We start from the raw sequence: 144,179 nt of genomic DNA, 5'->3' as shown, positions 1-144,179 counted from the left end.
CAGAGGACTCACTATGGGGTTTGAACAAAGCTGAATTTTTCTTGTTGTTATTTTCAAAGGTGACTCACAGAGAACTAGAGTGAGTGGTTATGAGTCAGAGAAACAGTGGATATGTTTGGCAGTTTCTGACTGAGATGTTCATGCATTTGCAGGTTTTCAGTGTGAGGTGCAGCTGATTGAGTCCATAGAGGACCTGGGACAACCTGGGAAGCTCCTGAGACTCTCCTGTATAGCCTCCAGATTCGCCTGCAGTAGCTTGTGAATTAGCCAAGTTCACCAGTGTCCAGGGAAAGGGCTGCAGTGAGTAATAGGTATAAAATATGATGGAAGTCAGATATGCCATGGAGACTATGTGAAGGGCAGATTCTCCATCTCCAAGGACAATGCTAAGAACTCGCTGTATCTGCAAATGAATAGTCTGAGAGCTGAGGACATGGCCCTCTATGGCTGTACATAAGGTCCCAAGTGAGGAAACATCAGTGTGAGTACAGACACAAAATTTCCTGCAAAAAGAAGAAAGGCGTCTGGGCAGAAAGGGACACTCAGCACTCACAAAACAGGTGCAGCCCCAGGGCAGGTGCAGATGGAGGGGAGCGCAAGGGCTGCTTTCCTTCAGTGTCTGTGGTTTCATCTGCTTCTAACATTTCCCCTCTGAGCCTCTGCACATTTCTGTTTTGTGCCGGCGTGAGGTCCCTGGATCAGAAAACTAATTTAAAAGAGGAAGCATTCTCATATGTCCCCAAAACAGATGGAAGTATTGAAGGCAGAAAAATGCACAGGCAGCAGGGTGAGTCTGTGGATACCGCTACCCCACAATGCCAGACTCACAAGTAGTGCCGGAGAAGGGTGGGAGTTTGATGGAGCTTCCCTAATGACCCTGTGGTCCAAGTTATCTCCAGCAAAGCCATTGGTGCCTCGCTGAGCACAGTTCTCCATCAGGGATCTCCACTGTGTCCCAGCAGCAGCCATGCGTTAGTGTCTCCACTGTGCACCATCATTGTCTGGGAGGAGCTCCCAGGATGGGTGTCTTTGGCACACACCAGGTGACGGGTGTTACAGTGCAGTCCAGTAGCTGGCGGCCTGGTCTATTGGGCTTCCCTGATGTTGGAGGGATTGGAGGTACATTCTCAGGGCCAGCACACTGTGGATTTTTATATAAAAACCACGATTTTACTTCGTTTTCTCAGATGACATATTTAATTAACAAAATCTGCAAACAATTGTAATTTTCTACTTTACCCCAAATTCATTGTTTCTTAATTCTGTGCAGGATCCAGACATGGTATTGCCCTTCTCATAAGAAATTGTTCGATCTAAACCGAAACCAGTCATTTCTCCTATTCTTTGGTTTCTCTCCACGTGCAGAGATCTTGATTAGAGTAAGTTTGGTTCTTTCCACACACTCACCTTTACTTCCCCAGATAAAGAGCAGAAATTGTCCTCACTCTGAGTCTGAGGGAGGAGCTGTTCCTGTACCACTCGGGGCCTGCAGAGACCGCCAGGTGCAGCTTCACTGAGTTAGGTGTTTCACTCCCTGTGATTGCTTTTCAGGTCTAATTGTGGGCTCAGAATTAAGACACTCTTAAGTTATCACAGGCCACTCCATTTCTAAAAATCATCATTATCACACAGGGTGGTAAAAATTCAATGTTCATTTTTCTAACAGCAGTTTCTCTTTTTTGTTTGGTTGCAAGTTTGAGAAAAGAAACGTGCCAATATTTTTTAATCTAACCTCAAAATCTACTGAATTGTTCTAGGAGACTCACAAATTGGACAAGTGAGCTCTTTATTCTCATAAAAATGTGTGTATTTGGGAATTTCATCGTGTTGTCCAGAACCCGTTAACATCAACAACTGTGTTTCTCAGCACACTTCTGGCTTGAGACATCCTCACAGACCCTCTCCCTCACCTGCACTGTCTCTAGATTCCCCATCATAACCAGTGTTTCCGGCTAGAATTGTATCTGCCCCTAGAAGATGGACAGGAGTGGATCAGGTTCATGGGTTGTGAAGGGAGCACAAATTACAACCCACTTCTCAAGAGTCCATATCCACATCCAAGAACCAATTCTTACAGCTGAGCTTTTGTCTACTTGAATACACAAGTATGCATTTTTAAGGAAAAGAAGCAATGAGGGGACTTCGTTGTGAGCCTAGACACAAACCTCCCTGCAGGGGTGCATAGGACCAGCAGGGGGCACTCGGGCAGTACGGGGGCTTAGGATGATTGTCAGGGGGTCAGGATGAGCAGGATCAAGGCTCAGCATTGGGGCAGGTGCAACAGGGCAGAAAAGGGGCTGTAGATGTAGGTTGTTTTCACCATCATATTTCACCACCAGACCCCTCCACTACATCTTTTCTAATGTGTCTGAGTGTTTCTATGATTAGAAAATTGTGTTTATGTAAACACTAATATATACCCATATGGAGGTGCATCAAGTTGTCCTCTCCATCTTATGTGGACCTTGTCCATCAGGCACCAAGTCCCTGTATTTACTTGAGTACCTCATACATTATGGTCCAAACATGTGGGGTCTCTTTTTTCTTGGTCTCTCCTCCTTTCTCTCTCTCTGTGTCACACAAAAGCACATGAACTGACACATGCACAGAGCTCCCCAACTTTTACTATCGATGTATTGAAGCAAATTGATTAGTGTGCAGCTTTTCTGCTTCGCCTGCTATTCATATTATGTAAAAATAAGAACCATGTGTTTCTTAGTTGGTTACTTCAATAAGCTAAGTAGCATCTTTGTTTATTATACCCAGAGACCAAAAGCGATCCAAGTGTTAGTCAGCAGCTTAACTGGTAAAAAAATTGTGGAAAATTCATTTACTGGAATAATACCCACTGTTACAATCAGGTACTGCCAGATACACTCAACACCATGCTTAAAGTAACAAGTACCTGAATGAGAAAAATAAGGCAAAAAAATACAAGCGCATATGTACGATTCCATTTCTATAATTTCTATAAAGTAAAAATGAACCTAAAGTTACATAAAAAGATCTGTAGTTGACTGTGGACATGGTACAAGAAAGGAAGGTGTAGAAAGGAGAAACTACACAAGAGCAAAAGGAAATTTCTAGGATAATTTATTTTTTCTGTTAGGAAAAGTGAGGATTATGTCTACTTGTAAAATTGTACACTTTATGTAAAGATTCTTATTTGCTAATTTCATCTCATTAAAATATTGCAACTTTTAAAATGTATAATTTGGTAGAAAAAGTGGTAGAGAGAGAGATGAATAAAATACATAAAAATCAGAGTCCTGAATATACACATGAATGAATCCTGGATCTCGCTATAATTTTAGGGAAACACTAGAATACAAAAACATAATGACAGGATTTCAGTACATGAAGGGAGCTTCTCAAACCCCAGGAGGCACGTCCAACTGTGTCCTGGAGTTAACTCGGGGAGCAGGCATGTCCTTGGGAAGTTGCCGTGACACCAAGCTCCCAGCATCCGTTGTAGCTGACACCATGCAAATGCAAAGATCTCGACTAAAATTTTCTGTGGATGTTGAGTCTGGTAATGCTACACACTCACACCAAGTGAGTATGGAAATGTTAGTTACCTGCATCCTTGAGGAGTCTGCTGAGAGCAGGGCAGGCCTCTCATGAAGCTCCCAAATGTCTTGGTAGAGCAGGGAAGGAGACTGGCTCAGGGTTTTTATCACGGTTTGGTGGGGGGCTGGGGAGAGCATCCTACTTGCAGGAAGGGTTTTGTGGGGTTTCAAGGTCAAACTGGCATCACATGAGGGAGCTCCTGTGATTTCTAACTAGATTTTCCTTGTATGCTTAAAAAAAAAAAAGATGGAGGAAAGAGCCTTAAATGGTCAGCAGTCAGGCCTAAACACGGAGTCTGAAGATTTACTCTAAATAGCAACTATACAACTGATGAGTAAGAAACGAGACAAGACTCCAACATGGATGGACAACAGCCAGGTCTGCAGAATATGGGAAGACTGTTTATAAGCAAAGAATAATGTGTAGGACGAGGATATGGAGGAGGATTCTGGTCCAATGTCTTGTGTGGAAGCTTTTCATGATTTGAGATCATCAGCTTGTTCTGAAGGTCTTAGGTCACCTGTCTTCTTCAAAATATCAGAAGTGCCAGAGGATACGTGAGGATGTGCAGTTTAACTTCTTCTATTTCAGTAGCTTTACAATTGTGTAAAATACTTAATTCTTTTTTTTTTTTTTTTTTTTTTTTTTTTTGAGACGGGGTCTCACTCTGCTGTGCAGGTTGGGCTGCAGGTGGTGTGACCACAGCTCACTGTGATTTTGAATTCCTGGCTCATAGAATCCTCCCATCTCAGCCTCCTGAGTAGCAAGTAGCTAGGTTTCCAGGGCTCTTCATCTACACTCGGCTGATTCTTCTCATTCTTCTTTTGTTGTTGTTGTTTTTTTTTTTTTTTTTTTGAGATGGCATTTCTCTCTTCTTGCTAGAGTGCAGTGGCGTGATCTCAGCTCACTGCAATCTCTGCCTCACAGGTTCAAGCGATTCTCCTACCTCAGTCCCCCAAGTAGCTGGGATCACAGGCATGTGCCACCATGCCAGGCTAATTTTGTATTTTTAGTAGAGACAGGGTTTCTCCATGTTGGTCAGACTGGTCTTTAACTCCCTACCTCAGGTGATCCTCCTGCCTTGGCATCCCAGAGTGCTTGGATTACAGGCATGAGCCACCACATCCGGCCTCTTCATTTTTATTCATATATTCATTCAGCAACCCCTATGTCTTCCCACTGATTTCTTCAGTTTCCTCTTCACTGCCTTTTCCTTTTGAATAAGGTTGTCACTCCTGAGGGAAGATGGGGGCCTGGACAGGGATTTGGTGCATTCCTCTGTCCCCTCCCAGTTCTTACTGGTTTCTCCAGTGTCTGTAGAAGAGCAGTTTTGATGGCTTTACCTCTGCAGATAATTTCTCTTGCAAGGTAGTGGTGATGGAGAGGTGTGTCTGGATGCATTTCAGCTGTAGTTGCTGTTTTGCTTTCCCAGACAGCACCGTCCCAAGGGGTAGAGGCTGGAGCATTTTGTGATGTGTCCCCAGGACTGAAGAAAAAGGTTCAATAGCAGGAGGAATTCCTCAACTGTATACACTCTGAGAATTTAAACAATAACTTCACTATCACACAGAATTGAAACCATCCAATGAATATGTCTACTTTAATCTTGTGCTAGCTTAAATGACATTTGGCAGCCTCTGCCCCAGAAAGATTATCGTCTGCTCCTGTTTATTTCCCTGCAAGTCCTTATCTCTCTTCAGATTTCAGATATATTGTTTGTCCTATAACATCGAAAATCTGATGTATTTAAGAAAAATGTGCTAATTTGCAGATCAGTAAGTTTAGTGTTGCTGTAAGAATAATAACACATTTTTTATGGGATGCCTACATGTCCAAGCTGAGTAGCACCTCTATGTGTAATACTCAGAAACTATATATATATATATATATATATATATATATATATATATATATATATATAAAAACACTAATGACGTGCTAATGTACTGTAATAATATCCATCACTAGAATCAAGACATTGTTGATGCTCAACTTGGTTGCATCACAAGTAGTTATGATGAGTGAGAAGCCACACAAATAAAACACATACTATATAATTCCCATATAGTAAATTCTTGAAACTCAAAACCAAACTATTTAATGTGAAGGACTGACTCAAAATATGGCAATTGGGAAGAAGGAATTGCACAGCAACACAAGGAAACTTTTAAGTGTCATTTATTTGTTCATTATCTGAATGTTTCTTGTGGATGCACAGATGAGCACACGTGGAATTACATTTTGTTTTGTTTCTGAAGAGATGTGGTCCTACTCTGTGACCCAGGCTGGAGTGCAGTGGTGGGATCATAGTTCAATGTAGCCTCCAACTTCTGGTCTCAAAGAATCCTGCTGCATCTGCCATCTAAGTAGCTGAAACTACCGTTGTGTGCCACCAGGATCGGCTTGAGCACTTGTTAAACCAAACATTTCATGCAATATTTACTGTATAGTAATGATGTCTCAATAAGAGTATTACAAATCAATGAATGAATAATTTGTTCAGTACAGATTCATGGAAAAATAGACACTAACATGATGTCTGACATTTATGAAAATACAACTGCATAAAATATGTTCTCTTTACATTCATTAGGTAAACACAATAGTGCATACACATCACACCATGCTTTCATTACAGGAAGAAAGTTCTGAAAATATCACTGGGGTGACCCACACTGTGCTGGGCTTGATTCAGGGAGCAGCCAGGCCCAGTGGTGAGAAGCACAGACCCAGGTATCTGGGCTCACTCTGACCAAATGTGATCTCTGGGAACATTGTACCACCCATCTGTGCTTCTGCTGGTAATTTTCCATCTTTAACATGGAAATAACATTGATACTACATACCATTGATTTCTCCACATATGTAAAAATTAAATAAGATGATTGATTGCTGATAAGTTTAAATATATGCAGTTTTCACAGGTCCATTGTACTTCAGTAAAACTATTTTAAAATAAGTTACAAATACAATTGTAGGTTTAAAGACTTTATCACAAAACAAATTTATAATAAGAAACTACATTTTCCAAAATCGTATCAATATCTCTAAACTCCTGCAGAACACTCATCTGCTCTGGGCCCTGCCCTCTCCTCAGGCGCCCCACCCCAGAGCTTGCTATACAGTAGGAGACATGCAAATAGGTCCCTCCCTCTGCTGATGAAAAGCAGCCCAGCCCTGACCCTGCAGCTCTAGGAGCTCCAGCCCTAGAATTTCCAGGTGTTTCTATTCGGTGATCAACACTGAACACACAGGACTCACCATGGCGTTTGGACTGAGCTGGGTTTTCCTTGTTGCTATTTTCAAAGGTGATTCATGGGGAATGAGTTGAATGTACGTGAATATGAGTGAGAGAAACTGGGAATATGTGTGGCAGTTTCTGACCAGGGTGTCTCTATGTTTGCAGGTGTCCAGTGTGAGGTGCAGCTGGTGGAGTCTGGGGGAGGCTTGGTACAGCCTGGCGGGTCCCTGAGACTCTCCTGTGCAGCCTCTGGATTCACCTTCAGTAGCACCAGGATGAACTGGATCCGACAGGCTCCAGGGAAGAGGCTGGAGTGGGTGGCCGACATAAAGTATGATGGAAGTGAGAAATACTATGTAGACTCTGTGAAGGGCCAATTCACCATCTCCAGAGACAATGCCAAGAACTCCCTCTATCTGCAAATGAACAGCCTGAGAGCTGAGGACACAGCCGTGTATTACTGTGTGAGAGACACAGTGAGGGGAGGTCAGTGTGAGTCCAGACACAAACCTCCCTGCAGGGGCGTATGGAACCACCAGGGGGTGCTCAGGTTACACAGAGGACAGGGGCAGCCCCAGGGCAGGGGCAGCCCCAGGGCAGGTGCAGGTGGAAGTCAAGGGCTGCTCTCCTTCAGGGTCTCTGGCTTCCTCTCATCTAACAGTTCCCCAGAGGGCCTCGTATATTTACAGTTATATGCCTACTGCTGAGGTTTCTAAGTTCGTAAAGTTTATTATAAGAGGAACCGCTATCAAACACCCCTAAAGCAGGTGTCACAGATGGAGAAAAAGAGGGGACAAGAAGCCGGGTGAGGCTGTGGACACTGTCCACCCAGGATTCAAGTTTCACAAGCAGTGAGGGAGAAATGGGGAGTTTGATGGAGCTCCCCCACCACCATATGGTCCAAACTAAGTCCAGCAGGGCCATCAGGCCTCCCTGAGCTCTAGGTGCCCATCAGGGATCTGCCATGTGCCCGGCAGCCGCCATGCCTTTTCATCTCCGCTGCGCCCAGTCACTGTCTGGGACGAGCTTCCAGGACGTGTGTGTTTGGCACCAACCGGATGATGGACCTCAGAGAGCAGCAGCTGGTGCCCAGACCATGGGCTCCCTAATGCTGGAGGAATGGGAGGTGCATTCTCAGGGACAAGGCACTGTTGATGGATTTTTATATAGAAACCACGATTTTACTTGCTTCTCTCAGGAGACACAGAGGATGCCATTAGGCTATCATACCTCACTTCTATTCTGAAAATCACCCTCTTTATAGTAAAAGAAAACAATTCAATATCATTCCACTGAAAGTAGTTACTTTTTAATTTGGTTGCAAGTTTACCATATATGTGCCTGAATTTATTCTCAGAATCTGCTGAATTGTCTAGAAATCTCACAAATTGAACAAAAGTGAATTCTTCATTCCTACCAAAATGTATGTATGTAGGAATTTCAGTGTGTTTTCCAGAGCCCATGAACACCAACCACTGTGTTTCATGGTCATTTATTGGCCTGGTGAGGCCCTCACTGACCGCCTCCCTCACCTGTGCTGTCTCTAGATTCTCCATCACAGCCAGCGCTTCCTGCTGGAGCTGGATCCGCCAGTCCTCAGTCAAGGGAGTGGATCGGGGCATAGGTCACGAGGGAGCACAAATTCTAACCCACTCCTCATGAGCTCAGTCACCATCTCCAGATCCATGTCCAAATATCAAATTTTCTGGCAGCTGAGTTCTGCGACCAACTGACACAAACTTGTATTCTTGTGAGAGGAACAGTGAAGATGTCAGTGTGATCCCAGACACAAACTTCCCTGGGGAGGGGCCCAGGACCAACAAAGGGCACTCCGGCTCCATGAAAACTGGGCCCAAGTTGGAGAATGGGTTTCCCCTAACCCTCACATTTCACCATTAGATACTCTACACTATGCCTACGCTAAGGTGCATGTATAATATAATTAGAATATGTTATTTATACACGTGTATAATCACATCTAGTGTAAGAATTTGTTGCTTCTGCCTTATGTGACCATTAAAGACCACATGTCTCACCTTATTCAATGACCTTGTAAAGTATAATACTTTTATGTAACATTTATCTTGTGTTTCTTCTTCTGTCTGTATTCTCCCTCTGTTTCTCTCTCTCTCTCTCTCTGTCTCTCTCTGACTCTCTCTGTCTCTTTCTATGTCTCTCACACACACAAATATACAAACACACAGTGGTTGGCAGTATATAGGCTAATTAAGAATATATTCCCATATGCTTTAAAAATAGCAGTTTTACAATATGTGCCTTTAATTTTTCAAAGAAAACTAAATCCAACTGCCAGTGATTTTTTATGTGATTTTTAAAATTTAAATTGTTAATTTTTTTTTCATCAATCCTCGTATGTATACTATTGTATTCTCTCAGGTTATCTGCTGCCTTCATAGAATTGAACCTGTGAAACTCTGCATTTAAATTTCTGTGACTCAGGACCGGTGAGCAGTAAGAAAGAAGTCAGTCTCCTGACCCTTCCCCGCAGCCGCAGACTCCTGAAGGCAGAGCAGGTGTAATGACCTCGCAGTAGACCAAGGCCCTCAAAGGTGACGTTGGACCTTGAGTTCCAGCATATCTTGGGAGGTCAAGTGGATGCTTGTGAAGGAAATAGTGGCTATGTGACAGTTTCTAACCAGAATGTCTCTGTGTTTGCAGGTGTCCAGTGTGAGGCGCAGCTCACAGAGTCTGGGGGAGACTTGGTACAGCTTAGAGGGGTCTCTGAGGCTCTCCTGTGCATCCTCTTGATTCACGTTCCGTAGCTATGGGATTCACTGGGTTTGCAGGCCTCGGGGAAGGGGATGGAATGGGCTGCAGTTACATAGTGTGGTGAAACTCATCAATACGATGCAGCCTGTGTTAGGAGTAGACTCACCATCTCCAGAGACAACACCAAGTACATGCTGTACAAGCAAATGAACAGCCTGAGAACCCAGAACACAGGAGGGTAAAACTGTGCAGGAGACACTGTGATGGGAAGTCCATGTGGGCTCAGAGACAGACTGCCCTGCAGGACACAGGGGGGTGACTTGGCTGCAGGGGACACTCAGCACCCACTGGAGACAGGAGCAGCCCAGGGCAGGGGCAGGTGGAGTTCAAGGGCTGCTTTCCTGTCAGGCCCTGTGGCTGCTTCTGCACCAAATGCGTTCTCCCAGGAGCCTCTCTGTATTTATGATTCTCTGCCTACCACTGAGGCCTCTGGATTGGAAAAGGTTACTACTAGAAAAAAATTTATCGTATGTCCCTAAGGAATGAATCACTAATTGAGTGAGAAGATGTCACAGGAGGCCAGGGAGGCTGTGGAAACTGTCGGACGTGGATGCAGATGTGATGACAAAGACATGAGAAATCAGGGAACTCTGATCAAACCTCCTAATTATGCCATGGTCCACTCTAAGTCTAGTAAAGCCATTGATGCCTCCCTTGGCCAAACCCACCCATCAGGGATCTCTCCTGTGTCCCAGCAGCAGACACGACTTACAATCTCCACTGTGTATAATCACTGTCTGGGAGGCGCTCCCGGAACACGTGATTTGCATTAACCGGGTGATGGATGTCAGAGAACAGCAGCTGGGTGCCTGGTCTGTGGGTTCCCAGATGTTGGAGAAATGGGAGGTGTGTTCTCAGGGGAAACACACTGTTTATGCATTTTTATATAGAAACCATGATTTTTCTTGCTTCTCTCAGATGACATAGAGGATCAAGAAAAGAATCTGTAAACAACTGTCCACATTTCTCCTGAACACATGCATTATTTCTTAATTCTGAGTAGGGATTTGGCAAAGCATTGTCTTTCTCCTAAGAAATTGTTCAATCCAGCGTGAAACCACATGGTGATCATATTCCTTGGTTTTGTTCAGGTGCAGAGATCTTGAATAGAGCAGATTTAGTCCTTTCCACACACTAAGCCTCACCTTCCTCAGAGAAGGAGCAGAGATTGATCCAACTGTGTCTGAGATGGGAGCTGCCTCTCCACACCTTGGAGCTTGCAGAGACCCCCAAGTGCAGCTTTACTGAGTCAGGTGTGTCTCCATGTGGGGGACCCTGCTGCCAGTGATTGCTGCTCAGTTCTAAATGTGGGTTCAGAATTAGGACACTTAGGTTATCACGCCTCAACTATTACCATCATTGTAGATAGAAATAATAATACAAGGCCAATTGTTGTCACTTGTTTCTTATTACCATCAGAGTACAAGTTTGAAGAGACAAATTGTTACCACATATTTGCATAAATGTCAGAATCTCTTGAATTGCTCTTGAATCCTTGCAAACTGGATAGAAGCAGATTCTTATTTTTTTTTCTATACTAGTGTATTTTGGGATATCAACGTTTTGTCCAGAACCTGTGAGTACCAATAACTGTGTGTTTCAGAAATGACTGTGAGATTCAGTCATTGTGATCGAGTGGGAAAACCAGTTAACTTTATCTTAGATATATGGATGGAAGCCCAAGGTAGAGGCTTGTCATTGTTTCTGTACCTGCTGCCTTGGGAGTGTCTGCATTTCTTATGCTGTGTCCTGGGTCTATACCCCAATGGCTCCCCTACTCCATGGCACCCATCTGTGCCTGTGCATGCCCCTGCTCATGCCCTCCATGAAATATCTGCTTTGGCTCAGGAAGAACCCCCCTGCCTTTTTTCCTCCTGCCGCTAGTCCACATTCTCCTCCACCCACAGGCTCTCAGCAGCGCCTCCCATCCACACTGACCCTACATGGGGTCATTCCTTGTTCACTACTTCTCTCTTTTCTTCTGAGCCTTGCCTTTTATTCCAACAGCCTGCTTCCATCTCACCTGGACTTGTGTACAGGAAAGTGTTTACCGAGCAGGTCTGGGTTGTGCAAACCCTGAAAATTCCCAAAAACGTGCTTTCTCAAGCCAGGCCCATATTCAGCTCCTGGGAGATGATATCTGCCTTTTTGGCAAACTCCCCCTGGTAGTGTTATTAAAGCACTTGATTAAGGTAAGGTTCACATCTGTAAAACTACACATGATTTAACATAGTTAACTCAGTGAGTTTGGAGTCAGTGTACATCTATCTGCAAAGTTGTCCCCACCATCAAGGTGATAACCATAGCAATCACTTTCAAGACATTCCTCTTATCCCTCTTAATATTATGATTATTTTATTAGTTAAAATGTATTTTTGTTTGTGTTTGTCTGTGTCTCTCTGTGTGTAGCCTGGGTGCACACTATACTAGCTATTTTCATAATGACTTATGGTGAACGCCTATTATTGCTCAAGGGGCCGGCATCTGAGCACTGGAGGTCAGTCGTGCAGGTGCCACACACATCTGTGACGGGCCCCAATAAACAGCACTGGGCCCCAGCACTCAGGCGAGCTTCTCTGGTGGACAGTGCTTCACACGTGGTGTCATTCATCACTGCTGGGAGAACTGGGGACAAGAGACTCCTCAGCGAAAGAACACCTGAGTGCTTGTGCTTGGATTCTCAGGGTCTTCTCCCTAGTGCCTTTGCTTGTTTTAATTCATATTCATTTGCTATAATAAAGCTGCACCCATGAGAATAACAGCTTGTCTTGAGTCCTTTATTTCTATTGATTATGGGGCCTGAGGATGGTCTTGGGACACTCAACACAATTACATCAGAGGTGGAGAATGCTAGAAAGTTCCTGACTTGTGACACATGGCTAGAGGATTGTTTATAATATCAAAGGATGAGAAAGTGTAGGATAAAAGACATTCAATGCCCAGAAGGCTATGGAATCATATGGCATGAGATGGCGTGTGTGCTCTAATAAGGAGCAGGAAGTGAAAGTGATCCATGGAATTTAGAAATGACAGACACAGCTTCCTAGGAGTTGTTCCCTGAATAAGGAAATGTAAAAGTAACAAAGAACAACCCAAATATGCAATTAATATTTGTGATAGCTAAAATAATAGTAAAAAGATGCACATCCAGCCCTGCACTGTGCTCTGTGAGCCGAGGCTGCTAGACTCCCATTCACCACCAAAGGGGACAGTTGTCCAGAAACAACACACAACACACAAGAGCCACACAGAAGGTAGCCCAGGGGTTGGGCTGGTGGGGAGAATCCACTAGACAACTAGAACAAGGAGGACAGTATGGAAAGTGGCATCATTTGGTAATATGATTGATATCATTAATTGATATCATCGGATTGTGAACAAAGTTAGCCAATGGACTGTGAGAATGACTGACATAGCAGTGTCACTGGCTTCCTGTGCTGCAGATAAGAGGAGAATGTTTGGGAGGATGCTGGACCCACAGTTCAAAACAGACACATGACAGATGGCTGTCTCTGATCCCAACCTCAAGTAGGATGTTCCTGATGCACTGGATCCCCGATCCTGTATAGCTTTAGAACCTGTGTAGTTTGTGTTTCCTTGGCTTCTCCTTTGGATCTTTTAGGTGCTAAGGAAATGAGAATGGTTCACCATAAAACAGGGCAGACAAAGGGGATAATTAAGGGCCTCTTCCAAGCAACATTGGTATCATAAAATAAAAGTTAAAGAATGAAAGAACTAAACAAGAAGGTGCTGGGTTGACACGAAGGACTTAAAGCAGCACTACCAGAAGTTGGGTGCAGCAATGGGGATCCCTTCAGGTCCATCAGCAATTCAGAGACCTAAACAACTATTCCCTATTCATGTTGAATTGGCAGAGTGTGAAATCTAGAAGACAAAATGGCCAGGAAAATTGTGTGATTTTTGCATGGGTGAAGGTCTGGCAAGCTAATCATTTTGAGGACTGTAGAAGGCCTGAGGTGGTCCTGCCCTTGCTTGGTGCCAAGACCATAGTCCAACTCGTGAAACTGCCAGGGAAGAGAGAGTAGTTTTTTTGGTAGTTCTTGTTATCAGGCATATGTGCATTTGAATTTTCTCTTCATGGCCTTTCTTGGCTCTATTTCTCATTTTTTAACATACATAGTTTCATCTAGATTAATTACCTTCACAGGGTCACAGAGAAGGGTGGAAGAAGGCAGGCCCTGGGATGAGTCTCAAAGAAACATGGAAAATTGTGGAGAGGGACAACAGCAGGGTGTAAGGAATTATTGAGACCTTATTCTGCCCCTCCCAGGAGGCTCTGGCCAGTCTTTTTCTGCATTTGAGGTTCTGGGTTATAAACCCTGTAGACTCTTCCCTTCAGGGCAGGGTGACAACTATGCAAATCCAAGTGGGGGCCTCCCCACTTAAACCAAGGGCTCCCCTTCACAGTGAGTCTCCCTCACCACCCAGCTGGGGATCTCAGTGCTTCATTTTCTGTCCTTCATTTCTCAGTGCTTCATTTCTGTCCTCCACCACGATGGGGTCAACTGCCATCCTCGCCCTCCTCCTGGCTGTTCTCCAAGGTCAGTCCTGCCCAGGGTTTGAGGTCACAGAAAAGAATGGGGAGAAAGGGAGCCCCAGTTCAAATTTTGTATCTCCCCCACAGGAGTCTGTGCCGAGGTGCAGCTGGTGCAGTCTGGAGCAGAGGTGAAAAGGCCCGGGGAATCTCTGAGGATCTCCTATAAGACTTCTGGATACAGCTTTACCGGCAGCTGGATCAGCTGGGTGCGCCAGATGCCCGGGAAAGGCCTGGAGTGGATGGGGAGCATCTATCCTGGTGATTCTGATACCAGATACAACCCGTCCTTCCAAGGCCACGTCACTATCTCAGCCGACAAGTCCATCAGCACCACCTACCTGCAGTGGAGCAGCCTGAAGGCCTCGGACACTGCCACGTATTACTGTGCGAAAGTCACAGTGAGAGAAACCAGCACTGAGAGCACCAAAAACCCTCCACAGTGCAGGTGCAGAGTGAGCTGCCAGAGACTCCCTCCTCAGGGACCTTTCTATCATCCGCGGAGGAAACACTTTTTGTCCTCAGGAGCCAGAACCAGAGAACAACGTGGGAGGGTTCCCATCCCCTAAGGCAACTGGATAGGGGACCTGACCATGGGAGGTGTATCTCTGAGCGGGCTCTTGTGTGTTCTACAAGGTTGTTCATGGTGAATATTACATAGTTAACACCAAAAGCCTGCCTAACAGGCACCTCTTCAATATGACAGTATTTTAATTAGTGAAAATTTTACACAGTTAATCATTGCTTGCTTGCCTTCCTCCCTCCTATCCGCTCTCACTCCCTCCTTTTATTTTCTACTTACTTTTACAAAGTCATTTAATCACTTTTTGAAATATTAATAGGTTCTCTTGTTTTTGTTATTGTTTTCATTAATAATATGCCCTGAATAATTCATCTTTGTGCCAATTCATAAGTATTCGGTATAACAAAGACTTCCTTCATAAATAGATTCCCTGTGAGTAATCTTGCAAATATTTTAGAACCTGTTTGGTTAAGGATAAATTAAAATAAATAGATAGGTTGTATGTTTTTTAAAATGTATCAAAACTGAACCACTAAGAAATAAAAAATCTGGGCTGGGCATGGTTGCTTATGCCTGTACTCGCAGCACTTTGGGAGGTCCATGCGGGTGGATCACCTGAGGTCAGGAGTTCGAGATCAGTGTGACCAACATGGCGAAACCCCATCTCTACTAAAAATATGAAAATTAGTTAGGCTTGGTAGTGTTCCCCTGTAGTCCCATAGTCCCAGCTACTCGGAAGACTGAGGCAGGAGAAGGACTTGAACCTGGGAGGCAGAGGTTGCAGAAAGCCAAAATTGAGCCACTGCACTCCAGACTGGGCAACAGAGTGAGACTTCAATTAAAAAAAAAAAAAAAAAAAATTCTGAACAGACCAGTGAGTAAAGAGATTGAGTCAGTGGTTTTTCAAACATCTCAAATCAAAGAAAAGTCAAGAACTTCATGGATTCATTACTGAATTTTATCAAAAAAAAAAAAAAAAAAAGAATCTCTACTGAAATTTCCAACAAAATAAAAAGGAATACATCCAAGCTTATTTTGGAAGGCCCTATTTCCAAAGCAAGGAAAAGAAACTACAAATAAATGAAATTACAGACTAATACCCCTGATTATCATAGTTTCAAAAACTCTCAAGAGTGATGACAAACAAAATTCAACAGCACGTTAACAACAGAATTCACCATGATCAGGTGTGGTTTATCTCTAGGATGCAATGAAGTTTCAGCCTGCACAAATAAAGGTGATATATTAAATCAAAATACTGAAGGACTAAAACTATATGTCCATATCAATAGATTCAGAAAGAGCCGCTGACAGAATCCACCACACTCTCATTATAAAGAATCTGAACAAATGCATAAAATATATACCTCAACACAATAAAGACAACATAAAACAAACCCACATCTAACATTATACTCGATGAGGAAAATTTTGTCTTCCTCTAAGACTAGAAACTAGACAAGATCCTCACCACCACTAATATTATTCAACGTAGCACAGGTGGGTTTAGACAGAAGAATTAGGCAAGAATAAGATATAGAAGTCATCCATATAGTAATGAATAAATATAAAACATATTTTTTCATATTATATGCTCTTATTTATAAAAAGCCCGAAAGACTCCACGGAAGAAGGTTGGAAGCAATGAAGAGATTCAATAAGTTTCCAGAATAAAAAAATCAAACTTACATTCCAAGATGGCAGGTTAGAGGCACTGCTAGCATCCCTCTTCCACTTGGAAGGACAAACTAATATGGAGAGATGAACATTGTGGACTTATTTTCAAGAAGCAATGCAGGAACTGAACAGAAAGACTGAAATAATCTGCAGACTTTCTGAAAAAAGCAGGAAGCTGCAGCACACACTGTGAGTCAGGTGAAGGGCTGGGAGTCCCCAGAGTTTGAGGGGAGAGTTTGCCTCTGGGATACACACGCCCACCTGGGATCCTGAAAGTCCAGGCCACAGGAGAAGGCTCTAAACTCACCCCGTGCCAGGACCCACTCTGGAGGGTCGTGGAATGTAAAAGTAAGGGCAGTGGCAGGAAGACCCTTCCATAAGCCCCCAGATCTCATTGTGGTCTGAGGACAGCTATTTCCTAATGGTCTTCACAGAGGACCCTGGGGAGAACAGCCAAAAATTTCAGGCACTGGTCACAGGTTGAAAGAAGCTCTCAACAGGGGTGTGTGATGTAACCTTGGGTGGGGACGAACTCCCTTGGCCAGGGCCCGGGCAGGGAAGAGCGCTGGTGCCTGGCTTTGCAGCAGACAGGAAGGGGCATGGCATGAAACCCATGGCTGCAGTCTCCATGGGGACAGCTTATGACTCCTGGCATTTGCAGATACTGATCACAGGTTGACTGGAACTGATCTCATTGCTGCCAGTGGAAAACCACGGGGATGCATCTGCGTCACCAAGTGTGTGGGAAGTGTGTGGGGCTTACCACCAGCTGCCACTCCCCACTCCCAGAACAAACTTCTGTGCAGCAGAGGAAGACATGGTCCCCTCTGGAACATCAACCCAGCGGCCTGTGAAGCACCCCTGTCCCCCACACCCACAGAGGCTGCTGCTTGCCCTGCACACGGATACTCAGTGCAGAAACCCACTTGGGCCAGCCCTCACCTTGCTTTGTGCAGCCACCTGCCCTGGCAGCTTAACACAAAGGACGGCATCTTTTGGGAGCTACATGGCCACACCCACTGCCTAAGAATCCACAGTAGCCCCTATTCCTGGGCAACATAAGCCAAGCAAAACCCGTTTGTTAATACTGTAACTGGTGCTCTTTTGCAAGCAACACCTCCAAGCAGGAGTCCAATCAACAGTCCATCACAGTATCTCCTGGTAGATAACACTGCACCCAGAAAGGAGGAAATGACTGTGTGATCTCAGGACACCTTATCCCCTGTCCATGAAGGGGATACCACCTGATGTCTGTGCCCTTCCTCAGTGTCCACACCTTAGGGTCTCTGCTAATCTGGGCTTCTCTTCTTATCATTCTCAGAGGTAGGGTCCCTGTGGATCCAGCCTAGCTGTGGCTGCTTCTCAGCCTGTTCCCTCTGTGTTTTTATGAGTCCTACATGAGGTTCACTGGTGGAATCTGGAAGAGAAATGGTACAGCCCAACAATTCTCAGAGTGTTTTATATAAAGCCTCTGAATTTACCTTCATTGACTTTAGCATGAGCTCAGCCCAGCAGAATTCAGGACAGGAGTTGGTGTGGGAAGCAACAGGGAGTCATTCAAGTGGAATTTGCCAGTGGTACCCTCTATGAATTCAAAGAAAAATCATAATCCTCAGGGACACCCTTGTCAGCACAATCTCCCTCAAAATGACTAACCTGAGAGCCGAGGACAAGGCCATGTATTACCATGAGAGACTCAGGGGACATCTGTGTGATGAGCCCAGACACAAACCTCGCTGTAGAAAGACAGGAGGGGACTGTGTGGTACACACTGATCAGAAACACGAAGGGAAGCTCAGAAGCAGTAGGAGGCTGACAAAGGAGGACTCAGAAGTCACCAGGGGGTGCTGAAAACCACCTGGGGGTGGTGAAGACACCAGGGGGTGCTGAGGACAGCAGAGTCTGCTGAGAACCTCCAGGGGGTGCTCAGGACACCAGAGTCTGCTGAGAACCTCCAGGGGGTGCTCAGGACATGAGGTGGTGCTCAGGACACAAGAGGGAACTCAGAACCACCAGGGGGCGCTCAGGACATGAGTTGACACTCAGGACACAAGGGGGAGCTGAGAACCACCAGGGGGCACTCAGGACACTCAGGGGTTGCTCAGAACCACCAGGGGGTGCTCAGGATATGAGGCGATGCTCAGGACAAAAGGGGGAGCTCAGAACACCACATGGCTGTCAGGACACCAGGGTTCTCTTAGGAAGCAGTCCCTCATCAGGTCACGGTGGCTTTCTTTATTTAATCCTTATGATTCCTGACCTGGTGAAGCCAAAGTATCCCAGGATCTCTTGCCATTTCTTCCTTGGAATCCATGTTTCTCTTACCTACAAAATCTTAACTTAGAACAGGAATTCAATTAAACTTTATATTAATTAATCTTTATATTCTTTATATTTTTGTAATACTAGCAATAATATCTCAGTAAAATTTTAAAATGAAGAAATTGTGTATGCTTACTTCAAACTATTTCCACAAACAGATTTTTGTTACTGTACTGTGTCAGTCACACTATGTAAATGTTTTCTAACAATAACTCTGCACATGCATGATGTTGAGTTTCTTGCTCTTTCATCTGCTAATTGTGAAGATGAAACACCACTTTAAGGGCTCCTGTCTTCCACTTTGGTGGTTCCTGGTGTTTTGCCCCTCCGTCTGTTTCTCCACCTTCCCTCCTTCCATCCAAACCTTTTATATTCCTCAATTTCCATTCAAGGAAACATCAAGTCTATTTACTTTGTCTCATCTACGTCTGGTGAATGAATTCACTTTCCTTTATGATCGCTGAAGCCAACCAAGTATAGGCAGGCAACAGTTCTAATATGATCATCTACCTGCAAATGCTCTGCCCTCTTCACCCCTTTCTAGGGTCCTGCAGACATCCCCCCAACACATCCCCCCACCCATCCCCTCCCTTCCGTAAGTACCACAGAGTGGGCTCTGCAGCCCCTGCTGCCCTCTGTGTGCTCAGTCCTGGGGCTCACTAGTGCTTTGATGATAAAGCCCAAATCCCCATGTGTTTGCACACTCTCAGATCACCCTCCAGCCAGCTGTCACTGTGAGTGAATCCCTGGGAACCCTGGGTTGATTTTAGTTCTATATTTATGGATATTCTCTAGCATCCAGGAATGTTGTCAAATAAACAACCTATCGAGTTTATGTTAAAAATTTGTGTGAAGCCATTGCAAAAGAAAAAACAGTCTTTAAATTGGAAATTGCTATTTTTAACTTAATACTTAATGTTATTTTAATTTAATATTTAAATGCTATTTAAATGGAAAAAAGCTGATGACTTTTGTAAAGTACAATGTTATTTCAACCAATCGTGTAATAAAATTTTAATAGAGATATTTGTATTATATTTATAATATTAAATGCATTAAAACATTTATTTAAAAAGTATGCTGTTAGTAAAAATGGGAAATAAGCCAGCACAGAGTATATAAAGAATACCATTGTATATTTCAATGTTACATTTGTCAGTAATGGCAGTTACAGTAAGCTTTACTAAAACATGTGTTTACATATATTTAATTTACAGTGGAATAGACAGACTTACTCGTTGAAGAATGTTACTTTGGACCGAAACCTTAAACTGTAAATACAAATAAATCCATACAAATTCAATAGAATAACATAGAAACAAATGCATTTATATTTGCCTGTGCACATATATATTTCATTGCTAGGTGTCTGTATATATGGGTGTGACTATGAAGTTTCAAAATACATTATTGTATAGTTACATAAATTTAAGTTTTTATGTTAAATGATAATAGAAAACACACACAAAAATATTCTAGAGAGCATTTGCAATAACTAAGGTGTATTCAGGTATTGTATTAATGAAGAAAAACTAGCCAAAATGTTTTTAAACTTTTATTTTAGATTCAGAAGTACTTGTGCAAGTTCTGTTTAGTAGGTAAATTGTGAGTTATGTTGGTTAGATGTACAGATTATTTTGTCACCAAGGAAATAAGCATAGTACCTGGTAGGTAGATTTTCAATTCTCACCCTCCTCCCACCCTCCACACTCAAGTAGGACCTCATGTCTGTTGTTTTCTTTGTGTCAATATGATTAGCTCCCACTTATACATGAGAACAGATGGTATGGATTTTCTGTTACTGTGTTAGTTTCCTTAGGATAATGACCTCCAGCTCCATCTATGTTGCTGCAAAGAACATGATCTTATTCTTCTTATGACTGTGTTGTATTCCATTCTCAAACTTACAGAAATCAATAAACGTGATTCATCACATAAACACAAGTAAAAATAAAAACCACATAATCATCTCATTGATCAATATTAACATTCAATGTAAATCTAAATCTCCCCTAGGAATCTTTCATCTTCTCTTGGCCCTCCCCTCTCCTCAGGCATCCCAAACCAGCGCTTTCTATATATTAGGAGACATGAAAATAGGGCCCTCTCTCAGCTGATGAAAACCAGCCCAGCCCTGACTCCGCAGCTCTGGGACAGAAGCCCCAGCCCTGGAATACCAAGGTGCTTCCATTCAGTCATCAGCACTGAACACTGAACACATGCCATGGAGTTGAGGCTGCGCTGGGTTTTGTTTGTTGTTGTTCTAAAAGGTGATCAAGAAGAACTAGAAATATTGAGTGTCAGTGAATATGAGTGAGAGAAACAGTGGCAGTTTCTGACCAGAATTTCTGTGTGTTTGCAGGTATCCAATGTGAGGTGCAGCTGGTAGAGTCTGGGTGAGGAGTGACACAGCCTTGGGGGTCCCTGCGACTGTCCTGTGCAGCCTCTGGATTCACCTTCAGTAGCTATGGCATGCACTAGGTGGTCCAAGCTCCAGGGAAGGGGCTGGAATCAGTCTTACATGAATGCAAGTGGTGGAGGCACATACTACTCAGATTCTGTGAAGGGCTGATTCACCATCTCCAGAGAAAACACCAAGAACTCACTGTATCTGCAGATAAACAGCTTGATTGTTGATGCCATGGCTGTCTATTACTGTAAGAGACACAGTGAGGAGAAGTCAGTGTGAGCCCAGACAGAAACCTCCCTGCAGGAGCGCTGGGGAGAAATCAGGTGCAGTGTGGTCAGAGAGTGGTCAGAGGCCACTCCAGAGGCAGGTTCACATGAAGGTTAGAGGTTGGTTTTCTCTCAGGATGTGGGACTTCATCGTCTTCTTCTGTCACTTTCTTTAGGGAGCCTCTTCATTTTAGAATTCTGTGTGCACCATTGTTATATATACACACACACATATATATAATCATGATGAGGACATATTTTCCCATGCACAAAATGTAGATTGACACAGAGAAGAAAAATTATCAACCAACGTCAAAAATATCAGAGTCCTGAGAAAGCCTAGGTGTTCTGGTGGGTCATTGCCAATCAGACTCAGTACAGTTAACCTCAGTGAAATTCCATGGTTCAAATACTATTTATGGATTCTGATCATACCCAAGAGACAGTCTGCACCAGAGTGAGTGTCATATAGAACCTCACAACTTCCTTATATGACCCTTCTCTTGACAATGAAGTATGCAATTGAGTATCAGCAGTGATTTTTCTTTTGCTTTCCATATTCTTTCCTTTTAGTTATCGTTTAGTCATTTATTTTGCTATATCCATTTTTTTTCTTAGTTGTGGCTTTCACTTTTTCATTTGCTTTTCCTGCTTCCTGATAAAGGAAGACATACTTTCTGTGGTCTAAATTCCAGGGCTCAAGCCTTTTCCTGGGGGCTCAGGTGAGTCTCAGGCTGTGGCCCCTGCAGCCACGTGAGAGAGGCTGATGGGACTTTCTTCCCTTCTCATGACTCAGAGCCCTCCATGGTGCTGTGGAGAATCATCTGAGATGCCTGTGGCCATTAGTGGTGAAGGTGATGAAATGTGGATGTGGATTTGATCCTGTGCTGTGCAAACAGTCATAGTCACTTTTCTCACCGTAGTGTTAGAAAGAGACTGTGAAAGTTGTCAGAATCCAAATGGAACAATTTGTGTTAAAACCCTGGGAAATGGAGCTGGGAAGGCCATGAGGGAGGGTTCTCTTCACACACATGTCTTCCCTAACAAGAACTGTCATAAATAGATTCAGCCAAACCACAACATTGCACAAAGGCCAGCACAACTTTAAAATAATTACTTCTCCAAGTACATCTGCCCAGAGCTGCCTGCACAATATTAGCCTGATGCCACCCTGGTTATTGATCATTTTATCCCTGGTTAACTGTCTCAAACCGTATATGTGGCCCTCCTCATTTTTTCTTTAAAACACTTTCCTTATTTAACTACCCAAATGTGCCCATGCACATTCCCATTGCAATGCTTATTCTCAAATAAATATCACTTTACTTTAGAGTCTTTTTCTGTCTGATATTCAGGTTTGACACGCTGCAGATGGACTTGCCAATTTTCTGTGGGATACAGGGGATAATAATTATGAGAGATGTCTAAGCACGTTCAATGTTCATAAGACCAGCCGTAAATAAATGCAGGCTGGAAGTCTCGGAGAGAGCTGAACCTGCTGAAACATCATGGCATTTTACCTTCTCCCATTCTTCTCTGATTGGAATCAGACCCAACCCAGGTTATCAATGACAATCTACCTAAGCTAGAGGCAACTGATACAGTATTAACAGCAACAATGGGTTTTCCTTTTCTGCCTGGCTTTGTATTGTCACCTTGTTCCATCCTCTAGAGTATCTATTTCAGCCCTTCCGATGCTGGTTTTGGAGTCCTGCCCCTAAAGTGTAATTTCTTAGTTCTATAGTGGTGATAAAGGAGAAAGAGGTGGGTCTGGATTTGTTTTAGAAGTTCAGGCTCTCATTCTCTTCCAGACACTCTGGTACAGAATGATTTATGGGATTGTCCCCTTTCTAGGGGAAAGATATTCAAGAGAATAGGAAAGCTCTTCAGTATTTGGTCCCTGAGAATTTTACACTAGAGCACATTCACCACTCTTGACTTCAAGCAATCCAATATGTATTTGAAGTATCTCATATGGCAGACTCTGCCTCAGGTAATCTCATACCCTGACTTTGTTACTCTCTGCAAGAACTTGTCTCTCCCCAAATTTCAGATTTGTTGTTTTTCTTAAATCTTTGATTATCTGAAGTATGAAAGACAATTTGCCAAATTTCTTATTTTCTGTTTATCTGTTATTGCTGATGTTGTTGTTGTAAAATACAAAAAGTATATATATTTCTTAACTATATACTTCTCCAAGCTGAGGAGCAGATATTTTTGGTAAAACCCAGAATAACATAAGCTTCCTCATACTAATTAGCTTCTCAATAGGAAAAATAATTATAGTACATTTGTTCACTGTAATATTCCCCATCATTTATAATGTATAAATATCTGATACACACAATGACAAGCTAAAACATCTAGGTATTTATGGTGAGTAAAATAAGCCAAACGAATAAGTGTATATACTACATTATTCCATTTCTATAAATTCTGGAAAACGAAAACTAATCTACAATAATTTAATGAAGAACAGTTGTTGCTTAAGGAAATGGCAGAAGAAGGGAAAGGGATAGAAGGAGGAAATGTGGAACAGGAGAAAAAATTGAGGGGAATTCACTTGCCCACTTTCTTGACAATAGTGATAGTTATGTCATGTTTATCAATGTATACTTTAAGGATATGAAGTTTATTGTCTCTTAATTAAACTTTTAAAGTTTATTACAAGCAAACAAATAAAAAATTAGACAAAAAGAACTGATAGAAAATGGATAACGTATGTTAAATGCCAATTACCTGAAAATATATCTGCGTGAACCTTAGTTCTCTCCATAATTTTAGGTGAACGCTAGAGTGTAGCGGAATCACAATGTTCTCATTACAGGCAGTGAGTTCTGCAAACCGCACTAGACATGTCCAGCTCTGTGCTGGAGTTGGTTCAGGGAGCACAGTGATGAGAAGCACAGGCTCAGATACTGGAACTCGGTCATCTCAGACGTGAGCACTTAGACACAGACATAGACTCTCTGTGTGTGGGTTTACGTTCACATCCGTAAATGGAGAAAACATTGAGTCTCACAGACACAATTTATACTATATTTAAAAATATAATGTGGTGTTTGGTGCTAAGTGTTTATCACAGCACAATTTCCTAATAAAAGTGCAAATCTTCCAAATACCATAAGTCACCAAACTCCTGCAGGAGACTCCATCATCTTCTCTCGGCAATGCCTTCTCACGTATCCCACCCTAGAGTTTTTTATGTAGTTGGAAATATGCAAAGGACCCTCCTTCTCTGGTGAAAACCAGCCCTGCCCTCACCCTACAGTTCTGGGATAGGAGCCCCAGCCCTGGAATTCCAAGGTTTTTCCACATGGTGATCAGCAGTGAACACAGAGAACTCACCATGGGGTTTGTGCTGACCTGGCATTTACTTGTTACTATTTTAAAAGTAGACTCAGGGTGAACTAGAGATTTTGAGTGTGAGTGGATAACAGTTAAGGAAACACTGAAAATATGTGCCAGTTTCTGACCAGGATGCCTCTGTGTTTTTGGGTGTCCAGTGTGAGGCACAGTTGGTGGAGCCTGGGGTAGACTTGGTACAGCCTGGAGTGGTGTCCCTGAGACTCTCCTCTGCAGCCTCTGGATTCACCTTCAGGAGCCACTGGATGCACTGAGTCTTCCAGGCTCCAGGGAACAGACTGAAATGGATCTCATGTATTAGCAATGATAGGAGTAGCACACGTTACGCACATTCTGTGAAGTTCTGATTCCCCATCTCCAGAAGCAATGTCGAGAACAAGAACACACTCTATCTGGAAATGAACAGTTTGAGACCTGAGTACACAGCCATGTATTACTGTGCCAGAGACACAGTGAAGGGAAGTCAGGTTGAACTCAGACACAAACCTCTCTGCAGAAACACATGGAGGAAATCGGCTACAGGGGGCGCTCAGGACCCACTGTCAGATTCAACCTCAGAGGCCGGTGCAGATTAGAGGGTAGGAGCTGGTTTTCTCAGTGTTTGGAACTTCCCTCTCCATCTGACAGTTTCCCAGAGAACCTCACTAATTTAGAGTCCTGTGCCTACCAAACAAATCTCCAAATATACACCTTTTAAAAGGTTGTAATATAAAGGCCTAGTCTCACATGTACAAAAACCACTTCCAGGCATGAGAAGTCCTCAACCATGGTCACCAAGATCAGAGTCCTGAGGAAGCTCAGGGGTGCCTTGTGGGTCTTCTCCAACCAGACTCAGGACAGGAAACTAATTTTAATCCCCTGATTAGAAAAGGCTTTAGGGATTCTGATTCCAGCCAAGAGAGAGGCTGGGCCAGAGTCAGTGTCATGTAGAACCTCACATGTTTCCTGGATGCCCCTTCTCTTGATATTAAAATATGCAAAGCCGTATCAGCACTCATCTGGTGCCCCTTTTGCTGTCAATCAATTTTCTTTCTTTTTATTTGTTCTCACTTTTTCATTTTCTTTTCTGCTCCCTGAAACAGAAAGATGTGGTCCATATGGTGTAAATTCCAGGGCTCACGTTCCTTGGCTGGAGCTCAGGTGGGGCTCAGTCTGTGGCTCCTGCAGCCACATGTGGGAGGATGATGGGACTTTCTTCTTTCCCCAACGCTTGGGACCCTCCACTGTGTTTCGTGGAGACCCATTTGGAAATTTGAGTGGCCCAGGGGAACTGAAGGGCATAAGCTTGTTTGGTGACAATGAAATGTGGCTGTGGAATTGATTCTGTATTGTGCAAACCAGAAGAGCTTTTGAATGTTGTCAGAATCAAAACGGAGTCACTTTTGTTAAAACTTTTAGAAATGGGACTGGGAAAAGCCGTAGAGGGAGGGTTCTCATACACTTACACTTGGTAACAAGAACTATCACAAAGAGAGCCTTAAAAAAGCACAGCCTTGCCCAAAATCCACCACAACTTTAGGAAAAACTTACTCCCGCAAGGATATGTCCTCATGTACTGTGTGTCCAAATTTCCCCTGTTGTCACCCTGTTATTAATCTTTGCAGCCCAGGAAAATTGTCTCAAAGCAACTTACTTAACCCTTCTCATTTTAACTTTAACAGCCTAAGAATTTACACCCTGAAGTAATTGCCTCATTTAGTGTTAATATTAGTGCCCTTTTGACAATCTTTGAAGCTGTTTTTGTCTGATGTTTCTTGCAACATAAAAAATGGGAATGCGAGGTTTTTTGTTTTGTTTTTTTTTTTACCATATAAAGGACTTTTAGGAAGATATGATGGAAAGGCAACCTTAATGTATTGTTCAGTGTTTCTGCCTAACACATCAATCTCTTAAAATATATTGCTGTGTCTTCATGTGATAACGCAGACACTGACACTGAAGATAAAAGAAAAAATGTGCGTGCCTTCCACATTCCAAATCATAAAGTGGTGCTGGAGGTGTTTCTGATGAAGTGAATCACGGGTCATAAGTGCTAGTGCAAGTAGCTTTGGAAAATGGAGTTCATAGGTTTCTTAAAGATTTGCTAGTTTTAATTTAAGAATATTATTTACTATTTATTTTTAGTTCAAGCTTTCCAGAGGATTCTTGGTGGTAATGGCAGTGTAGTATTTAAGAATGACGAATGGACTCAGTGTTATTTTGTAATATTTTCTGTAGGGTGTACATGTCAGTCACTTGACATAAAAGCTCATGTTGGAGCAGTGTGAAGAAGAGGCGAGAACGACCCCCAGACCGACCAAAGCCCGCGCGCGCTGCATCCCGCGTCCAGCACCTACGTCCCGCCGCCGTCGCCACCATGCCCAAGAGAAAGGCTGAAGGGGATGCTAACGGAGATAAAGCCAAGGTGAAGGACGAACCACAGAGAAGATCCGCGAGGCTGTCTGCTAAACCTGCTCCTCCAGAGCCCAAGCCTAAAAAGGCCCTGCAAAGAAGGGAGAGAAGGTACCCAAAGGGAAAAGGGGAAAAGCTGATGCTGGCAAGGAGAGGAATAACCCTGCAGAAAACGGAGATGCCAAAACAGAGCAGGCACAGAAAGCTGAAGGTGCTGGAGATGCCAAGTGAAGTGTGTGCATTTTTGATAACTGTGTACTTCTGGTGACTGTACAGTTTGAAATACTATTTTTTATCAAGTTTTATAAAAATGCGGAATTTTACCTTTTTTTTTTTTTTTTTTTTTTTGAGACGGAGTCTGGCTCTGTTGCCCAGGCTGGAGTGCAGTGGCCGGATCTCAGCTCACTGCAAGCCCCGCCTCCCGGGTTCACGCCATTCTCCTGCCTCAGCCTCCCGAATAGCTGGGAGTACAGGCGCCCGCCACCTCGCCCGGCTAATTTTTTTTTGTATTTTAGTAGAGACAGGGTTTCACCGTGTTAGCGAGGATGGTCTCGATCTCCTGAACTCGTGATCCGCCCATCTCGGCCTCCCAAAGTGCTGGGATTACAGGCTTGAGCCACCGCGCCCGGCCATTTTTTTTTTAAGCTATGTTGTTAGCACACAGAACACTGCATTGTTGTTTTTGGGGGAAGGGGCATATGTCACTAATAGAAAGTCTCCAAAGCTGAATTGATGTGGGGAAAACACCTTTCCCTTCTAGTTTTGAGAGACTTCCTCTTGGTTCCCAGGAGGAGGGAGTCCCTGACTTTGACACACATGGCCACCTTGGCACAAAAGCCTTGTGGTATGGAAAAACAAATTTGTTTTTATGTCCTCTTCTCCCTTTCCATCTTTCGGCATAGACTTAACTCCCTTAAGCCCAGACATCTGTTGGGACCTGACCCCTAGTCATTGGTTATCAGTGTGTCAGGCAATCTGGACTTTCCAGTGATGCCACTGAGTTGGCACCTGTCAAAAGAGCAGTGGTTCCATTTCTAGACTGTGGATCTTCACATAAATTCTGCCATTTTCATTTCACTTCCTGAAAGTCAGGGTCGGCTTGTGAAAAGTTGTTAAACAACATGCTAAATGTGAAATGTCAACCCTCACTCTAAACTTTCCCTGTTCAGAGCATCAGATGAAGACTTCATTGGGTTTTATAGTGGCTTTCTGATTTTTGGTATTCCATTGAAGAAGGGAGTTTTAAAGTTGTTGTATACTGTTAACGATTATCTGCCCATGTCCTGCCTGAAATACCATGATTGTTTATGGAAAGTATCTTTAATAAAGCTGGATACAGTTTGGCTTGGGGAAAAAAAAAAGCTCATGTCACTGATAGAAAAATGAAAATTGAGCCGATTTTAATAACTGCACTGGAAATAGTCCTTGGCAATGAGTGCTTCAAGACAACCACAAAATAAATAGACAAAATACTAAAATACAGCAGGAATCTGATCTCAATTTCTCTGACTTATATGGACAAGCCTGTTCCACATCCAAATTATTGTTCAAACTCCAGGAAAAAATACACTTTTGGATTCTGGAAGCTAAAAGCTCTCTCGTTAGATAGTGCTAAAGTACCTGTGAAATGCAGAATTGTGTTCATGAAGAAGATGACTTCACTGTGATTTTTTTGTTTTTGTTTTTGCCTGTTGACAGCTTCCCAATCTGTCTCAGATGTCAAGCCCTGATCTATGGGGTGAATGTGGTTGCACATGACTAGCAGAGACTGATTCTTCATCTCCCAGTGCCCTGTCTTTGGAGCAGCTACAGAGTCAGCCCTAGACTAGAAGAGTCCACACGGACCTTCTGCATCACTTATGTCTCTGGTCACTCGGCTACAAACAGTGCTTATGACTGGGCCTGAATCTGCCAGCTCAGGAAAGGGCTGGAATGGATGGAGTGCATTGGTAGTGATGGTGGGGGTCCTACCAGCCTGTGGCAAATGGAAGCATCTCTTTTTTATCAGGCTGAATAACGTTGTAGTGTTTTCTTATACCACTTTTACTTCATCCCTTTGTCCATTACCAAACACTTAGATTGTTTTTATATATTGGCTGCCATAAATAGAGCTGCAATTAACATTAGAGTGCAGGTGTTTTTACAAGTTTATGATTTTATTTCCTTTGGCTCTATTCCCAGAAGAGGTTTGCTGAGTCATATTGTATTTCCATTTTTGATGTATTTATGAGCTGCTATACTGTTTTTCATAATGGTGGGACTAAAAATAGTATAGTTATCATGAAAAACAGTTTCAGTTTTGACATGATCCAAACACAAATAATGTTTGATCCTGGATATCTATAGGAGTTTTTAATAAAATTGGTGAATAAATTAAAAAGCAGTAAGCAAAATCAGCAATTCAGAAATAGTGTACCCAGATGGTCTTTCTCTCAGAAATGAAAGAGAAATAAGATATTTCTCAGGTGAGATAAACTTAAGATGTTTTCTTTACACTTGATGGATCATACAAGAAATATTTAAGGGAATTTTTGTATAAAAGCCAGCATGAAAACCATCACCTTGGAAAAAAACACACAAAAATTATATTTCAATGGTAGAAACAATAAAAAAGAGAAAAGAAACATTATTACTACAAAACAACATCAAATCATAAAACCAAACAGAAAGAGAATAAACAAAGATAGAATAGTGAGCCCCACAGACGGCAGGAGAGAGACCCAGGCTTGGTAGAGTGTGGACCAGTGAGGGGGAACCAGGGCAAGTTGTACATGAGAACACGCCCTACTACGGGGAGCTCTCCTTAAAATCCAAAACTATCCTAAATTTTAAACATATTTACTTACAAATTTTAAAACATACAGAAAGACACCATGATAACAAAAGATAAAGGAAAGGTGGATTTGCATATTAAAATATAAAAAATGTGTATTTCTAAATAAATGATAATACTTATGAGGGGGGACAAGTTTATTCTATCATGGGAAATGATTTAAGAGAAGAACATTCAAAATGCTTATGGCCCTAATGAGGAAGCTTCAATTATGAATATGAATAGAGTTATCTCACTACAAGGGTGATGGCTTGAGAAACTTCAAGTTTTGCAAAGAAACAACCTCATCTGGTAAAAATTATAAAAACTCAGCCTTTAATATCAAAGCAAATTATTCTAAGAACATGCAGTAAATAAAAATCATTGATTGTTATAATGTGCTCCTACTGACTGAATGGTTATGACCCCCATAAGGCATATGTTGGAATCTCAACTCCAGTGTGATGGTGGTAGAGGTGGGGTCTTCATTCTCCTTTGAAAGTTTTGAGGCACCGTCTCCTGAGTGGAATTGGTGCCCTGATAAGATACCCCAGAGAGCTCCTCTTTCTTTCCACCAGGTATGGTTATGGTAGGAAGGTGGCCATCTATAAATAAAGAATTGGGACATCACCAGATACGAATCTCTAACGCATCTTTATCTTGAACTTCCCAGCCTTGAAAATCGGGACATATACATTTATGTTACTTCTGGGCCACCCAGTCCGTGGTATTCTCTCACAGCAGTTCAGTCTCAGCAAGTGCAGTGAGGACCCAGAATACTTGAGAGAAGAGCATTACCCTCTTCTTTACATCTCAGGATCACAGAATCTTGACTTTGGGCTGAACTGAGCAGAAGGTGGTGCTTCCCTCTCCCCCAGATCTCAGTTGACGTCATGGTGTCGGGTCTTTATGGCGGAGACTAAATTCCAGTCTGTGATTTGGTGGATGCCTTTCTCCTCCCAGCCTCACTTACAAGACAGAGTTTCTATGCCATGTATTATAGGCCATAAACTGGTGTACCCCAGTGATTCTCACACCAGCTCACCTGTGGGGCAGAGGTTCTGGGGAGCTTCCTGGGAGAGGCACAATGAGATCATAGGAGTCCACCACTCCCACGCAGTTTTCTGTACTTAAAGCAGGAATGTCCCTCTGAGATACTTGAACCCTTTCTTCTGCACCAAGATAGAGTCTGGTATATTTTTATAGTGATAGAGGCAGGGCATAAAAACAGTGATACAAAGCTCTCTCTAAAGGCTGTGCCTTGATTTGCAGTTGAATGAGAGTATTTTCAACCCTAAAGTTCACCTAAAATGTTAGTGGTTTTCATGGTAAGTAATTAATAGAAAGCTGATACCTCCATGAGAGCAATATAGAAAACAACAGTCCACTCATTTTTAACAGACAGAATAAGAAAAACTGTAATTGAAGAATAACCAGCTGGGCACCGTGGCACAGCCTCGAGTTCCATTTACTTGGGAGTTTGAGGTGAGAGGATCACTTGAGCCAAGGATTTCAAGCCTAGCCTGAAAACACAGCTAGACTCCATTTCCTCAAAAAAATAACATTTTGGGGTCAGGACAAACCTCAAAAACTGCCCCAAAAAGAAGCCAAATTTAATTGCATCAGATTGTTGATCAATTTATGTTACAAAACAATGTCTTCATTCCAGAAATGAGCACAGTGTAACATCTAGATGGGATGTTAAGAGACACAAATGGTCAAGTAGAATTAGGCTGTCAAAGGCAACACTGCCAAATGACAGCGTTTCCATGGAAACTGTGTGTACATCCAGGACTGCCCCTGTGAACGATGACATCAGACCCTTCACAGTGTCAGTGTCGAGGACAGAGACATCAAACAGACAAGCCAAGGGACTTCAGAAATATGTAAGCAGAAATACAGTGTGCAAGTATGTAAAAATGAAATTAGATGACTGCTAAATGATTATCGAGATATGATCACATACTATGAAATAATATTTTCCTGAATGACAGGATTGCTACCAATCTCCCCTAGGACACTCTCTACTCTGTGCACAGCCCTCTCGTCAGGCGTCCCACCCTGAGCTTGCCATATAGTAGGAGACATGCAAATAATATCCCCCTTGGTGCTGATGAAAAGCAGCCCAGCCCTGACCCTGCAGCTCTGGGAGAGGAGCCCCAGCCTTGGGATTCCCAGGCGTCTCCACTTGGTGATCGGCACTGAACACAGGAGACTCACCATGGAGTTTGTACTGAGCTGGGTTTTCCTTGTTGCTATTTTAAAAGGGGACTCATGGAGAAATAGAGATGTTGAGTGTGAGGGGACATGAGTGAGAGGAACAGTGAATATGTGTGGCAGTTTCTGACCAGGGTGTCTCTGTGTTTGCAGGTGCCCAGTGTGAGGTGCAGCTGGTGGAGTCTGGGGGAGGCTTGGTCCAGCCTGGCGGGTCCCTGAGACTCTCCTGTGCAGCCTCTGGATTCACCTTCAGTAGTTCTGCTATGCACTGGGTCCGCCAGGCTTCTGGGAAAGGACTGGAGTGGGTTGGCCGTATTAGAAGCAAATCTAACAGTTACCCGACAGAATACGCCGCGTCTGTGAAAGGCTGATTCACCATCTCAAGAGATGATTCAAAGAACCCGGTGTATCTGCAAATGAACAGCCTGAAAACCGAGGACACGGCCGTGTATTACTGTACTAGAGACACAGTGAGGGGAGGTCAGTGTGAGCCCAGATGCAAACCTCCCTGCAGGGGCGCTCGGGACCCACTGAAGACGGGACCGTTCCCAGGAGCAGGTGCCAGGGGGAGGTTTCCTTTCTTCTCAACTGGAGAAGTCAGGTTTGTGTTTTCAGAACTTTGGAATCTTACAGGTTGTTACATTTTTATACTGTTATTTAGTATGTATTTATTATCATTTGTATTTAAGTTTTAATAATTTTGAACATTGTATGTAGTGTTATTTTTTAAAAACATATACTTTCAAGGAATAATTATTCCTAATTATTTGCAGTTATTCTTCCAGAGTTTTATTAACATATCTTGCTATCAACAACTACATAGCTATGGGAACATAAATTTACACCTCTAGACATAGGTCTGAATACCACAAACCTGTGCATAAATGTGTAGTCATTTATATTTAACATTATAATAAAGTAATTTTAAAAATATGTCCTAAATGGTCAAACTTATTGAGAACTAAACATAAATTATTGGAATAATCCATAATTGATTTCAAAAATGTTACATTGTTGATATTAATTAATATCTATTTCTTTACTTAAACATTATATATTGGTCATTTCAAAATAGATAAATTTCAAATGGCCTTGATGCAAAAAATGAAAAGATTTTGAGGTGATGAATAAGCTGATTAGTTATATTTAATTATTCCATATTGTATTAATATATCACAGCATTGCTTTGTACCTCATATATATATAACCATAATTTATCATTTTTCAAAACAATTATTTAATCCATCCTAGGTCATAATCTTTTTTTCCCTGACCAGGTCTGATTGGATTGTCCTGAGAAACCCATCCACACGCCTGCCTCCTGCAGGCTTCTGAGAGGAGCTCCATGAAGGACAGAAGCAGGTCCCCTGTGTTGAGTCCACACGACCTGGAGCCTCCCTCTCCTTGGATTAGGGCATCTCCTTGGGATCACAGGGGTCTTCATTTTGTTAGAAATCCAGGGCACAATTAGAAATTTCAGCAGTAATAGCTGGAAAAACATTGAGACTATATTTAACTTAGTACTTGTGCTCTCAAATACCTTATTTCCCCAAAGGGTGTTCCCAGTTACTATTTTACACATGATATTTGTAATTAATACTAATAAGATAGGTTAAAATATTATCTCAATTATTTAATGACTTTTGATTATAACAAAATACATGTTCCACATCTTTTTGACCAGTTTGTTTTCTCTATGAAATGCATGTTTATTAAGTTATTATAACTGGATGTCACCCTTATCTTTCTGATTTCTGGGATTTAATACTAGCAGGTATTGTTGAGTATATTTTATTAATTCATATTATATTATTCACATTTTCAGTATGATTTTATTATTTGCATTATTTACTGATTTTTAAACTAGTTCTTATACAGTATTTTTAATTTTCCATTTTTATGAGATGTAATTTCTATATAAGGAATAATGCATAGATCTGCAATGTACCATTAGAGGATTTCTGGCAAATAAAAACACACTTGTCTCCAACAGCCAAGGTCGGATGAAGAGGAGGCCCATCCCCCAGCACAAGTGGCCTTCTCTGTGCTTCCAGTCAGCTCCCACATTTAACACAATGTTTTGATTTCTGCCACTGTAGATTCATTGTTCATGTTTTGAGCTTCATATAAATGGACTCAACCATTATAGACCCCTTTTCTGGTAAAGGGCTACTTTTTTATGTTTGATGTTTATTTAGGCTATTTCATATGTAAAACTGCATCTGTATATTGACATTTAGTCACTTAACAGACTGCCTCTGATATAAAACCTCAAAGTTTTGATATATATGGAGAAAGAGAGAGACAGCGAGAGAGAAATTTTATACTTGAGTCAGTCCATTTAGCAATAAATGACAATAAGCTGATCCATTTTCCTGTCAATGTACTTTGAATTTCTTTCTGATTTATTAACATCATAAGCAAAGCTGCTATAAATATTTTTTCTATTTATCTTTTCTCATTTTTTATTGAGAAAATGTGGAAATATACATTTCTTCATCATAAAACTAAGCTTAATTCATTCAGCTTTATGGAACTATAATTGACAATAAAACTGTATAATTTAAGGTGCACCAGTTGGTGTTTCGGTATAAACTGTAAAATTTTCACTATGACCAAGGAGATAGCATATCTATTACCTCACAGTTACCATTTTCCTCCTTTATTATGTATGTGTCCGATGAGAACAACTGAGATCTATCCCTTTTCCAGAGATCAAGTTTGCAATACAGTGTTGATAACTATAGTCCCAGCGCTTTACATTAGATCTCCAGAACCCATTCAACCTGCACAACTGAAACTTTATGCCCTTGACAAGCATCACTCTGCTTCCCCTCCTCCCAGCCCTGGAAACTACTTTCCTACTCTCTGCTTCTAAGAATTTGAATATTTTAGATTCCACATGTAAATGAGATAATGCAGCATTTGTCTTTCTGTGTCTGGCTTATTCCACTCGGTATTATGTCCTCCAGGCCCATCCAAGTTGTTGGAAATGTTATAATTTCATCATTGTTACAGGTCATGTAATATTCCATTGTATGTATATACATTTCCTTTATACACTCATTTGCCTATGGTCATTAACTTTAAAAAATTCTAGACCATTGTGAATAACGTTGTAATAAACATATTTTTTACTTACTGATTTTATTTCCTTTGAATACACAGCCAGAAGTGGGATCACCAGATCACATAATAGTTTTACTTTCAATTTATAAAATAACCTCTACTACCACTCCACTGAATAATTCCCTTTTCACCAGCCAACTGTCAGCATTTTATCTTTTGTCTTTATGATAATAGTCATGGTAACTAATGTGAGGTGATATCTCATTGTGGTTTTGAGTTGGATTCCCCTGATAAATAGCAATGTGGAGCACCTTTCCATGTCCTGCTGGCCATGCATATGTCTTCCCTTGAATACAATGTCTACGTACAGTTTTGCCATCTTAATCAAGTTATTTTTTGCTATTGTATGGGTTCTTTACACATTTATGTAGATCCATTTGTCAGATACATAGTTCCACATATTTTTCTGTGATTTTGGTATCAAATCCAAATAAATCATTTTCCAGATCAATTCCAGGAAGCTTCTTTTTTCTCTATTTTCTTCTATAAGTTCACAATTTTAGATTTCATATTATATTCAAGCCTTGAGTGCATTTTTAGGTGATTTTTGTATATGATATGAAATAAAGTCTCATTTTTTTCTGCATATGTATGCCCAGTTTTTACACCAAAATCTGGCAGAGACACAAAAGCGGGAAATTTCAAACCAGTATTCCTGATGATAGACCTAAAAATGTTCAAGAAAATACTAGCAAATTGAATATAGCAGCACATTAAAAAGTTATTACATTATGATCAAGTAGATTTTACTCCTTTCATGCAAGGCTACTTCAACATACACAAATCAATAAAGGTGATTCACCACATAAGCAGAATCAAAAGCAAAAACTATATGATTATCTCAATCGATCCAGAGAAACTTTTGGTAAGATTCAACATTCTTCATGATAAAAACCCTCAACAGACTAGACATCAAAGAAACTTACCTTAAAATGACAAAAACCATGTATGACAAACCCACAATTAACATCATACTTGAATCAACAAAAGCTCAAATCATTCCCCTTCATAATTGAACAAAACAAGAATACCCACTCTCGCCACTCCTATTCTTTTTTTTTTTTTTTTTTTGAGACGGAGTCTCGCTCAGTTGCCCAGGCTGGAGTGCGTGGCCGGATCTCAGCTCACTGCAAGCTCCGCCTCCCGGGTTTACGCCATTCTCCTGCCTCAGCCTCCCGAGTAGCTGGGACTACAGGCGCCCGCCACCTCGCCCGGCTAATTTTTGTATTTTTAGTAGAGACGGGGTTTCACCGTGTTAGCCAGGATGGTCTCGATCTCCTGACCTCGTGATCCGCCCATCTCGGCCTCCCAAAGTGCTGGGACTGCAGGCTTGAGCCACCGTGCCCGGCCTTGTCACTCCTATTCAACATTGTACTGGATGTTCTAGCCAGAGAAATCAGACAAGAGAAAGAAATAGAAGACATTCACATAAGTAAATAAGACTTCAAACTGTCTCTTTTTGCTGTTGATAGGATCCTATGCATAGAAAAGTCTAGACTCTGCCAAAAGAATCCTAGAATTGCTAAACAACTTTGGTGATGTTTCAGGACACATAAAAAATATACAAAAATCAGTAGCTTCTGTATACACCAACGACATCCAGGCAGAGAAAAATAAATGACACAGTACCACTTACAACATCTACAAAAATAGAAATACCCAGGAATACAGCTAACCAAGGAGGTGAAAGATCTCTACAAGAAGAACTACAAAACACTTCGGAAAGAAATCAGAGAGGAAACAAAGAAATTGAAAAAAATTCCATGCTCATGGATTGGAAGAAATAATATCACAAAATGGCAATATTATCCTTCAAATTTTACAGATTCAATGTTATTACTATCAATATACCAGTTTTATTCTTCGAGAAATATAAGAAAATATTCTAAAATTTGTATGTAACCAAAAAAGAACCAAAATAGCCAGAGTAATCCTCAGCCAAAATAACAATGCCAGGGACATCACACTATTTGACTTAAACTCTACTATAAAGCCACAGTAACAAAAACTTTTTGGTACTGGTACAAGAACAAACACATACACCAATGAAGTAGAATAGAAAACTCAGAAATAAAGCTGAAAACCTACAACTCTGTTTTTTGACAATCCTTAAAAAAATAAACAAGCAATGGGGAAAATACAACCTAGTCAATAAATGGTGCTGAGATAACCTGCTAGCCATATGCAGAAGACGGGAACTTGACTCCTAACTATCACCACATGAAAAAGAAAATTAACTCAAAATGGATTATAGCTTTAAACTAAGACTTCAAACTACAAAAAAATCTAGAAAGACAACCTAGGAATACTCTTCTCTGCATTGGCCATGGCAAAGAATTACTGGCTCTGAGACTTGTCGCTACACTACTACATAAGAGTGTTTTTCATATAATTAAACAAAATGTTGACCCTGTGAAATTTTCTACTTTTTCTTCATGTTTTGGTATTATATCTAAAATTTCAGAAGTTTAAAGCGAGCAAGAATTTTTATCATGTGCCAAAGCCTATGCCATAATTCACAGATGCAGGTTAAACTCCAACTCTTTGAATGAAGAAATACCAACAAAATTTTGTGTAATTATACTGTTTTAGATAAACATCCTTTTTCTCTCATATATTTTAATTATTCATTTATTAACAGTATGTTTTTATAAATATTTAATACTTTGGTCAAAATCAAATTCCGTGTTATATTATTCAAATTTTTCCAGCTCTTTGGAAAATGGGAGCTTCTTCCAGTTGCCCCCTTCATCTTTTTGACATATCCCAATTTTTTTGTGTTTTTTTTGCATTTTTAAGTTTTTTTTTTCTTTTTTTAAAATTATGCTTAATGTTCTAGGGTACATGTGCACAACGTGTGATTTGTTGCATATGTATACATGTGCCATGCTAGTGTTCTGCACCCATTAACTCGTCATTTACATTAGGTATTTCTCCTAATGCTATCCCTCCCCCCTTCCCCCACCCCACAACAGGCCCCAGTGTGTGATGTTCTATCCCGGCCCGCGGGATAGTCAGAGCAGGCCCTGGAGGAGGGGGTGGGAATTTGGGGAACAAGAGACACGAAAAATGGAGACAAGACAGTGCTCTGATCAAGTCTCGTTTAATGGCGGTAATGCACTGCCTTATATACACTTGGAGGGGAAGGGGTTGGGCTAAGGCGGAAATGATCTCATTGCCGAAGGCGTGGCCAGGTTAGTTTCGGTTTCTCTGGTCCGACGTCATGTTGCCCTTGCGCTGTTAAGTAACAACTAAGTAACAATTTTTGCCGCGCGGGAAGAGTGAGTGAAGAAGAAGCAGGAAGAGCGCCATCTTTAAATGGCGGTATTAATACAGGGAAGAAGGTAAATCTAGGGAGAAGGTGTGGGGTGGAAATGAATATAGCTCAGGCGTTTAATCTTTAATTATTATTCGCTATGGCTGGGGCGTGCAGCTCCGGACAATGTTCCCCCTCCTGTTTCCAAGTGATCTCATTGTTCAGTTCCCACCTATGAGTGAGAATATATGGTGTTTGGTTTTCTGTTCTTGTGATAGTTTGCTGAGAATGATGGTTTCCAGCTGCATCCATGTCCCTACAAAGGACATGAATGCATTCTTTTTTATGGCTGCATAGTATTCCATGGTATATATGTGCCACATTTTCTTAATCCAGTCTGTCATTGATGGACATTTGGGTTGGTTCCAAGTCTTTGCTGTTGTGAATGGTGCCACAATAAACATACGTGTGCATGTGTCTTTATAGCAGCATGATTTATAATCCTTTGGGTATATCACCAGTAATGGGATGGCTGGGTCAAATGGTATTTCTTGTTCTAGATCCTTGAGGAATTGCCACACTGTCTTCCACAATGGTCGAACTAGTTTACAGTACCACCAATGTGTAAAAGTGTTCCTATTTCTCCACATCCTCTCCAGCACCTGTTGTTTCCTGACTTTTTAATGATTGCCATTCTAACTGGTGTGAGATGGTATCTCATTGTGGTTTTGATTTGCATTTCTCTGATGGCCAGTGATGATAAGCATTTTTTCATGTGTCTTTTGGCTGCATAAATGTCTTCTTTTGAGAAGTGTCTGTCCACATCCTTTGCCCACTTTTTGATGGGGTTGTTTTTTTCTTGTAAATTTGTTTGAGTTCTTTGTAGGTTCCGGATATTAGGATTCCCTATTTAATAAATGGTGCTGGGAAAACTGGCTAGCCATAAGTAGAAAGCTGAAACTGGATCCCTTCCTTACTCCTTATACAAAAATTAATTCAAGATGGTTTAGAGGCTTAAATGTTAGACCTAAAACCATAAAATCCCTAGAAAAAAACCTAGGCAATACCATTCAGGACACAGGCATGGGCAAGGACTTCATGTCTAAAACACCAAAAGCAAAGGCAACAAAAACCAAAATTGACAAACGGTATCTAATTAAACTAAAGAGCTTCTGCACAGCACAAGAAACTACCATCAGAGTGAAAAGACAACCTACAGAATGGGAGAAAATTTTTGCAATCTACTCATCTGACAAAAGGCTAATAGTCTTTTTAAGTTTTTAAATAATTATGTGGGATACATTTGTGTTACATAAATATATTGCATAGTGATGAAGTCTGAGTTTTTAAAGTAAGCTCACCAGATATAGTACCTTGGAACCATTAAGTGATCATTGATCTCATTCTCAAATCTTATGAGTCTCCCATGTCTATTATTCAAGTCTCTGTGTCTATGTGTACCCATTATTTGGCTCCTACTGATAAGTGAGAAAAAGACATATTTGGCTTTCTGTTTATGAGTTGTTAGACTTAAGACAATGACCTCCAGTTCCATCCATATTGCTGCTGGAGATATAATTTCATGCTTTTTTATGATGAAATTATTTTTCATTGTGTATATACACCACATCCTCTTTATCCAATTATCCATTCCTAGACACTTAGGTTAACTCTATATCTTTGTTATTGTAAATAGTGCTGCAATGAACATAAGAGTGCAGGCATTTTTTGACACAATGATTTATTTTCTTGGGTACATATCATGGAGTGGGATTGCTGATTGATACATCTATTTTTAGTAGAGAAGTCTTTGCAATTTTTTTCACACAGTTTGCACTAATTTACATTATAAACAACAGTGTATAAATGTGATTTCTCTGAATTCTCATCCATATCTATAATTTTTTGACTTCATAATAATAGGCACTTTGATGTAAAGTGTGTCTCACTGTTGATTTAATATTCATTTATCTGATGATTAGTGTTGTTCAGCTTTTTTTTTTTTTTTTTTTTTTTTTTTTGAGACGGAGTCTCGCTCTGTAGCCCGGGCTGGAGTGCAGTGGCCGGATCTCAGCTCACTGCAAGCTCCGCCTCCCAGGTTTACGCCATTCTCCTGCCTCAGCCTCCGGAGTAGCTGGGACTACAGGCGCCCGCCACCTCGCCCGGCTAGTTTTTTGTATTTTTTAGTAGAGACGGGGTTTCACGGTGTTCGCCAGGATGGTCTCGATCTCCTGACCTCGTGATCCACCCGTCTCGGCCTCCCAAAGTGCTGGGATTACAGGCTTGAGCCACCGCGCCCGGCCAAGTATTTTTTAGTAGAGACGGAGTTTCACCGTGTTAGCCAGGATGGTCTCGATCTCCTGACCTCGTGATCCGCCCGTCTCGGCCTCCCAAAGTGCTGGGATTACAGGCTTGAGCCACCGCGCCCGGCCTCAGCTTTTTATTTCCATGTGCTTTTTTGCCATTTGAATATCTTCTTCACAAAATGTCTATTGATGTCTTTTGCCCACATTTTAATGGTATAATTTATTTATTTGTTGCTGTTGTTGAGTTGTTTGTGTTCTTGTTAGATTCTAGATGTTCTTTATTGCACAGTAATGGAATAAATCTAAAAATCAATTGCAAAAAATTGTTGAAACTAAAAATATGAGGCAATTTAACAACACAATTTTGACCAATCATTGGCTCACCAATAAAATTAAGATATTAATTTTTAAAAATACAAAGAAAAATGAAGATACAACATACCAAACCCTCTGAGATACAGGAAAACCAGTACTAAGAGGGAAGCTTATAGTTCTAAATGTCTACTAAAAAATAGATTACAAACTGCAGTCTACTGATTTACTTCAAAGGAACTAGATAAATTAGAACAAACCAACCCAGAGCTAGAAGAAGAAAATAAATAAAGATCATAGCAGAATTAAAAAAGATTGAAACAAAAAAGCAAAATATAAGAAATCAACAAAATAAAATGTGGTTATTTTAAAAGATGAACACAATTGATAGAGCACTAACGAGGTCAACCAAAAAAAAAAAAAAAAAAAAAACCACAGAAGATTCAGATAAGCACAAGCAGAAACGATAAAGCTGGTATTACAACTGACCCAACGAAAATACAAAAGATTATCAAAATATACTGAATATCTCTATGCTCACAAGCTAGAAAATCTAGAAGAAATCAATAAATTTCTGGAAATATTCAACACCCCCCACAATTAAATGAGGAAGGAAAATAAATCCTAAATTAACCAATACTGGTAATAAGATTGAATCAGAAATTGAAAATCTCCCAACCCCCAAAGCCCAGAACCAGATAAATTCAAGGTCTAATTTTACCAGATGTACCATTCTTACTGGAAATATTCCAAAAGATTAAAGAGATTATTTCCCAGCTTTGTCTAAAAAACTCGTATCACTTGATACCAAAATCAGGCAAGGATACAACTACAACAACAAAAAGCTACAGGGAAATGTCCCTAATGAACGTAGACACAAAATAGTAAACAAAATACTAGCTAACTGAAAACAACAGCACAATAAAAAGATAATACCTCATGACCAACTGGCTTTTATTCTGGGGATGCAAATCTTGTCTCAAATAGACACATCAATTAATATGATTCAACATACAACATAATTAAAAACAAAAAACATAAGACCATCTCAATGGATGCAAAAAAGTCATTCAATAAAATTCAATGTCCCTTCGTGAAAAATTCCTCAACAAGCTTAGCATCAAAGAAACCTAACTAAAAATAATAAAAGCCACATACAAAAACCAACAAAAACTCTTAAATCAATAGAACAGGGATCTTCTTAAATTTTGTAAAAACCTATGCAACTGATTTATTCAATGTGCTGGACTTGGTAGTGAAGGAATGAATGACTTTAACTGGAAAAAAAAAGCCACGTACAACAAAACAACATCATACAGAATGAGAAAAAGTTGCAAAAATATTCCTGAAGAATGTGAACAAGAATGCACACTTTCACCACTCCTATTCGACATATTACTGAAAGTCCTAGCCAGAATAATCAGAAAAGAAAAAAGAAATGTACGTTTCAAGTTCCAAGCTGAGGAATCCAGGAGTGGAGTACCCAGAGACTCATTTTTTAATCAATGGATAACATCCAAACTCCTGGCATATCCCTTAGAACACAGGACTTACAGGTGATAGAGGCTGTTTATTTTGGGTTAAATGGAGTTGATAGATGGAGGGTGTTAAGTAAAAATGACTACATAAGCTGCATGCTTTGTGTCAAATGGTTGTAGTTTTCTTGTCCAGCCTGCTGTTTCTGAGCCACACTGTATGAAAGTCCTCAATAAACTCTATGTCTTGTTCACTGATCTGGGTTTATTTCCTTGGTCTGTTGTACATGATGCCAGTCCTATTGGAGTCAATATTGGTCTGGTGTGACACCCAGTGAACCTGGAAAACACGTCAAAAAAATCACATGATCACCCAGAAAATGGAAATCTAAAAAGAGGAGACCCCTGCAAAAACCCTGTGCAGGCTGTTAATTTCTATGTAGGGCCCAACATCTATCCATGATGGATGGGGCCCAGTGCGTGAGTATGGGGATCCTGCCAAACACCAAAAGTCCTGGAAGAACCACTTCAGTGGGTGCATCTTACAAAGTGAAAGTCAGATGCCCAAGATGTTGCGTCTTCAGGTGGCTGGTTCCTCCTGACTCCACTCTGAGCAGCCACTGAGAGCTCACCGTGTAGGCTACAGTGTATCAGTCATAAGAAGAGCTACTCCTAGAAAAACATGCCACACCAGCTCAGACTAATCAAGAGACTTTCTGTCCTGCCTATGGAAGCAGAATGGTGAATTGGGGACTGCGGCTTGTTGAGTAGCACATTTGAAGGATTTCTGACCATACGCAAATTAGTTAGGGCTATGATGACTAAATTGTCATGGGACTCTAAGACCCAGTTCCCATGAAGAGCTCTACGGGGAGGAGGATGAAGATTGGGATAAGTCCATGGGGGTCCCTGTCCTCTCTACACATCTGCTGGCTACCACCAAGGTAAAAATGGGCCAAATGTACCAGCAGAGACTAGCCTCCGAAGACGTTTCCTCACCTGAAATAAGGAAGCACACCACAATGTGGATTCCACCACTGCAGAATTGCTGACACTTAGAAATGCACTCAGACAGAAGTAGAGAGTTGATCACAGGATGGCTTCTTCATCTGTGAGGCATGCGGGGGGAGGAGGGCATTATACTCCCAGAACTCAACATTAGTAAACTGACATCCATCACAAACCATCTGGGCCTGAGGCAGCACCTCGATGGTGTCAGTGATGGAGATTGGACCATCCCCCTCCTTAGCTGGGGGGTTGCAGGCTGCGGGAACCCTGGTGAAATGAGGGAGATTTCCAGTTTACTTGTGTGTTCTCACATTGCTAGAAAGAAATACCTGAAACTGAGCAATTCATGTAGAAAATATGTTTAATGTATTCATGATTCTGCTGGCTGTACAGGAAGCATGATGATAAATCTGTTTAGCTTCTGGAGAGGCCTCAGGAAATTTACAATGACAGTGAAAGGCAAAAGGGGAGCAGCCATTTTATATGGTGGGAGCAGAAGCAAAGAAAGAGTGAGCGTGGAGCTGCTACACACTGTTAAACAACCAAAGCTCATGCGAACTCATTTACTATCACAGCAAGGGGATGGTGCTAACCATTAATTATAAATCCACCCCCATGCTACAACCACCAGGCCCCACCTCAAAAATTAGGGAAGCAAAATCACATAAAGTTGTTATGACAGGCATGTCCCACAGCGCCCTGGAGTTGTCTCAGGGGAGCAGTCTCCTCCAGTGTTTAGAGGCACAGGCACAGACAACAGGGCTAACTCTGGCCAGATGTGTGATATTGGACACATTGCACAACTGTTCTGTTCTGTATGTAATTTATCTTCTTTAAAGTGTAACACTGACACTTCAATTAATATATTCTGCAAATATGTAAAAATAAAATAAGATGACTGCTAAATGATTATCAAGGCACAATCACATAATCTGAAGTTATACTTTCCTGAGAGATAGGATTAGTGCCCATGTTTTCCAGGACACTCTCATCCGCTCTGGACACTGCCTTCTCCTCTCAGGCGTCCCACCCCAGAGCTTGCTATATAGCAGGAGACATGCAAATAGGGTCCTCCCTCTGCTGATAAAATCCAGCCCAGCCCTGACCCTGCAGCTCTGATGGCAGAGTCCAGCCCCGAATTCTCAGGTGTTTTCATTTGGTGATCAGCACCAAACACAGAAGACTCACCATGGAGTTTGTGCTGAGCTGGGTTTTCCTTGTTGCTATGTTAAAAGGTGATTTAGGGAGAACTAGAGATGTTCAGTGTGAGTGGATATGAGTGAGAGAAACAGTGGATATGTGTGGCAGTTTCTGACCAGGGTGTCTCTGTGTTTGCAGGTGTCCAGTGTGAGGCGCAGCTGGTGGAGTCTGGGGGAGGCTTGGCACAGCCTGGGGGGTCCCTGAGACTCTCCTGTGCAGCCTCTGGATTCACCTTCAGTGACCACTACATGGACTGGGTCCGCCAGGCTCCAGGGAAGGGCCTGGAGTGGGTTAGCCGTATTAGAAACAAAGCTAACAGTTACACAACAGAATACGCCGCGTCTGTGAAAGGCAGATTCACCATCTCAAGGGATGATTCAAAGAACACACTGTATCTGCAAATGAGCAGCCTGAAAACCGAGGACACGGCTGTGTATTACTGTACTAGAGACACAGCGAGGGGAGGTCAGTGTGAGCCCAGACACAAACCTCCCTGCAGGGGTGCGCGTGGCCACCAGGGGGCGCGGGGAACCCACTGAGGACGGGACCTGTGCAGGGGAAGGATTGATTTCCTTTCTCAGCTGCCGGGAACGGGTTTGTGTTTGCAGGACTCTGGAGTCTTACAAGGTTGCAATATTGTGTATTGGTCATTTCAAAACAGCCAAGAACAAATTCCAAATGTTCTTGTCACCAAAAAATGGTAAGTATTTGAGGACTCGAGATGATATATATGTCAATTAGCTCGATTCAATTATTCCATATCGCATTTATAAGTCATAACACAGCTTTGTACCCCATCAACATATGGAGTACAACCAAAATTTCTCAATTTCCAATGAAATTTTAATTACGTATTTTTTAATCTGAGGCCTCTCCTTGGATTAGGCCATCTCCTCAGGATTACAAGGCTGTTCAGTTTTCTCAACATGCTGTTGTAACAGATAAGCACAAAACACTGAATTTCATTATGCTTTGCTTTAGTTTTTCAAAACAACATAAAGATAATAATTTTGAGAGTAAACACATTGCAGCCTACTATACATGAGATGCTCCTTATGCCTCAAGGTTTCTATTCAGGACTTTATATGTATTACATATTTTCAGTTTTTTTCTGACATGGAATGCCAACGCCTCTGTATTACAGATTATTCTTTTAATTTATCCCTTAAAAATAATTTTTCCAGAGTCCCACTCAAAACCAGGGTATCATTAGAACTTTGAGGTGTAAGCGTTGGACCAGCATTGAGAATGCATTCAATTTAGTTCACATGCTCTCAAATATCCTTCTCTTCTTTAAAAGTTGTTCTCAGTTATAACACCACACAAAATATTAACAATTTATACTAATGACACAGGTTAAATATTGTATAAATAATTTAATGATATATGATTGGAAAAAACTACATGTTCCATCTGTCTTGACTATTTTTTCTTCTCTATGAAATGTATGCTTAATTAATTATTAAGTTTCTGGTGTTACTGTTATCTTATTTCTGGGATTTAACTTTAGGAGGTATACTGAAATACATTTTATTCATATAATAATGTTCATGTTTTGGATAGGGTTTTAATATTCATTGTATTATTTACTGAATTTTAAACTATTCTACAGTTTTTAATTTTTTGTTTTTATGAGATAAAATTTACATATGAGAAAAAATGCATAGATCTGAAATGTGTCACTAAAGAGTTTCTGGCAAATGTGAATACCCTTGTCCCGAACACCTAAGGCAGCCTGAAGAGCAAGTCCATCTCCCCAACATGTGTCTTTTTCGTGCCTGTGGTCAACACCTATATGGGGAAATGTTTTGATTTCTGACACTATAGATCCATTTTTTCCTGTTTTGAGCTTCATATAAATGGATTCAAACATTATAGACCTTTTTTTGGTAAGGGGCTACTTTGCTATTTTTTAGGTTAATTCATGTTATTTAATGTATGAAATTAGATCAACATAGTGTCATTCATTCAATTAATGGGCTCACTCTGATATGAAACCTCAAAGTCTTCATGTGTATATGGAGAGAGAGAGAGGGAGGAAGGACAGAGATTTTATATCTGAGACAGTCCATTAAGTAAATATATGACAATATATTGATCTATTTTTTGTCAATGGGCTTTATATTTGTTTCCAGTATATGAATATTATAAGCAAAGCTGTTATAAGTACCTTAGTGTAAGTTTTTCTAACTATGTTGTCTCACTTTTGTTGAGAAAATATGAAATACGTTTTTCTTTGTTGTAAGAGTAAGTTTAAATTTTGTCAGTTTTATTAAGGTAGAAATAAAATATTTTTTAAAAATGTATAGGTTTAAGGTGCACCACTTCTTGTTTTGGTATCTATTAGTCCATCCTCACCCCGCTATATAAAATGCCTGAGACTGAGTAATTTGAAAAAAACCAGGATGTTTAATTGGCTCACAGTTCTGCAGGCTGTACAGGAAGTGCGGTGGCTTCTCCTTCTGGGGAGACTCAGGAAAGTTAGAATCATGGCAGAACACAAAGGGGATAGGCACATCACATGGCCAGAACAGTAGCCACAGGAAGCAGGCCGGCGTGTGGGGGGGACTACACACTGTTAGACAACCAGATCTTGTGATTACTCATGCACATCCATGAGAACAACATCAGGAGTCGGTGCTGAACCATTCATGAAAGCCCTGCCCCATGACCCAGTCATCTCCCACCAGGTCCCACCTCAGGACTGAGGATTATAATACAACATGAGATTTGGGCCAGGACACAGACTCAAACCATATCAGATACACATTGTAAAATGTTCATCATAGTCAAGGTAATCTGTATATTCATCATCTCACAGAGCTACCATTTTTTGCTTGCTTGTTTGTTTTTTGAGACGAACTTTTGCTCTTGTCGTTCAGGCTGGAGTTCAATGGCACCACCTCGGCTCACTGCAACCTCCAACTCCTGGGTGCAAGTGATTCTCCTGCCTCAGCCTCCCAAGTAGCTGGGATTACAGGTGCCCATCACCACACCCGGCTCTTTTTGTGTGTGTGTACTTTTAGTAGAGACAGTTTCGCCATGTTGGCCAGGCTGGTCTTGAACACTTGACCTCAAGAGATCTGTCTGCCTTGGCCTCCCAAAGTGTTGGGATTACAGAAGTGAGCCACCACGCCCAGACCATTTTATTATTTTTAAAATGTACTGCATGTGAGTTTGTGTGTGTGTGTGTGTCTCATGAGAACACCTAAGATCTACCCTTTTAGCAAAAATCATTTTTACAATACAGTAGTAAATACAGGAAAGTTGGTGTACATTAGATCTCCAGAACTCATTCACCCACACAACTGAAACTCTGTACCCTTTGACCAACATCACCCGATTTCCCTCTCCTCTCAGGTCCTGGGACCCACTAGTCTACTCTCTGCTTTCAAGAGCTTGGGTATTTTAGATCCCGCATGTAAATGAGATCATGCAGCATTTGTCTTTCTGCATGTGGCGTATTCTACTTAGCATCATGTCCTCCAGGCCCATCCGTGTTGCTGCAAATGCCAGAATTTCCTTCTTTTCAAAGCTGAATAAAATTCAGGTTTTATGTGTACACATTTTCTTTAAACATTCATTACTCTATGGTCATTAAACTCTTTCACAAATCTACACTATTATAAATAATCTGGCAGGGAACGTGTGTTTAACATAATAATTTTATTTCATTTGAATATATAACAAGAAGTGGGATCACCAGATCATATAACTTTATTTTTCAATTTATTGAGTAACCAATCCTACCACACCATATGAGTATTCCCTTTCCCCACATTCTTGCGAACACTTGTTATATTTTGTCTTCCTGATAATAGCCATTTTAAGTGGTTTGAGGAAATATTTCATTGTGCTTTAGATTTGAATTTCTCTGAAAATTAGTAATGTTGAGAACCTTTTTAGGCTCAGTTTTTCATGAGTGTGTTATCTGAAAAAAAAGTCTATCAAGGTTTTTTCCCTTTTATCAGGTCGTTTAATATTTGCGCATATTTTTTTCCTGTGCTTTTGCTATTAAATTCAAATAAATCATTTCTGAATCACTGACAGGAAGTTTTTTCCATGCTGTCTATGAGTTTGCGGTTTCAGGTTATGTTCATTTTTAGTTGATTTTTGTACATGGTGTAAGAGAAGGTCTAATTTTATTTCTTTTGCGTATGGATGTCCAGTTATACATCATTTATGGAGGAGACTGTCTTTCTTCACTGTTTCCTCTTGGCATACAAAATCAGGAAGACACATAATTAAAGAAAATATCATATGAATATTCCTGATGAACATAGACCTAAAAGTTCTCAACAAAATACTATCAAATGGAATCCAGAAGCATTTTAAAATGTAATACATCATGATCAAGGGGGTTTTACCACTGGGATGCAAGGTTTATTCAACATCCACAAATCAATAACTGATTCATTGTGTAAGCAGAATAAAGGCAAAAACCATGTTATCTCAATAGATGCTGAGAAAGCTTTTGATGTGATCCAACACTCACTTGTAATGAAAACCCTCAGCAGAGTAGGCATCAAAAAACACACCCCAAAATAATAAGAGCCATCTATGACAAACCTACAGTCAACATTACACTGAGTGAACAAAGGCTCAAACCCCATGAGAACTGAAACAAGACAAGGATTCCCTCTCTCACCACTCCTATTGAACATAGCACTGAAAATCCTAGTCAGAGCAACCAGGTAATAGCAAAAATAAAAAGCAGCTGATATGGTTTGTACTAGTGCCCCTACTCAAATTTCATGTCAAATTGTAATTCCCAGTGTTGGGGGTGGGGCTTGGTGAAAGATGATTCTATCATGAGGATGGGTCTCCATCTCTTGTGCTGTTCTGGTGATAGTCCTCAGGAGATCTGGTTTCAAAGTGTGTGTCACCTCATTCCTCTCTCTTCCTCCTTCTCCTGCTCTGTAAGACATGATGCTTCCCTTTCTGTCATGATTGTTGGGTTCCTGAGGCCACCCTCAGTCATACTTCCTGTACAGCCTGCAGAACCACGAGACAATTAAAAATCTTTATACATTACAGTCTCAGGTGTTTCTTTAGAGTGTGCGAATGGACTAATACAGAATCCAAACAGGAAAAGAAGTCAATGTATCTGTCCAAATTGATGATATAATTATATACCTAGAAAATTCTAAGGACTCTGCCAAAATAATTCTAGAATAGATAAACAACTTTGGTAAAATGTCGAGATACAAAATCAATGTACAAAATCACTAGCATTTCTGTATCCTAACTACATCCAAGCTGAGAGTGAAATCAAGAACACAGTCCTATCCCACTTGCAATATCCACAAAGAAAAGGAAATGCCTGGGAATACAGATGACAAACAAGGTGAAAGATCCCTACAATATGAACTACAAAACACAGCAGAAATAAGTCATAAATGACATAAAAAATGGGAAAACATTTCATGCTCATGATTGGAATAATCAATATTGTAAAAATTGTCATACTGCCAATAGAAATTTACAGATTCAATACTATTTATGTAAAACTACCACCATCATTCTTCGCAGAATTAGAAAAAAAAGTATATATATTCTAAAAGTTATATGGAATCAAAAAGCCCCTGAGTAGCCAAAGCAATTCTAAGCAGAATGAATCATGACAGAAGCACCCTGATACCTGACTTTAAACTACACCATAAAGTCACAGTAACCAAAACAGCTTGGTACTGGTACATGAGCAGACATGCAGAAAAATGGAACAAAATAGGAAACAGAAATAAACCTGCACACATAAACGATCTGATATTTGATAAGGCTGACAAAAACAAGCAATGGGGAAAAAACTCTGTATTCAGTAAATGGTGCTGCGATAACTGGATTTGTCAGATATACAGAATGCAAAAGTGAAGGAGGCTGGGCAGCTTTGACTTAGATTTCAGAGGATATGCAGAGGGCCCTGCAGGCCCAGCAAGAAGCCTGCTACAGCAGTGGAGCCACCACAGACAGCCTCTACTAGGGCAGTGCCAAAGATGGGGAAAGAGAGGGTTGGAGCCCCAGCTCGAAATCCCCACTAGGGCATTTTAAATTAAAGCTGTGGGAATATGGCCATGACCCTCAAGGTCTCAGAATGATAGAGCCAAAGGCAGCTTGCACTCTCAGCCTGGAAAAACTTCAGGTACTTGACTAACCTGTGAAGGCGGCCCCATAAGCTGTGCTCGGCTGTAAGGATGAAATGCCTGAGGTTTCTGGGACCCCTTCAACCCAGGGTGCCCTGGTTGAAGTACATCAAGTAAAGTGAGATTATTTTGTAGTTTTAAGATTTAATATCGGCTCTGCTAGGCTTTAGGCGTGTGTGGGGACTACTGGCCATTCCTTTGGACATTTTTTTCCTTTTGTATTAACGATATTTAACCAATGCCTGTGGCACTCTTACACACTGGAAGTAAATCACTCTTTAAAACATTTGCCAGCTCATAGCTGGAAGGAAATTACCTTAAGACTCAGATGAGACTTTGGAATTTTCAGCTGGAGGCTGACCAAGTTAAGACTTTTGGAAACTATCAAAAAAAAAATCATTTTGTAACTTATGAAGGGCATAAGATCAGGGGGCACAAGTGTGAAATGATACAGTTTAGATGATTGTCCCCTCCAAATCTCATGGCGAAATGTGATCCACAGTATTTGAGGTGGGGCCAAGCGGGAGGTTTTGGGACATGGGGAAAGATTCCTCAGGAATGGCTTGGTAACCACCCCATGGCAATAGGTGAATTATTACTGTATTAGCTACGGTGAGATCTGATTATTAAAAGGAGTCTGATGACCCTCCTCCCCTCTCATGTCCCCCCTCACCATGTGACATAGCCTCCTTCCCCTTTGCCTTCCACCATGATCGTAAGCCTTCTGAGGCCCTCACAAGAAACAGATGTGGGTGCCATGCTCCTCACACAGCCTGCAGAACTGTAAGCCAAATAAGCCTCTTTTATTTGTAAATTACTTGGCCTCAGGCATTAATATATAGCAATGCAGAATAGACTAAAATACACTGCCCAAAGCAATATACAGAGTCAACGCAATATCCATCAAGTAACCAATAAAATTAATTACATTTTTTTTAAATATCCTAAAATTTATATGGAAGCAAAAAAGAGCCTTTTGATTCCATATAATAGCAAAAGCCATCCTAAGAAAAGGAAACACAGCTGAAAGGATCACATTCCCTGACTTCAAATTATACTACACAGATATAATAAGAAAGAAAGCATGGTACTGGTACCAAAACAAAACAAAAAATATTAGACCAGGTACGTGGTAGCTTATGCCTGTAATTCCAGCACTTCAGGTGGTAGAAGCTGGTGGATCACCTGAGGTCAAGTTCAAGACCAGCCTGACCAACATGGTGAACCCCTGTCTCTACTAAAAATGTGAAAAACTAGCTGGGCCTAGTGGCCCATGCCTGTAATCTCAGCTACATTGGAAGCTGAGGCAGGAGAATTGCTTGAACCCGGGAGGTGGAGGTTGCAGTGAGCCAAGATCATGCTATTGCACTCCAGCCTGGGTGACAAGAGCAAAACTTCATCTCAAAAAAAAAAATTAATGTAACAGAATAGAGAGCCCAGAAATAAAGCCAAATAACTACAACCACCTGTTCTTTGGCAAAACTGACAAAAATATACACTGGAGACACAACCCTGTATTCAATAAGGGGTGCTGGGAAAATTGGACGGCCACACGTAGAAGAATCAAACCAGACTTCTATCTCACCATAGACAAAAATTAACTAAAGATGGATTCAATAATTAAATGTATAAACTGAAACTATAAAAATACTTGAGGAGAATGTAGGGAAAATTCTCGGGACATTGGACTAGGCAAATAAAATATGACTAAGACTTCAAAAGCAAATGCAGTGAAAACAAAAATAGACAGAGAGGACTTAATTGAACTAAAGATCTTCTGCACAGAAAAAGAAATAATCAACATGGTACACAAACAGCCTACAGAATGGTAGAAGGTATCACTTCACCTCAGTTAAGATAGCTCTTATTTAAAAAGAAAAAAGAAAAAAAGCAAGGTGTGGTGGTTCATGCCTGTGATCCCAGCAATTTGGGAGGCCGAGGCAGGTAGAGCACTTGACATCAGTAGTTTAAGACCAACTTGTCCAACATGGCGAAAACCCATCCCTCCTAAAAATGCAACAATTAGCTGGGCATGTTGACTGGCACCTGTAGTCCCAGCTACTTGGTAGGTTGAGGCAGGAGAAACGATTGAACCTGGGAGTTGGAGGTTGTAGTGAGGTGAGATCACGCCACTACACTCCAGCCTGGATGACAGGAGCGAAACTCTGTCTCAAAAATGAAGAAAGGGAGGAAGGAAAGGAGGGAGGGAGAGAGAGAGAGAGAGAGAGAGAGAGAAAGAAAGAAAACTAACAAATGCTGGTAAGGTTGGGGAGAAGTACAGTCAGTCACTATGGAAAGCAGTGTGGACATACCTCAAAAAACTACAAATAAAACTACCAAATGACCCATAAATTTCACTACTGCAAGTTTATCCAAAAGCATGAAAATAATTATATCAGAGATTTCTTACTCCCAGTGTATATGGCAGGACCTTTCGCAATAGCTAAGATACGGAATCAAACCAGGTGTCGGACAGGAGATGAATGGTTAAAGATGATGTGGTGCAGATACGTGATGAGATACTAGTCATCCATAAGGAAATCCTGTTATTTTTGGCAATGAGGATGGAACTGGAGGACATTATGTGAAATGAAATAAGGCAGGAACAGCAAGTAATACACCTTGTTTTCTCACTCATACATGGAAGAGAAAAGAAAATCTGTCTTATAGAAATAAAGAGTAGAACAGAGGATACTAGGGTCTGGGAAGGGTAGGGGAAGAGATAGGCAGAGATTTGTGAAATAATACATTAGAGTTAGATAGGAGGAATAGATTATAATGTTCTTTACCACTGTGGGATAAATGTATTTAACAATTATATGCAGTTTCAAATAGTTAGAAGGATATTGAGTGTTCCCAACAAAAAGAAAACGTTTCAGACGATGGATATATTAATTATCCTTATCTGACCCCTACACATTGTTTCAAAACATTGCTATGTACCTCATGAATATTTACAATCATTATTTGCCTATTAAAATTATATTAGAAAACACAAACTTCATTGGAAGTAACATAAATGGAGGCTTTGGAATACACCTGGAGATAGGGTGAGGGTATGGAATACATTACAGGCCTAGCATTCAATGGCAAGAGGAGCTCCCATTGGCTTTTTGTATTTGTAGCACTGAGTAAATCTAACATTTATCAAAGCTTCCCTCTACAATAGAGACCTGAGGTCTAGGGGGGTCTTGCAGATAGATATGCAGAGGGAAGAAGCAGGAGTAGAGGGTTGCTGGCCCATTTAACAATAGTTGGAATGATAATTATGCATGTAGAGAAGCCAACATGGATTTAAATAAGTTGCATGACTGAATGACATGCAAAAAAAAAATCCAATGGAAATCTTTAAATAAAATTGATAATGAAACTATTTTGGGTGAAGATGTTCACTGAAGTTAAGTGAGCCATTAAAGCTGTTAAGAACTACAGTAACCACTGGATTGGATTCAGCTTTGTCTGAATTCAGGGTGATTATTACTGGCTCAGGCAGGGGTCAGAAATGAAGATGGATAGGTGGTACCAACCCAAAAAAGTCAGGGACCAGAAAGATTCACAGCTGAATTTTTTCAGATGTACAAAGAAGTGTTGCTACCAATCCTAGTGTAACTTTTCCCAAAAATGAGGATAAAGGACTCCTCCCTAAGTTATTCTGTGAGATCAGCATTATTCTGATAACAAAACCTAGCAGAGACTTAATTTAAAAAGAAAACTTTAGGCCAATACATCTGATGCAAAAATGCTCAATGAAATACTCACGAACTGAACACAGCAGCACATCAAAAAGCCTAATCTACCAACACTTTGTTCCTGGGATGCAAGGTTGGTTCAATATATGCAAATCAGTAAATGTGATTCATCACATAAACAGAATGAAAAACAAAAACCATGTTAACCATAGACACAGAAAATGTTTTGAATAAACTTTAGCATTCTTTCATATTAAAAACCATCAACTAGGCATGAAGGAACACACCTCAAAATAATAAGGGCCATCTATGACAAACTCACAGCCAACATTATACTGACTGGGCAAAAGCTGGAAGCATTTTCCCCTGAAAACTGGAACAAGAAAAGGACACCCACTCTAACCACTCCTGTTCATCATTGTCATGGAAGTCCTAGCCAGAGCATGCAGACAAGAGAAAGAAATAAAAAGCATCAAATCAGGAAGAGAGAGTGTCAAACTATCCTTGCAGATGAAATGATCATATTCCTGAGCCTGTAGTTTGGTGATTAACATTAATTTAGAAAACTTGTCAGTCATCATTGTTTAAATATTTCTTCTTAGCCTTTCTCTGTTTTTTTCTATTTCCCATTATGTGCATGTTATACCTCTGCAACTGTCCCACAGTTCTTGGGTAAGCTGTTCTGGTTTTATATGTAAGTTGTGTGTGTGTGTGTGTGTGTATCTGTGTGTCTGTGTGTCTCCGTGTGTGTATATTTGTATTTGTGTGTTTACTGTTCTAAAAATACATTTTTTCTTTTTGCTTTTCAGTTTGGGAAATTTCTATTGAGATAGTTTTAAGTTCAGGTTTTTGTCCGCAGCTATGCCCCATCTACATATAAGTCCATTGAAAGAATTACTTGATTCTGTTAGAAAATTCTTGATATCTACTTTTATTTTCCTTTTTTAGAATTTGCATCATTCTACTTGCATGACACAGCTGTTCCTGCATGCTGTCTGCTTAATTCATTACAGCTCTTAGCATATTAATCATAGTGGTTTTAAATTCTTCGTTTGGTAATTCCAACTCAAATGGCATAGCTGAGTCTCATTTTAATGCTTGTTCTGTCATATCACATGATGATACATTTCTTTTAGTATATATCATTATTTTCACAGGCAGAATTTATGTAACAGGTGAAAGAAACTGCTGTAAAGAGGCCTTTAGTGATATTATTGTAAGTTGTGGATGAAACGTGTTTCATAATCCTCTGGTTATGGCTTAATGTAGCAAGTTTAGGCCTTTGAAAATAAATCCTTACATGAGTGTGAAAAGATAAGCCATAGATTTGGAGAATTTCCTCACAAATCAAATATTTGGAAAAGGACTTTTATCACGAATAATAAAAATTATCTTACAATTGAACAATAACAAAACCACACAATTTAATTTTAAAATAGACAAAGACCTGAACAGAAAGAAGCCTCATCTAAAAATAAATATAAAAAGTGATCTGCATGATTTTCAGGTATTTGTATGTTTAATATTCAAAAAAATACTACTATCCTGTTACAATGGGTAAAATACACAGTATAGACAGTATCAAATTGTGATGAGGAAGCTGAAAAACAGAACATTCACTCCATGTTGGAGGGAAGGGGATGCTGAAGTGGCACATATACAACTACAGTTAATAATTTATTGTATATTTCAGAATAGCTAGAAGATAAGATTTAGAATGTTCTTAACACAAAGAAATAATCAGGTATCTGGATTTGATCACTGCAAATAATATACTTTTATCAAAATATCATGCATATCCCTTAAAGGTTTTGAACCATTCTGTATCTATATAAATTAAACATTTTTTAAAAACAGTGCACGGGAATCCAGCTAATTGCTGATTCCCATTAGATGTGATGTTCTGCATAATCTGTAAACTAATCAGAATCTGTGGGTTTGTAAAGGACTTTAGAAATCAACTAGACTAATTGTTTCTAAAGATAAGTCTCCCAAGTTTAATTATTTTCCTAATGGGTGGTGATTTTGAACATAGAAGATATGTTAACAGTTGTTGCTGGTGAGACATAGAAGATATGTTAACAGTTGTTGCTGGTAAGTTTTCTTCTAGTCTTGGGAGAAAAGGTTTGTAGGGAGGAATCTGGGACAATCTTTTAAGTCTCAACTTCAATGTGATTATCTCAGTAAATATTTTCTGATACCCCTGAGTAGGAGAAGTCTCATATATCTCCTGTGAATTAAAAGTAGAATTCTAAGCACCCAGCTGACTGAATGGAACATTCCTCTTCAACAAGGAGTTCCATGGACACTAGAAAACCTAGTTTAGGCCGTGTTAGAAATAGAAGATCAGAAATGCCTCATTATACATTCCTCCCTTTGGAATTTAAGCAGAAGTAACCAGCATTTTCATTAAAACAGATTTACGGCTGAGAAAACAGATTCCGTGTAGCAGTAAAATACCAAATTCTAACCTGACTCAAGAATAGCATCACATCACAGAGAGCAGGCCTTGAAAGGGATCAAAGTCATTCACCCTAAAATATATTTCTTTGAAATATTTTACAATTGCCCTGCACAGTTAGTTTTTTGCAAGAGAAATTTAAATTCTGTAGATAATCTGCTTCCCTTTCAAGGTGTTTGTATTATACTGAGGAGATTAGCTGAGAGTCTAGTGTATCTTTTAAATCTCTTAATTGAAAATATTTGCTGTCTATTGCCTCTAAGGGTGGTCACAAAAGAGACTTCATCTACATGGTAAGAATCTTGTTCTCCAAAACCCGTTATCTTAACCCAGACACTTTTTTTGTACTAGTTTCAGGTCTTTTGATAAAAATTTAAGTCTTTCAATCAATTGCCAATCAGAAAATCATTTAATTCACCTATAAGCTGTAATCTCCTCCCCACAGTGCCTCACTTCTAGCGGTTTTGTCTTTATGGAACAGGTTAACATACATCTCACGTGTATCAATTGATGTTATTAAATTTAACCTGCAGTCAAGTCATTTTGGGCACATGTTCTCAAGATCTTCTGGGGCTGTGTCACAGGGCATGATCCTCACATTTGGCTCAGAATAAATCTCTCTAAATATTTTGCAAACTTGGCTTTTTATTAAGAGTTCTAACAGAACCTACTCTGTGGTCTTTGTTACATCCACAAGTATGATGTTAGTAAACATTAGTTATTAAAATAAGCACATGTTGGCAATTTCTTATGAAGTTACACAGAGACCTTCTATGGGATCAATTGTAAATGTTTCAAAGTATTTCTGCAGTTATTTCAAAATTTTATGTTCCACAGATACTTCTATCAGATTCCTTACATCAGCTAATTATTTGCTTTATGACTTTTGCATTTTTGTAGATGATCACAATTTGTTTTATGAGTTTTTTGTAGATGATCATGCCCTATCTCCTCTGGGCCTTTATTGTAGAAAACTGTATGTAACTACTCAGGACTACATCTGAAAGTCCTTACTGCAGTGGGTGCCAGAATTGCTGTGGGTTTCCTCTGCAGCCACCAGACACTCAGATTCATTCAGTGAAATCTTAATTTTGTTTCCTGCTTGGCTTTGGGCCTTAATCTTGTGCCATCCTGAAAGACTCTGTCTTTCAGGTCCCCCTGGGCATCCCAGAGCCACAAGGACCTGACAATTGTCAATGTGGTGGGAGGGGTTGCACTGAACGGACACTATCTGTCCTTCTGAGGGAGCCACACTCCACGCAGACATCACAGTCCTGACTCAGGATGTGTCCTTCCAAATATCCCTGCCCATCCGGCGGGTGTGATGCTGATCCATGCATCTTCCTCCCACTAATGGGTAGAGGGTCTCCTTGTTTGTTCCAACATCTTCTTCCAGCAGCCACTATGTCTTCCCACTGATGTCTTCAGCTTCCTTTTTTCTGCCCTTCCCAGCAGGATGCAGCTGTTTTTCCAGAGGGAAGAGAGAGGAGATGGGAGATGAGGCTGTTATTCCTGAGAGAATGGACAGAGCTTTGGAGCTTTTCTTCCTTCCGTCCCAGTTTCTATGAGTTCCTCCAGTGGCTGTAACACAGAGGTGTTAGTGGCTTTGCCCCAGTATGTTAATTCTTTGGTAATGTCGTGGTGGCAGGGGAGGTGGGTCTGGATGCATTTCAGCCACAGCCGCTGTTCCACTTTCGCACACAGAAACATCCTGGGAGGGAGAGGCTGGAGATTTTTGTGATGTGTCCTCAGTCCTGGCAGAAAAGGTTTCAATAGCAGTAGGAATCCTCAGTTGTATGTCCTCTGATAATTTAAACAATAACTTCTTTACTATACTCAACTCTAAACAATCTGAAGAATATGTCTAAGTTAATCCTGCATTAGCTTATATGACATTTGCTGGCCTCTACCCCAGATAAGTTCATATTCTCTTCCTGTTTGTTCCTGCAGTCACTGAGTTTCACAAGATGTAAGGTCCCTTGTTTGTCCTATAACATCAATAATCTGATGTTTTAAAGAAAATGTGCTAATTTCCAGCTCAGTAAGGTTAGTTGTTGTAAAAATAATACAATGTTTTCTGGGATGCCTGCATCTCCAGGCTGAGTAGAAGCTTTATTTGTAACACTCAGAAACTGGAAGTAACAAAAATATTAAGGAGCTTTATAAATAGCAGGGGTGCACTCATTAACTGGAATACTGTTCCTCATTACAATGAACACATTCTTCATACACAACCAAGTTACTGACTCGCAAGTAATTATGCTGAACAAGAAGACACACAAATGAAATAGAAACCGTAAGATTTCACTTTAACCAAATCTTGAAAAATAGATCTGAAGTAACAAACATGAGGGACTGACTCAGTACAGTGAGAGAAAAATGACTGGGAGGCAGGAATTGGAGGAACCCAGGGAAACTTTTAAGTGTGATGCATTGTTATCTTGACTGTTATCTTGTTATTTGGGAAGTACAGGTGAGCACATTTGAAATTGCATTTTTTTCCTTTGGAGACATGATCTTGCTTTGTCACCCAGGCTGGAGCTCAGTGGTGAGATCATATAGCTCTCTGCAGCCTCAGACCCTGGGTCTCCAGCAGTCCTCCTCCCGCTACCGTACGTAGCTGGGACTACTGGTATGTAAGACCATGCTCGGCTTCAGAGCTTATTAAAATGCACACATTAATTAAGCAATACTTATTACACAGCAATAATGCCTCAATAAGACTATTGCAAATAAGTGGATAATTTGTTCAATAAACATTGATGGAAAGATAGATGCTAACATGAGAAAATGCGTGACACCCAAGAAAATGAAACTGTAGGAAATGTGCTTTTCTTTACAATTATTAGGTAATCACAACAGTGCATACATATCACACCGTGTTCTCATTACAGAGAAGAGGTTCTGCAAACCTCACTAGCTGCGACCCCTATGTACTGGGCTTGGTTCAGGGAGCAGTCAGGTCCAGTGGTGAGAAGCACAGGCCCAGATACTCAGGCTCACTCTGACCAAATGTGAGGTCTGGGGACATTGTACCACCCATCTGTGCTTTTGTTGGTAATTTTTCATCTGTAACATGGAAATGGCATTGATACCACATACCATGTGTCCTCTACATATGTAAAAATAAAAGATGATTGGTGCTAACTTTAAATATACACAGTTTATGTAGATTGATTGTACCTCAATACCACTGTTTTAAAATAGAAATTACAAAATTGTAAGTTTTATAGGTTTTAATATTTTATCACAGAACAAACTTTCAATAAGTAACCACAATTTCCAAAATGCTATCAATATCAAATAACTCCCCCAGGACACTCTCACATGCTCTGAGCCCCACTCTCTCCTCAGGCCTCTCACCCCAGAGCTTGCTAAATAGTAGGAGACATGCAAATAGAGCCCTCCCTCTGCTTATGAAAACCAGCCCAGCCCTGACCCTGCAGCTCTGGGAGAGGAGGCCCAGACCTGGCATTTTCAGGTGTTTTCATTTGGTGATCAGGACTGAACACACAGGACTCACCATGGAGTCATGGCTGAGCTGGGTTTTTCTTGTTGCTATTTTAAAAGGTAATACATACAGAAATAGAAAAAGTTGAGTGTGAGTGAATCAGAGTGAGATAAACTGGATATGTGTGGCAGTTTCTGACCAGGGTTTCTTTTTGTTTGCAGGTGTCCAGTGTGAGGTGCAGCTGGTAGAGTCTGGGGGAGGCTTGGTCCAGCCTGGCGGGTCCCTGAGGCTCTCCTGTGCAACCTCTGGATTCACCTTCAGTAACTACTGGATGTTCTGGGTCCGCCAGGCTCCAGGGAAGGGGCTGGAGTGGGTCTCAAGTATTAGTGGTAGCAGTAGTAGCACATACTACCCAGACTCTGTCAAGGGCCGATTCACCATCTCCAGAGACAACGCCAAGAACACGCTGTATCTGCAAATGAACAGCCCGAGAGCCGAGGACACGGCTGTCTATTACTGTGCGAGAGACACAGTGAGGGGAAGTCAGTGTGAGCCCAGACACAAACCTCCCTGCAGAAACGTTCAGGCGAAATCAGTGGCAGGGGGTGCTCAGGACCCACTGATCAGAGTCAACCCAGAGGCCGGTGCTATAGAGGCTGATTTCCTGTCAGGATGTGGGACCTCGTCTTCTCCTCATGGTTTCTCCAGTGAACCCCTCTAAGTTTATAATGCTGTGCTTCCTAATGTCATCTCTACATATTTTTAAAAATATCATTTTAATATGAGGACCTATTCTCACATGCACAAAATGCAGATTGATGTTTACAGAGATGAAAAGGCCTCAACCATGGCCACCAAGATCAGAATCCTGAGGAAAGTGAGCAGTGCCTGGTGAGTCTTCTCCGATCAGACCCAGGACAGAAACTTCAGGGAGATTCCAGGACTAGAACAGTCTTTGGGATTCTGATCACAGCCAATAGAGAGGCTGGGCCAGGATCAGTGTCATGTAGAAGCTCACAGGTTTCTCGTCTGACCCTTCTCCTGACACTAAAGCCAATCAGTATCAGCACTGACCTGGTGCTCCTTTTGTTCCCAATCCATGTTCTTTCTTTGGAGTGTTTGTTCTCCCTTTTTATTTGCTTTTCCTGCTTCCTGAAAAAGAAACAGATGACCTCTGTAGTCTACCTTCCAGGGTTCAAGGCATTTTCTTGGAGCTCAGGTGGGGCTCAGCCTGTGGCTCCTGCAGCCATGTAGGAGAGGCTGATGGGACTTCCTTCCCTCCCCATTTTTTCAGGACCCTCCACTGTGTTGTGTATAGACTCATGTGGGAATGCAATTGGCCATTAACAGTGAAGGGGATAAACTTATTTTATCAAATGGGATGTGGATGTAGAATTAACCCTGTTCAAGCCATCAGAGTCATCTGCTTCATAAGTAGTGTTAGAAAGAGCTTGGGAAATTTATTAGAATCAAGATGGAGCCACTTGTGTTAAAATCCTAATGAATGAATCTGGGGAAGGTCATGAAGGAGGGTTCTAACGCACATGTTCCTGATAACAAGAACTATCATAGACTCTGCACCGCCACAACCTTGCAAAAAACCCATCACAACCTTAAAAGAATTATGTCTCTAAGTATATCTGCCCAGCAACTGCTTGTTCATCCTCACACCGATGTCACCTCTGTTACTGATCCTTCTAGTCCAGGATAATTGTCTCAAAACAGCTGATGTAACTGTCCTTATTTTTCCTTCATTCTTTATCTTCCTTTACCAACCTGAATGTACCCATACATATTTCAAATGCAATACACATCCTAGAATAAATATTATTACATTTTATAATCTCTTTGTTATTCAGGGTTGACAAACTACAGGGGGACATGCCACATTTCTGTGAGGCGTAGAGGATGACAGATTTTGGAGATATCTAGGAATATCCAATGTCCAGAAGATCATCTATCAAGAAGTTCAGGCTGAAAGTCCCAGAGAGAGGTGAAGCTGCTGAATTACCATGGCATTTAATTGTATCCAGTTCTGCTCTGATGGAATCTGGCCCACTCATTTTATCATTGACAATCTACCTAACCTAGAGTCAACTGATGACAGTTTTAATAACATATATTAAGTAAATTCAGACCCATATATATATCTGTTTATATTTGAGACGGAGTCTCACTCTGTCGCCCAGGTTAGAGTTCAATTGCACGATCTCAGCTCATTGCAACCTCCACCTCCGGTGTTCAAGCAATTCTCCTGTCTCAGCCTCCAGAGTTAGAACCATATATATATATACACACACACACACACACACATATGTGTGTAGAAATATATATACATATGTGTATGTGTGTGTGTGTATGTGTGTGTGTGTGTATATATATATATATATATATTTGAGACGGAGTCTCACTCTGTCACCCAGGCTGGAGTACAATGGCATGATCTCAGCTTATTGCAACCTCCGCCTCCCGGGTTCAAGCAATTCTCCTGCCTCAGCCTCCCAAGTAGCAGGGACTACAGGCACAGGCCACCGCGTCTGGCTAATTTTTGTATTTTTAGTGGAGACAGAGTTTCACCATATTGGTCAGGCTGGTCTCAAACTCCTGACCTCAGGGGATCCACCCAACACAGCCTTTCAAAGTGCTGGGATTACAGATGTGAACCACCACGCCCTGCTAACCCTACATATATTAATTTTGGATTGAATAACTACAAAGTCTACCCTAACCGAGTGTACCATAAAACTTTCCATTACCCAGAGGGAAGAATCTTTAACACGAGATCTATGTTCTTCATTTTTTTAAGATGTAAAACTGACCATTTTACAATCAGACGATTATGATTTTGATAATGAGGTGTAGAAGTTGCATGTATATTGTGGATATTAACACTTTTTCAGATGTATGACTTGAAATTATATTCTCCCATTCTGTCTGTTGGAATTTTTTCCACGCTTTGCCAGCATCTTTTTGTTGTGATGTAGTTTCACTTGTTCAATTCTGCTTTTGTTGTCTGTGACTTTAATTTGAAATACAGGAAATCATTCTTATTATTATTTTCTGGGTAGGGAAATTTTACAATTGAAAGCCATACATTTAACTGCATATCCCATTTAGAGTTGATTTTTTGTGTTTACTGTAAACTAAAATTCTTAATTCTTTGCATGTGTAGATCCAGTTTTTCTAACCCTCTCTTAGAGAGAGACTATGATTTATCCATTGTATATTGTTGGTTGTCATGTTGAAAATCAGTTTGCCATCGATATATCAGTTTATTTCTGAGCTCTTTCTATATATTATTGCCAATGCAGTCCTGTTTTTATTTATGTATCAAAATGTGCATATTTTGTGAATTTCAACGTGCTGTTCAGAACCTGTGCATGCCGACAACTGTGTTTCTCATTGCCCTCTTGGGCTTGTGAAGCCCTCACAGACCCTCTCCCTCATCTGTGCCGTCTCTGCATTCTCCATCACAACCAGTGCTCTCTGCTGGATCTGGATCCATCAGCCCGCAGGGAAGAAACCGGACTGGATCAGGTGCACAGCTCATGAGGGAGTGCACAACCTAACCCACTCCTCAAGAGGAGTCCAGGCACCATCTCCAAATCCACATGCAAAAAAACAGTTTTTCCTACAGCTGAGCTACCTGAACAACGAGTACACATTAATAACTACAGCCATTAATTTTTATAAAATAAAACACAGTGAGGGGAAATCATTGTGAGTTCAGAAGCAAACTTCCCTGCAGGGGCGCTCAGGAGCAACAGGAGACGCTCCTGACACCAGGGGGCGCTCAGGACACACATCAAGGCAGGTGCAATTAGGGGGAAAAGGTGCTGTAGATGGGATTTGGCATCACCATCATATTTCACCACTGGACACCCAGTTTATTCTCATGTACGTGATTCTTTATATTATTAGAAAGTGGCATTTATATAAATATATAACCATATGTAGGTGCATCAAGTCGTCTTCTCCATCTTACGTGGACCTTTTCCCTTAAGACTCTGAGTCCCTGTACTTATTTGAGCACCTCATAAATTATGGTCAGTTATGTACAATCTCTTTCTCTTCTTTCTGCCTTCTTCTCTCCTACTCTCTCAGTCACAATCTCACACACACACACAATTCTACAACTTCGATTGCCTGATGTGTTGAAAACCATTGATTAAAGTGCATTTTTCCAGCTTACCTGCTGTTCTAAGAATAAGAACGTTGTGTTTCTCAGCTATGTACTTTTCTAAGATAATAGTACTTTAAAAAAAAATAGCCAGATACTGAAAGCAATCCAAATATCAATCAGCAGCTTAATAAACACATTGTGGTAAATTCATTCACCGGAAAAAAACACCTATTGTTACAATAAGGTACTGCTGACTACACTCAAAAGTAAGGGTAAATTCACAAGTATGTATGATGAGTAAAATAAGACAAACACATACAAGTCCATACATACTATTCAACTTTTATAAATTCTATGAAATGAAAGCTAATCTAATGTTACATAAATAAAACCAGTAGTTGACTCTGGACATGGTGTGAGAAGGGGAGGTTAGGAAGCAGGAATTATAGGAAAACAAAAGGAAATGTTGAGCATAGTCGGGTTTTTTCTATGTTGAGAAAGGTGATGGTTATGTCACTATTTTTCAAATTGTACACATTATGGGAGGGCCACTATTTGCTATTTTCACCTCATTAAACTATTACAAATTTAAACACATATAATATGGTAGAAAATGAGTTAGACAGAGATGAATGAAATATAGAATAGAAAAAGAAAATCACAGAACAATGGCATAAGAACTTCACTCATCAAACTGAATAAATTTTAAATTTCTCAACACAGAATTAAATATTTTATTAAATATATATGAGAAATCAAAGACTCCAGAATATGCACATGAATAAACCCTAAGTCTACCTATATTCCTAGGGAAACACTAGAATACAACAAAATAATGTCATGATTTCATTACATAACGGGGGTAAACAAACCATACCAGGCATGCCAACTCTCTTCTGGAGTTGGGTCAGGGAACAGGTGTATCCTGTGGTTAGGAGCAGTGGCACCAAGCTCACAGCATCAGTTCTAGTTGACACTATAAATAGGCCAAGAGATCACAACTAAAATGCAGTATTGATGTCATATCTGGGGGTGCCGCACACTCCCCCATGTGAATATGGAAAGGTTAATTACCTCTTGGAGTGTCTGCCGAAAGTAGTGCTGGTCTCTCAGGAATTTCCAAAATGGCTTGGTCGAGCAAGATAGGAGACTGGCTCAGGGATCCTATAGTGGCTTGGTGGTGAAGGCAGAGTGAGGGGTCTCACTCACAGAAAGGAGTTTGTGGGGTTTGAACCTCCAAATGGCTTCAAATAGGGAATTCCTGTGATTCCTGACTAGATTTACCTCATTTGGGAAAGAAAAGAGATGAGGGAGGAATGAGCGTTATCAGCAGTCAGACATCAGAACAATAGTCTGATGACTTACTCTATGTAGAAACTATAAAAATCATGAATAAAAAAAGATCAGGCTGGGCGCAGTGGCTCACGCCTGTAATCCCAGCACTTTGGGAGGCTGAGACAGGCGGATCACGAGGTCAGGAGATCGAGACCATCCTGGCTAACACAGTGAAATCCCGTCTCTACTAAAAATACAAAAATTAGCCGGGCGTGATGGCAGGCGCCTGTAATCCCAGCTACATGGGAGGCTGAGGCAGGAGAATGGCGTGAACCCGGGAGGCAGAGCTTGCAGTGAGCCGAGATCGCGCCACTGCACACCAGCCTGGGTGACAGAGCGAGACTCCGTCTCAAAAAAAAAAAAAAAAAAAAAAAGATCAGTCCAATATGGGTGGACAACAACCAGGGTTTACACAAAATGAGAAGACTGATTTTAAGAATAAGCAAATAATAACGAAAAGAAGGAGGAAAATGAAGAGAAAGAGGTGAAAGGTACGGGACAGGGGATTAGACAAGCATCGTGTTCCAATGACTTTTGTGGAGAATTTTCACTATCTAAGATCATCCGCCTATTCTGAATGTCTTAGGTGAGATGCTGGCTCCAAAACATCAGAAGTACCAGAGGATTTCTGAGGATTCTCAGTTTAGTATCTTCTATTTGAGTAGCCTTACAATAGTGTACAATTCTTGCTTATTACTATTACAATTAGAGATAGGGTCTTACTCTTTCACACAGGTTGTAGTGCAGTTCACTGTTACCTTGAACTTCTGGCCGTAACAATCCTTCTGTTTCAGCCTCTTGAGTATGTAGGACTAGAGGGGTGCATCACCAAACCCAGCTGAGTTTTTTAAAAAGTTCTTCCATAGAAATGGGATCTCTCTATATTGCCCAGGCTGGTCTCAAACTCCTAGTCTCATATAATTCCCCTTCTTCTGTTTTGCTTCTCAAAGTAGTGGAATTAAAGGCATGAGCTACCACATCTGGTCTGAACTGACTATTTAGTTGCAAAATATCAACCCAAGAATACTCCCTGAATTTTTTTCTGCAGTATTTTGGTTAATAGTGCCTGATAATATTTATTCCAATATGTTTCAACAGTAGATTTTTTTCCTGAGGTTTCTTCCAATGGACACAATTTGGTGGTTGAAGATCACAAAATACTGTTAAAAGATGACTTGAAAGGCAACATTAAACTTTTGGTGATTGGAGTATAATACAAAAATTACTTTCAATATTGTGTAACACATGCATGCAATAGGACAAAGGTGAACAATGAGGACAAAATTTCTAAATGAATGAATCTTCCAGCTCCCGAGTCATAGGGCAGTAACTGATATGTCCTGAGGGAGGGACCCTGATGCCATAGTGCTAGTGGGACAACTCTTGGCCAAGAGAGTTTCCATATTTTATTAAAGTTTTATAATTTTTTATTTAAAGATGCCAAGTTATCAACATATCCAGAATATTGTGATTGGGATTGATTCTGTATGATGTGAACAACGGCGATGCCTTCCATATTTAGATAATATTACACACCAGCTTAAGATTGAGTGTTTGATGTAATGATGCACCTGAACATTATTCCAGTTTTCATACTAGTGTTTCATTTTTCTCTTTATTTTCATTTGGTTTCAAATTCATATGTCAGGTATCTAACATGTAGGAATTCATTTAAAAGTGTCTTTTCTTGTTGTCTATTTTGATGGGGCTTCCAGAAGATTTAAAAACTTCCTCTGCCTGCAGCGCATTTTAGATTCTGTGCTACTGTAGAACATCTGTATTTAATCCTGGTCTTTAGTTAATTTACAAGCTCTAATAAGTGCAATAACTTCTGCCTTCTGAGCTGATTTACATCAGGTAGGAGACTATATCCTAAATGAAAATTTGTATTAGTGATATAAATTATTATTTCATAACCACCACTTTTATTATTTAAGTGTTATTCATTAAGAAACAAGTGTATTCAAGTGTTTTATTTACTGACAATTTCTCAATTGGTGAAGGGCATTAGTCTAAAGGGTCCATATTCCTGGGTCTGTATTCCTAGGAAGGCATCATGACCCTGAGTCTGGGCGTGACCTTGCGAGTATTTCTCACCCTCCGCCAGATGAGATGCTGGTCTGTGTGTTCTTCCTCCTTCCCCTGGGGTAGTGTCCTCCTGCTTTCCCCAGGTGCTCCCTCCCACAGCTCCAGTGTTGTCCACTGACACCACCACCTTCCAGTTCTGCTGCTCTGCCCTGCAGACTAAGGCTCTGATTCCATAATATAGAGAGAGGAGCTGCTTCTCAACGGACCTTTGGTGGGGACCTCTGTTCCCATCTCAACTTCTGAGGGGTTGAAACAGTGTCCCTAGGATTCTGGTTTCAATGGTTTGCCTTGGCAGAGCAAATTCTTAGTTCTGTAGTGGAAATAAAGGAATTGGATCTGAATACATTTTAGAAGTGTAGGCTCTTCTTTTCTCCCAGACAGACACTTCGAGAAAGGATTTTTATGACTGTCCCCTTCTTCGGGGAAAGGGTTTCAGGAGGATAAGTTAGCTTTTAATATGTGGTTCCTTAAAATTTCACACTACAAAACACCACACTCAATTTCAAGCAATCCAATATACATTTGTATTTTTTTTTATTGGAAGAGCTTATATTTCATATTCCAGACTCTGCCACAGGTAATTTCAAACCCTGGCTTTGTTAATCACTACGAGAACTTACTTCTCCCTAAACTTGAGATTTATTGTTGGTTTTGAAACTGTAATTACCCAAAGTATTAAAGAAAATTTGCAAAGTTTCATCTTCCATGTTTATCTGTTGTTGCTGATGCAGTTTAAAAAATAAGACAAATATATTCATTTTCTATATACATTTCCAAGTTTAGTAGTAGATTTTTTAAGACCCAGAATGATAAAAAAAAAATTCAAATATTGTTCAGCTGCTTAATAAAAAAAAATTAGGGTAAATGTTTGCTAGAATACTACCCAGCATTTATAATAAGTAAATGTCTGATATACATAACTACAAGGTAAAATATCTAATTATTTATGCTAACTAAAATAAGCCAAACAAATAAGAATATATACTATGATATTTCATTTTTTAAGTTCTGATGAATTAAATTGAATCTGCAGCAATGTAAAGATCAGTAGTTGTCAGGGAAATGGGTAGAAGAAAGAAAGGGAAAAGGAGGAAGAATATAGAAGAACAAAAGGAAATGTTGAGAATTTTCTTGTCCACCTTGATAACGATGATGGTTACATCATGTTTATCAACTGTACACTTTATATATGTGAAAGTTTATTTTCTCCAAACTAAAACTTATAAAATTCATTACAAGGAACACATGGAAACTTAGACAAAGAAGGAGTGACAGAATAATAGAAAAAATGTACATTAAATTTCAGAAATACTTAAGAATTTATCTGCCTGAACCCTGGTTCTCACCATATTTTTAGGTGAATGCTAGAATGCAGCAAAATCACACATGTTCTCAACACAGGAAATAGGTTCCACAAATCACACTAGGTACGTCCACCTCTGTCCTGGAGTTGGTTCAGGGAGTAATTGGGGCCAGTGACGAGGAGCACAGGCCCAGATACTAGGGTTTACCCATCCCAGATATCAGCTCTTAGACACATACTGAGCATACATGGAGAAACCATTGGCTCTGATGAAACATAATTTACACAAATATGTAAAAATAAAATAGGGTGATCATTTCAAAGTGTTTATCACAGCATAATTTTATAAGACAGCATATTTTCCAAATACCATCATTGTCACCAAACTCCTGCAAGGGACAGTCATCTCATCTGGGGACCGTCTTCTCAGGCGTCCCATCCCAGTGCTTGCTATATAGTAGCAGACATGCAAATACTATCCTCCCTCTCCTGATGAAAACTAGCCCAGCCCTGACTGCAGCTCCGGGAGAGGAGCCCTAGCCTGGGATTCCCAGTAGTTTCCACTTGGTGATCAGCACTGAACACAGACCACTAAGCATGGAATTTGGGCTGAGCTGGGTTTTCCTTGTTGCTATTTTGAAAGGTAATTCATGGAGAACTAGAGATAATGAGTGTGAGTGGACATGAGTGACAGAAACAGTGGTTATGTGTGGCAGTTTCTGACCTTGGTGTCTCTGTGTTTGCAGGTGTCCAGTGTGAGGTGCAGCTGGTGGCGTATGGGGGAGGCTTGGAACAGCCCGGGGGGTCCCTGAGACTCTCCTGTGGATTCACCTTCAGTGACCACTACATGAGCTGGGTCCGCCAGGCTCCAGGGAAGGGGCCGGAGTGGGTAGGTTTCATGAGAAACAAAGCTAATGGTGGAACAACAGAATACGCCACGTCTGTGAAAGGCAGATTCACTATCTCAAGAGCTGATTCCAAAAGCATGGCCAGTCTGCAAATGAGCAGCCTGAACACCGAGGACACGGCCATGTATTACTGTGCCAGAAGCACAGTGAGGGGAACTCAGTGTGAGCGCAGAAACAAACCTTCCTACAGGGGTGCGTGGATCCCCCAGGGGGCGGTTGGGACCCACTGAGGACGGGACAGGTTCCAGGAGCCGGTGCAGGGAGAGGTTTCCTTTCTCATTAGCTGGAGAAGTCAGGTTTGTGTTTGCAGGACTCTGGAGAATTCTAGGCTGTGACGTTTTATTACTTGTATTTATTATGAATTTATTATCATTAGTATTTAAATTTTAGTAATTTTTAAAACAATATATATATATTTAAGTATACACCTTCATGAAATAAACATTTCTAATTATTTGCACCGATTCTTCCAGAATTTTATTAACATGTGCTGACATCAGCAGCTATAAAGCCATCGGGACATAAATTTATAATCATAGAAAGATGTATAGGCCGGGCGCGGTGGCTCAGCCATGTAATTTCACCACCTTGGAAGGCCTAGGTGGGCGGATCACATGAGGCCAAGAGTTCGAGACCAGCCTGAGCAACACGGTGAAACTCTGTCTCTACTAAAAATACCAAAATTAGCCGGGCGTGTTGGCACGTGCCTTTAATCCCAGCTACTTGGTAGGCTGAAGCAGGAAAATCACTTGAATCTGGAATGCATAGATTGCAGTGACCTAAGATGGCACCACTGCACTCCAGCCTGAGCGACAGAGCAAGATTCCATCTCAAAAATTAAAAATAAACAAATAAAAACAAAGACAAATGTATAAATGCACAGACCTATGCATAATGTGTAGGAATTAATAAACATTACAATAAAATAATTCTAAAAAATGTCCTAAAGAATCAAATTTAATGATGAGCTAAATATAAAATATCAGAATATTTCATTATTGATTTTATTTTTAATTGTTTACATCAATTGATTTATATTTGTTCATTTAACTACTGTTAAATAACTGTCATTTTAAATGTGGTTGTCACAATAAATGATAAGAATTTGAGGTGACGAATAATTATCTTAATCATTTCTTAGTAATTGTATACAGTATTCACAAATCATAACATTACTTCTTACCTTGTAAATATAAGGCACTGCAGGAGTCGGCGGCCAGCGCGGAGCAGAGGAAGAGGCCGTGACATCCACAGAGAGAAGGAGAAGAACACGCAGCTGAGGAGGAGGAGCGAGGAGCTGGAGGCCGAGCTCCGAGAAAATGAGACAGAGCTGGAAGATCTCCCAAAACAAAGTGAACTCACACCTCAGCTCACGTCAGAGCGCGACGGTGTCTCTGAGAAGATGGAGGCCGCAGAGAGACGTTCAAAACCTGGAAGACAAAGCGTGTTCCCTAAAGACAGGCGCTGAGGAGAGTAAATCCCGACAGCGCCACCTGGAGGTGGAGGTGAAGAGCTTCCTGGAGGTGCTGGACAGGAAGATCCACGACCTGCATGACTTCCGCCCAGGCCTCCTAAGCTGGGTACAGACAACTAGGGTTGGCCAAGGCCCGGGTACCCGCCGGTGAGTCCCAGGCGTGTGTGTGAGACCAGATGGCGCTAGGACGTTCCCTGTGTGCGTTGCTTCTGTAAATGCAGGCGCAGTTTGTCGTGTCTCCAAACCAGTTGTGCCGTCTACTCACTCCTTTCCAGAATAGAAATCTCCTCTGGCTTCTCTGGCCTTGTGAGGATGTGGACAACTGGAAGATTCTGACTCAGGAATCCAGAACCAGGTCTACCTTCAACATTTACGCAGTCAGGCCAGGGATGTTTATATCGTTCATAAGGGCTGTTGCAACCATATGAACTGAACAAAAAATTTTTCTAATCCAAATACTGATATTCTTTTCACCAAGCCACCGGAGTCCTTTTATCAAATAGCATTCAGAGTATTTGAACGCCCACCAGGCGCCAACCCCGGAGGGAGCAGAGAGAAAACAACATTCCTCTCCGTCAACATCGAGAGGCTTTAAAACAACTGTTTAGTGGAGACTTACCGAGAAATGGAAAACAGGTTTCTGGTGGCTGCATTTTCTGGCCTGGGAATCGCCTCCATCCCCAATCCTGCCCCCTGCCCCCCAGTTTGTGTGGTTGCGACAATGTTCCTTTTTCGGTTTTAATTTCTGAGCAGATGATTGTGGTGTGGGAACAGCACACAGTGAGGGTGTCTAGCACAATGCGTGGCACAAAGTAGGTGCTTAATAAATATTTGTGTGGCTCCTGCCTGTAATCCCAGCACGTTGGGAGGCTGAGGGGGGCAGAATACCTGCCTTAAAAAAATTATATTTTTCAAAGCCCCACTCAAAACCAGGGTATTATTAGAGGTGTAATAGTTGGACCAATATTGAAAATACATTCAATTTAGTTCATGTGATCTCAAATATCCTTTTTTTTAAAGTTGTTCTCAGTTGTAATATCATACAAAATATTAGTAATTTACACTAATGACACAGGTTACAATATTGTATACACAATTTAGTGGCATTTGATTGGAAAAAATACATGTTCTTCTTGTCTTGACTATTTTTTCCTTCCGTATGAAATGCTTATTAATTATTAAGTTTCAGATGTTACCGTTATCTTTTTGATTTCTGGGATTTAATTTTAGTAGGTATACTTGAATGCATTTTATTAATTCATACAACAATGTTCACATTTTGGAGAGGTTTTAATATTAATTTTACTGTTTACTGAATTTCAAACTACTCTACATTTTATTTTTATCAGATAAAATTTACACATAAGAAAAAATGCATAGATCTGAAATGTGTCACTATAGAGTTTCTGGCAAATGTGAATACCCTTGTCCCCAACACCTAAGGCAACCCGAAGAGCAAGTCCATCCCCACAACATGGGTCTTTCTCTGTGCCTGCGGTCAACTCCTGTATGGGGAAAGGTTTCGATTTCTGACACTATAGATTTCTTTTTCTCTGCTTTGAACTTATATAAATGGAATCAAACATTATAGACATTTTATTGGTAAGGGATTTCTTTGCTATTTTTGAGGTTAATTCATGATATTTAATATATAAAATTACATCAACATATTGACATTTATTCAATTAATGGAGTGACTCTGATATGAAACCTCAAAATGTTCATGTACATATGGAGAGAGAGTGAGAGAGAGGAAGCAGAGAGATTTTATATCTGAGTCAGCGCATTATGTAAGTAAATGACAACATTTTGATTGATTTTCCTGTCAATAGACTTTAAATTTGTTTCCAGTTTATGAATGTTATAAGCAGAGCTGTTACACATATTTTAGTGTAAGTTTTCCTACGTTCTCTTCATTTTTATTGAGAAAATATAAAGTATGTATTTCTTTATTCTAAGAGTAAGTTTAATTTTTTTCAGTTGTATTGAGGTATAATTGAAATGTTTTAATAATGTATATGTTTCAGGTACACCGCTTGATGTTTTGAAATTGTATTGGCCCATTCTCATATTGCTATAAAGAAATACCTGAGACTGAGTAATTTGAAAAAAAAAAAGATGTTTAATTGGCTCACAGTTCTACAGGCTGTACAGGAAATGCAGTGACTTCTCCTTCTGGGGAGACTCAGGAAAGTTATAATCATGGCAGAAGACAAAGGGGAGTAGGCACATCACATGGCCAGAGCAGAAACCACAGGAAGTAGGAGGGGGTGTCTACACACTGTTAGACAACCAGATCTTGTGAGAACTCACACACTGTTGTGAGAACAGTACCAGGAGTTGATTCTAAACCATTCATGAAAGACTCACACCGTGACACAGTCATCACACACCAGGTCCCACCTTCACAATTGAGGATTATAATACAACATGAGATTTGGGACAGGACACAGATCCAAACCATGTCAGATATACATTGTGAAATGCCCATCATGGTCAAGGTAATTTGTATATCCATCACGTCAGAGAGCTACCACTGTATTTTTTTAAAAATGTACTATGTGTGTGAGTGTATGTGTCTGATGAGAACACCTAAGATCTACTCTTTTAGCAAAAATTATTTTACAGCACAGTATTAAATGCAGGAACATTGCTGTACATTAGATCTCCAGAACTCATTCACCCTGCACAACTGAAACTATGTACCCTTTGACCAATATCACCCGATTTCTCTCTCCTCCCAGGTCTGGTACCCGCTATTCTACTCTCTGCTTTCAAGAGCTTGAATATTTTAGATCCCACATGTAAATGAGGTCATGAAGCCTTTGTCTTTCTGCATCTGGCTTATGCCACATATTTCAGGCCCACCCATGTTGTTGCAAATGTCAGAATTGCCTTCTTTCCAAGGTGAATAAACTTCAGTTTTATGTACACACATTTTTTATACATTCATCAATATAAGGTCATTAAATTATTTTACAAATTTATACTTTTATAAATAATCTTGCAAATAATATGGTTGACATCAAAATTTTATTTCCTTTGAATATAAAACAAAAAGTGGGATCACCAGATCATATGATAGCTTTATTTTTCAATTTATTGAGCAGCCAATCCTACCACACCATATAAGGATTCCCTTTTCACCACATTCTTGCAAACATTTGGTACCTTTTGTCTTGCTAAAAATAGCCATTTTCATTGGTGTGAAGTGATATCTCATTGTGTTTTGATTTGAATTTCTCTGATAATTAGTACTGTTGAGAAACTTTTATGCTCTGTTTTTTGGGTGTGTGTCTCTGAAAAAAAAATCTATCCAGGTTTTTGCCCTTGTTATCATGTCATTTGATATTTGCTATTGGGTTGTATGGGTTATTTATACATTTGGATAGAACTTCTTGTCAGATACATAATTGCACATTGGTTTTCCTATGCTTCTGGTATTAGATTCAAATAAATCATTTCTGAATCAATGACAGAAAGATTTTTCCATGTTGACTGTGAGTTTATGGTTTCAGGTTATGTTCACTTTTAATTTATTTTTGTATATGGTGTTAAAGATGGTCTAATTTTATTTATTTTACAATTTTTTTTTAGTTTTTACATCATTTATTGATGAGACTGTCCTTCCTTCACTGTATGTTCTTGGCATACAAAATCAGGAAGACATTTAATTTAAAAAGAAAGTATCATATGAATATTCCTGATGAACATAGACCTAAAAGTTCTCAACAAAATACCAGCAAATGGAATCCAGAAGCACTTTAAAATGTAATGCATCATGGTCAAGTAGGCTTTACCCCTGGAAGGCAAGGTTCATTCAACATACACAATTCAGTAACTGTGATTCACCATGTAAGCAGAATAAAAGCAAAAGCCATATGATTATCTCAAGAGATGCTGAGAAAGCTTTGATAGGATCCGATATCCACTCATAATAAAAACTCTCAACAAGCTAGGTATCAAAAAATACCTCAAAATTATAAGAGCCATCTATGACAAATCCACAGCCAACATTATACTGAGTGAACAAAAGTTCAAACCGCTTGAGAACTGAAGCAAGACAAGGATGCTGTCTCTCACCACTCCTATTGAGCATAGCACTGGAAATCCTAGTTAAAGCAACCAGGCAATAACAAAAATAAAAGGGAGCTGATATGGTTTGTATTTGTGTCTCCAACCAAATTTCATGACAGATTGTAATTCCCATTGTTGGAGGTGGTCCCCAGTAAAAGGCGATTAGATCATGGGGATAGGTTTCCTGCTCTTGGGCTGTTCTCGTGATAGAGCTCTCAGGACATCTGGTTTCAAAGTACGTGGCACCTCCTCTTTCTTTCTCCTGCTCCAGCCATGTAAGACATGATGCTTCCCTTTCTGTCACGTTTGTCGGGTTCGTGAGGCCTCGCCAGCCATGTTTCCTGTACAGCCTGCAGAACTTGAGATAATTAAAAATCTTTATAAATTACACAGTCTCAGGTGTTACTTTATAGTGTGAGAATGGACTAATTACAGCATCCAAATAGGAAGGGAAGTTAATATATCTGTCCCAACTGATGATATAATTTTATACCTAGAAAATTCTACAGACTCTGACAAAAATAATTATAGAACAGATAAACAACTTTGGTAAAATGTCGGGATACAAAATCAATATATAAAAATCACTAGCATTTCTATACCCCAAGTATATCCAAGCTGAGAATGAAATCAAGAACACAATCCTACCCCACCTACGATATTCACAGAAAAAATGAAATGCCTGGAAATACAGGTAACAAACAAGGTGAAAGATCTCTACAAGGCGAACTACAAAACACAGCAGAAACAAATAATAAATGACACAAATAAATGGGAAAACATTTCTTGCTTATGGTTTGGATGAATTCATATCATAAAAATTGTCATATTGCCCAAAACAATGTACATATTCAATACTATTTGCATTAAAACTATCACCATAATTCATCAAAGAATTAGAAAAAGAAATCTATTCTAAAAATCATATGGAATCAAAAAAGACTCTGAATAGCCAGAGCAATCCTAAGCAAAAAGAACAATGCCAGAAGCATCATGATACCTGAATTTAAACTACATCATAAAGTCACGGTAGCAAAAACAGCTTGGTAGTGGTACAAGAGCAGACATGCAGACAAAAATGGAACAAAATAGAAATCAGAAATAAAGCTTCACACCTACAACTATCTGATAATTGATAAGTCTGACAAAAACAAGCAATGGGGAAAAAACTCTGCATTCAGTAAATGATGCTGGGATAACTGGATTCTGGCAGATAGGTAGAATGCAAGAGTTAAGGAGGCTGGGCAACTTCTTCATAGATTTTGGAAGATGTGTAGAGAACCCTTAATCCCCAGGAAAAAGCCTGCTGCATGTATGGAGCCACTACAGAGAGCCTCTAATAGGGCAGTGCCAAAGATGGGGAAAGATAGGATTGGAGGCCCCAGTTCAGAGTCCCCACTAGGGAACTTCATAGTAAAGCTGTGGGAATGTGGCCACAACCCTCAAGATCCCAGAATGGTAGAGCCAAAGGCAGCTTGCACTCAGCCTGGAAACACTTCTGGCACTTGACACTAACCCAAGAAAGTAGCCTCTTGGGCTGCGCCCACCTATAGGGATAAGATGCATGAGGTTTCAGGGACCCCTTTGTCCCAGTGTGCCCTGGTTGATGTACATCAAGTAAAGGGATTATTTTTGTAGCTTTAAGATTTAATATCTGTCCTGCAAGGCTTTAGGTGTGTGTGGGGCCTGTTGCCAGTTCCTTTGGCCAATTTATTCCCTTTGGATTGACAATAATTACCCAATGCCTGTGGCACTCTTGCCCCTTGGAATTAAAAAACTCTTTAAAACATTTTTCAAACTCACAGATGGAGGGAAATTGCCTTAAGACTCAGATGAGTCTTTGAAATTTTCAGTTGGATGTTGATAAAGCTAAAAGCTAAGGCTTTGGAGAACTATTGAAAAAAGAGGATTTTGAAATATAAGACAGACATGAGAGCAGGAGGCATAAGAGGTAAATGATATAGTTTAGATGATTGTCACTCCCAAATATCATGGTGAAATGTGATCCACAATATTTGAGGTAGGGCCTATTGGGAGGTTTTGAGTCATGGGGAGAGATCCATCAGAAATGGCTTGGTGTTCACCCCATAGTAATTAGTGAATTCTTTACGTATTAGCTACTGTGATATCTGATTATTCAAAAGAGTCTGGCAACCCTCCTCCCCTCTCATGTCCTCCATCTCACCATATGACACAGCCTGCTTCCCCTTTGCCTTCCACCATGATTGTAAGCTTCCTGAGGCCCTCACAAGAAACAGATGCTGGTGCCATGCTTCTCATACAGCCTGCAGAACTGTCAACCAAATAAGCCTCTTTTCTTCATAAATTACCTGGCCTCAAGTATTAATTTATAGCAATGAAAAATAGACTAATACACTGCCCAAAGCAATATATAGGTTCAACACAATTTTTATCAAGGAAACAATAAAATTGATTATATATATTTTTAAATCCTGAAATTTATATGGAATCAAAGAAGAGCCTGAATAGCAAAAGCAATCCTAAGAAAAACGAATGAAGCTGCAAGTACCACATCCCCTGACTTCCAATTATACTACAAAGATATAGTGAGAAAGACAGCATGGTACTGGTACAAAAAAAAAAAACAAAAAAACAAAAAAACCAGATTAATGTAACAACATAGAAAGCCCAGAAATAAACCCAAATATCTACAACCAACTGTTCTTTGACAAAACTGGAAAAGATATACATTGCAGAAACAACCCTGTATTCAATAAGTGGTGCTGGGAAAATTGGATAGCCACATGTAGAAGAATAAAACCAGACTTCTATCTCACCATAGACAAAAATTAACTGAATATGGATGCAATATTTAAATGTATATGCTGAAACTGTAAAAATACTTGAAGAAAATGTAGGAGAAAGTTCTCTGGACATTGGCCTAGGCAAATAAAATATGACTAAGACCTGAAAAGCAAATGCAATGAAAACAAAAATAGACAAACGGCACTTAACTGAACTAAAGATCTTCTGCACAGAAAAAGAAATCATCAACATGGTGAACAAAAAACCTGCAGAATGGTAGAAGGTATCATCTCACCTCAGTTAAGATGGCTTTTATCGAAGAAGAAAAATAAACACAAATGCTGGTAAGGATACAGAGAAAAGAAAACTTTTATGCATTATTGGGGAGAATATAAACTAGTACAGTCACTATGAAGAGCAGGGTGGAGATACCTCAAAAAAACTACGAATAGTACTAACATATGATCCAGCAATTCTACTACTTGCAAAATTATCCAATGGAATGAAAATCATATCATATCAGAGATTTCTTTTATGATAATCACAGTACCAGAGATTTGTGTGCCCCAATGTATATGGCAGGACCTTTCATGATAGCCAAGTTATGGAATCAACCCATTTGCTGGACAAGAGATGAATGGTTAAAGATAATGTGGTGCAGATACATGATGAGGTATAGTCAGCTTTAAGAAAGGAAATCCTGTTATTTGTGACAATGAGGATGGAATTGGAGGACATTATGTGGAATGAAATAAGCCAGGAACAGAAAGTAATATGCCCTATTTTCTCACTCATATGTGGAAGCGAAAAGAAAATTAGTCTCATAGAAGTAAAGAGTAGAACAGAGGATACTAGATGCCGGTAAGGATAGGGCAAGAGGGCAAGATAAGCAGAGATTTGTGACAGAATACAACATTACGGTTAGGTAGGAGGAATAGATTGTAATGTTCTTTACAACTGCAGGATAAATATAGTTAACAATAATATGTAGTTTCAAATAGTTAGAAGAAGGATATTGAGAGTTCCCAACAAAAAGAAAATGTTTGAGATGAAGGATATATTAATTATCCTAATCTGATCCCTATATATTTTATGTATCAAAATATCACTATGTACCTCATGAATATTTACAGTTATTTTTGTTTATTAAAATAATATTTAAAAATAACAAAAAATTCATTGGACGTGTAATAAATGGAGGTTCTAGGATAGGTCTTGGGATAAATAAAGGCTCTGGGATAGGTGTGGGGATAAAGGGAGGCTCTGGGATACATTACCGGCATAACATGTCAATGGGCAGAGGAGCTTGCAACAGATTTTTCTATTTGTAGCACTGAGTAGATCAGACATTTCTCAAAACCTCTCTCTACAATAGAGAGCTGAGGTCCAGAGGGGTCTTGCAGACAGTCAGGTATGCAAAGGGAAGAGTCAGGAGTAGAGGGTTGCTGGCCCATTCAACAATAGTAGGAATGATCATTATGCATGTAGGGAAGTCAAGATTGTTTTAAAATAAATTGCATCATTGAATGAAGTGTAAAAAAAACAAATTCAACAGAAATCCTTAAATATTATTCATAGTAAAACTGTTTTGGGTGAAGAAATGTTCTCTGAAGTTAAGTAAGCCAGTAAATCTGTTAAGGACTACAATAAACATTGAAATGGATTCAGCTTTGTCTGAGTTCAATGTGATTATTACTGGCTCAGGCAGGGTCAGAAATCAAGATGGATGGGTGGTACCAACCCAAAAAAGCCATGGCCCAGAAAGATTCACAGCCGAATTTATTCAGATGTATAAAGAAGAGTTGCTACCAATCCTAGTGTACCTATTCCCCCAAAACGAGGAGGAAGAAATCCTCCTTGAATTATTCTATGAGACCAGCATTATGCTGATAACAAAATGTGGCAGAGACTTAATAAAAAGGGATACCTTTAGGCCAATGTTCCTGATGCAAAAATGCTCAGTGAAATACAGGCAAACTGAACACAGCAGCACATCAAAAAGCTAATCCACCATGATCATGTAGGCTTCGTTCCTCAGATGCAAGGTTGGTTCAACATACGCAAAACAGAAAATGTGATTCATCACTAAACAAAATTAAAAAAAAAAAAAAAAAAACCATGTTGTCAATAGACACAGAAAAGTTGTTCCATAAAATGTGACATTCTTTCATATTAAAAACCCTCAACTAGGCCTGAAGGAAAATACCTTAAAATAATAAGAGCCATCTATGACAAACCCACAGCCAGCATCATACTGAATGGGCAAAAACTGGAAGCATTTTCGCCTGAAAACTGGAACAAGAAAAGGACACCCACTCTAACTGTTCCTGTTCATAATAGTCCTGGAAGTCCCAGCCAGAGTATGCAGGCAAGAGAAAGAAACAAACATCAAATCAGGAAAAGAGGGTTTCAAACTATCCCTGCAGATGAAATGATCATAGTCCTGAGTCTGTAGTTTGGTGACTGACATTAATTTGGAAAAAGTGTCAGTCATCAGTGTTTTAAATATTTTTTCTTAGCTTTTCTCTGTTCCTTCTCTTTCCTATTGTGGTCATGTTATACTTTTGTAATTGCCTCATAATTCTTGGATAAACTGTTCTTTTTTTATGGGTTCGTGTGAGTGTGCTTGTATGTGTATCTTTGTGAGTTTACTTTTTAAAATATATATAGACTTTTCTCTTTGTTTTTCAGTTTGGGAGACTTGTATTTAGATATTTTTAAGTTCAAGGTTTTTCCTCAGCCATGCCCTGTGTACATAGAAGTCTATTGAAAGCATTACTTAATGATGTTACAATATTCTTGATATCTACATCTTTCTTAGAGTTTGTATTTTTCTACTTGCATGACACAGCTGTTCCTGCATGCTGTCTGCTTAATTCATTACAGCCCTTAGCATATTATTCATAGCAGTCTTAAATTATTTGTTTGCTAATTCCAACTTATGGCATAGCTGAGTCTCATTTAATGCTTGTTCTGTCTTACCACACTGTGATATAGTATGACTCATGATATTTTTTTAGCCAGAAATTATGTAAAGGTGACAGAAACTGCTGTAAAGAGGCCTTTAGTAATATCATTGTAGGGTGTGGAGAGAAAGGTGTTTCATAATCCTATGGCCACGGATTAATGTAGCAAGCTTAGGCCTTTGAAAATAAACCCTTACATGGCAGTAAAAATATAAGCCATATATTTGGAGAATTTCCTTGCAGATCAAATGTTTGGAAAGGGACTTTTATCACAAATATACAAATTACCTTAGAATTGAACAACAAAACCACATAATTTAATTTTAAAATAAGTAAAGTCCTGAATTGAAACCACATCTAAAAACAAATATAAAAATGTGATCAGCTTAATTTACATTAGGTATATGAATGTTTACTATTCAAAAATACTGCTAACCTATTAGAATGGGTAAAATAAAACTATATAGACAGTACCAAATGCTGATCAAGAAGCTGAAAATTAGGAGCTTTCACCCCTTGCTGGTGGGAATACTAAAATGGCACATAGACCACTACAGTTAATAATTTAATGTGGGTTTCAGAATAGCTGGAGGATCAAATTTAGAATGTTCCTAACACAAAGAAATAATCAATTATTCAGATGAAGGATATCCCAGTTGTCCAGATTTGATCACTGCCATAATATTCTTTTATCAAAATATCACATATACCACATAAAGGTTTTGAACTATTGTGTATCTATATGAACTAAACATAAAAAAATACAAATGCAGAGGAATCCAGCTAATTGCAGATTCCCATTAGATGGGATGTTCTGCATAATCTGTAAACGAATCAGAATCTTTGGGTTTGTAAAGGACTTTAGAAATCAGCTAGACTACTTGCTTCTAAAGAGAAGTCCCCCAAGTTTAATTATTTTCCTAACGGGTGGCTATTTTGAACACACAAGAAATGTTAACATTTGTTCCTGGTAAGTTTTCTTCTTCTACTGTCAGGTGGAAAGGTTTGCAGGGAGGAATCTGGTGTCATCTTTCAACTCTCAACTTCAATGTGATTACCACAGTAAATATTTTCTCATACCCCTGTCTAGAATAAGTCTCATATGTGTCCTATGAATGAAAAGTAGAATTCCAAGCACCCCAACTGACTGGATGGACCCTTTCTCTTCAAAAAGGAGTTCCAGAGACTTGAAAACCTAGTTCACGCCATGTTAGAAACGGAAGATCAGAAATGCCTCATACCGTCCTCCCTTTGGAATTCAAGCACAACTAACCAGCATTTTCATTAAAACCAACCTTAAACCTCAGAAAACAGATCCGTAGTAGCAGTAAGATACCAAATTCCAACCTGACTCAAGAATAGCATCACATGACAGGTAACAGGCTTGGAAAGGAATCAAAGTCTTTTACCCTAAAATATATTTCTTTGACATATTTTAAAATTGTCTTTCACAGTTATCTTTTGTGAGAGAAATTTACATTTTATAGACAGTCTCCTTCCCTTTCCTGGTATTTTTGTTATACTGAGATTAGCTGAGAGTCTAGAATCTCTTAAATGTCTTAATATAAAACATTTTTCATCTATTCCCTCTAAGGGTGGCCACATAAGAGGCTTCATCCTCATAAGAAGTATCTTGTTCTCTAAAACCAGTTATCTTAACCCAGACACTTTTTTTTTCCAGGTCTTTAGATAAAAACTTAAGTCTTTCAATCAATTGCCAATCAGAAAATCTTTGAATCCAGCTATAAGCTGTAATCCCCTCCCCACGCTGCCTCCCTTCTAGCTGTCTTGTCTTTATGGAGCAAATCAACATATATCTCACATGTATTGATTGATGTCTGTCTCTCTAGGACATTAAATTTAAGCTGCAATCAAACCACTTTGAGCATATGTTCTCAAGATCTTGTGGGGCTGTGTCACAGGGCATGGGCCTCACATTTGGCCCATAATAAATCTAAGAATTTTCCATTTGGAAGGCCGAGACTGGAAGATAACCTGAGGTTGGGAGTTCGAGGTCAGCCTGACCAACATGGAGAAACCCTGTCTCTACTAAAAGTACACAATTAGCCGGGCATGGTGGTGCATGACTGTAATCCAAGCTACTCAGGAGGCTGAGGCAGGAGAATGGCTTGAACCTAGGAGGTGGAGGTTGCAGTGAACCGAGATCATGCCATTGCACTCCAACCTGGGCAACAAGAGCAAAACTCTGTCTCCAAAAAAAAAAAAAATTCCAAAGTTGATTTTTTATCAGTAGTTCTAATAGAACCTACTGTGTGATGGTTGTTATATTCACAAGCGTAATAGTAAAAAGTATTAGTTATTAAAAATAAACATTTGTTGGCAATTTCTTATGAAGGTACACAGAGATGAACTATGGAATCAAATGTAAATGTTTCAAAGTATTTATGCAGTTATTTCAAAATTTATGTTCCACAGATACTTAGATTCCTTATATCAGCTAATTATTTGGTTTATGGTTTCTTCATTTTTTGTAGATGATCATACACTATCTTTTCTAGGGCTTTATTGTAGAAAATTGTGTGAAACTAGTCAGGGCTACAAATTTGAAAGTCATTGTCGCAGTGGCTGCCGGAATTGAACTGCATTTCCTCTGCAGTCACCAGACACTCAGATTCCTCCAGTGACAACTTAATCTTGTTTCCTGCTTGCCTTTGGGTCTTAATCTTGTGCTATCCAGCAAAACTCTGTCTTCCAGATTCCCCAGCTCATCCCAAAGCCACATGGACCTGACAATTGTCAATATGGTGGGAAGGGTTGCACTGAACGGGCACTTTCTGTCCTTCTTAGGGAGCCATACTGTAGGCAGACATTGCAGTCCTGGCTCAGGGTGTGTCCTTCCAAGTATCTCTGCCACTCCTGCAAGTGCAATGCTGATCCATGCATCTTCCTCCCATTTCTGGGTAGAAGGTCTACTTGATTTTCCCAGATCTTCTTCCAGCAACCACTATGTCTTCCCACTGATGTCCTCTGCTTCCTCTTTTCTGCCCTTCCCAGCAGGATGAGACTGTTATTAACAAGGGAAGAAAGAGGAGATGGGAGATGAGGCTGTTATTCCTGAGAGAATGGACAGAACTTTTGAGCTTTTATTTCTTCTGTCCCAGTTTCTATGAGTTCCTCCAGTGCCAGTAACACAGAGATGTTAGTGGTTTTGCCCCTGCGTGTTAATTCTTTGGTAAAGTCGTGGTGGCACGGGAGGTGGGTCTGGATACATTTCAGCCACAGCTGCTGTTCCATTTTCTCACACAGAACCATCTTGGGAGAAAGAGGGTGGAGATTTTTGTGATGTGTCCTCAATCCTGGGAGAAAAGTTTTCAATAGCGATAGGAATCCCCCTCAATCGTATGTCTTCTGAGAATTTAAGCAATAACCTCTTTATTATACTCAACTCTAAACAATCTAAAGAATATGTCTAATTTAATCCTGCATTAGGTTATATGACATTTGCTTACCTCTACCCCAGATAAGGTCATATTCTTCCTATTTATTCTGGCAAGTCATTGACTTTCTCAAAATGTAAGGTCTATTTTTCATCCTATAACATTAACCTTTCTTACTAAAGAAAATGTGCTATTTTGCAGCTCGGTAAGGTTAGTTGTTGTTTTAAAAATAATATATATATATATATTTTTGGGATGCCTACATCTCCAGGCTAACTAATACTCAGAAACTGGTAATCATACAAATATTAAGGAGCTTTATAAATAAATGGTAGGGGTGTAGTCATTAACTGAAATACTGTTCCTCATTAGAATCAACACGTTGTTTATACACAGCCAAATTACTGACTCACAAGTAATTATGCTGAGCAAGAAGCCACACAAATGATATGGAAACTATAAGATTTCACTTTAACAAAATCTTAGAAAATATATCTGAAGTAACAAAGATGAGAGATTGACTCAGTATGGTGAGAAGGAAATGACTGGGAGGCAATAAGCAGAGAAATAGGGGGAAGCTTTTAAGTGTAAGTCATCATTATCTTGACTGTTAGTTTGGATGCACAGGTGAGCACATGTGGAATTACATTTATTTTTCCTTTGGAGACATGGTCTTGTTTTGTCATCCAGGCTGGAGCTCAGTGGTGAGATCATAGTTCTCTGCAGCCTCAGAACCTGGGTCTCCAGCAATCCTCCCCTGTCTGCCCTATGTAGCTGGGACTACAGGCATGCACCACCATGCTCGGCTTCAGTGCTTATTAAAATTTTATTTTATAGCAATAATGCCTCAATAAGCGTTTGGCAAATGAGTGGGTAATTTGTTCAATAAAGATTTATAGAAAGACACTCACATGAGAAATGTATGATACTTGAGGAAATAAAACTGTAGAAAATGTGCTTTTCTTAACATTTGATAGGCAATTACAACAGTGCATACACATCACACCATGTTCTCATTACAGAGAAAAGGTTCTGCAAACTTCACCAGGTGCGACACCCTGAAGTCGGACCCAGTGGTAAGAAGCACAGGCCCAGATACCCAGGCTCACTCTGACCAAATGTGAGCTCTGGGGACATGGTAGAAACCATCTGTGATTTTGCTGGTAATTTTTCATCTGTAACATGGAAATAAAATCGATACAACATACCATGTTTTCTCTGCATATGTAAAAATAAAAGATGATTGGTGCTAACTTTAAATACATGCAGTTTATGTACATCTATTGTACCTCAATACAACACGTTTTAAAAAAGAAATTACAAAATTATAACTTTATTACATTTTAAGGTTTTATTACAGAAAAAACTGACAATAAGAAACAACAATTTCCAAAATGCTATCAATATCAAATATCTCCCCCAGGACATTTTCATGTGCTCTGAGCCCCACTCTCTCCAAAGACCTCTCACCCCAGAGCTTGCTATATAGTAGGAGACATGCAAATAGAGCCCTCCCTCTGCTTATGAAAACCAGCCCAGCCCTGACCCTGCAGCTCTGGGAGAGGAGACCCAGACCTGGCATTTTCAGGTGTTTTCATTTGGTGATCAGGACTGAACACACAGGACTCACCATGGAGTCATGGCTGAGCTGGGTTTTTCTTGTTGCTATTTTAAAAGGTAATACATGGAGAAATAGAAAAAGTTGAGAGTGAGTGAATCAGAGTGAGATAAACTGGATATGTGTGGCAGTTTCTGACCAGGGTTTCTTTTTGTTTGCAGGTGTCCAGTGTGAGGTGCAGCTGGTAGAGTCTGGGGGAGGCTTAGTCCAGCCTGGCGGGTCCCTGAGACTCTCCTGTGCAACCTCTGGATTCACCTTCAGTAACTACTGGATGTTCTGGGTCCGCCAGGCTCCAGGGAAGGGGCTGGAGTGGGTCTCAAGTATTAGTGGTAGCAGTAGTAACACATACTACCCAGACTCTGTCAAGGGCCGATTCACCATCTCCAGAGACAACGCCAAGAACACGCTGTATCTGCAAATGAACAGCCCGAGAGCCGAGGACACGGCTGTCTATTACTGTGCGAGAGACACAGTGAGGGGAAGTCAGTGTGAGCCCAGACACAAACCTCCCTGCAGAAACGCTCAGGGAAAATCAGCGGCAGGGGGCACTCAGGACCCACTGATCAGAGTCAATCCCAGAGGCAAGTGCAGATGGAGGCTGATTTCCTGTCAGGATGTGGGACTTCATCTTCTCACAGTTTCTCTAGTTAACCTCTCTAAGTTTATAATGCTGTGCTTACTAATGTCATCTCTACTTGTTTTTAAAAAGATCTTTTTAATATGAGGACCTATTCTCGCATGCAAGAAATGCAGATTGATGCTTAGAGAGATGAAAAATGCTCAACCATGGTCACCAAGGATCAGACTCCTGAGGAAACTCAGCAGTGCCTGGTGAGTCTTTTCCAATCAGACCCAGACAGAAACCTCAAGGAGATCCCTTGACTAGAAGTCTATGAATTTTTATCACAGTCAAGAGAGAGGCTGGGCCAGGGACAGTGTCATGTAGAACCTCACAGGTTTCACGTCTGACCCTTCTCCTGACACTAAATCCAATCAGTATCAGCACTGACCTGGTGCTCCTTTTGCTCCCAATCCGTGTTCTTTCTTTGGAGTGTTTGTTCTCCCTTTTTTATTTGCTTTTCCTGCTTCCTGAAAAAGAAACAGAATGGTCTCCACGGTCTACATTCCAGGGCTCAAGGCATTTTCTTGGAGCTCAGGTGGGGCTCAGCCTGTGGCTCCTGCAGCCACGTGGGAGAGGCTGATGGTACTGCCTTCTCTCCCCATTTTCTCAGGACCCTCTGCTGTGTTGTGTGTAGACTCATCTGGGAATGCAACTGGCTGTTAATAATGAAGGGGATAAACTTATTTGGTCAAAATGAGATGTGGAATTAACCCTGTTCCGTGCACACTGTCAGAGTCATCTGCTTCAGAAGTAGTGTTAGAAAGAGCTGGTGAAATTCATTAGAATCAAGATGGAGCCACTTGTGTTAAAACCCTAATGAATGAAGCTGGGGAAGGCCATGAAGGAGGGTTCTAACACACATGTTCCTGATAACAAGAACTATCAAAAAGAGACTCTGCACAACCATAACCTTGCACAAAGGCCACCACAACATTAAAAGAATTACTTCTCCCAGTGTATCTGCCCAGCAACTGCCTGTTCAACTTTACACCGATATTCCAGCCCAGGAAAATTATCTTTAACATCTGATGTAACCCTCCTCATTTTTCCTTTATTCTTTATCTTCCTACACCAACCTGAATGCACCCATACACATTTCAATTGCAGTGCACATCCTAGAATAAATATTATTATATTTTAGAGTCTCTTTCTGTCTGTTTTTCAGGGTTGACAGGCTACAGAAGGACATGACACTTTTCTGTGAGATATAGAGGATGACAGTTTTGGGAGATGTCTGGGAATATAAAATGTCCATAAGATCATCCATCAATAAGTGCAGGCTGGAAGTCCCAGAGAGAGGCTAAGCTGCTGAATCACCATGGAATTTCATTTTCTCCAGTTCTGCTCTGAGGGAATCAGGCCCACCCGTTTTACTTGTCTTAAGTAAATTCACAGTGTTGGAGTGAATAAATACAAAGTCTACCCTAACCAAGTGTACCATAGAACTTACCATTACCCAGAGGGAAGAATCTTTAACATGAGATCTATGTTCTTAAATTTTTTAAGTGAAAAACTGATCACTATCCAATCAGGCAAATATGATTTTGCTAATGAGTTGCAGATGTTGCATGTATATTTTGGATATCAACCCTTTTTCAGATGCATGACTTACAACTGTATTTTCCCATTCCGTAGGTTGGAATTTTTTGGATGCTTTGCAGAATCTTTTTCTTTTGATGTAGTTCCACTTGTTTAATTCTGCTTTTGTTTTATGTGTCTTTAATGTGAAATATAGGAAATCATTGTTAATATTTTCTGGGTGGGGGAAGTTTTACAATTGCAGACCATATGTTTAAATATTTAGCCCTTCAGAGTGATTTTTGTGTATATTCTAATCTAAAATTCTTAATTCTTTGCATATGTAGATCCAGCTTTCCTAACACACTCTTAGGGAGAGACTTGGTTTATCCATTGTATATTGTCGGTTCTCATGCTGAAAATCAGTTTGCCATTGATATATCAGTTTATTTCTGAGCTCTTTCTGCATATTTATGCCAATGCCATCCTATTTTTATTATTCTATTTTTGTTATTGCTTTTGAAATCTGGAAGTAAAGTGTCACCAAGTTTATTTTTTGCCTTTTTACAGATACTATAGCAAAATATTTTAACCTTTCACTCTTCCGTATGATAAAAATATGGCTTTAAATATGAATAATTTTATTATGTACAGGTTATATTCTCGTATCTCTACTTTTTAGAGGCTTTATCATGAAATCTTGAATTTTTATATGTTATTTTCTGTGGTGAGAAGTTGATTCTTTTCCTTTATTCTCTTAATTTAACGCATCAAATTTATTGATTTGAAGATGTTGAATCATCAGTGCATCTCAAGAATAACTTTGAGCTTGTCATGGTGCAGAATCCTTTTAAAGTCTAATAGAACTTAGTTGACTATGATTTGGGAGTAGTTTATTTATATATACTAAGAGCATTTGTCAGAAGTTTGATTTTCTTCTTTTGCCTTTGTCTATTACTGGTAATACACTGATTAGAGACTCTTAGAAAGAGTTTAGAAGGTGGGCACCTCACAAATTTTTTAAAAAGTTGGAGAATCATTGGCATTACTTTTTTAAGTGCTGAGAGTCATTTTTTATCTAACATATAACCCATCATGAAGAATATTTATAGTGTGCTTGGGAAGCATGCATGTTTACACTGCTGTTGGTTGGAATGTTCTGTAGATGTCTATTAGGTCAGTTTGTTCAACAGTGCTTGAGTCCACGGGCTTCCTAAGAATGTTTCTGTGGATGTTCTATACATTATTGAGGGTGAGGTGTTGAAGTCTCCTCAGTTTTTTATTGTTTTCTATTTCTCCTCTTATATGTCTTAATGTTTCATAAATGTAGTTATATTTCTATTGTTTCAAATATGTGAAAGAAATAATAATAATAATTGCTAGTCATTTTAATGAGAAAATCACCTAACAGGAAATTATATTTTCCAAACGCTGCCATCAACAGTAAACTCCCCCAGGAGTCTCACATCGGCCCTGGGCTCTGCTCTCTCCTCAGGCGTCCCACCTGAGCGTTTGCTACAGAGGAGGGGAAGTGAAAATAGGGCCCTCCCTCTCCTGATGACAACCAGTAAAGCCCTGACCCTACAGCTCTGGGAGAAGAGCCCCAGTCCAGCATTACCTGGAGATTCGATTTGATGATCAGCTCTAAACACACGTGGCTCACCATAGAGTTAGGGCTGAGCTGGGTTTTCTTGTTGCTATTTTAAAAGGCAAAAAAATGGAGAACTAGCGATATTGAGTGTGAGTGGATGTGAGTGAAAAAACAGTGATTATATGTGGCAGTTTCTGACCAAAATGTCCCTAGTTTGTAGGTGTCTAGTGTGAGGTGCAGGTGATGGAGTCTGGGGGAGAGGCAAGAGGAGAAAAGTGCGCAGGAGGTCGGTTGTGACTGTAGGCACTGTCAGCCCACTATGCCAATCTCACAACCAGTGCTGGAGAAGGTGGGATTCTGATGGAGCTTCCCAACAACCCTGTGGTCCAAGCTAATTCCATCAAGGCCATTGGTTCCTCCTGGAGCATAGTTTCCCATCAGGAATCCCCCATGTGCCCAGCAACAGCCACACCTTCGCCTCTTCACTGTGCACAGTCATTGTTTGGGAGGAGCTCCAGGATGTGTCTCTTTGTCAAAAACTGGGTGATAGATGTCAGAGAGCTGTGCCGGGTGCCTGGTCCAGGTGCTCCCTGATGTTGGAGGTATAGGAGGTGTGTTATCAGGATGGAAATACCGTTTATGGATATGTACATAAGAAAACATGATTTTCCTTGGTTCTCTTAGATGACATAAAGAAGCAAGAGTGCAGCCTGCAAACAATTGTAATTTCCTACTTTACACCAAGTTCATAATTTCTTGTAAACTTTGGTTTCTGTCCAAGTACAGAGATATTGATTAGAGTGAGTTTGCTTCTTTCCACACACTCACCTTCACCTCCCCCAGATAAAGAACAACCTGTCCTCACTCTGAGTCTGAGGGAGGAGCTGTTCCTGTACAACTAAGGGCCTGCAGAGACCCCCATGTGCAGCTGTGCAGTCAGATGTTTCCTCATGTAGGGAGACCTCCACTGCCTGTGATTGCTGCTCAGGTCTAATTGTGGATTCGGGATTACGACACACTTTAGGCTATCACAGGTCAATCTGATTCTGAAAAATCGCCATTATCATAGATTGAGCTAACAACCCAATGCCCATTCTTCTGTCAGCACTTTGCCTTTCTTATTTGGTTGAAAGTTTGAAGAAAAAATGTGACCATATACTTGTCTAATTCTAACTTCAGAATCTGCTATTTGCACTTGGGGACCCACAAATTGCAAAACAGGGAGCTCCTCATTCTCATCCACACAGGGAGCTCCTCCTTCTCATCCACACAGGGAGTTCTTCATTTTCATCAAAAGGTGCTTATTTGTGAATTTCAGCATGTTGTTCAGAACCTGTGCATGCCGACAACTATGATTCCCGGTGCACTCCTGGCCTGGTGAAGCCCTCACAGACCCTCTCCCTCACCTATGCCATGCCTGCATTCTCCATCACAACCAGTGCTTCCTGCTAGAGCTGCATCATCAGCCCCCCAGGGAAGGGACTGGAGTGAATCAGGTGCACAGGTCATGAGGGAGTGCACAATCCAACCCACTCCTCAAGAGTCCAGTCACCATCTCCAGATCCACATCCAAAAAACAGTTTTTCCTACAGCTGAGCTCCCTGAGCAACGTGTACACAACCATGGATTTTTACACAAAAGACACAGCGAGGGGAAAACATTGTGAGCCCAGACAAATCTCCCTGCAGGGAAGCTCGGGAACAGCAGGAGACGCTCAGGACACCAGGGGGCGCTCAGGACACACATCAAGGCAGATGCAATCGGGGGGGAAAAGGTGCTGGAGATGGGATTTGGCATCACCATCATATTTCACCATTGGACACCCTCTACTATGTTTGCTCTCATGTACGTGATTCTTTGTATAATTAGAAAATGGCATTTATAGAAATATATAACCATATGTAGGTGCATCGAGTTGTCCTCTCCATGTAATGTGGACCTTATCCATTAAGACTCTGAGTCCCTGTATTTATTTGAGCTCCTCATAAATTATGGTCAATTATGTAGGATCTCTTTTACTTCTTTCTCCCTTTTTCCCTCCTTCTCTCTCACTCACAAACTCTCTCTCTGTCTCTCACACACACTCACACACACACACAGAGAAAGAGAATTCTATAACTTCAACTACCTGATGTATTGAAGACAATTGATTAAACTTCAGCTTTTCCAGTTTAGCTGCTGTTCATATTGCTGTAAGAATAAGAACATTGTGTTTCTCAGCTGTGTACTTCTCTAAGATGAGTAGCAGCTTTTAAAATAATACCCAGATACTGAAAGCAATCCAAATATCAATCAGAAGCTGAATCAGTAAACAAATTGTGGTAAATTCATTCACTGGAAAAACACCCACTGTCACAATCAGGTACTGCTGGATACGCTCAACAGCGAGGGTAAATTCACAAGTACATATGATGAGTAACATAAGACAAACAAATATAAGCCCATACGTATTATTCCACTTTTATAAACTCTATAAAATGAAAACTAATGTTACATAAAGAAAAGCAGTAGTTGACTCTGAACGTGGTGTGAGAAGGGAAGGTGGAGGAAGCAGGAGTTATATGAAAATGAGGAAATTTTGAGGGTAGCTGATTTTTTTCTGTGTTGAGAAAGGTAATGGTTATGTCACTATTTTCAAATTGTACACGTTATGGGATGGCTATTATTTGCTAATTTTACCTCATTAAAATATTACAAATTTAAACACATATAATTTGGTAGAAAATCAGACAGATGAATAAAATAAGTGAGAAATGAAAAAAAGAAAATCACAGAACAAAGGCATTAAGGACTTCACTCAACAAACTAAAGAAATTTTAAATTTCTCAACACTGAATTAAAGATTTAATTAAATATATATGAGAAATCAAAGAATCCGGAATATACACGTGAATAAACCCTACGACTACCTATATTTTTAGGGAAAAACTAGAATACAACAAAATAATGTCATGATTTCATAACATAAAGGGGGTTAATCAACTACACCAGGCATGTCCAGCTCTGTCCTGGAGTTCACTGAGGGAACAGGTGTGTCCTGTGGTTAGGAATCGTGGCACCAAGCTCACAGCATCAGTTCTAGTTGAAAGAATGCAAAGGCCAAGAGATCTCAACTCAAATGTAGTGTGGATTTCACATCCAGGGGTGCCACCCATTCCCCCATGTAAATATGGAAAGATTAATTACCTCTTGATGTGTCTGCCAAGATTAGTGCTCGTATCTCAGGAATGTCCAAAATGACTAAATACAGCAAGAAAGGAGACTGGCTCACGGTTCCTATAGTGGCTTGGTAGTGGAGGCAAAGTGAGGGTTCTCACTCACAGAAAGGAGTTTGTGGAACTTGAACCTCCAAATGGCATAAAATGAGGGAGTTCCCATGATTCCTAACTAGATGATTCATCTCGTGTGAGAAAGAAAAGAGATGATGCAGGAATGAGCCTTAACTTATCAACAGTCAGGCTCAAAACAATAGTCTGATGATTTATTCTATGCAGCAACTACAAAACTCATGAGTATGGGTTGACCAGGTCTACAAAAAAATGAGAAGACTGTTTAAAAGAATAAGCAAATAATAATGAAAAGGAAAAACGAGGAGAACGAGGTGAAAGACACGGTGCAGGGGATTAGACAAGGGTCCTGTCCCAATGTCTTGTGTGGAGACTTTTGACTCTCTAAAATCATCTGCTTATTCTGAATGTCTTAGGTGAGCTGTCTGCTCCAAAACATCAGAAGCCCAGAGGATTCCTGAGCATACTCACTCTAATATCTTCTAATTGAGTAGCCTTACAATTGTGAAATATCCTTAGTTATTGTTATTATAATTAGAAATAGGCTCTCACTCTGTTGTACAGGTTGGAGCGCAGTGGCACAATCATAGCTCACTGTATCCTTGAACTCCTGGCTCACACAATCCTTCTGTCTCAGCTTCCTGAGTAGCTATGACAAGAGGGGTGCACCACCACAACCAGATGATTTAAAAAAAATCTTTCATAAAAATGGGGTCTCCAACAGAGCGAGACTCTGTCTCAGAAAAAAAAGAAAAAGAAAAAGAAATGGAGTCACTGTGTTGCCCAGCCTGGTCTTGAACTCCTAGTCTCATATGATTTGCCTGGTTTCGCTTCTCAAAGCAGTGGAATTATAGGCATGAGCCACCACGTCTGGTCTGAACTGATTCTTTTAGCACAAAATATCAACACAAGAATTGATTCCCTAAATTTTTTCTGCGGAGTTTTGGTCAGTAGTGCCTGATAAGATTTATTGCAATATGTTTCAACAGCAGATTGTTTTTCCTAATGTTTCCTCTGGTATACATAATTCCATGGCTGAAAATCACAAAACACTGTTAAAAGATGACATAAGAAGGCCACCTTAAACTTTTGGTGATTGAAGTGAGTATAATACAAAAATTACGTTCAATATTGTGTAACACATGCACGCAACAGGACGGAGGTGAGCAATGAGGGTCAAATTTTTCAATGTATGAATCCTACAGCTTCAGAGTCATAGAGTAGTAACTGATGTGTCCTGAGGGAGGGACAAGAGTGCCATAGTGCTAGTGGGATAACTCTTGGCCAAGAGAGTTTTCATATTTTAGCCGGGCGCAGTGGCTCACGCCTGTAATTGCAGCACTGGAAGGCCTAGGCGGGTGGATCACGAGGTCAGGAGATTGAGACCATCCTGGCTAATATGGTGAAACCCCATCTCTACTAAAAATACACACACACACACAAAAATAGATGGATGTGGCGGCGGACGCCTGTAGTCCCAGCTACTTGGGAGGCTGAGGCAGGAGAATGGTGTGAACCCGGGAGGCTGAGCTTGCAGTGATCAGAGATCCCGCCACTGCACTCCAGCCTGGGCAATAGAGTGAGACTCCATCTTAAAAAATAGAGAGAGAAAGACAGAGTGAGAGAGAGAGAGAGAGAGTTCATATTTTATTAGAAGTTTTTGTATTTTTTATTTAAAGATGCCATTTTTCAACATATCCAGAATATTGTGAGTGGGGTTGATTCTGTACGATATGAACAATGGCAATGCCTTCTATGTTTAGATAATATTACAAACCAGGTTAAGACTGCGTGTTTCATGTAATGATGCAACTGAATATTATTCTAGCTTCCATACTAGTGCTTTGTTATTCTCTTAGTTTGCATTTGGTTTCAAATTTACATGTCAGGTCTCTAGAATGTAGGAATTTATTTAAGGGTGTCTTTTCTTGTTGTTCATTTTGATGGAGTTTCCAGAAAATTTAAGTAGAGCAAATAAAATATGCTCTGCCTGCAGCATGTTTTAGAATTCTGCACTACTGTAGAGCATCTGTATTTAATCCTGGTCTTTGGTTAATTGACAAACTCTAGTAAGTGTAATGACTTCTGCCTTATGGGCTGATTTTACATCAGGTGGAGGAATATATCCCAAATGAAAGTTTGTACTGGTAATATAAATTATTACTTAATAACCACCACATGTATTATTTAGGGGTTACTCATCAAGAATTAATGTTAAATCAAGGGTCTCAATGAGAATAGTACTTAATGGATATACAAAATATTTTGCTAATCTAGATAAAATAGATGTGAACACACTCTTAGAATCCAGCAAGGTCTCCTGTCTACCACATTATTAACCACACAGTAACTGACATCACTTGGGGCTTTTTCTAATTATCCAGTTAGTTACTTATTTATCTCAAGGCCTCTGGATTATTATGTGCGACTACTTCAGCAGAAAGTGAAGAAACACAACTTAGGCTGACTAAACAATGAGGAAAATCACAACCTAATGAAACAAGAAGCCTGGATGTGAGCAGGCCCAGGATTGAATAATTTGACAGCTCATGTGCCCAGGAAGTTTCTTTTCTCAATTCTCCACACTGATGCATCCAGAAAGTCACCTTCACCACCGCCCCCCTCCCAGTGACTCCTATCATGCAGTAACACGGTGACAACAGTCCCAAGGGTCACACACATATATATTGACTGGAAAAGGGGCAGAGACAGTTCTGCAATTCTCTTTTCCTGAAGGAAAAGGAACAACTCAGCAGACCGTCTCCCCTGCCTCCATGACTAGAACTGTACCAGGTGCCCAGGTGGACACTCGTCCCTGATGGGGATAATAAGATGCCATTGAAGAGGCTGACAATTTTATCATAGAATTTACTAAAGACTGAGATAAGGGTTTCAAAAACTAATTGAAGTCTGTCCTACTATGTCCACCAGAGACTACAGATCATCCAATGATACCTTCTTTGTCTTTTCTGCTTGACTTTGTCTCTTCACTTTGTTTCATCCTCCAGAGAATCTCTTTCAGCTCCCTCGGGTGCACTCAAGTGTTTTATTTACTGACAATTTCTCAATTGGTGAAAGACATTAGACTAAAGGGTCCATATTCCTAGGTCCATATTTCTTAGTCCACATTCCTAGGAAGGCGTTGTGACCCTGGGTCTGGGTGTGACCTTCTGATTGTTTCTGACTCTCTTCCAGGTGAGATGCTGGTCTGTGTGTTCTTGCCCCTTCCCCTAGGGATAGAGTCCTCCTGTTTTCCCTGGGTGTTCCCTCCCGCAGCTCCAGCGTTCTCCATCGGTGTCATCACCTTGCAGATCTGCTGCCCTGCCCTGCAGACTAAGGCTCTGATTCCATAAGAATGACAGGGGAGCTGCTTCTCAATAGATCTTTGGTGGGGATGTCTGTTCTCATCTCAATTCCTGAGGGGTTGAACCAGTGTCCCTAGGATTCTGGTTTCAGTGGTTTTCCTTTCAAGAGTAAATTCTTAGTTCCGTGTGGGAATAAGGGAATTGGGCCTGAATACATTTTAGCAGTGTGGGCTCTTCTTTTCTTCCAGACAGACACTTTGAGAAAGGAAGATTTTTGTGACTGTCCCCTTTCTTGGGGAAAGGATTTCAAGAGGATAGGTTAGCTTTTCAGTATGTGGTCCCTTAAAATTTCACACCACAAAACAACACATTCTATTTCAAGCAATCCAATATATATTTTTATTTTTTATTGGAATAGCCTATATTTAATATTCCAGACTCTGCCTTAGGTAATTTCATACCCTGACTTTGCTCCTCTCTACAAGAACTTGCTTCTTCCTAAACTTCAGCTTTATTGCTTTTTTGAAACTGTAATTATCGGAAGCTTTAAAGAAAATTTGCAAAATTCCATATTCCATGTTTACCTGTTATTGTTGATGCATTTTTTAAAAATATGAAAAATGTATTCATTTTGTAAGTGTATTTCCAAGTTTAATAGCAGATTTTTAAGACCCAGAATAATAAAAAATTCAAATATTATTCAGCTGCTTAATAAAAAACAAATTCTGATAAATTTTGTTTGCTGGAACACTATCCAGAATTTACAATAAGTAAATGTCTGATTTATACAACTACGAGGTAAAATATCTAATTATTTATGCTAACTAAAATAAGCCAAACAAATAAGAATATATATTATGTTAGTTCATTTTTATAAATTCTAATAAAATCAAATGAATCTGCAGCAATATAAAGATTCGTAGTTGCCAGGGAAATGGTAGAATAAAGAAAAGGAAAAGTAGGAAGAATATAGAAGAACAAAAGGAAATGTTGAGAATTCTCTTGTCCACCTTGATAAGGATGATGATTACATCATATTTATTAATTGTATACTTTAAATATGTGAAAGTTTATTATCTGTAACTAAAACTTATAAAATTTATTACAAGCAACAAATGGAAACTTAGACAAGGAAGGAGTGACAGAAAGACAGAAAAAAACATATATTAAATTTGAGAAATACTTAGGAATGTATCTGCCTGAACCGTAGTTCTCACCATATTTTTAGGTGAACGCTAGAATGCAGCAAAGTCACACACGTTCTCGGTACAGGAAATGGGTTCCACAAACCACACTAGGCACATCAACCTCTGTCCTGGAGTTGGTTCAGGGAGTAATTGGGGCCAGTGATGAGGAGCACAGGCCAAGATGCTGGAGCTTACTCATCCCAGATATCAGCTCTTAGACATATACTGAGCATCTGTACATAGAGAAACCATTGGCTCCAACAAAACATAATTTACACAATTATGTAAAAAGAAAATAAGGTGATCTTTCCAAAGTGTTTGTCACAGCTTAATTTTATAACAAGACAGCATATTTTCCAAATACCACCATTGAGAGCAAACTTCTGCAAGGCACAGTCATCCTATCTGGGCCTGTCCTCTCCTCAGGTGTCCCACCCCAGAACTTGCCATATAGTAGGAGACATGCAAATACCGTCCTCCCTCTGCTGATGAAAACCAGCCCAGCCCTGACTCTGCAGCTCTGGGAGAGGAGCCCCAGCCTGGGATAGCCAGGAGTTTCCACTTGGTGACCAGCACTGAACACAGACCACCAACCATGGAGTTTGGGCTGAGCTGGGTTTTCCTTGTTGCTCTTTTAAAAGGTGATTCATGGAGAGCTAGAGAGATTGACTGTGAGGGGACGTGAGTGAGAGAAACAGTGGATTTGTGTGGCAGTTTCTGACCAGGGTGTCTCTGTGTTTGCAGGTGTCCAGTGTGAGGTGCAGCTGGTGGAGTCTGGGGGAGGCTTGGTACAGCCTGGGGGGTCCCTGAGACTCTCCTGTGCAGCCTCCGGATTCACCTCGGGTAACTCTGACTTGATCTGGATCCGCCAGGCTCCAGGGAAGGGTCTGGAGTGGGTCTCATACATTAGTAGCGGTGGTAGCATATACTACTCAGACTCTGTGAAGGGCCGATTCACCATCTCCAGAGACAACGCCAAGAACACGCTGTATCTGCAAATGAGCAGCCTGAGAGTGGAGGACACGGCCGTGTATTACTGTGCAAAAGACACAGTGAGGGGAAGTCATTGTGTGCCCAGACACAAACCTCCCTGCAGGAACGCTGGGGAGAAATCAGCTGCAGGGGGCGCTCAGGAGCCACTGATCAGAGTCAATCCCAGAGGCAGGTGCAATGGAGGCTGATTTTCTGTCAGGATGTGGGACTTCATCTTCTTCCGACAGTTTCTCTAATGAACTTCTCTAATTTTAGGATTCTGTGCTTCCTAATGTCATCTCTACATATTTTCAAAAGATCATTTTAATATGAGGACATAACCTCTCATGCACCAAATGCACAATGATGCTTACAGAGATGAAAAGTTCTCAACCATTGTCACCAGGATCAGAGACCTGAGGAAGCTCACGGGTGCCTGGTGAGTGTCTTCCAATCATGCCCAGGACAGAAACCTCAGGGAGATTCCTGGACTAGAACAGTCTTTAGGGATTCTGATCGCAGCCAATAGCAAGGCTGGGTGAGGGTCAGTGTCATGTAGAAGCTCACAGGTTTCTCGTCTGACCCTTCTCCTGACACTAAATCCAATCAGCGTCAGCACTGACCTGGTGCTCCTTCGCTCCCTATCTATGTTGTTTCTTTGGAGTGTTTGTTCTCCCTTTTTTTATTTGCTTTTCGTGCTTCCTGAAAAAGAAACAGATGGCCTCCGTGGTCTACCATCCAGGGCTCAAGGCATTTTCTTGGAGCTCAGGTAGGGCTCCACCTGTGGCTCCTGCAGCCACGTGGGAGAGGCTGATGGGACTTCCTTCCCTCCCCATTTGCTCAGGACCCTCCACTGTGTTGTGTGTAGACTCATCTGTGAATGCAGTTGGCTGTTAATAGTGAAGGGGATAAACTTATTTTATTAAAATGGGATGAGGATGTGGAATTAACCCTGTTCAAACTGTCAGTCATCTGCTTCAGAAGTAGTGTTAGAAAGAGCTGGTGAAATTTATTAGAATCAAGATGGAGCCACTTGTGTTAAAACCCTAATGAATGAAGCTGGGGAAGGCCATGAAGGAGGGTTCTAACACACATGTTCCTGATAACAAGAACAATCATAAATAGACTCTGCACAGCCACAACCTTGCAAAAAAGCCATCACAACCTTAAAAGAATTACTTCTCCAAGTATATCTGCCCAGCAACTGCTTGTTCAACCTCACACTGATGTTACCTCTATTACTGATCCTTCTAGTCCAGGATAATTGTCTCAAAACAGCTGATGTAACCCTCCTCATTTTTCCTTATTTCTTTATCTTCCTTTACCAACCTGAATGCACCCATACATATTTCCATTGCAGTGCACATCCTAGAATAAATATTATCACATTTTAGAGTCTCTTTCTGCCTGTTATTCAGGGTTGACAAGCTACAGGTGGACATGCCACATTTCTGTGAGACGTAGAGGATGACAGATTTTGGAGATGGCTGGGAATATCCAATGTCCAGAAGATCATCCATCAGTAAGTGCAGGCTGGAAGTCCCAGAGAGAGGCGAAGCTGCCGAATTACCATGGCATTTAATTGTATCCAGTTCTGCTCTGATGGAATCAGGCCCACCCATTTTATCATTGATAATCTACCTGACCTAGAATCAACTGATGACAGTTTTCTAACATATATTAAGTAAAATCAGAAAAAAAATATATATATATATACACACACATACATACATATATATGACCATTTCTGGCTAATTTTTGTATTTTTAGTGGAGATGGGGTTTCACCATGTTGGTCAGGCTAGTCTCAAACTCCTGACCTCAGATGATCCACCCAACTCAGCCTTTCAGAGTGCTGGGATTACAGGTGTGAGCAACCGCGCCCGGCTAACACCGCATATATTAATTTTGGATTGAATAACTACAAGTCTACCCAACCAAGTGTACCACAAAACTTTCCATTACCCAGAGGCAAGAATCTATGTTCGTAATTTTTTAAGGTGTAAAACTGACCATTTTACAATCAGACGATTATGATTTTGCTAATGAGTTGTAGAAGTTGCATGTATATTGTGGATATTAACACTTTTTCAGATGCATGACTTGAAATTATATTCTCCCATTCTGTCTGTTGGAATTTTTTCCACGCTTTGCCAGCATCTTTTTGTTGTGATGTAGTTTCACTTGTTCAATTCTGCTTTTGTTGTCTGTAACTTTAATTTGAAATACAGGAAATCATTCTTAATATTATTTTCTGGGTGGGGAAATTTTACAATTGAAAGCCATACATTTAACCATATATCCCATTTAGAGTTGATTTTTTGTGTTTATCGTAAACTAAAATTCTTAATTCTTTGCATGTGTAGATCCAGTTTTTCTAACACCCTCTTAGGGAGAGACTTTGATTTATCCATTGTGTATTGTTGGTTTTCAGGCTGAAAATCAGTTCGCCATCTATATATCGGTTTATTTCAGAGCTCTTTCTATATATTATTGTCAATACAATCCTATTTTTATTTATGTATCAAAATGTGCATATCTCTAAATTTCAACATGTTGTTCAGAACCTGTGCATGCCACAGCTGTGTATATCAGTGCACTCTTGGCCTGGCGAAGCCCTCACAGACCCTCTTCCTCACCTGTGCTGTCTCTGAATTTCCCATCACAACCAGTGCTTCCTGCTGGAGTGGGATCCATCAGCTCCCCAGGGAAGGGACTGGAGCGAATCAGGTGCACAGGTCATGAGGGGAGTGCACATTCCAACCCACTCCTCAAAGTCCAGTCACCATCTCCAGATCCACATCCAAATAAACAGTTTCTCCTACAGCTGAGCTACCTGAGCAACGAGTCCACAACCATGATTTTTATAGAAAAGTGACAGCGAGGGAAAGACGTTGTGAGCCCAGACACAAACCTCCCTGCCGGGAAGCTCAGGAGCAGCACGAGGCGCTGAGGACACCAGGGGGCGCTCAGGACACATCAAGGCAGGTGGAAGAGGGAAAAGGTGCAGGAGATGAGGTTTGGCATCACCATCATATTTCACCACTGGACACCCGCCACTATGTTTATTCTCATGCACGTGATTCTCTGTATTATTAGAAAATGGCATTTATATAAATATATAACCATATGTAGGTGCATCAAGTCGTCCTCTCCATCTTCTGTGGACCTTTTCCAAAAAGAATCTGAGTCCCTGTTTGAGTACCTCATAAGTTATGGTCAATTATGTAGGATCTCTTTCTCTTCTTTCTCTCTTCTTTCCTCCTCTCTCACTCACAAACTCACTCTCACACACAGAATTCTACAACTTCAGTCACGTGATGTGTTGAAGATAATTGGTTAAAGGGCAACTTTTCCAGTTTAGCTCCTGTTCATATTGCTGTAAGAATAAGAACGTTGTTTCTCAGCTGCGTATTTCTCTACGATGAGTATCAAGTTTTAAATAATACCCAGACACTGAAATCAATACAAATATCAATCAGCAGCTTAATCAGTAAACAAATTGTGGTAAATTCATTCACTGGAGAAACACTCACTGTTGCAATAAGGTACAGCTGGATACACTAAACAGCCAGGGTGAATTCACAAGTACGTATGATAAGTAAAATAAGACAAATGAATAAAAGTACATACATACAAGTCCTCTTTTATAAATTCTATAAAATGAAAAGTAATCTAAAGTTACATAAAGAAAACCAGTAGCTGACTCTAGGCGTGGTGTGAGAAGGGAAAGTGTAGGACCCAGAAATTGTAGGAAAATGAGGAAATTTTGAGCATAGTTGATTTTTTCTATGTTGAGAAAAGTAATGGTTATGTCACTATTTGTCAAATTGTACACATCACAGGATGGGTATTATTTGTTAATTTCACCTCATTAAAATATTACAAATTTAAACACGTATAATTTGGTAGAAAATGAGGTAGACAGAGATGAATAAAATATATGATAAATAAAAAAGAAAATAATAGAAAGTTGGTTTAAGGACTTCACTCATAAACTGAAGAAATTTAAAATTTATCAACACAGAATTAAAGATTTAGTTAAATACATATATGAAATCAAAGACTCCTGAATATACACATTAATAAACCCTAAGCCTAACTCTATCTTTAGGGAAACACTAGAATACAACAAAATAATGTCATGATTTCATTACGTAACAGGGGTTAATCAAACCACACCAGGCATGTCCAGCTGTGTCCTGGGGTTGGTTCAGGGAACAGGTGTGTCCTGTGGTTAGGAACCATGACACCAAGCTCACCGCATTTGTTCTAGTTGACACCATAAAAAGACCAAGAGATCTCAACTAAACTGTAGTGTGGATGTCACATCTGTGGGTGCCGCACACTCCCCCATGTGAATACAGAAAGGTTAATTACCTCTGGAGGTGTCTGCCGAGAGTAGAGCTGGTATCTCAGGAATGTCCAAAATGGCTTGATGGAGCAAGAAAGGAGACTGGCTCAGGGTTGCTCTAGTGGTTTGGTGGTGGAGGCAGAGTGAGGGTTCTCTCTCACAGAAAGGAGTTTGTGGGGTTTCAACCTCCAGATGGCATCAAATGAGGGAGTTCCTGTGATTCCTAACAAGATTCACCTTGTGTTGGAAAGAAAGGAGGTGACGGAGAAATGAGCATTAAGTTATCAACAGTCAGACATCAAAACAATAGTGTGATGACTTATTCTATGTAGCAACTATAAAAATCGTGAATAAAAAGATCAGTGTCCAATATGGGTGGACAACAAGCAAGTCTACAAAAAAATGTGAAGTCTGCTTATAAGAATAAACAAATAATGAAAAGTAGGCCTGAAATGAGGAGAAAGGGGTGAAAGGCATGGGGCAGGGGATTAGACATGGGTCCTGTTCCAATGTCTTGTGTGGAGTCATTTCACCATCTAAGATCATGCGCTTATTCTGAATGTCTTAGGTCTGCTCCAAAACATCACAAGCACCAGAGGATTCCTGAGGATATTCATTTTAATATCTTCTATTTGAGTAGCCTTACAATTATGTAAAATTCTTAGTTATTGTTATTATAATTAGAGAATAGGGTCTCACTCTATCACACAGGTTGGAGTGCAGTGGCACAATCATAGCTCACTGTAACCTTGAACTCCTGGCTCACATAATCCTTCTGCCTCAACCTCCAGAGTAGCTAGGACTAGATGGATGCACCATCACACACAGCTTATTTTTTTTAATCTTTCATTGAAATGGGGTCTCTCTATGTTGCCCAGGCTGGTCTCAAACACATGGTCTCATGTGATTCCCCTGGTTTTGCTTCTCAAACTGCTGGAATTATAGGCATGAGTCACCATATCTGGACTAAACTGATTCTGTAGTTGCAAAATATCAACCCAAGAACTGACTCCCTGAATTTTTTTTTCTGCAGTGTTTTGGTTAGTCGTGCCTGAAAAGATTTATCCGAATATGTTCCAACAGCAGAATTTTTTCAGATGTTTCTTCCAATAGACATAATTTCTTGGTTGAAGATCGCAAAATACAGTTAAAAGATGATATAAAAAGGCAACCTTAAAATTTTGGTGGTTGGAGTGAGTATAAAAATTGCTTTCAGTATTGTGTAACACACACCTCCTGCAGTAGGACGATGGTGAGCAATGAATGTAAAATTTCTAAATGTATGAATCTTCCAGCTCCCGAGTCATAGGGCAATAATGGATGTGTCCTGAGGGCGGGACCAGAATGTCTTAGTGTCAGAGGGATAACTCTTGGCCAAGAAATTTTCCATAATTTTTAAAGTTTTTATATATTTTTATTTAAAGATGCCATTTTTCAACATATCCAGAATATTGCTCATAGGACTGATTTCTGTATGATATGTACAACGGCAATGCCTTCTATGTTTAGATAATATTAAAACCAGGTTAACACGCACTGTTTCCTGTAATGATGCACCAGAACATTATTCGAGTTTCCATATTAGTTTTTTTTTCTCTTTGTTCCCATTTGGTTTCACATTTATATGTCAGGTCTCTAGAATGTATGATTTTATGTAAAACTGTCGTTTCTTGCTGCACATTTTGATAGGGTTTCCAGAAGATTTTAAAACCTCTGCTTGCGGCACATTTTAAAATTCTGCACTGCAGTAGAACATCTGTATTTAATCCCAGTCTTCTGTTAATTGACAAGGTCTAATAAGTGCAGTAACTTCTGCCTTCTTGGATGATTTTACATCAGGTAGAGGAATATATCATAAATGAATGTACTAGTAATATAAATTATTAGTTAATAACCACCACTTTTATTAGGCATTAGTCATCAAGAAATAATGCTAAATCAAGGGTCTCAATGGGAATGTTACTTAAGGCATATACAAAATATTTTGTGAATCTAGACAAAATAGATGTGAACACACACTTAGTATCCAGCCATGTCTCCCGTCTATCACATTATTAACCACACAGTAACTGTCTTCACTTGGGACTTGTTCTAATTTTCAAATTCATTACTTATTTATGTTAATACTTCTAAGTTATGATGTGCGACCATTTTAGTAGAGAGTGAAGAAAGACAACCTAGGCTGACTAAACAATGAGGAAAATCACAACCTGATGAAACAGGAAGCCTGGAAGTGAGTGGCTCCAGGATTGAATAATTTGACAGCTCATCTTCCCAGGCAGTTTCTTTTCTCAATTTTCCACACTGATACATCCAGAAAGTCAGCTTCTACCCCCAGGGGACTCCCATCATACAGTGACATGGTGACAACATTCCCAAGAGTCACACACATATGTTAAATATTGTCTGGAATTGGGGATGAGACATTTCTGCAATTCTCCTCTGAAGGACCAGGAACACCTCAACTGACCACTTCCCCTGCCTCCATGACTAGAACTGCACCACATGCCCACATGGACCTTCATCCCTGATGGGGATAATAAGACACCATTGATGAGGTTGACTGTTTTATCATATAAATTACTAAAGACTGATATAAAGGTTTCAAAAACGAATTGAAGTCTGCCCTACTATGTCCACCAGAGACTACAGATCCTCCAATGATACCTTGTCTTTTCTGCTTGACTTTGTCTCTTCACCTTGTTCTGTCCTCCAGAGAATCTCTTTCAGCTCCCTCAGGCGCATTCAAGTGTTTTATTTAACTGACAATTTCTAAATTGGTGAAAGACATTAGACTAAAGGGTCCATATTCCTAGGTCCACATTCCTTGGTCCATATTCCTAGGAAGGCATAGTGACCCTGGGTCTGTGTATGACCTTGTGAGTGTTCCTGACCATCTTCCAGATGAGATGCTGGTCTGTGTGTTCTTGCCCTTCCCCTGGGGTAGAGTCCTCCTGTTTTCCCCAGGTGTTTGCTCCCACAGCTCCAGTGTTCTCCATCAGTGTCATCACCTTGCAGATCTGCTGCCCTGCCCTGCAGACTAAGGCTCTGATTCCATAAGAAAGACAGGCGAGCTGCTTCTCAATAGATCTTTGGCGTTACCATCTCAATTCCTGAAGCATTGAACAAGTGCACCTAGGATTCTGGTTTCAGTGACTTGCCCCTGCAGGGTAAATTCTTAGTTCTTTTGTGGGAATAAGGAAAATGGGTCTGAATACATTTCAGAAGTGTGGGCTCTTGTTATTTCCTAGATAGACACTTGGGGAAAGAAAGATTTTTGTGACTGTCCCCTTTCTTGGGGAAAGGGATTCAAGAGGATAGAATAGTTCTTGAGCATATGATCCCTTACAATTTCACACTACAACATGCTTACCACACACAATTTCTAGCAATCCAATATATATATATGTGTATATATATGTGTGTGTGTGTATATATATACATATATATTTCTCTTGTAATAGGTTATATGTCATATTCCAGACTCTGCCATAGAAATATATAATTTCAAATCCTGTCTTTGTTACGCTCTACAAGAACTTGCTTCTCCTTAAACTCCAGATTTGTTGTTTGCTTGAAACTTTAAATATTGAAAGTGTTAAATAAAATTTTCAAAATTCCATCTTCTCTGTTTATCTGTTATTATTGATGCAGTTGTTAAAACAAGAAAAATATATTCCTTTTCTATGTACATTTCCAGGCTTAATAGCAGATCTTTAGTAAAACCTAGAAAAATTTTAAAAATCAAATATTGTTCAGCTGCTTAATAGAAAAACAAATTACGGTAAATTTGTCTGCTAGAATACTACCCCATATTTATAATAAAAAAGTCTGTTATACCAAACTGACAGGTAAAGCATCTAATTATTTATGTTAAGTAAAGTAAGCTAAATAAATAAGAATATATACTATGTTATTTCATTTATATACATTCTGATAAATTCAAATGAGTCTGCAGCAATATAAAGATCAGTCGTTGCCAGGGAAATGGGTAGAAGAAAGAAAGAAAGGGAAAAGGATAAAGAATATAGAAGAACAAAAGGAAATATTGAGAATTCTCTTGTCCACCTTGATAATGATGACGGCTCCATCATGTTTATCAACTGTACAATATAAATATGCAAAAGATTATTATATGTAAACTAAAACTTATAAAACTTATTACAAGCAAACGGATACTTAGACAAGAAAGGAATGATAGAAAGATACAAAAAGTGTGTAATAAATTTCAAAAATGACTAAGAATTTATCTGCCTATATCCTAGTTCTCACCATATTTTAGGTGAATGCTAGAATGCAGCAAAAATCACACAAGTTCTCACTACAGAAATTGGGCTTCACAACCATCCTAGGCATCCCCAGCTCTGTCCTAGAGTCGGTTCAGGGAGTAACTGGGGCCAGTGATGAGGAGCACAGGCCCAGATACCGGGGCTTGCCCATCCAGACATGAGCTCTTAGATACATCCTTAGCCCATTTTCTATGTGTGGTTTACTTTCATATCTGTACATAGAGAAACACTGTGACAAAACATAATTTACACATACATGTAAAAATAAAATAGAGTGATCAGTTCAAAGTGTTTATCACAGCATAATTTTATAAGACGGCATATTTTCCAAATACCATCATTGTCATCAAACCTCTGCAAGGCACAGTCATCTTATCTGGGCCCTGTCCTCTCCTCAGGCGTCCCACCCTATAGCTTCCTATATAGCAGGACACATGCAAATAGGGTCCTCCCTCTGCTGATGAAAACCAGCCCAGCCCTGACTCTGCAGCTCTGGGAGAGGAGCCCCAGCCTGGGATTGCCAGGAGTTTCCACTTGGTGACCAGCACTGAACACAGAAGACCAGCCATGGAGTTGGGGCTGAGCTGGGTTTTCCTTGTTGCTCTTTTAAAAGGTGGAGAACTAGAGATACTGAGTGTGAGGGGACATGAGTGAGAGAAACAGTGGATATGTGTGGCTGTTTCTAATCACGATGTCTTTGTGTTTGCAGGTGTCCAGTGTGAGGTGCAGCTGGTGGAGTCTGGGGGAGGCTTGGTCCAGCCTGGGGGGTCCCTGAGGCTCTCCTGTGCAGCCTCTGGATTCACCTTCAGTAACTCCTGGATGAGCTGGGTCCGCCAGGCTCCAGGGAAGGGGCTAGAGTGGGTTGCCCGTATTAAAAGCAAAGCTGATGGTGGAACAGCAGATTACGCCGCGTCTGTGAAAGGCAGATTCACCATCTCAAGAGACGATTCAATGAACACACTGTATCTGCAAATGAACAGCCTGAAAACCGAGGACACGGCCGTGTATTACTGCACCACAGACACAGTGAGGCGAGGTCAGTGTGAGCCCAGACACAAACCCCCCTGCAGGGGTGTGCGGGGCCACCAGGGGGCGCGCGGGACCCACTAAGGACAGGAAAGGTCCCAGGAGCAAGTGCTCGGGGAGGTTTCCTTTCTCCTCAGCTGGAAAAGTCAGGATTGTATTTGCAGAACTCTGGAGCATTCTAGGCTGTGATATTGTATTACTCGTATTTATTATGAATTTATTATCAATAGTATTTAATAACTATTAAAATTCTGTATATAAGTATTTTTAAGTATACACTTTCAAGAAATAAACATTCCTAATTATTTGCACTGATTCCTTTAGAGTTTTATTAACATGTGTTGACATCAGCAACTACATAACTATAGGGACATAAATCTATGGCCATAGAAATATGTACCCGCCAGGCGCGGTGGCTCATGCCTGTAATCCCAGGTTTTTGGGAGGCCGAGGCAGATGAATTACTTGAGGTTATGAGTTCGAGTCCAGCCTGGCCAACATGGCAAAAGCCCCTCTCTACTAAAAATACAAACAGTATCCGGGTGTGGTAGCACACACCCGTAATCACAGCTACCCGGGAGGCTGAGGTAGAAGAATTGCTTGAACCCAATAGACGGAGGTTTCAGTGAGTCGAGATTGTGCCACTGTATTCCAGCCTGGGCAACAGGGCAATACACCATCTTACAAAAAAAAAAAAAGAAAAAGAGAGAAAGATGTATAAATACACAGACCTATGCATATATGCTAGGCATTCATATTAAACATTAAAATAAAATAATTCCAAACATATATCCTGAAGAATCAAACTTAATGATGGACTAAGTGTAAATTATTAGAGTAATTTCTTTTTTTTTTTTTTTTTTTTTTTTTTGAGACGGAGTTTTGCTCTGTTGCCCAGGCTGGAGTGCAGTGGCGCGATCTCGGCTCACTGCAAGCTCCGCCTCCCGGGTTCCCGCCATTCTCCTGCCTCAGCCTCCCGAGTAGCTGGGACTACAGGCGCCCACAACCGCGCCCGGCTAATTTTTTGTATTTTTAGTAGAGACGGGGTTTCACTGTGGTCTCGATCTCCTGACCTTGTGATCCGCCCGCCTCGGCCTCCCAAAGTGCTGGGATTACAGGCGTGAGCCACCGCGCCCGGCTATTAGAGTTATTTCTAATTGATTTCAGTTGTTTTTATTTGTTTACATGAATTGATTTCTAGTTGTTCATTTAAAAGTAGTGTATTGATCATTTCAAAAGAGCTCAGAGTAAATTTCAAATGTCAATAAATGATAAGAATTTGAGGTGTTTAATGACAGTTATCTTAATTCTTAATTATCATAGTTATTCCATATTACATTCACAAATCATAACATTGCTTCTTACCTTGTAAATACAAACAACCATAATTTATGAATTTAAAATAAATTTTATTTTAACTTTTTAAATTTATCCCAGATTATTATCTTTTCTTGTCTTCCAGATCTCATTGGATCATCTCAAGGGCCCACCCACACCCCTGTCTCCTGAAGGCTTCTGGGAGTGGCTGAGGGATGCGCAGAAGCAGGATCCCCGTGTGAGTCCACATGACCTGAAGCCTCCCTCTCCTTGGATTAGGCCATCTCCTCGGGATCACAGGGCTCTCCATTATCCTCACCTCGCTGTTTTTTCTTTGTTTGTTTGTTTGTTTGTTTGTTTTTTGAGACGGAGTCTCGCTCTGTTGCCCAGGCTGGAGTGCAGTGGCCGGATCTCAGCTCACTGCAAGCTCCGCCTCCCAGGTTTATGCCATTCTCCTGCCTCAGCCTCCCGAGTAGCTGGGACCACAGGCGCCCGCCACCTCGCCCGGCTAGTTTTTTGTATTTTTTAGTAGAGATGGGGTTTCACCGTGCTAGCCAGGATGGTCTCGATCTCCTGACCTCGTGATCCGCCCGTCTCGGCCTCCCAAAGTGCTGGGATTACAGGCGTGAGCCACCGCGCCCGGCCGTCACCTCGCTGTTGTACCAAACAAGCAACATCACGCTTCACACACACTTTGTTTTTATTTTCCAAAATGACATGAAGGCAATAAATTTAACAGTAAGTTGATCAGAAGCTAATAGGTCGAGGCTTTTTCCATATGCCAGGCTTCTTCTCAGGACTTTCCATGTGTTAGGTATTTTCCATTTCTTTATGAGACGAGATACTAACATATCCACATTGGAGATTCTCCTTCTAAGTAGGCTCTGGGTCACTCACTCCTTTTATAGTAATCACCAGACAAGTCCCATAGAGAAGGAGTTGGAAAATCCCGGGGTGAACCAAGATCGCATGGAGCCCTGTAGTGTTTAATAATGTCATGGAGTTAAAGTCAGTGAGAAACAGCTTTAGTTGTGCACGGTGACTGAATTTGCACATTACTCTAGCAAAGCGTCCTTCACATGACAAATACGAAGGTCAATTATTGGATTAATATGAATGGCATCACAGTAGGAAAACTTATGTCAAAACCTGACACCCTTTAAATTAAATTCTGTCTTATACAAGGTGGGGATGGATTGACACCCAAGTGAATGTTGCTCTTCAGGGCCCGGCACTTGGAAGAGCCCCTCTAGGGCACAGTGAAAGCCCCTATAAACGTGGCTGAAATCACCACATTCAATGAGTTTTGTAGAATAATTGCTGAAGAAGTCAGCTGGAAGTGCCCTGAAATCTCACACCTTCTGCATAGAGAACTCCAAAATAATTGTTATGCGCTTGAAAAACACGAACATGGAATTAGCACTAATGAGTTGTGACGATGAAACAGCTCTCTTCCAAGTTGCGGGTCTCTCTTTCTCTCCTGCCAGCAAAGTCAACATGATTGCTTTCTTGTCTTAGACAAAGGAGTTACAATAGCTCCTTCTCTTCTGAGTCACAGGCTTGTGAAGTCTCTCCCCAACAGCTGGATTGTCAACTACAATATTTCCTAAAAATAAATAAAATACTTCATGAAACTAAATTCAAGGGGAACAAAATCAGTTTGTTTCCTTCATAATTTTTGTTTAAAGTGCTAACTAGTAAAGAAAGACTATTATATTTTATAAATTTGTATCTATAATTAATTATTGAAGGAGAAATCATTTATAGGGCCATTACATTGTCTTAAATAACACACGTAGTGTTTTAAAGATCAAATTCCCTCCAAATGCAGAAATACATACTATGAAAGCTCCAGAGAAGAGATGCCCCCCAAGGGTCGTGGCAGTCTCAGGAAAGCCTGAAATCAGTCTCTCCCCTGTTGCTAGGACAGGGCTCCAAACATGCAAATTACCCTTCAATCTCTTGGGTAAAATTTCACTCTCATCATGTGGGAGCTGATGAATCTCTTCTCAGACAAGACAGAAAATCTCTGGAGAAGGCAGAGCTGTGGTCTCAAAGAAAATGAGATGGCCTGTCTTCTCCTGTGCATGTTGACAGCTACCCAAGGTGAGTGTTTCAGATATCACATCTAGGTCTTTGAAATATTTGTGACTGCAGGTGACTGACAGAAACTGATTGTCCTTGTCCCTAGGTATCCTGTCTCAGGTGCAGTTGCAGGAGTTGGGTCCTGGACTGGTGAAGCCCTCTCAGACCCTCTTCCTCCTCTGCCTTGTCTCTGGTTTCTCCATAACAACCAGTGGCACCTACTGGCATTGGATTCAAAAGCCACTGGGAAAAGGGCTGTAGTGGCTGGGAGAAATAGGTTATTCTAGAGTCACCAGATACAACCCATCCTTCTGGAGCCACAGCAGCATCTCCTGTGACACATTGAAAACACCGTTATTCCTCCAGCTGAGCTCTGTGACCTCGGAGGACACAGCTCTGTGTTACTGTGTGAGAGGCACATTGAGGGAACATCAGTGTGAGCCCAGACACAAACCTCCCTGAAGGATAGTGGAGGACACCAGAAACACTCAGGACACACCACGAATGGGGCCTAGACCCAGGGGAAGGTACATGTGGTGACATTTTTTAAGGTATTGTTTTTTTAAATTACTATGTAGAAAAAAATATATACTTATTTTAGGGTATACATTAATCATGTCTCCATGACACTGCTTGAGGGATAGACACACAGATCAATGGAAAAGAATATGAGTGACTTTGGACAAGAACAGAAACTGTAAAACTTCTAAATATAGGGGACAAGCTGTAAGACAGTGGACTGAGCAACAAATTTCTGGATATTATTGCCCAAACATAGGCAACAAAAGCAAAGATAGGCAAATGGAATTGCATCAGACTACGAACTTCTGCAGATCAAAGAAAATAATTAACAGAATGAAGAAACAATCCACAGGTTTGGCAAAAAATTTACAAAATTAGGCATCTGATAAGGGGAATGTATCCAAAATATATAAGAGAGCCAAACCACTTCATAACAACAACAACAAAAAAAATGACAACAACAAGTGACCTTTTTAAAAATAACCAAAAGATTTGAATATACATTTTTCAGAAGAGTAAATACAATTAGAAAACAGATACATAAAGAAGCTAAACATGACTAATAATTAGAGAAATTTAAATTTAATCCACAATTAAGTATCACCTCATAGATGTTAGAATGACTATCTTCAAAGAGATGAAAAATGACAAGTATCTTTGAGGAAGATGTGAAGAAAAGAGAATTTTTGCACACTGTTAGTGAAAATGCAAATTATAAGGTGATTATAAATAACATATAAAATCCTTTCAAAAAATAGAAATAGATCTATGATAGTATCCAGCAATGCCACTACTGACCATGTATTTTTTAAAAAATGAAATCGGCATGTCAATGATATATCCACACATCCATATTCCTTGCAGCATTATTTACAATAGTAATAATATGGAAACATCTTAAATTCCCATCACTGGGTGAATGAATAAAGACAACAAGTATATACACATTGGAGTGATGTTCATCCTTTAAAAAAAAGGAAATTCTGCATTTGTGACAACATGCATGAATCTAATGGACCTTAATCTGAGTGCAACAAACCAGACACAGGAATACAATAATTCCTAAGTTGACTGTAGTGTATCAAATTGTAAAATCATAGAAATAGGGGGTAGAATGTTGGTTACAAGATACTGGAGGGATGGACTGGGAAAGGGGAAGTTTTGATCAAAGTGTAAAATTTTCCAACTGGACAGAAGGAGTAAGTTATGCACAGACTAACAACAATACCCGCAAGGTATTATATAGTTCAGAATTGCTAAAAATGTAGATATTAAAGTTTTTCCCACTGAGAAATGATAAAATTTTGAGGTGTTGGACATGTTAGGTAGCTTGACTTACCCATTCCAAAATGTACACCTGTAGCAAACTACATATCATATTCCATAAACATACAATAAATATTAGTCATTTATCATTAAATAATTTTTATATTTAAATAATTGTATTAAAAAAATGAAGAGAACAGAGTACAATTGCAAGAATATAGTTTATACTTACGTGTCTTATCATGAATTTGCAAAATAATATAGAAAGAACTTTTAACATTCAATAAAAAGACAATTCAACAAAAAGTGGTTTAAAAAAACAGTTGTATCATCACAGAAGATTCAGAAATGATACATAAGCATATAAAGAGTTTCATTCTCTTAAAATTAGAATTCCATATGACAAGCAATTCCTCCTGATCTGCCTGGGTGGGAGGCACAATAAAGAACGCTAATAGTGATTTACTGAGCTTTATAGCTGTGTGTTCATCTGTGCTCGCTCAGAGGAAGGAATGGAAAAGAAGGAAAAAGCAAAGGATGTAAACGGGAAAAGAAAGGGGAAAGGAAAGGGAAGAAGGAAGGAAGGAAGGAAGGAAGGAAGGAAGGAAGGAAGGAAGGAAGGAAGGCAGGCAGGCAGGCATTGGAAGTCATTTTATTGTGTGCAGAGGCAAGCCTCCGACTCTTCCACGTCCATTTCTACTCCAGTCCAATCAAAGTCCAATGAATATATTTTCTGAGTTAAAGAATTTTAAGCTTTTTAAGTATTGCTAAAAAAACGACTCAGCTGTTTAAATTTTGTCAAATTACTTCAATTAATGAAGTCAGTCTAGTTTTGGGGGTCTATCAAGGCCATCAGCAAAAATAACACATGAAGATATGACATTAAGACATATGAAAACTTTCTGAAAGCTCCATAATTCAAATCCGCATTCCCATTTTTTCCAAGCCCAAATCATCAAATACAGACCCAGAGCGAACGGGCCTTGCTCCTGGACATGGACAGAGCCCAGGACACCCGGCCACATGGACCTGGGCATCCGGGGGTGGAGCGGCCTCTGTCCTGCAGGGGGCGACATAGGCCCTCTGAGCCCAGGGGCGGCCCAGAGGCCGCGCACAGGAAAGCGGGGAAGGGACTTCCGATCAAAGCCAGGGGCTGCTTCTCCCTGCCAGGTGAAAATAATCGTCTTCCAACCACTGAGACCTCCTCACTCGCTTGACTTTGTGGGACAAGTGACCTCTTTGTGGCCCACACTTGCAAAGCAGATTGAAAAGCATGGGCCTGGAGCAGAACCCAAGTGTGGGGTTGGCCACATGACGCCTCCTCGTTTGTTGATTTCATCTTCTCTCACAGCCTATCACTCAAAGGACTCTGTGAATTAAGTGGTTGTCTCATGTGAAGGACAATTCTCCAGGTGGCCTTGAGCACCCCAGTTCTCCTTCCTCTTCAATGTAGTTCTCAAAAATAACCGTAGAATGTTCTGGAAATGCAGCATCCTGAGATAGGGAGGAACTGCCTGGAAAAGCCCAGGCCTTGCTTCTGTTCTTCCCAAAGGATGAACCATCTTGAGTTAGGGAGAAACTGCCAGGGACATCCCAATCTTTGTTCTTTTCTCTTCTGGAAGCAGGATGTCCTACAGAGCTTTATCAAAGGGGGTCACTTAGTCCGTGGAGGTACACCACAGGGTGGTCTCTTGTCAGGGCCCTCGACTGTGACACAAGTGGGGCACAGGCTGACAAGGCTCCATTCACTGTAGGGAGATGTCTTGAGCCTTGGGAGACCAGCTCACAACAGATCCCAGGCTTCTGTTGTCCCATGCTGCCTTCCTATAAGTAAGAATCCAATTAATGTAACGTGCTGCATAAGAGTGTGTTCTCCCTTGCTGAACTCAGACACATTGGTCAATTTTTAATGGTGAGCCTGCTTTGTACCATGGCTTACAATATGCATGTGTAACTAGTCTGTCTCCCCCGTCAAATGACATTACTCCACATCAAATCTAGCTCAGGTGCCTTATACAGAACATTCACAATTACCCTCTTCATTCATAAAATTGACTCCATTAATTTCAATTATCTATATGCTATGCTCACCTAATATGGTGTCTCATGGTTTTAAACAGATTATGTTTAAATCAACTAAAATAACAATCATAAAAAATATATTTTGAAGTCAGGTAATGTGTGTCTTCATATATCTATGTATGCTTAGGATACCTTTGGCTATTTTGGGTATTCTGTGTATATGTCTATATATAAACACATATATATGTGTATATATATGTGTATATACATTCATATATATCCATATACATACATATATATGGATTTTCTTTTTATTTCTGTGGAGAACATCATTGTAGTATTCATGAGAATTGCATTGATTCTGTAGATTGCTTTGTCTGCATGGACATTTTAACATGGTTGATTCTTCCAGAACACTAACCAGGAATATTTTTCCACTTTGTGTCCACTTTAATTTATTAATCAATGTTTTATACATTTTATGGTAAAGTTTTTTTTACATTGATGATCACACATTATATGCCTGTATAAAAACATCACATACATCTCAGAAATAGAAATATATACAACTATCATGAGGGCATAATAATAGAAACGTGTGTGTGTGTGTGTGAATACATATATAGCTAATTTATTTAAAGTCAGACACATACTTTTTACTGCTTGGAAGGTCTTGTGTCTAGACTATACAAAAAACCTGTAAAAAATCATCTTAAATAATACTAAAAACAGAATTATAAAGTAATTGAAAATCTTAACAAACACTTCCCCAAAGTAAATGCATAACTGAAAAACAAAAATCTGAAAAGATGTCCAATGTCAATAGTCATAATTAATACAATTGCCAAATAAAAGAGCAATTATGATGTATTTAAACAGGTAAGTAGGTCCTCAAAATGTGCTATACTCCTACAATTAACACTATTCAGCCATAAAAACAAAGTGGCAATTAATTCAGGAATAACTACTTATTTTTTGTTAGGTTAAAGCAGATGGGCAAAAGTGACTATGTACTGTATAATTCCATTCATGAGACCTTCAAGAAAAGGTAAAGTTAAAGTGATAAAAATAGATTAGTGGTTGGTAGGACTTTTAGAGAAAGAGAATAATTTGACTTTGGAAAGCTCAGGGGATTTCATTTAGAGTAGTACAAACTCTGACATTGTGACATGGCTAATTTCTTAGTATGTTTGTTCTGAATTAACAACATAAGTTTCAACCAATTCATGGTGATTTTATATGTTCTGCTTGCTGAAGGAGATGTGTTCATTTTGTAAAACACTGCTAAGATGCAGCTGAGAGGCTGTTGAAATGGGCACTGAGCAAATTTATTAACTAAATGTACAAGAACAAATTATTTAGCAATTGGTGATTGAGTGGAGTCAGGCATTTCCTTGAGATTGGGTGTAGGGATGTTATTCTGTAAGTTCACGATGTTAAGGTTGCAATGCTCCCTGGTGAGAGACCACTAATTTTTCATGAATTTACTGAAATACAGGTAGGGGCAGAAGAAGGGTCTTAGTCACACTTCTGAGCTTTCCTGAACAGACAAACGTTCCAGAAAACAAAGTTGATGTGATGTCCTCACAGGGACCACAGCCTCTCAGAGGTAACCTTGTCCTGGAGTTCCACCATGTCCTGGGAAAACAGGAACACATCTGTCTCCGATTCCTTGTTCTGCACTTCCCCTGGGAATGACTTCCTTATTGGAGTGTCTTCTGTTTAAGGAATAAAAGTTCCAGTTCCTGGTGTCAGGGCCCAGATGAACCTAATGGATCCAGCCCAGGGGAAAGAATAACCTCCCAGAACATGACCTCTATTAGATGTAACTGGCTCTCAACTGGTGTACTTTCTGAATGGCCATTTTCTCAGAAGAAAATTAAAAGTGTTGAGAATTTCTCATAAGGGTTCTGCTGTGTCATTCTTCATTGTCCTTGCATGTTCGGTTATGTCTATCCAGATTCCACTTATATGTAGACAGATTAGAGTTCTGCTTCCAGTAACAGGTGAAAGATTATGTCTGAGAAAACTTTGGGACTTTGCTCAACCATGTCAAAATCTTGAAAGTCACTGCCCCCATTTTTACAAGAAACATCCACACAATCTGAACATGGATTATTTTTTGAATTCACCAAGTGTATTAGTCCATTTTCACGTGTCTGATAAAGAAATAATTGAGACTCTGCAATTTACAAAAGTAAAAGTTTTAATTGATTAACAGTTCCACCTGGCTGGGGAGGCCTCACAATCGTGGTGGAAGGCAAGGAGGAGAAAGTCACATTTTACATGGATGGCAGCAGGCAAAGAGAGCTTGTGCAGGCAAAGTCCCATAATTTTGAAGCCATCAGATTTCATGAAACTATTCCAATTAAGAGAAATTGTCCAAAATGAAGGGGCTAAAGGCAAACATGCAACTCCAAATTTCAGCAAGGCAGTAAAATCTGAAAGCTCCAAAATAATCTCCCTTGATGCTTTGTTTCACATCTAGGTCATGCTGATGCACGAGGTGGGTTCCCATGGTCTTGGGCAGCTCCACCCCTGTGACTTTGCAGGGTATAGCCTTCCTCCTGGCTGTTTTCACAGGCTGGCATTGAAAATCTGTGGGTTTTCCAGGTGCATGGTGCAATCTGTAAGTGAACCTACCATTCTAGGGTGTCGGGAATGGTGGCCATCTTCTCACAGTGCCACTAGGCAGAGCCCCAGGTGGAACTCTGTATGGGGGCTTCAACCCCACATTTCCCTTCTGCACTCCCTTAGCAGATGTTCTCCATGAGTGCCTGACCCTGCAGCAAACTTCTGCCTGGATATCCAGACATTTTAATGCATCTGCTAAAATGTAGGTGGAGGCTCCCACACCGGGATTCTTGACTTCTGTACACCCACAAGCTCAACACCAAGTGGCAGTTGCCTAGGCTTCGGGCTGGAATGCTCTGAAGCCATGGCCTGAGCTATACCTTGGCCTCATTGAGTCACAGCTGGAGCAGCTAGGATGCAGGGCTACTACATGTGAAGCACAGGACTGGATGGAGGTTGGTTGCCCTCTTTGGCAGTGACTGACATCTGGAAGGACATTCTCCATCACATCTGGGGAATGCATATAATGGTATGTGGATATGGATGCCTCCACATCTATGCTACCATGAAGTCACCAGGCAGAGAAGCTAGCCTGCATTCAGCTCCTCCAGGATGTCTCCCCACAGAAAATGTGGCCCACTGGCTACATAAGAGGATAGGACATTGGTGACAGGATATCCTTTGAAACATAATGCAGGATTGGGGCCTACCCCTACAATAAAACGGCACAGTACTCATGTGTCAGCAGTGCCCTATTTATGTGCAGGAATGCCCCAGACCCTTGCTGCATGACACAGAACAGATCACCCAGGGCTGGAACCCATGACAGTGGTGGAAGGTAGACTACGTAGGGCCTTTTCCTCTATCTGAGGGCTCCTGCTGTGCTTGCACTTGTGCAGACAGCTGAACAGGCTCATGCAGGCGTATCCCAGCAAGGCTGCCACCCAAAAGACCACCATAAAAATACTGGAGCAGTGAAGTGAGCCTACTGCATCTCCACCAAAATCAACAGTGACTGGGACTTATGCTTCACTAGACACAAAGTTCAGGAATGGATGGAGGCCCTGGATATCAACAGGCATTTCCACCTGCCAAACAACCCACAGCAACAGGGCTGATTAAAGAAGTAGAGAAACCTCCAGCAACAACTCCAGAAGGAGACATGCTCTTTAGCTCTGTCACCACTCACCAGCAGCCATTCACACCCTGAATGAACATGGGCATTCCCATTGCTCCAATGCATATACTTTTCTGATGCAAGGACATGATGCCACCATCGGGATCCAGGTTGACAATATAAGGGACAGTATATTATGCCCTCATGTGGGAGTCAAAGTAACATGCTCTTGCCCTTGACACAGGATCTTCCTGTGTTCAGGTGAGTAGATTATTACATGGCCCTGGACATGGCAAACCAGCCCCTGATGGTTCAGTTTTTCTACTCCATGGAGGAAGGGCCTATAACAGGAGATACAGGTCACATTATTTTACACCCTACTCCTCCTTATGCTTCTAAATAAGGAGTCCTTGTCTTCCCTTATGGAAGGGATCATCTTTTCATTATGGACTCACAATGGGGGACAGTCCATTCAGTGTTGTAAACCAGGCACTGGGCCCCGCCAGGGGTGGTGCTCTCTCAGAACAATACAACTTCCTGTGCCTTGTTAAGTGGCCGTGACATGACTTGCCCTTTCTTGTGCCCACTACACATCTTACCTTCCACCCACAGAAGGAGTGCAACAAACTTCTTCACTGACTGAGTGGTGGCAGATGGTAGCCTTTCTTAAGAACAAAATGAACAATTAGATACGTGGAGAGCAGCCTTTCTTCTCCACTGTGGACCTGCCATGGTGCATTCAAGTAGCTACAGCTTAACTGAGACCCTGGAACCTTTTCTGTACTCGGCATAACAATCTTCACCTATTCCCATTAGAAACAACTGCAGTTCATGCAGTGAGTTTCCCATCATCAAGGAGATGAGGTGACATATTTTCCATGTAGTACAGGATCAGGTTAATGTTACCCCACTGTGAAGTGGGCTGTACATGATGGGCTACAGTTGATGAGGGCAGTGCAGATGCAGGCAGTGGTTTGTGCACACTTATGTATTTAAAGAAGTGATAATAGCATGCCTCAAGCTAAACCCCATAATATGGGATGGCTCCCCCCACAGCAATGTAACCACCTCTCCAAATAACCACAGATATGTGACTGGGGTGGCAGTGTGACTCTCTCCAGATGTCAGCCCACTGCTCACTTCGGGGATGCCTATGGGCACACAACACCCATGGCTGGCCTTATCTACCCTCTAATTGGACTGGTAGATTGTTGCCAGGATCATTGTGTTCCATTCAGACACCAGCTCTACTAACTGGGAGAATGTAAATGTCAGACACCACCACAAGCATGAAGCCTGGTGGATTTACCCATTGTTTGCATTTGCCTCCCAGATGGCTGGCAACAACTGATGAACAGTTGCCAGTTAATTCCCTGGCTAAACACACGGCCATGGCCTTCAGTGATACCTACAATGCTATTCCTCTTCTCTCTGAAGACACCACCCAAATCAGACACATTAGTTTCCAAAAATCTCGTGGCCTAGACATCTTCACTGCTGCTCACAACAAAAGCTGCACATTAAAACAGAATGCTGTGTACATATCCCTGATAACGCTCGGAAGATAACCCCAGCCATAGTGGCCCTGGGTACCCCATATTTCAGCTACAGAATCTCTGTCTTATGACCCTATAACTGTGTGGTTGAACCAACTCCCAAGTGCTTGGGAAAGCTTTCCATAGGGCGTGACTGCTGTTGTGCTCCTTATTCTCTTTTGTTGTGGTCTGGATTGCGGCTGTAGCATGTGGTAGCAATGCCCCTCCACACACCTGGCCCCAAGGAAATCGGGGAAGAAGGGCCTGATAAGAAAGTGATGGCCATTCAACGGTATGCCGGGGTGGAATCTACAGGAGGTGGACCTAACAGAAATAACTCAACCATATCCTGAAGTCAATCCAATGGTCTAAGAAGAATGCCTGTCTGGAGTTCAGACCTAAGGAATCCAGGAATGGCCAACCTGGGGATGAGCTCCTTATCTGTGAAGGACACCCAAGAGAGGTCATGGTGGGTGGGTCACTTGAGCTCAGCAGTTTGACAGCAACCTAGGCAAAATCACAAAACCCCATCTCAATAGAAAATACAAAGAATCAGCCAGTCATGGTGGTCATGTGTCTGTAGTCCCAGCTACATGGGAGGCTGATGTGGGAGGCTCACCTGAGCCAGGGCTGGGAGGTCGAAACTGCAGTAAGCTCTGTTGGTGTCAACATAGACAGACCCTGTCAAAAAAAAAAAAAAAAAAAAAAGAGAAACAAGGTCCGAGGTCATCGGAAACCCAGTTTTATCTTCTGAAATGTTGACATGCAGGACATATAGTGAATCCAGGCTCTTTTTCTTATGTAAAATGGAGATTTTCAGGGAGATGGTGGTAAGTAAAAATTGCTCTATAAACTGCATGCTTTTAGAAATGGTAGTGGTTTTCCTGTGTATCTCCTGCCTCTCAGACATGGTGCTGCCCCTATTTTAGTCAACAGAGGTCTAGAAGGACAATCTCATTATTTAATTCATGTGTTTGTTTTATCACTGTTCTGTCTTGAAAATCCTGGTATATTCTCTGTACAGGTTCTTTAACAAACATACAATTTTCAAATATTCTCTCCAAATCTGTGCCTTTTAAAAAATTCGCTTAACAGCATTTCTTTTTTTTCACATAAAAACTTAAATTTTGGATGCAGTGATTTTTCTTTCATATTTTAGTGGTGTTTTTGGTATTATATCTAAAAACTCATTGCTCAATCCAAAGCCATAACCTAAGTTTTCCATATTCTAAGTGAAGGCCACTCTCAAGTGAGGAGTTTTAAGTTTCACTGATTTGAAAAAGGGGGAATCACCGCAAGTGTTTCGAGTTATTGTTTAAGGGATACTTTTCTATTTTCCCACATTTGTCTTAGTTATTAAATCGCCTGTTAATATCAATATGTACTCATGGATATTTACTTTACACTTTGGATTAAAACAAAATATGAATGTTATTAATATTTTTCTTAAAATTATTTTAGTACCTTTATTCAAACATAAGTGATATATTAAAGAGACGTACATATTTGATGTATGCAACTCAACAAATTTGAGGATAAGCATACACCCATAAAACAACCACCACCATAAAGGCCGTAAACACATTCAACATCTCAAAATATTTTTTAGCCTCTTTATTATTTGTGTGTGCATATGTGTAAGAATACTAAACATAAGATCTAAATCCTTACCAATTTTAAGTATACAGCACGTATTGTTGGTCATAAGCATGGTGCAATACAGTAGATCTCCAGAACTTATTTAACTTGTAGATCTCCAAAATGTATTTAACTTTCACAGCTGAAAATGCATGCCCTTTACCATCGACTGACCATTTCACTGTGAAAAATTATTGATTGAACATAACAGTGCAGATATCTCTTTAAGATTCTGATTTCAATTATTTTGGTTGCATCGCCCGAAGTAGAATTCCTTGGTCATATGGTGGTTCTATTTTGAATTTTCTGAGGAGCCTCTATACCGTTTTTCACAAAGATTTACATTTCATAGGAAGTGTACATAGGTTCTTTATTTTCTATTTTCTTACTAAAATGTGTTATCATTTGTGGTTTTCATAATAGTCATTCTAACAGGTATGATGAGATATCTCATTGTGACTTGGACTTGCATTTTACTAATTATTAGTGATGTTGAGAACGTTTTAACATACATTTTCATCATTTGTATGTTAATTTTAAAATGTATATTCAGGTTCGTTCCCGTGTTTAATCAAGTTATGTATGTTTATATGTATGTGTGTATATATGTATTAGCTTTCTGTTACTGAATAATGAGATTTGCTACATAGTTTGTATGTTAACCCTTATCAGATATGTTGTTTGTCAATATGTTTCCCACATCATACTGAGCCCTCTCATTTTGGTACTTATTTTCTTTGTTGTGCAGAAAGATTATAGCTGGATAATATCCCACTGACTTATTCTTGATTTTATTACCTGAACTGTCAGTGTTTTATGTGAAAAATTGTATCCAAGACAAATATCAAAGATATTGTTCTTACATTTTTTCTGTAAGTATCATGATTTCTGGTCTTATGTTTGCCTTTAATACATGTGAAGTTTTATGTATGATGTATGATAGGGACTGTTTCATTCCACTGCATATGAATATCCAGTTTTTCAAAAAAATGAATAGATTACCTTTTCTCCTTTGCATATTTTGCTTGCTTATTGAGGAATAGTTGAGCATCTATTTTTGAATTTATTTTAAGTTCTGTATTCTGTTCCATTGATTGAAGTATCTGTCCTTTTTTTCAGTGAAATACTTGTATTAGTCCATTTTCACACTGCTGACAAGGACATACCCTAGACTGGGCAATGTACAAAACAAAGAGGCTCAATTGGACTTACAGTTCCATGTGGCTAGGGAAGCCCTACAATCAGGCTGGAAGGCAAGCAGGAGCAAGTCACATCTTACATGGATGGCAGCAGGCAAACAGAGAACTTGTCCAGGGGAACTCCTCTTTTTAAACCATAAGCTCTCCTGAGACTTATTCACTATCACAAGAATAGCATGAGATAGACTTGCCCCAGTGATTCATTTACCTACCACAACACCTGGAAATTCAAGATGAGATTTGGATGGGCCACAGCCAAATCATATCATTACTTATCTGATTATTATACATTTGTACTAGAATATGAACAAAGTGTGATACTTCCACCATGTTCTTAGTCAGGATTGCTTAGGCTAGCTGGGGTCTTTGTGATTCCATATAAATTTTAGAATGTTTCCTCTGTATTTGTAAAGCATGCCATTGGGATTTTGATACAAATTGCTTTGAATCTGTAGATTACTTTGGTTCTATTGACATTTTAACACTATTAATTGTTCTTATTCATTAACATAGGTTCCTTTCCATTTATGTGCTCTTTCTTTAATTTTCTTCTTCAGCATTTTCTTATTTTCAGGATAAAAATATCTTAACCTTGTGCTTAAATTTGTTCACATGTATGTTATTATTTTTATTACTATTGAGAATTAGCTTGCTTTATTAAATTTCCTGTTAGATGACTTGTGGTTAATGTAAAAAAATGCAATTTATTTTTGTATGCTGTTTATGTATTATCCAAATTTACTTAATTTATTTATAATTCTAATGTCTTTGTTGGAGCCCTTAAGGTTCTGCATATGCAAAATCATTAAAAAGATAATGAAGGTAAGAAAGTATCCCTTCAAACAAAAAATCATGCTATTTGCGGAAATAATTTTGTTTCTTAATTAAATGAATTTTATGTTCTTCTATTGCTTAATTACTCCAGTTTTGACTAGAAGTTCTATGAGGAATAGAAATTTTGAGAGTGGGCATACTTTTCTGTTTTCTGACCTTATATATGTCTTATCATTTTTTATTTTTATTTTTTTGCCTTTGCATATGTTGTGATCAGTGGGCTTTCATACAGGACTTTTATTATGTTGAGGTGTGCTCTTTTCATACCTGAGAGATTTTATCATAAAAGGCTTGAATTATCTTAGATGCTTTTGTGTAACTATTGATATGACCACACCGTTTTATTCTACATTTTCTTAATGTGGTGTATTTATTTCTGGAGGTGATTCAGCAAGTGCACATTGGCTGATTTGCACTTGTTGAATCACATCCAGAAATAAATCTAACTTCATTATGTTTTTCTTCCTTTTCAAATTTTAATTTTAAGTTCTGAGGTACATGCGCAGTATGTGCAGGTTTATTCCATAGGTAAATATGTGCCATGGTGGTTGGATACACCTATCAACCCATTACTTAGGTATTAAGCCCAGTTTTATATCTTATCATACACTATCAAAATTGGTTTACTAACATTCTTTTTCAGTATTTTCACATCTTTGTTTATTATATCCTTGGCTTCTAATTTTCATTTTTTATAACTTATGTCGCTAACTTGGCATCTTGGTAATGCTAGTTGCATAAAATGGGGTCAGTACTGTTACTTGTTCTTCAATGTCTCATACAAGTTTCAAAGGAATTGATGATAACTTTTAAATATATAATAAAATTCTCAAATGAAGCCATCTAATCTTGGTCTTTCCTTTTTGGGGAGCTTTGTGACAGTTGATTCAATCTCTTTACCTATTAGTCTGCTCATTTTTTAAATTTATAATTCAGTCTTGATAGGTTGCATGTTATGCTCTGATCTGTATTATTTTCTCATTTTTTTCTCAGTTTCTACTTACATATGCTATAAAAATGTGATATTGGCATTTTATAATTGCTTTACACACTTTATAAAGAAAATAAAAATGTAAAAACTGAATTTCAACCTAGTTTTTCCATTTTTGACAATCTGTATTTTTTTTTTATAGATTCAGGTATTAGATGTATTTCATATGGCTACTCACCTGGAAACTCTGCTAATATGTCTACTGAAGAAATAATGTGCTGGAAATAGTTTTTTTCAGGATCTATTGGTCTGACAGGATATTTATTTGTCTTAGATTTATTATCTCCAGAGACAATATAAAGAAGATGCTGTATCAGTAAATGGGCAATCTGCAAACCAAGAACACATCACTACATTACTGTGCAAGAGAAGCACCTGAGGAAAAGCCGGTGCGAGCCCAGATTCAAACCTCCAGGGACACATGGGGGAAATCAGCTGCAGGGCATGCTCAGGACCCACTGATCAGAGTCAACCCCAGAGGGAGGTGCACAAAAAGGTTAACAGCTGCTTTCCTGCTTGGTTCTTTCTACAAAAACTCGTTTCCCCCAAGATTTCCTTGTTCGTGAAAGGAAAATAAATTTTGAGACCCAGAATCACAAGCCCAAGGGCAAAGTGCAGCTGGAAACAGCTGGGCAAACACGCCTCTGTTCCTTCCCTCAAATGACAGCTACTAAGGTTTTAAAAAGCTGCATGCCTCCTTCAGAATTTCACCACAAGGAAAACCCTTGTGAACCAACAACAGGCAGAATAATTTCTCTGCTCACGTCAGTCAAATGCAATTCTGATTGTTACCTTTGCTCTATTGTTTCTCTGCATGAATAGTAGGCCTATGTGACTATTCCTGCAAATTGTGCATTTGGTTAAAGGCTAATCAAAAACTCAAAAGAATGCAACCATTTTTCTCACATCTAACTATGATCTGTAAGCTCTCTCCCCACTTCAAGTTGTCCTGCCTTTCTGAACCAAACCAATGTACTTCTTACATATATTGATTAATGTCTCATGTCCCCCTAAACTGTATATAACCAAGCTGTGCCCCACAATCTGGGGCATATATCCTCAGGACTCCCTGAGGCTGTGTCACTGGCATGTCCTTAATCTTGGAAAAATGAACTTCCTAAATCTATTGAGATTAGTCAACGATACTCTTTGGTTTACAGGTTTCTTTTTTTATCTCATAACTTCAATGATCTGAAATATTAAAGAAAATTTGCCAAACTGCTCATTCTCTTGTTTAATCTGTTATTGTATTTGTAAAGGGAAACATTTATATAAGTTATGTATAATTAATAATTTATGTACATTATGAAGCTGAGTAGCAGAATTATTAATAAGACCTAGAGTAATAAAAAATTCAAGTATCAATTAGCAGCTTAATAGAAAAACAAATTATGCTACATCTGTTTGCTGAAATGCTACCCAATATTTATAAGAAATAAACACACACAATAAAAAGGTTTAATTCTCAGTATTTCTACTGAGAAAAATAAGCCAAATAGATAAGAGTACATACTATATTATTTCATTCTTATAAGTTCTAGAAAATAAATGCTGGTCTAAAGAAATATGAAAACATCAGTAGTTTTATAAAGAAATGGTAGAATAAGGGAAGGAGGAAAAACAAAAAAACGTAAGAGAACAAGAAGAACGTTGAGGGGAGTTGACTTGTCACTTTCTTGAAAATAGGGGTTTTTTTCAATGTTTTCTATTGTACAGGTTAAATATTTGAATTTTATTTTCTGTCAATTAAAACTTATAAAATTTATTACAAGTAAACAACTGACATTTTCGACAAAAAAAGAAATATAGCAAGGAACAAATAAATATGTTAAATGTCAGGTATATCTAAATATTTATATGTCTGAACCTTGTCTCCATATTTTCAGGTAAATGCAGCAAAATAAGACAGGTGTTTGTGACAGGAAGTGGATTTTACAAACCACACTAGGCACGTTTAGCTCTGTCCCAGAGGTAGTTAAAAGAGCAATGGAGGTCTGCTATGAGGAGCATAGGCCCAGATTCTAGCACTCACTCATGCCAGATATAAGCCCTCAGACACATACAGAGACCCTCGATGTGTGGGTTCACTTTTACATCTATAAATGAAGAAACCATTGACTCCTAAACACCATAATTTATACACACAGGTAAACATAATTAAAAATGTGATAGTTATTAAATGTTTATCAACAGAACATTTTCACAGTAAGACAGCATTTTCCCAAATGCAATCATTGTCATCAAATCCCCAGGGACACTCTCATCTGCCCCGGGCCCTGCCCTCTCCTCAGGCGTCCCACCCCAGAGCTTGCTATATAGTAGGAGACATGCAAATAGGTCCCTCCCTCTCCTGATGAAAACCAGCCCAGCTCTGACTCTGCAGCTCTAGGAGAGGAGCCCAGCCCTGGGATTCCCAGGTGTTTTCATTTGTGATCAGCACTGAACACAGAAGACTCATCATGGAGTTTGGCCTGAGCTGGGTTTTCCTTGTTGCTATTTTAAAAGGTGATTCATGAGGAAATAGAGATATTGAGTGTGAGTGGACATGAGTGAGAGAAACAGTGGATATTTGTGGCAGTTTCTGACCTTCGTGTCTTTTTGTTTGCAGGTGTCCAGGGTGAGGTGCAGCTGGTGGAGTCTGGGGGCGGCTTGGCAAAGCCTGGGGGGTCCCTGAGACTCTCCTGTGCAGCCTCTGGATTCACCTTCAGTAACTACTGGATGTACTGGGTTCGCCAGGCACCAGGGAAGGGGCTGGAGTGGATCTCAGCTATTAATAGTGCTGGTAGTAGCACATACTATGCAGACTCCGTGAAGGGCAGATTCACCATCTCCAGAGAGAACGCCAAGAACACACTGTATCTTCAAATGGACAGCCTGAGAGCTGAGGACACGGCTGTCTATTACTGTGCGAGAGACACAGTGAGGGGAGGTCAGTGTGAGCCCAGACACAAACCTCCCTGCAGGAACGCCGGGGAAATCAGCGGCAGGGGGCGCTCGGGACCCACTGATCAGAGTCAACCCGGAGGCCGGTGCACACGGAGGCTGATTTCCTGTCAGGATGTGGGACGTCATCTTTTTATAGTTCCTCTAGTGAACCTCTCTGAGTTCAGGATTCTCTGATTACCAATGTCATCTCTACATATTTTTTAAATGATTGTTTTACTCTGAAAACCTATTCTCATATGTACAAAATGCAGACGATCCTTACCGAGGATTGAGTTCCCAGCCATGGTCGCCACGATCAGAGTCCTGAGGAAGCTCAGGCTTCCTGGTGAGTCTTCTCCAGTCAGACTCAGGACAGGAACCTGAGGAAGATTCCTGACTAGAACTGAGTATGGCTCCTCACAAGAGGGCGCTAGCTGCGGGCGGCTGTTCCTGCAGACCCCTGATTCGGCGGCGGGTGACTAAAACGTACACTGACACAGGTATTCCGCTTTGCCAGTTCAGCTGAGGGTCCGAGGCCGCTGACTGACTCCAAAGAGAGTCCTGTAAAGAATGGCAGCAGCAGCCCTGAGCAGCTCGCGCTCCAGGCATTTATTTAGTATAGAATTCACAACAGAAGCTCTGAGTCAACACACTTGTGGATAATTAACATGATTAAGAGAGTAATTCTATGAAGGAGTAAAGCTCAGGGACTGCGGTCTAAAGTAAATACCATTAGGGTGCGATATCCTTGGTCGACCTCCCCCAAGAGGTTCATCAACCCTAGTATTTACCCTATGCCTAATGCTCTAAGGTTAGAACCGGCCGCCTTCAGCCTGTTCAATTATTACAAGCTATGTAACCTTTCAGCCTTCCAAAAGGTTTGTGAATATTCCCTATAACTTTCCCTAATATGTCCCTTTAATATTTCTGCCACCACCCTGAGTGAATCCCAACAGGAACAGTCTTTAGGGATTCTGATTACAGCAAAAAGGGAGGGTGGGCCAGGGTCAGTGTCATGTAGAACCTCACAGGTTTCTCGTTGGACCCTTCTCCTGACACTGAAGTATGCAAATCAGCATCGATACTGATCTGGAGCTTCTTTTCCTAATTCATGTACTGTCTTTTTTAGTTGTTGTTCTCATTTTTCCATTTGCCTTTCCTGTTTTCTGGAAAAGGAAGATATTTTCCCTGTGGTTAAAATTCCAGGCCTCCAGCCCTTTCCCTGGAGCTCAGGTGGGTCTCAGGCTGTGGCTGCTGCAGTCACGCAGGAGAGGCTGGTGGGACTTTCTTCATTCCTCCTCACTCAGGACCCTTCACTGTGTTGCATGGAGACTCATCTGTAAATACAAGTTGCCAGTGGGAACTGAAGGGGACAAGCTTGTTTGGTTAACACAGGGTATGGATGTGTTTCTAATCCTGTTCTGATAAACTTTCACAGAGTAATGTTCTTTACTAGTGGTGTGAGGAAAAGGGTGTGAAAGTTGTCAGAATCAAAATGGAGCCACTTGTGTTATAATCTTTACAGGTGAAGCTGGAGAAGGTCATGAATAGTGAGTTCTCATGCACACATCCCTGATAACAAGAACTACAATAATTGTCTCAAAATAGCTCATGTAAGCCTCCTCAGTTATCTTTTAAAACACTTGTCTTCATTTACCTACTTAAATGTGCCCACGCATATTCTCATTGCAATGCTCATTTTAAAATAAATATTATTTGATTTTGAGGAGTCTCTTTCTGTCTGATATTTAGGTTTGACAAGCTGCAGATGGACATACCACTTTCCTGTGAGATGGAGGGGATGACAATTTTGGGGGATGGCTGAAAACATCCAATATCCTGAGGGCCAGCCATCAGTAAGTGCAGGCTGGAAGTCTCAGAAAGAGCTGAAACAGCGTAATCACCATGGAGTTTTACCTTCTCCAATTCTGCTCTGATGGAATCAGGGCCAAGCAGGTTAGCAATGATAATCTACCTAACATAGAGTCAACTGATAACTTACACCTTTAATGATGTCTATTAAAAAATTTACAACACAACCTGGATTAGTGTTTGATCAAATAACTACAAAGTATTGCCCAGCCAAATACACCATAAGACGGACCACTACCCATGGAGAAAAACATTTAACATGAGATCTAGGTTGTCACATAGTTCAAGGTATAAAACTGATTATTTTAAAATGAGGCTATTTTTCTTGTTGCTATTGAGTTGTAAAAGTTTCTTTTACATTTGGACATTAAAACTTTTCAGATATATGGCATGTTATCCAATTCTGTAAGTTGTAATTATTTTGTTGCTTTGCACAGTCTTTTTTATAATCTATTCCCACTTGTTCAATTCTGCTTTATTTTGCAGGTGCTTTGAATGTAAAATCCAGAAAAAGATTGCTAATTTTTAAGGGTTGGGAGTTTTACAATTGCAGGTATTACATTTAAATATTTAAAGCATTTAGAGTGAATTTTTGTGTTTATTCAAACCTAAAATTCTTAATTCTTTTTATGTGAAAATCCAGTTTTCATAACACCCTCTTTGGAAGACACTATAATTTAGCCATTTTATATTGATGGTTCTCATGCTGAAAATCAGTTCGTCATCAATATGTTGGTTTATATCTAAGCTCTCTATATGCATTTATGCCAATACCTTTCTATGTTTGTAATAAATATTGAGGCCTAGAAGTGAAATGCTCAAGCTTTGTTCTTGCCTTGTTACAGATATTAGACCAAAATATTCTAACCTTTTACTGTTAAGTACAATAACAGCCGTGACTTTTCTTAATGGTTTTTATTGTGTAAATGTTGTTTTCTTGTCTTCCTACTTTGTACAGAGTTTTTATAACGAAACCCTGATTTTTTCATTTTTTTTCCTGTGTCTGATGATATGTTACTGAGATATTTTTTCCTTAGGTTTTTAATGTGGTGTACCAAATTGATTGATTTGAGGATGTTGAATCAACTGTGCATCTCAGGAGTGAATTTGAGTTGCTCATGGTGTATGGTCTTTTAAAAGACTTTAGAATTTAGTTTACTATCGTTGGGGATTAAGTTATGTCTACTAATGATATTGGTCTGTAGTTTTCTTTTATTGTGATGCCTTTGTCTATTACTGGTAAAACTATAATGGTATCCTCATAGAAAGAGTTTAGAAGGTATACTGCAGACTGCCTTTAAAATACATTTTATCAGCGGAGAGATGGTGATAGTTTTTTCCTCAGTTTTCTCTTGGGAAGAATTTTATGTTGCTTAAAAGATATTTAGAATGACTTAACATGGTTTATGGGCTTACATTATATTCCTTTCTTTCATTCTTTTTGAAGAAGTGCTTAACTTTCTTATTTATTTTTAGGTTTATTTTTAGACTTGTGCAGCACATTTTGAGGTGAAACTTAGTGGATTTTTTTCTAATAAATTAGAAAGAATAAATCATTTAATTGACTATTTTATTCAGGCTGATTTGTTGAATATTTGCTAAAAGCCAGTTCTTTTTTTTTTTTTTTTTTTTTTTTTTGAGACGGAGTCTCGCTCTGTCGCCCAGGCTGGAGTGCAGTGGCTGGATCTCAGCTCACTGCAAGCTCCGCCTCCCGGGTTCATGCCATTCTCCTGCCTCAGCCTCCCGAGCAGCTGGGACTACAGGCGCCGGCCACCTCGCCCGGCTAGTTTTTTTGTTTTTTGTTTTTTGTTTTTGTATTTTTTAGTAGAGACAGGGTTTCACCGTGTTAGCCAGGATGGTCTCCATCTCCTGACCTCGTGATCCGCCCACCTCGGCGTCCCAAAGTGCTGGGATTACAGGCTTGAGCCACCGCGCCCGGCCTAAAAGCCGGTTCTTTAAGCCATGACACACAATAAATCGCAAATGGCAGTACCTCATTGTTTACTTAGCTTTTGTACTTATATTTTTCAGAGGAAAAATCACTACTGTAAATTGTAAATAGCCAACACATAATTGTATTGTATGCAAATCTGTGACTGCAGGTTATCTCCAAGAAACAGATACATTTCTTTACTATATATAAAAAAAGAGTTTGGAAGGGTGACTCCTCACCAATTTTTGAAATACAGAAGGGCTGGCATTCCTTCTTTAAATATTAAGACTCATTTTATGATGTAACATACAATGTATCACAGAGAATGTTCAATGTGTGCTTGAGAAGGATGTGTATTACATGGCTCTTGGTCGGAAGGTTCTGTAAATGTCTTTCAGGTAAAATTGTTCAATAGTGTTATTCAAACTCAGAGGCATATTAAGAATTTTCTTTCTGGATTTGCTATACATTATTCATGAGGTATTAAGGTCTTCTCTTATTTTTATGTTGTTTTTTATTTCTCTCTTTACATCTCTTACAGTTTCCTTAATGCAGTTATATCCGTATTTGTACACATGTGTAAAAAATAAAATCATAATTGTTAAGTGAGTTTTATGGCACGGTCACATTATAAGTAATATATTTCCAAATGCTACCGTTGCCACTAAACTCCTCCTGGAGTCTGCCATCTGCTCTGGGCACTGCCTTCTTCTCAAGCGTCCCACGCTGGAGCTTGCTATAGAGGAGGAGACATGAAAACGGCCCTCCCCCTCCTGGTGAAAACAAGCCCAGACCTGGCTCTCCAGCTCTGGGAGAAGAGCCACAACCCTGGGATTCCCAAGGTTTTCCATTTGGTAATCAGGACTGAACACAGAGGACCTACTATGGGGTTTGAACTAAGCTGAATTCTTCTTGTTGCTATTTTCAAAGGTGACTCATAGAGAAATAGAGTGAGTGAGAGTGAGTGGATACGAGCGAGAGAAACAGTGGATATGTTTGGCAGTTTCTGACCGAGATGTCCGTGCATTTGCAGGTTTTCAGTGTGAGGTGCAGCTGATTCAGTCCATAGAGGACCTGAGAAAACCTGGGAAGTTCCTGAGACTCTCCTGTGTAGCCTCCAGATTCGCCTGCAGTAGCTACTGAATGAGCTGAGTTCACCAGTCTCCAGGGAAGGGGCTGGAGTAAGTAATAGATATGAAATATGATGGAAGTCAGATATACCATGCAGACTTTGTGAAGGGCAGATTCTCAATCTCCAAAACAATGCTAAGAACTCGCTGTATCTGCAAATGAACAGTCTGAGAGATGAGGACATGGCATGTATGGCTGTACATAAGGTCCCAAATGAGGAAACATCAGTGTGAGTACAGACACAAAATTTCCTGCAGTAGGAAGAAAGGAGTCTGGGCTGAAGGGGACACTCAACACTCACGAAACAGGTGCAGCCCCAGGGCAGGTGCAGATGGAGGGAAGGCAAGGGCTGCTTTCCTTCAGGGTCTGTGGTTTCCTCTGCTTCTACCATATCCCATTTGAGCCCCTGTACATTTATGCTTTGTGCCCACCATGAGGCCCTGGATTAGAAAACTAATTTAAAAGAGGAAACATCCTCATATGTCCCCAAAACAGATGTAAGTATTGAAGGCATAAAAATGCACAAGCAGCCGGGTAAGGCTGTAGACACTGCCACGTCACATTGCCAGAGTCACAACTAGTGGTGGGGAAAGGTGGGAGTTTGATGGAGCTTCCCTAATGACCCTGTGGTCCAAGCTAAATCCAGCAAGGCCATTGGTGCCTCCTGAGCACAGTTGTCCATCAGGGATCTTCCATGTGTCCCAGCAGCAGCCATGCCTCAGATCTCCACTGTGCACAGCCGTTGTCTGGGAGGGGCTCCCAGGATGGGTGTCTTCGGCACACACCAGCGGATGGGTGGTAGAGTGCAGTGAGGCAGCTGGTGGCCTGGTCTATTGGTCTTCCTGATGTTGGAGGGATGGGAGGTGCATTCTCAGGGCCAGCACCCTGCTTGTGGATTTTCATATAAAAACCATGATTTTACTTCGTTTTCTCAGATAACATAGATAATTAATAACACAATCTGCAAGCAATTGTAATTTTCAGCTTTAACCCAAATTTATTGTTTCTTAATTCTGTGCAGGATCCAGACATGGTATTGCCCTTCTCATGAGGAATTGCTCGATCTAAACCAAAACCAGTTGTTTCTCATATTCTTTGGTTTCTCTCCATGTGCAGAGATCTTGATTAGAGGAAGTTTGGGACTTCCCACACACTCACCCTCACCTCCCCAAGCAAAGAGCAGAAATCGTCCTTAAACTAAGTCTAAGGGAGGAGCTGTTCCTGTACCACTCAGGGCCTGCAGAGACCCCCAGGTGCAGCTTCATTGAGTCACGTGTTTCACTCCCTGTGATTGCGGCTGAGGTCTAATTGTGGGCTCAGAATTAGGACACTCTAGGTTATCATAGGTCAATCCTATTCTAAAAATCATTATCACACATAGTGGTAATAATTCAGTGTTCGTTTTTTCTAATAGCAGTTTGTCTTTTATATTTGGTTGCATGTTTGAGAAAAGAAATGTGATAATATTTTTTTAATTTAACCTCAAAATCTAAATTGTTCTAGGACACTCACAAATTGGACAAAAGAGAGCTCTTTATTCTCATAAAAGTGTGTGTATTGGGGAATTTCACCGCATTTTCCAGAACCTGTTAACATCAACAACTATGTTTCTCAGCGCACTTTTGGCTTGAGACGTCCTCGCAGACCCTCTCCCTCACCTGCACTGTCTCTAAATTCCCCATCACTACCAGTGCTTCCTGCTATAGTGTATCTGCTTACCCCTTGAAGATGGACAGGAGTGGGTCAGGTGCATGGGTTGTGAAGGGAGCACAAATTACAACCCATTTCTCAAGAGTCCATATCCCTATCCAAGGAAAATTCTTACAGCTGAGCGCTTGTCTAGTGAATACACAATTATGCGTTTTTAAGCAAAAGAAACAATGAGGGGACTTCATTGTGAGCATAGACACAAACCTCCCTGCAGGGGTGGATAGGACCAGCAGGGGGCACTCGGGGCACCTTGGGGCTTAGATGATTGTTGCGGCTTAAGATGAGCAGGATCAAGGCTCAACATCAGGGCGGGTGAAACAGGGCAGAAAAGGGGCTGTAGATATCGGTTGTTTTCACCATCATATTTCACCACCAGACACCCTCCACTACATCTCTTCTAATGTGTCTGAGTGTTTATATGATTAGAAAATGGCATTTATGTAAACACTAATATATACCCATATGGAGGTGCATCAAGTTGTCCTCTCCATCTTATGTGGACCTTGTCCATCAAGCACTAAGTGCCTGTATTTACTACAGTGCCTCATACATTATGGTCCAAACATGTAAGGCTTCTTTTTTTTTTTCATCTCTCCTCCTCCATTCTCTCTCTCTTTCACACAAAAACACATGAACTGACACAACTTTAATTATCTGATGTATTGAAGCAAATTGGTTAATGTGCAGCTTTTCCACTTTGGCACCCATTTATGTTGTAAAAATAAGAACCGTGTGTTTCTCTGCTGGGCACTTCTCTAAGTAGCAGCTTTATTTATTATAACCAGAGACCAAAAGTGATCCAAGTGTTAGCAGCTTAACTGGTAAACAAATTGTGGAAAATTCATTTACTGGAATAATACCCACTGTTACAATCAAGCACTGTGGGAATCACTCAACACCATGCTTAAAATAACAAGTACCTGGCCGGGCGCGGTGGCTCAAGCCTGTAATCCCAGCACTTTGGGAGGCCGAGACGGGCGGATCACGAGGCCAGGAGATCGAGACCATCCTGGCTAACACGGTGAAACCCCGTCTCTCCTAAAAAATACAAAAAACTAGCCGGGCGCGGTGGCAGGCGCCTGTAGTCCCAGCTACTTGGGAGGCTGAGGCAGGAGAATGGCGTAAACCCGGGAGGCGGAGCTTGCAGTGAGCTGAGATCCGGCCACTGCACTCCAGCCTGGGCGGCAGAGCGAGACTCCGTCTCAAAAAAAAAAAAAAATAAATAAATAAATAAATAACAAGTACCTGAATAAGTAAAATAAGGCAAAAAAAAAATCCAAGTTCATACATATAATTCCAGTTCTATAATTTCTATAAAGCAAAAATGAATTTAAAGTTGCATAAAAAGATCCATAGTTGACTGTGGATGTGGTACAAGAAGAGAAGGTGTAGAAAGGAGAAACTGTAGGAGAACAAAAGGAAATTTCTAGAGTAATTGATTTTTTCTGTGTTAATAAAAGTGAGTATTACGTCAATATTTGTAAAATTGTACAATTTATGTAAAGATTCTTATTTGCTAATTTCACATCATTAAAATATTGCAAATTTTATACTGTATAATTTCGTAGAAAAGGTGGTAGAGATGAACAAAATACGTAAAAAGCCGGAGACTCCTGAATATACACATGAATGAACCCTGGATCTCACTATACTTTTAGGGAAACACTAGAATACAAAAATGTAATGACAGGATTTCAGTACATGAAGGGAGCTTCTCAAACCCCAGGAGGCATGTCCAACTGTGTCCTGGAGTTAACTCAGGGAGCAGGCATGTCCTTTGGAAGGAGCCATGACACCAAGCTCCCAGCATCCGTTGTAGATGACACCATGCAAATGCCAAGAGATCTCAACTAAAATTTTACGTGGATGTTGAGTCTGATTATGGAACACACTCACACCAAGTGAGTATGGAAAGGTTAATTACCTACATCCTTGAGGTGTCTGCTGAGAGCAGGGCAGGCCTCTCATGAAGCTCCCAAATGGCTTGGTAGAGCAGGGAAGGAGACTGGCTCAGGGTTTTTATCATGGTTTGGTGGGGGGCTGGGGAGAGCATCCTACTTGCAGGAAGGGTTTTGTGGGGTTTCAAGGTCCAAATGGCATCAAATGAGGGAGCTCCTGTGATTTCTAACTAGATTTACCTTGTGTGCTTAAAAAAAAGCAAATGAGGGAGGAAAGAGATTTGAATTTATCAGCAGTCAGGCACAAAAATAGAGTCTGATGACTTACTCTAAATAGCAAGTATAAAAATGATGAGTAAGAAAAGAGACAAGAGTCCAATATGGGCGAACAAACAGGCCTGCAGAAAATGCGAAGACTATTTATAAGCAAAAGAATAATGAGTAGGAGGAGTATGCGGAGAAGGATTCTGGTCCAATGTCTTGTGTGGAAGCTTTTCACGATTCGAGATCATCAGCTTATTCTGAAGGTCTCAGGTCAACTGTCTTCTTCAAAATATCAGAAGTGCCAGAGAATATGTGAGGATGCACAGTTTAACTTCCTCTATTTGAGTAGCTTTACAATTGTGTAAAATTTTTAATTAATTCTTTTTGTTCGTTTGTTTGTTTTTGAGATAGGATCTCACTCTGTTGCACAGGTTGAACTGCAGTGGTGTGATCATAGGTCACTGTGATTTTAAATTTCTGGCTCGTAGAATCCTCCCACCTCAGCTTGCTGGGTAGCATGTTGCTAGGTTTAGAGGGCCCTTCATCTACACCTAGCTGATTCTTTTTATTCATTTCTTCATAGAAACTAGGTCTGCCTATGTTGCCCAAGGTGCTTTTGAACACCTTGTCTCATGCAATTCTGCAGGCTTGGCCCCTCAAAGTGTGGGGACTACAAGTGTGAGCCACCTCATCCAGCCTGAATTGGTTTTTTGTTGTAAAACATGAACCCAATAATTGATTCCCTGGATTTTTTCTGCAGTGTTTTGGTTAAAAGTACCTTAACAGACTCCTTCCAATGTGGTTGAAGAACAGTATTTTTCCTGAATGTTTCTTCCAATAGACATGATTTCCTGGTTGAAGGTCACAAGAAACAGTTAAAAAGTTATAGTAAAATGGCAGCCTTAAACTGTTGGTGATTGCAGTGTGTATGGTACACGAATGACTTTTAATAATTTGTAACACATGCATGCAGCAGGAAAAAGGTGAGTGATGAGGGTCAAATCTCTGCATGTATGGGTCTCCTAGCTACCAACTCATAGGGTAATAACTGACGTTCCCTGAGGAGTGAACCATGATGCCACACGTGCTAGCAGGAGAAGACTTGGCCAAGGAAGTTCAACATTTTATTACAGTTTTTATAATTTCTATTAAAAATGTTATTTTTTTTTCAACCTTTCCAGAAAATTGTAAGCAGGATTGATTCTGTATTAGATGCACAATGGCAATGCCTCCCATGCTTAGATGACATTATAAGGTACGGTAAGATTCTGGGTTTGACGTACTGATCCACTGACTACAACGTTATTTTAGCTTCCATGCTAGGTTATTGTTTGTTTGTTTGCATTTACTTTCAAAGTTATATTAAACTGATCTCTATAATGTAATAATTCATCCAAATGTTTCTTCCTCTGCTGTATATTTTGAGGGGTTTCTAGAAGATGTAAGAATCCCCTTTGCTTGCAAAATATTCCAAAGTCATGCACTACTCTAAAACATATGTATTTAATTCCGGTATGTGACTTGCTGAAAAGCTCTACTAAATACAATAACTTCTGCCTTCTGGACTGATTTTACATCATGTAGAGAAATACATCCTAAAATAAGTTTGTACTACCAACATGAATTACTGGATAATAACCTTCAGTTTTATTTTTGAAGTATGATCCGTCAATATATGATCTTAAATCAAGGATCTTAACAGAAATCTTACCTAAGGGATATATAATTGTTAAAAATATTTATATAAGAGAGATGTGAGCCCAAAGTATCCAGCTATGTCTTCTATGACATTATGAACTACACAGTAACTTTGACTTCATTTGGGACTTGTTCTAATTTTCAAATTAGTTATTTAGGGCCGGGCGCTGTGGCTCACGCCTGTAATCCCAGCACTTTGGGAGGCCAAGGCGGGCAGATCACGAGGTCAGGAGATCGAGACCATCCTGGCTAACACGGTGAAACCCCGTCTCTACTAAAAATACAAAAAATTAGCCGGGCGAGGTGGCGGGTGCCTGTAGTTCCAGCTACTTGGGAGGCTGAGGCAGGAGAATGGCGTGAACCTGGAAGGCGGAGCTTGCAGTGAGCTGAGATCCGGCCACTGCACTCCAGCCTGGGTGACAGAGCGAGACTCCGTCTGAAAAAAAAAAAAGAAAGAAAAAATAATTATTTATTTAGCTTAATGCCTCTAGATTATTATATGTGGCTATTTTAGCAGAGAGTGAACAAAGACAACCTAGACTGACTAAATAGAAAAATCACAATCTAATGAAACAAGAAGCCTGGATATGAGAGGCTCCAGGCTTGGCTAATTTGACAGCTCATGTATCAAGGTAATGTCTTGTCTCAGTTTTCCACACTGATGCATCCAGAAAGTCAGCTTCACTCCCGCAGTGACTCCAGTCATGCAGAGACATAGGGACAACATTCCCAAGGGTCACATACGTATATTAAATATTGTCTGGAAGTGGGGAATAGACAATACTGAAACTCTCCTCTGAAGGACCAGGAAATCCCCAACAGATCATCTCCCCTGCCTCCATGACTAGAACTGCACCACGTGCCCATGTGGACAGTCGTCCCTGATGGGGATAATAAGACTCCATTGATGAGGCCAACAATTTTATCATATAAATTACTAAGGACTGATATAAAGGTTTCAAAATTTAATCGAATTCTGTTCTTTCATGTCCACCAGATCCGCCAGTGATCCTGTGATACCTTGTTTTAGTTTTCTGCTTGACTTTGTCTCTTCACCTTGTTCTGCCCTCCAGAGAATCTCTTTCAGCTTCATCGGGTGCATTCCATTGTTACATTTATCTGACATTTGCTAAATTGGTGGAATGCATTAGACTAAAGGGAGAGTCTCTGACCCCTCCTGGGTCTGTATTCCTAGGAAGGCATTGTGACCTGAGTCTGAATGTGACTGTATTAATCAGGGTTCTCTTAGGGGAACAGACTTACATATATATCTCATATATATATTTACTTTATATATATACACACACAAACAGAACTAATATATATATCTTATATATACTTAATAAACCCATACATATATATGGGTATATAAACACCACACATCTACATATATATGTATGAGTGTATTAAGTATATATAATAAAAAAGGGTTCTCTTAGGGGGACAGAACTAATAAATATATATCCATATCTCATATATTTATTATATATATACAGAACTAATATATATATATCTTATATATACTTAATAAACCATATATATGTAGATGTGTGGTGCTTATAAACCCATATATACATGTGGGTTTATTAAGTATTAACTTACATAATTGCAAGGTTCCACAATAGGCTGTCTGCAAGCTGAGGAGTAAGGAGAGCCAGTCCGAATCTCCAAACTGAAGAACTTGGAATTTGATATTTGAGCATCCAGCACAGGAGAAATATGTAGCCTGGGAGCCTAGGCCAGTTTCTCCTATACTAATTTGTCACTCAGTAAGGCTAGTAGTTATTGTAAGAATAATAACATTTTCGTGGAATACCTACATCTTCAACCTGAGTAGTACCTTTATTTGTAATAATTAGAAATGAGAAACAATAGAAATATCAAGATTTATAGATGAACAGTAATAATATGCTAATTTACTGCAATATCCATAATTAGAATAAATACATTGTTGATGCTCAACATGGTTAATCACAGTAGTTATGATGAGTGAGAAGCAACACAAATAAAACACATACTATATAATTCCTGTATAATAAATTCATGAAACTCAAAACTAAAGTAATAGATATGAAAGATGGACTCCGAATATTGTTTTTGTGGATGCACAGGTGAGCACAAGTAAAATTACATTTTGGCTTTTTTTGCCTTTTTTGAAGGAAACAACAAATGGAAAAACATTTGATACTCATGGATAGGAAGAATAAATTATCATGAAAATGGCCATACTGCCCAAAGTAACTTATAGACTCTATGCTATTCCCATCAAGCTATCATTAACTAGCCTCATAGAATTAGCAAAAACTACTTTAAATGTCATATGAAACCAAAAAAGACCCCTGATAGCCAATACAATCTTAGCAAAAAGAACACAGCTGGAGGCATCACCCTATCTGACTTCAAACTGTACTACAAGGCTGCAGTAATTGAAACAGCGTGGTACTGATACCAAAGCAGATATATAGACTAATGGAACAGAACAGAGTCCTCAGAAATAACACCACACATCTACAACCATCTGATATTTGACAAACCTAACAAAAGCAAACAATAGAGAAAGGATTCCCTATTCAATAAATGGTGTTGGGAAAACTGGTTAGTCATATGTAGAAAACTGAAACTGGACCCCTTCCTTACACCTTATACAAAAATTAACTCAAGTTACAGACTTAAACATAAGGTCTAAAACCATAAAAACCCTGGAGGAAAACCTAGGCAATATCATTCAATACACAAGCATGGGCAAAGACTTCATGACTAAAACACCAAAAGCTGTGGCATCAAAAGCCAAAATTGACAAATGGGATCTAATTAAACTAAAGAGCTTCTGCACAGCAAAAGAAACTATTATCAGATTGAACAGGCAACCTACAAAATGGGAGAAAATTTTGGAATCTCTCCATCTGACAAAGGGTTAATATCCAGACTCTAAAAGGAACTTAAAGAAACAAGAAAGAAACTAACAACTCCATCAGAAAGTGGATAAAGGATATGAACTGACACTTCTCAAAAGAAGACATTTATGTAGCCAACAAATGTATGAAAAAAGACTCATAATCACTGGTCATTAGAGAAATGCAAATCGAAATCACAACGAGATATCATCTCACGCCAGTTACAATGGGAATCATTAAAATTCAGGAAATTACAGATGGTGGAGAGGATGTGGAGAAATAGGAACGCTTTTACACTGTTGGTGGAAGTGTAAATTAGTTCAACCATTGTGGAAAACAGTGTGGCGATTCCTCAAGGCTCTACGACCAGAAATATCCATTTGATCCAGCAATCCCATTACAGGGTATATACCCAAAGGATTATAAATCATTCTACTCTAAAGACATATGCAGACGTATGTTTATGGCAGCACTAATCACAATATTAAAGACTTGGAACCAATCTAAATGCCCATCAATGATAGACTGGATAAAGAAAATGTGGCACATATACACCATGGTATACTATGCAGCCATAAAAAAAGATGAGTTCATGTCCTTTGCAGGGACATGGAGGAAGCTGGAAACCATCATTCTCAGCAACCTAACACACGAACAGAAAACCAAGCACTGCATGTTCTCACTCATAAGTGGGAGTTTAACAATGTGAACACACGGACACAGAGAGGAGAATATCACACAACCGGGCCTGTCAAGGGGTGGGGCATAGGGGAGTGATAGCATTTGGAGAAATACCTAATATAGGTTACGGATTGATGGGTGCAGCAAACCACTATGGCATGTGTATACCTACGTAACAAACCTACACGTTTTGCACATGTATCCCAAAACTTAAAGTATAATTAATAATATTAAAAACTGCAAATGGCATAGATGATCATTATCTAATGATGAAGGGATCAATTCAACATGACAACATCACAATTCTAAATTTATATGTACCAAACACTAGAGGAACTAGATTCATGAAACAAGTGCTACTAGAGCTAAGAAATGAGATAGATAGCAAAACAATAATAGTGGGAGACTTTAATACACTACTCCCAGCACTAGACATATCTTTGAGACAGAAAGTCAACAGAGAAACAATGAACTTAAATGACTCACTGGAACAAATAGATGTAGCAGATATTTACAAAACAGTCTGTCCAGAATCTGCAGAATAATTAATCAGCACATGCAACATTTTCAATATAGAACATACAATAGGCCACAAAATAAATCTCAATATATTTTTAAAACAATTAAATGATATCAAGTATCTTCTCAGACCACAGCAGAGTAACACTAAAAATCCACTCTCTAAAGAACCCTCGAAACTGAACAAATACATAGAAATTAAGACGTCTGTTCCTGAATAATATCTGGATTAACAATGACATCAAGATGAAAATTTAAAAATTATCTTAATTAAATGATAATAATGTGACAAGTTATGGAAACCTCAAAAAATACAGTGAAATCAGTGGTAAGAGGAAAGTTTATAGTGCCAGCTGCCTACGTCAAAAAGTCTGAAAGAGCACAAAGTGACAACCTAATGTCATGCCTAAAGAAACAGGACAAACAAGAACAAACTAAACCTGAAACCAGAAGGAGAAAAGAAATAACAAAGATCAGAGCAGACCTAAATGAAATTCAAACAAAAAATACAAAAAAAAAAAAAAAGAAGAAACAAAAAGTTGGTTATTTGAAAAACAGGCAAATTCATTAGTTACAGTAATCAAGAAAAAAAGAGCAAAGAACCAAACAAGCTCAATTAGAAATGAAATGAGACATTAAAATCTACATCACTAATATAAAAATAAGTTGAGACTACTATGTACACCTTCATGTGCACAATCTAGAAGGCTTAAAGAAAATGGACAAATTTCTAGAAACCTACAACACTCCTAGGTTAAATCAAGAAAAAACAGTAACTTTG

The 144,179-nt window shown here is 40.1% G+C and overlaps 1 long non-coding RNA gene, 1 pseudogene and 2 gene segments (V, D, J or C); 3 read left to right on the top strand and 1 right to left on the bottom strand.

Annotated features, from left to right (window-relative positions):
* Window positions 1–6,764: 6,764 nt before the first annotated feature.
* LOC102139499 (immunoglobulin heavy variable 3-7-like) lies at window positions 6,765–7,518 on the top strand (annotated as a pseudogene). Its single transcript, XR_010587944.2, has one exon. The product of XR_010587944.2 is annotated as an immunoglobulin heavy variable 3-7-like (transcript).
* Window positions 7,519–14,030: 6,512 nt separating this feature from the next.
* LOC102140263 (immunoglobulin heavy variable 5-51-like) lies at window positions 14,031–15,170 on the top strand. The segment is given in 2 exon segments: window positions 14,031–14,163; window positions 14,247–15,170. Coding segments are annotated over 2 exon segments (525 nt in total).
* A 17,588-nt stretch (window positions 15,171–32,758) lies between these two features.
* On the bottom strand, window positions 32,759–71,763 carry LOC123574723 (uncharacterized). 3 transcript variants are annotated; one of them, XR_010587868.1, is made up of 2 exons: window positions 71,508–71,763; window positions 32,759–38,295 (listed from the first exon to the last, which is right to left on the bottom strand). It is a non-coding gene; the product is annotated as an uncharacterized lncRNA (long non-coding RNA). The 3 variants fall into 3 exon arrangements; XR_010587867.1 differs by having other exon boundaries at window positions 32,759–33,629; XR_012416218.1 differs by having other exon boundaries at window positions 33,885–49,821.
* A 14,799-nt stretch (window positions 71,764–86,562) lies between these two features.
* Window positions 86,563–87,719, top strand: LOC107128642 (immunoglobulin heavy variable 3-23-like). The segment is given in 2 exon segments: window positions 86,563–86,682; window positions 86,785–87,719. Coding segments are annotated over 2 exon segments (609 nt in total).
* The last annotated feature ends 56,460 nt before the right edge of the window (window positions 87,720–144,179 follow it).

Source organism: Macaca fascicularis, chromosome 7, assembly GCF_037993035.2.
Source record: "Macaca fascicularis isolate 582-1 chromosome 7, T2T-MFA8v1.1".
In the NCBI taxonomy this organism is placed as follows: Eukaryota; Metazoa; Chordata; class Mammalia; order Primates; family Cercopithecidae; genus Macaca; species Macaca fascicularis.
Note: the sequence above shows the minus strand (reverse complement) of the source record. Positions and strands in the feature narration are given on the sequence as shown.